Here is a 144,179-nt window from a genome sequence, read left to right on the forward strand (position 1 = left end):
ATTGAAGAAGAAATTAGCCAGGCATCCACCTTAAGGCCCTGAGGAGCATGGCACTGTGATTTAGAATTTGAACGCAGGGGGTTGGTTGAGGAACCTTGTATTTCAACAGGAGAGCCTTCTTTATTTCTAGGTGAATACACAGGCTAGGATTAATATTCTTTCCAAACTCTGTATGCCTTCACTTTATTTGCCATAGGCAAATAAGCAAGAGACGCTATTTGTTTGTCTGGTTGTCTGTATTGAATTGTCTTAACCACCCTTCCTATCCAAATTTCCTATTTGGTTTCTAAACTGACATAAACCTTGAAGAGTCAGCAGGATCCCTATCACTTATGACATAATTCTGATATAAATTTCAATTCCAATTTGAGTACTCAGTCTTCACTATGGGATCCTTTGTATTCCCTTGCCAAGTAACAACACAATCCTTATATAATCCTTAGATATTGTTTGTAGTGGTTAGTACTAATTATCTTATCAATGATTAATCTTATTGGCAAATTTTGGGGGGGGGAAAGAGGAAGGGAAGAGAAAGGATTTCCAAAAAGAGCTGTTCTAAGTTTGCACTTATTGAGTTCTGTCAATCTAAATCTTTTACCGATTCTACCAAATTACCCTGACCATTATTTGGTACCTTTTAAAAATTTTATTTTTTGTTAGATTTTAAATTCCAAACTGCCTCCCTTCCTCCCTTTCCACCCTGTTCTAGAGAAGGCTACCATTACACACACACACACACACACACACACACACACACACGTAAAAAGCATATTATATATATTTCTATTAGTCCTTTTTCTGGAGGTGAATAGCATCTTCCTTCATAGGCCCTTTGTAGTTGATTTGAGTATTTATAATAGAATAACTTAGTCATTCACAGTTGTTTTTCAAACAATATTGCTGATACTGTATACAGTGTTCTCTTGGTTCTGCTCATTTCACTCTTTGTTATTTCATGCATGTCTTTCCATGTTTTTCTAAAATCAATCAGCTCATCATTTCTGACAGCACAGTAGTTGTTCAGCCATTCCCCAATTGATAGGCATCCCCTCAATTTTCAGCTCTTTGCCCCCACAAAGAGAGCTACTATAAATATTTTAGAACATACAGTTTCTTTTCCTTTTTCCCTGATCACCTCGGGAAATAGACCTAATAGTGGTATTGCTGGGTCAAAGAGAATATAGCTTTATAACTCTTTGGGCATAATTCCATAATGCTCTCCAAAACTGTTGGATCTGTTGACAATTCCACCGACAGTGTATTAGTTCTCAATTTTTCCACATCCCCTCCAACATTTATGCCAATCTGATAGATATGAAATGCTATCTCAAAGTTGTTTTAATTTGTATTTCTCTAGTAAATAATGAATTAGAGCATTTTCATATAACTATATATAGTTTTGACATCTTCAGCTTCCCGTTCATATCCTTTAACCATTTATCAATTGGGGAATGACTCATATTCTCATAAGTTTAACAAAGTTCTCCACATATTTGAGATATGAGACCTTTATCTGAGATACTGTCTATAAAAAATTTTTACCCCAATTTTCTACTTTCCTTCTAATCTTGGCTACAATAGTTTTATTTGTGCAAAATGTTTTTTAACTTAATGTAATCAAAATTATCCATTTTACATCTCACAATGCTCTCTATCTCTTATTTGTTCAGAAATTCTTTTCCTATCCATAAGTATAGGGTAGTATGTTCCATGTTCTTGTAATTTTCTTGTGATATCTTCCTTCATGTCTAGGTCATATGTCTATTTTAACCTTATCTTGGTAACCGGTGTAAGATATTGGTTTCTATCCAGTTTCTACCAGACTGCTTTCTAGTTTTCCCAACAATTTTTTTTTTTTACCAAATAGTGAATTCTTGTCCCCAAAGCTTAAATCTTTACATTTGTCAAACACAAGGTTATCATAATCACTTACTACTCTGTATTGTATGTCTATTCTGTTCCACTGATCCACCTTTCTATTTCTTAGCCAGTACCAGATAGTTTTGATAATTGCTGCCTTATAATATAGTTTAAGATCTGATACTGCTAAACCTCCTTCCTTTACATTTTTTTCATTAATTCTTTTGATATTCTTGACCTTTTATTCTTCCAAATGAATTTTGTTTTTATTTTTTTCTAGCTCAATAAACTAATTTTTTGGTAATTTAATTGGGATAGCATTGAATAAGTATATTAGTTTAGGTAGAATTGTCATTGCCATTATATTGGATCTGACTACTCTTGAACAATTACTATTTGTCCAATTATTGAAATCTTTGGGGTTTTAAATCTTTGCTTCCTTTTAAAAATACTATTTTATTTTTGCTTCCAATTATATGTAAAAACAATCTTTAACATTCAGGTTTTTTTAAGGTTTTGAGTACCAAATTCTATCCTTCCTACCTTCCCCTCCCACCTCCTTGAGATGGTAAGCAATCTGATGTAGATTACACACATTCAATCATGTAAAATGTATTTCCATATTAGTCATTTTGTGGAAGAAAACTCAAACCAAAAAAAAAGGAAAGAAGAAAAGAGTGAAAAATAGTGTGCTTCAGTCTGTATTCAGATGCCATCAGTTCTTTCTCTGGAGACAGCATTTTTAATGATGAGTGTTTTGGGATTGTCTTGGATCATTGTATTGCTAATCTGAATTTATTTGTATAAAAAGTGTTTTATAATTATTATGTTCATGTAGTTCCTGGGTTTATCTTGACAGGTACACTCCCCAGTATTTTATACTGTCTGCAATTATTTTAAATGGGATAACTCTTACTTTCTCTTCTTGCAGGGTTTTGTTGGTGATATAGAAATGCTGATGATTTATAAAGATTTATTTTATCCTGCTACTTTGCTAAATTACTATTTGGCACCTTTGATCATAAATCTTTACACATTTTAAAGAGTAACATAGAGGTTCAATTCCCAAAACAAATGAGTTATTGGGTTTATTTGGGTAGATCTTAAAGTACATAAAGCAAATAAATTTTGTGAAAAACTAATGAAATTTTCTATTGGGGAAGAGAAAAAAACCACTTTCTTATAAGGCTTCACCAGAGAGGATGAAAGCTGTCATTTTTTGTCACATTTTTCACCTAATGCCCCACCACTTGCATCAAACACTCCCTCTTTGGGGATACTGGCAACTCAGAGGCAATATCCTATTCCTTTAAAGGACAGTAACATTGATCTTTTACAATCCTGCCCTTCAATAGCAAGAAAAATTTTTTCTCAGAAATCCTCTCAATGATTCAACAAAAATGGGATAAAAAGAGAAAGGAAAGATGGGAAGAAACCCAGAGGCAGAACGACTGACAAATGCAATTGTTAGCTGCCTTGAAGTGGGATTCAGACTGAGAGTGCTATTTAGCAGAATGTAAAGGAGACAGAGGATTTAAACAATCTGCTGTCATTACTACCATCAAACTGGGCACTGGAAAAAGAAATATCTCTTTTGCCCCAGATATCCAGCCACTTTAAGTGACAAACTGTTTCCTTCCCAATAGACTTTTGGTAAGAAATAAAGAAAAGAATGAGATTTTTTTCTGCGTAAAGTTTCAAAGCTTTCTAAAGATATAGTCCTATCTTTGGGGCCCTAATTTTGGCCAGGTTGGCAATGGGAAGGGGGAGGGGGAGGGAGAGAGAAGAGAGAGAGAGAGAGAGAGAGAGAGAGAGAGAGAGAGAGAGAGAGAGAGAGCAGAAGAAAAAGGAGATCCTTTCCTTATTTGCAGAAATTTAAAATAATCAGAGATTAAATTTATGACTAAAATATTACTTAAATACAGTGGCTTTCCAAATTATTATGGGAGTGTGATTATTATTCAAAATGATGGATCTGTTTAAGAACTGAGCATTTTCTATCACTCTTCAGAGAAGAGAGAAAAGACAGAGATTTGTGCTATTTGTGTGAAAATTTCATAAAGTTTTTAAGGAGCTATAACCCAAAAAACCCCAACTTGGCTATTTCATTATTTAAAAAATATCAAAATATCCTAGTCGATTTTGGAGGGGGGGGAGTTACAGCTCCCTAAAATTTAACTGGGACAATACAAAAATCCTCATCCTTGCCAAAACGTCCAGTATAGGTCAAAAGAAAAGCCAAGGGTTTAATAGTGTGGTAAGACCCACATCTTACAAGGGCCATCCCTCACATGTGGGAGGGGGTGTTGTATGTGGCTTGAACGTAGGCAGAATAGACATCTTTAGCCTTTTCTCCCTTCATGCTTCTTGATGGGAGCCTTCCTGCAAGGAGGGGAAGCAAGGATTTGGACCTAGAGGTTACTCTGCTCTCCTCAGAGAGAGGGGATACCAGGCTAGAAGTATATCTACCTGCTCCCCTAAATATTTTGTCTAGAAGATAAGGTTTTCAGGTTCAAGCTAACTTCTGATTGCAGTTCATTATTGGGGGAAAGCAGGACCCCAAGCTTTCTATCCAAGCCTTGACCCCTTTTCCACCAAATGAACACATACAGTTCCTTAATGAACACACACAGCAGCTAGCCAAGACACCCATTTAGCCAAATGATAGCAAAACAGAAATTAAGGAAAATATGCAGAGGAGAATATATGACAGACAATACAGAATGAAAGAACTCTCTCCCGTTGGGAGTAAGGTAACTTAGCTCAACCAAGAGAGAGTCGCAGATCCTCATCTTACCTGAAGTCTCTAGTAAACAAGCTAGGGATAAGGACATTATGGAGACCACCAGCTCCTCTCATTTTGCCTTCTTCCTGGAGTCTTTTCCTTCAGCAACCTAAAGTGGGGTTAATATCTTCCATCTTCTCTCTTGAAGCTGGAAGCCAGAAGAGTCTGAAATCTGAAGAGACTTGAGCAAGTGGAACAAAGTTTCTCCTCTTTCCTGCTCTCACCAACTCTACTCTGCCCTTCATACAGACTTGGGACATTGATCTCTACCAACAAGGAGAGAGTCCCATACCAACAGACTTTGGGAATGGGGTTACAGTAGAGTATTACAGAAAAGTTTTTTTCCCCACAAAATTTCCATATTTCATTTTCAATTCTACAAATAAACAACAAACTTTTCCAATAATGAAAACTATTCCATCTCTGAGCTCTTCTTTTACAGGACCAAGCATTTTGGATACCAGTCATTTCTGGTGAGATTTCTAGTGGTCAGAAACCAAGGCACTGGGGCTTCAGAGAAGTCTTGTAGCTGACAGCCTCCAAAGGGCACAGCATATTTCACTTTCCCTGTAAGGCAATGTTGTTGTGAGAAAAACCAGCACTTTACTGTATCCCTTTAATCCTTAAAGTATTTTACTAAAAATAACCTGTGCTGGGTTGGCGTCATTTTCATACACAATCCATTTCAGGAGTAAGAAAAGATTCTAACTCCAATACATGCAGATTTAAATCTATTTTTGTTGAGAAGATGAAGTATTTGAGGATGAAAGGTAGAGCACTACTACTGATCTTGAAAGAAAGAAGAAGTTCCAGGGGGCAATATTGTTTGAACCACAGAACAACAAACCAGGCAGAGAAGTCCATAAGGAAATCAGTTTCAATGCTCTCCCTTTGGTCCTTCATGTTCTAAGCCCTTAAAGCATTTCCTTTTTAATGATATTAGATATTTCATTTTATTAGAAATACAATCCAATATGAATAAATAAAATTTCAGCTTTTAGACTTTCTGTCCCAGGTTCCTTTAAATCGAAAAGGTGCTAAGTGTTTTTTCAGAGTATTCAGCCCTTCTTGTCCAAATCCAACTGTAACTTGGTCTTCCAGAATGTTTCTAGAACTAAAGATCATGTTCTAATAAGAAATCTCAGGGCAGTAGTCTCGTTATTGATACTGCCCATCACCTCCAAATGGTGAGGGTGGCAACTGGGAAGGATCTTCAACAAACCGGGGTCCATTTGGAAATTGTGAAGATGCAAATCTTGTTAACAGGATTTCAGCCCCTTCTATTAAAGCAAGAAGAATGCCACCCACTGCAGCTGACCCAACCATGGCCACTGGTACATTTCTTGCTGCCGATATGGCTCCAGTTAAGGCACCATTTGTGATGCAATTCGTGTATCTTCTTTTCCTCTGACTTTTACCATACTGCAGTCAGTCATGGAAAAGATACTTCCCCAAACTGCAAAGCTACCTCCCAATTGTGGTGCTCTGGTTTTGATGGCTATCGAACTGCCTTGAAGCCTGTGGCTTATCCACCCAGGAGAACTGCAAAAACCTTTGATTGCTAGGAAGATACCACCTCCTATGGTACTCATAGTGAAAGCACCACCGCAGTCATCCACAATTAACCAGGGGCAGGGCTCATTCTTTATAGTCAGTCAACAAGCATTTACTGTGAGCCAAGGACACTGTACATACAAAAATTGGCAAAAATGTGGTCCCTACTGTGATAGGACTAGATTCTCCATTTCTCCACAATAGAAATTAGTTCTTCCTAAAAAGGCAACAAAGCTATCCCAGAGGATATCCCCCTGCCTCCTTTGACATAGCTTTCTGGTCACTTAACAGCATAGAAAGTCCAATCAACATGGAGTCAAGGCCCTTCTTAACTTGGTGGATTTGTGAAGACCCAAAAAATTTCTACAACAGCATGTCACATGAGAGTCTTCTGTGAATTCTACCTTGAGACTGGAAATAATTTTGTTACAGAGATACTAAGCTTCTCTCCAAACACAAACACAACCAAAGTGACTTTAAAGTTTGCGTACAGTACAGAAGTGAATGAATTGTCTGACTACTGATTATTGCCCCGGGGGTCCATGTTTCTTCCTGCAGGCCCCTCAGCCAGCACTCTGTGCCTGCTGCCCTCGGTCTGCCTCCTTTGGAGGCTCCCACCTCAGCTGGCTGCTTGTTCTGCTAGGGTCAACTTCTAACCCCATGCCAGGATGGGACCACTGCTACAAGGGTTTGAATTCTCTCCTATGCTAGGATAGGGTATGATTGTAGATCTGCACACTATGGTGCTGTCCCTTCCCTCCTTTGTTTGGCAGGAGTGTTGTGGGTGCTGCTGCTGCTGCTGAGGAGCCTGCCTCTGCCCTCCTATGGCGAGAAAAAGACACAAAGCAACACAAAAAAGGAATGAAGTCAGAGACTCCTTTAGGCATGCACATGTGTTCTGTTTGCCAGATGCATGCAGGAGTCATTTCTGCTGGGGTTAGGAAAATGTTCCTGAGGTCCGAGTTTGTGGTCTTCAGAGATTCCTCACTGGAAGCTCTAGAGAGAGAATGATTCAGTTCACCAATCACAGTTCAGAAGTGAGAGTGGAAACTTTTAAAATTGATATAGTCCCCCTGCCTGTCCTCAGCTAACTAAATGGAGTACAACTGGAATATTTGTCCATATTCCCAATTCCAGAAATGTCTCTGGGCTTCTGGGGAGAATTTATCATTGTGCTTTCAAGTCTCTCCCCCAATGACTCACACCAAAATTCTTGTGGCAAAATTTTGTTTGGACTCCCAAATTCCAAATTAAAAAAACAAATAAAACTCAAATGGTTTCTTTAGCACGGTTATTAATCCTCAATATTAATCCTCAGAGGTCTGCTTTCTTATGCTACCACCTTTGATCCTATTCATGTTGTAGGAATGGCTCTCAAGCCAGTACCCTCTTTGTTGGGATGAGATTAGGCACCGGCAAGTCACTGAACGTTTAATGAAGGAAGAGGTTTGCTTTGTCCTAACACAGAAAGTATATGTAACATGGATACAGTGGCATTTTCTGGACTTGCCCCACACCCCATCTTTACCTTTAAACAGGTCTTGTCAATAAATCAGGCATGGTAACTTGAGTGGTCTCAGGTAGCCACCAAGTCTGAGAGGCCTAGACTACATTGGCTGAGAAACCTCCATTCCAGGAAGCTGACTTATGTTATGTAATCTCAACTGGCCTCTAAGGAAGGTAATCCTTTTATACTTCCCTAATTCACTCTCCCATTAACTAGAGTGGCTATTCCAAACTCATCTCTCCTCCATTACCCTATTTCATTCACCTTGCCTCATATTTCACTGAAAAAATTGAGGTATTTCACCAAGAGCTCTCTTTTTCCCTCCTCTTCATATCATATCATTCAAGTGTCTTCCCCCACTATCTCCTCCTCCTATGACACATGAAGAGATAGTCCATTTGCCTTTCAAGGAAAATCCTCTATATGTACATACCCATGATCGCATTCCCTTCCATTTTATCCAGAAAATTCCCTCCTCTATCATCCCCAATAATTTTCTATACTTCAGTCTTTCCTTATCCACTGGCTGCTACCCTCATGCCAATAAACATGCTCATATCTATCCCAAACCTTTAAAAACCCCTCATTTAATCTGATCATCTCTATTAGTTATTAATCTATATTTCTTTTCCCTTGCATGGTTAAACTCCTAGGTGCCACCACTCCCTTTATTCTCATTCTCTTCTAAGCCTTTTACAATCTGCTTCCATCCTCATCATTCAACTGAAACAGCTCTCTATAAAGTTACCAATGATCTCTTAATTGCCAAAGCTAATGGCCATTTCTCAATCCTCATCCTTCTTGACCTCTCTGCAACTTTTGATTACCCTTATATCCTTGATACTCCATCTTCTCTGTTTTCATGACATTGTTCTTTCATGATTTTCCTCCTGATTCTTCCTTCTCAGTCCCCTTTGCTAAATCTTTCTCCATGCCATCCCCACTAACTGGGGGTGTTCCCTAAAGTCTGTCCATGGCATGTATACAATCTCATCCCATGATCTCATCAGCTCCTGGGGCTTCATATCTATATATTCATATTCATATATTCATATTTATCTAGCCCTAATCTCTTCTCCTGACCTCTCCTCTAAAATCACCAACATGGATATACTGGCATTAATTTGTCTGAACTTGCCCTCCCCATTGGACATCTTATACTAGATGTCCTGTAGTAATCACAAATTCAACATGCCCCAAACAGAAACCCTCCCCAAACTCTCCCCTCTTCCAAAATTCCCTACAATTATCAGGGATACCAAAGATATCACCTGGGTGACCTTCCAGTCATCCAAGTTCACAACTTTGGTGTCAGCTTTAATTCCACACTTACACTCACCCCAAATATCCACTTTGTTGCCAAGTCCTGTTGTTTCTGCCTTCCCAATATATGTTATATACCTACCCTTCTCTCTATTCACAAAGCTATCACCCTGGTATGGGCTCTTATCCCCTCCCAAGTGGATTAGTGTTAGTCTTCTGGTTGGTCTCTCTACCTCAAGTCTCGTTCCACCCCATTCCATCCTCCACTCAACTGCCAAAGAGATCTTCCTTATAGATGTGACCATGTCAGCTTCCTGCTCAGTGAGCTTCAGTGGCTCCATATTACCTCCCAGATCAAATATAAAATTTTGTTTTAATTTTAAAGAGTTTTATAACCTAGACCTTCCCTACCTTTCCAATCCTCTTATACTCTATTCTCTCCTTCAGATATTCTATAACCCAACAACACCTGATTTTGTGTCTCACGCATAATACCATCTCCCAATCCTGTCCCCCATAACTGGAATGCTCTCCCTCCTCAACTCTCCCTCCTGGATTTTCTAACTTCCTTCAAGACTCATCTCAAATCCCACTATTTGCAATATCCCTTTCCTGGTCTCTTCTGACAGTTTCATCACCTTCCCTGTAAGATTACCTCACATTTTCATTGTATATATGTTGTATGTACTTAGTAATTTGTGTGTTACCTCCTCTTTTGGAATATGAGTCCCTTTAAAGCAGAGGTTGGGGTGGGATTAATGCCGGTACCCTTTAAGTTCGAGTTTGATGTTGGGATGAAATAAAGCATTTTGCAAGTCATTGAAGAGTTAATAAAAGGAATTATACTTTGTCCTAACATAGCAAGAATGTAGAAGTTTCTTTGGAAGCAGTCATCCTTCCTTGTCTCCATATAGAAATACATCTAGTCAACAGGGCAGGGTTTGCTGATGCATTGGGTCTTCACAAATCCACCAAGTTAAGAAGGGCCTTGACTCCATGTTGATTGGACTTTCTATGCTGTTAAGTGACCAGAAAGCTATGTCAAAGGAGGCAGGGGGATATCCTCTGGGATAGCTTTGTTGCCTTTTTAGGAAGAACTAATTTCTATTGTGGAGAAATGGAGAATCTAGTCCTATCATAGTAGGGACCACATTTTTGCCAATTTTTGTATGTACAGTGTCCTTGGCTCACAGTAAATGCTTGTTGACTGACTATAAAGAATAAGTTTTGTGGTGGTTTTCCTTAAAGTCCTGAGCGTGTCTAGAAAATTTTATCCATTTTGTAGCTATTTTGAACAGAATATATTTTTTGTTCTATAGCCTTCTACTTAATTTCATTAATATAAAGAAACAATTACAATTTTATGGCTTTATTTTATATCCTAATTTAATGAAATTCCTAACTGTTTCTATTAACTTTTTGTATTGAATTTCTAGGATTCTCTAAGTAAATCATCATATCACCTGCAAATAAAGATGATTTTCTTCAACTATGATTATTCTCTGAATTTCTTTTTCTTGTCCTAATGCCATGGTTAGTATTTTTAGAACTAGAACTTTATTCCTTTAATCCTAAGGTAGCCCTTCTTTCCAAGGCCATCTTCTGATTCCATCCCCTCCCTTCTTCTCTAGCAGATCTCCCCCTCAATCAACATGCTTTTCCCCTCTAATCCTCAATCTTTCCCTACCTGCTAGTTCCTTCCCTGATAACAACATGATTAAGTTTCTCCCTTTCTTAAAAAAATCTTCATTAGATCTTACCATTTCTTCAAGTTATCAACCTGTATCTCTGCATTTTTCTAGCCAAACTCCTAGGAAAAGTTATTTACACCCACTGCTTTCACTACCTCTCTTCTCATTCATCTTGAAGTCCTCTACCATCTGGCATTGTACTTCATCATTCAACTGAAATTGTTCTTTCCAAAGTTATCAAGTGATTTCTTATCTGCCAAATCTGATGGCCTTTTCTCAGTCCTTATTCTTCTTGACCTCTCTGTAGCATTTGACACAGTTGATCACTCTCTCCTCCTGGATAAATATCCCTCCCTGTGTTTTTGTGATACTATTCTCTCCTGTTTATCCTCCTACCTGTATTTTCTTGGTCTGGACAGTATGTATTTATCACATATATCCTAAATTTCATAGTAATTTAATTGGGGTCCAATATTCCAATATACTATTATAGACACTTGTCAAATCCACTAATATGGAAAAATAATACCATAGTCCAAGGCACTAGGTAGTTCAGTGCATAATTTTCCACTGTTTTGTCTCATATTCCAAAATAGATGACTATAATTAATGAGCCTACATCTTTATGAGAACTATGAACAGGAAGGAGAAAGCAGGAACTGCTAATAAATAGCAAATGGAATTGAGAAGACATAAATGCCAAAGAATATCACTCTAGGAGCTTCTCAAGTCCAACAGTATAAACAGAACTAAATAATTAATTCAGAGTTTGCAAGTGAAAAAGTATCCATTACTTCACTGTTATAAGACTCTATAAAGCATAAAAGTCTATATTAAAACATTTAAAGTTTATATATAGCATAAAAGTCTTCTACTAAAGTCCTACTCCCATGTCTTGTGGTATAACACTCTGGTGATACTGGGTCACTGCATTGAATTGGTTGGCCATAGGGTGATATTTTTAGGCATACCATCTTTCAAAATACTATCTACTGTCATAGTGGTGCTTGATTCTAACTCCTCTACTGGAGAAGCTGGTGGATCTCTTGTGTTTGGGGATCTTGAGCTGCAGTGGGGATAAAACTCATTTGGAATTTATACTGTTTGTCACTAATACAGTGAGGCCCCAGAGCAGAGAGCCACCAGGCTGCTTAAGGAGGGTTGAACCAGCCCAGGTCAGAAAAAGGGAGCAGGTGAAAGCTTCCAAACTCATCTATGTCAGAGTCAACCCATGAGTATCCTTTACACTTCCAGCTCAGGTATGGAAAGTCTCCAAAAAAACAAAAACAAAAGAACAAAAGGACTACCTGCTAAGCTGTAGATGTTGGTGTCTTATGTCAGTGGAGGGAATATCTACCAACGAATTTACATATCCTTGAAATAAGTAGCAGAAAATGGATCAATCGTGTAGCAGCTTCTATAGTCTAAAACAATTATCCCTTCCATGTTGAGGGATTGGGAGCACATTGTCTCCTCCATCTGGAAAATCCATGTAAAATTTTTTGGCCCTCCCTTCATATGAGAGAAGACTGAATTTTTTCTTTTTCTTTTATGGGGAGTTTACAGTACCTTATTGTAAAATTTGGATTGATATTATATACTATAGATATATTTTATACATTTCTGAATTTTTAAACTTCTGTGCTGTATGCTAGCTGTTGTGGGTCATCTGTGGCTTCTGCAAAACTCCCCCCAAATTCCCATTTAATTTCTTATGCCAACCCATGATATATCAAAACTATCATGGATAACGTCATGATGTGGAAGGGATACCTGTAGAATAGTCTAATTTCATTCATTTGAAAGCTCTTTCTACTTGTACCATTCTTTTGGCAGTTGTTCCAATATTGTTCTCATATGTTACCTAACCTTATATGTGCATATCTTGTCTCTCCAATTATGTTGTAGGAGCCTTCATGGCAGGGATCATATCTTAACATTTCTTTTGATTGCCACCTGTGCTAAGCACAGTGTTTTCCACATGGCAGATTCCCAAGAAAATTTATCATTTAGGGATCATGTTTTTAAATTCTAGATAAATAATACATATTATTAGTAATAACAATAAATAACAATCGTTCAGAACTTATCACTTCCAGTTAATTCACAATAGAATCATACATAGGAATCAAGAATAATTTCTGAGACTTTGATTAAACAGTTACATTACTCTATAAGTACTTTTAGCAATATAAATGGTAGTGATAGGTGATACTAAAGAACATTTGTCATCTTTGAGGGACAGATATATTTTTTTAAATGGATAAGTTTCTTTGCTACAACTGAGAAAATCTTGACATAATTTGTAATTTTTATTTTAAAAATATATATTACAATTTGGAAACATCAAAATGAAAACTGGTCTAAAACACTAAAATATAATAATTAGACCTTGTGTTAAAGACAACAGTGTTAATTGCATCCCCAAAGGGCAAAAGTTGCTGTACAATAATTAATAAGCATTAAAATTATTTACAATATGTGATTATATATACATTTCCATGACATAAAACATTCCGGACCAAATTCTTTCTTAATCTTTTGTTCAGGGCTTAACCCAAATTTATTAAAAACTATGGCTTGAGCAGTTTCTAATGATATCAGACTTCAAATGGGGATATTTCCTTATAACCATAATTTCAATTTCACATTACTACAATGCTATCTGATTTATTTTTATATATCCATCATTTTCAATACCCTAGGGAAAGCCTACGTTGCTATATTCTTGCTATTGATTGTATAGCTCCTACTACTTGTAGAAACTAAGAAGACTAGATTTCCAGCCATGCTTCCTGTACTCCAGCCATCACTCTCACCCCTCTTCCCGCCAGAATCTTGGATTCTGCTCCTGGGGTGCAAAGTTCTCAAAGATGAATTATTGCCTCACCTTTCCTGGAGCCAGGCTTGCATCTCACTTTTGGGCCATCTCTACCTCATGCCTCCTTTCTCACTTAATTATTCCTTTTTGTAAGTTGAAGTAATTTTGAATTAGAATATAATGGTCTTGTATTTATATTCCCAGCTCTTACCACAGTGCCTGGCATGAAGTAAGTCCTTAATAAATGCTCACTGAAATTATCTATCTACCTACTTATCACAAATCATCTATCTTTCTGTATAAATCTTTCAGTTTTCTACTCCCCTAATGCATTTGGTTAGTGTCAGAACTGAGTCCGATGATAAAATTAAGAAGTTTCGTTTTCCTTAAATTACTTTGAGGAAAATTAATTTGAAAGTTTGCTTGTCAAAATGATGCTAAACAGTGGTAAATAATCTGTTAACTTTATCAGTATGAGTAAACTATGGGATGTGTAGTTTTATTAAATTTTGTGAATAATTACATAAACTGGATTTTCCTCATAAAATTAACTGAATATATACTTTTTTTGTCTCATTGAAATGATGTAAGCATTTATTTCTTATTTAAGCCCATTTATATATATTATATATATAAATGCATAGGAATAATTTTTTTGTTTACATGACAATCCACTTGTGTATAGGCAAATATTAATAGTTTGGTTGACCTTAATGACTGATGAGGTAATGTCTTACCAAGCATTTTTAAGTTTATGTCTGTGATATCAAACAAATAGAAATAGATCCCCTTGGGCCACGTATTGACTTAGAAAACCACAAATTAACATTATCTGTACTTTGTTGTATTTTTATTTATTTTGTTAAATATTTACCAATTACATTTTGATCTGGTTCTGGACCCACCTGGGAGATCTTCAGACCCAAGTTTGATACCTCTGGCTTAAGTTACCACAGGATAGGAAGATTTTTTTAATGTCAGAAATAAACAGGGGTTCACACATTATGAAAAATATCTTTACATTATATAAGACTATTTTGGTGACATCATTGCTAAATTAAATTCAATATGACTGAAGAAAACCCTCAGAGGGTTACATTTTCAGCTCTGAAACTTGCTATAGCTCAATTTCACTGTCATTTGAACTAGGCATTCTCTATCTTAATACTTGTAAGTATATAAAAATGAACAGAAAATCTCATTTCCCCATAGAAGACAGAGTGGCTCTGAAACATCTATGAAATAGTTTGATTTATTCTGACGCTATGATGTCTTGAAAGTATCTTATATTTTTTCAAGTGTATGAATAGTTATTTAGTGAAACAGTCATCCTAAGCGGTATATTCATTACAGAATTTTACAGGTCAGCAGTAGCTCTTATATCCACATCTATTTTTCAGACTTGATATTGATGTCTTTAAGTGTACACTTTTCATTTCCAGCTGTGTGATAAAAAAAGAAACATAGTTTCCTGACCTATTTCCATGGACTGAGGCAACCATTTTGAGTCTCTAATAGAGTTTTGAAGAATTTCTTTTTTAAAAAATTATCTTTTTAATAGAATCAATCTTCTGGCCTCATGTACACCTCCTGACATTTCACACAAATAGACTTGATTGTCCTTTTTGAGGCTCTACTGGTTAGCCACTGTGGAAAAACATCACTGGCTTCCAAATTATGTAGAAGTCAGATTCCTACAATGTCAGAATCCTACAAGAAATCCATTGATTCTTTGGAGGAGATAGAGGTAGAGGTTAGGCTTAGGCAATTCATCCTAATTTTAAAAATTAAATATGTATGTATTTTTATTCTATCACCCCCCAGGCCCAAATCTCCCTAGGGTTCTGGAATGTGAATTTTAAGCTGCAGGAGGGACCAGGAGGGAAGGAATGTTTTCCTAAATCCTTACAATGTTCAATGCAATGATCACCCATAGTGGGCATTCAAAAAATATGTTGACTGATTAATGATTGAACCACTATGTAGATTCTACATCTTACGAACTTTGGAAACCTATCAATTATGACACATTGTTTTATCTCAGGGAATTCCTTCCTCATTAATACATCATTGATGGATAAGAAAATCAAAAGATTTTACCTTGAAAGAGAACATAGTTTTCTTGTATAATATTCTATATCCTTAAAAGCATCATCAAGGAGGGTTGGAAAATGCAGTTATGAGTAAGTTGCATATTGCTATTATGTCACTAATACAATAGCATAGTCCTCTGACATAGGTAAAATTTTTCTCATATTAGTCATAGGATTCTTCCGCGGAGGTGGGACCTATAATAGAAAATCAGATTTATGGGTCTTTCTAAACTACCTCTGTTCAGAGGCCACCATAAAGCTCCTATTCAACGCCAATTCACACCCCTCTCCTGTGATAGAAGGTGTTTCCAGACTAAATAAAAGATGAGTATCAAAAACACAAGAAAAAATAACATACAATATTTTTTCAGAAACAATTCAGTCACCATAAAACATAGTTTAAAATACACAATTAAATTTTTTTTTGTGGAAAAAACTGGTTACATATCAAGTTATTAGCCATGCAAAAGACCAGCTTAAGCATAGTTATCCTATATCAACTATCAATAACTTTTTTTTTGACACATATGAACAGAGATCCTGCAGTCATTTCTAAGGAAAAGAATTAATCCAAACTCTTTATAATTATTCTATATCACTAATGTTACAAAACTTAAAGTTTTTCTTATAAGTTTACAGCATTCATCACATCCCGCTTCATTTCATGCACACATTCAATCCATTTTGTCAAAAAATAAAATGATTCATTTACATATTTATGAAATAATTGCTGCTATGTTAATGGATTTCTATTAGTGGAGCTGCGCATAGGATTTATGACTAGAAGAAAATGTCATAGTACTAAAATGTCCTTAGATTCAAACATCTAAATACAAAACACCACTTCCTGGTGCATCTGTAAGGCTGTTCTTTGTAATCTTTGCTATTAAAAACCATTCTAGGTTGTGTGTTCTGCAACCTAATCTAGACCTCATATTTTCATAGTTTTGTTCACTTTTTATGTGCATCTTGTTATTATCTGCAGGCTGTCAGATTCGTGTTATCACATGCTTTTCCTGAAATAATATAATCTTTCAGTATGTGAGGCCACTCCATAGAAATTCAGCAGCACAGCAATCTAGCTGGCCTGTTTTTTCTCTGGGTGTTTAGTGACTCAAATTACCTTTTAGAACTAAGTTATTTGAAAGACTGCATAATCCTGTGTATAGCTCTACAACGGGAAGGAGGAAGCCGAGACAGAGTGTGTATTCTGTGCTCACTGAAATTTCTGTGTGAAGTTCATCTGCAAATGAGTGCTTTTAGATTGTGTGTTATGTTGTCAACGTGCTTCTTGTGGAGCTAAGATCAAGAGTCACAAGTGAGAACACTAGCATCTCCTCAGTCTGTATGTCACCTACTAAGCACCTTCAACAAATATAAAATGGTGAGATTCTTGGTTAATATTTTTAGCATCTGTCTATCACATTGATCAGCATCCAAAATAAGGTGACAAATTACAAGGAGGAGGAGAATTAGAGTTCTTAAAAATGTTCTACCATGTCCAATAAAATATCATCATTCACTGCTGCTGCTGCTACTGACTTCTTTCTTAGGAGATGATGAAGTGTCTCGAGCTGGTAGTAAATCATAATGACATGGAATGTGGCTGTTCTTTGGAAGGTCATATGGATCCTGGCTGAGAGGTCCATTATTGCTTAATACTTCTTGTACAATAATCATTGTGGGTTCTGTGACAACCAAAAACAGACATTTATAAAAAATGACAAGCAAATAAAAAAAGAATGAAACATTTCTTAAAAATACGAAGGAAGGCTTTTTAATAAAAATACAGAGATATATAGTTTTGAATGCTAAATAATTCTGATTTAATCAAACTACTTTCTCATTGTTGAGATGAAGTGTTCATTGATTATCATAATTAACATTACAGTGCAGGAGGATGGTAACATTGCTGGATCAGAGATGTCAACTGATTCACAACAAAATTAATAGCACATTAAACTTCTGTTTGAATCATAGGATTACAGATTTAGAGATGGTAGGGAGTTTAGAGATCATCCCAGGGCTTCTTAAACTTTTTCCACCCCTTTTTGTGTTTTGGCAGGGTATGCACATTGCAAAGTACCATGCTTTATGTTCAGAACCAAGGCTGCAATGAAGTGGCACGAGGCAACAGAGGCAAATGCTGCCAGAAACATGTTGGATTTATTACACATTTGATTTTGAATTAATTTTGGTCATTGAATTAATTTTTGGTTGTTGTGCATTCAGAAAGCTTTTACTGTTGCCAGATTTTTTGGGACCCCATGTAGGGTTGTGGCCCAAAGTTTAAGAAGCACTAAAGACCAATGCCCATTTAAGAGAGGAGGAAACTGAGGCTGAGAAAGGTGAAATTGACTTAGAAGTGACAGAATTGTAATTTAACCCCAGGGCTTCCAGCCTTTTCTACACTGCATCAGGCTGCCATGCCCCTCCCACCCCAACCTTATACAGATATTCCAAAAATGACTTCTGCAAACAAAACCCCTTTATAAAAAAAAAGTTAAGCTATGATTACAAAAAAAACTCTCTAGCATCATGTTGTCTCAATGACAACATTCCAAATAAGCTGCATATGTACAACGCTTCATGAATAAAACTACAAATACAAATGTACGAATCATACAAATGTACACAAAACAATTTATATGTACTCTGCATGGCTGAATATACTGACAAAACTGCTATGCTAACAGAATGTGTCATTTCTTTCTCTCCTCTGTAGTCATCTCCCATCTCAATTACTCAGAGCACTTCTGTTTTCTTTTTCTCCCTATCAAAACTAGAGGTGTTATTAGTTGTTGATGGTAGCTTGAGCCAATATAATAAAAATGACAGTACCTCCTTAAATTAATTTGCTTCATCAGTCCTGTATCAAACTCCCCAAAGAATATTTTATAGAGCTAGAAAAAAATAATAATGTTTATACAGAGGAATAAAAGGTCAGGAATCTTAAGGGCAGTCATGAAAAAAAGTGAGAAGGAAGGGGAGTCCATCAGTAAGAGATTGCAAACTATATAACAAAGCAGTCATCATTAAAATAATTGGTGCTGGTTAAAAAAAAGAGTAGTCTATTAGTGAGATAGAATGGGATGGCTATCAACGATTTGGGAATTAGGAAAATGTCATTTTTTTTCCCTTAAAGGCTTGTATACCAATTGACTGATTACTGTGTATGGATTAGGGAAGATGAAATATTTTTAATAATTATTCATTAAGTACTCTAGTTTACTTCCAAAATAACATGAAAAAATTTAATATTCATTAGATGCTCTTACCAACTTCATAGACATTCTTATTGGCTGAAGCTGAGCTACTGATCTCAGCATATGGAGAGTCTCTGTGTACTGGTGACTTCATTTCCACGTAGCCACTCTCTGAGTTTTGGGGTGTGAGTATTGGTGGATCTTTAATAGTAGCATAGGGATTTTCAGAACTATTTAGTGAACAGCTGCTTGCATTATATTCAGAATTCTTTACTAAATCTGTGGAAGAAAAAAAAATAACCCTTCAGGAGTATGCATATGCGATACTAGATTGCTGATCTGTCTATAAGCAAGAAAGCTTTAAAGTGAAATGTATCCATTGGGGTTCCTGAGTATTTGTTTCATCCCCTACTAAAAAACTATACCACAATTTTCAGAAAGAATGAAGATCAATGAGTCATATAACCAAAAGACTGTGCATCTCTCTGTATCTCAAGGAAAGTATGGCTAGAATCTATAATTCTAGCCAAATCGGAGACTAGCTAGAGACAGAAAGGGTAAAGAGGCAGTAGTTAAAAATAAAAGAATTATCTTTCAGTTTGAACAACTGAAAATTCCTTATAGTTCTGATGCTGATTTACATCATGACTTCACTATATGGACTCTAAAGGCTACTTTAAAAATCATCTCCTTTGCCTTTTAAAATAAAAGGTATAAATTAACAATCAAAGGCATTTTTAAGTTGAGGCTGACTAATATCTATGCCTCTCCTCTTTATCCTCCAACCTCTATAACATAAACAACCTAGTGGGCAAGGGTTGTTTTATTTTATCTTTGTATGTTTAGGGCCTAGCACAAAGTAGGTGCTTAATAAATGTTTCCTGAATTGGATTTTTTTTTATCTAGCTTCAGTTCACCATTATCTTTATGATAAAATACAATCTTCTATTTGGTAGTTAAAGCCCTTTATAATCGGGCTCCAACCTATCTATCCAAATTTGTTTTATATTATGCCTTTTTACAGACATCTCCCCAGGGCTCCATGACTTTTCACAGGTTATTTTTAGTCAGTCAATAAGCATTTATTAGGCATCTACTATGCCGGGCACTGGGAAATACTAAGAAAGTGCTCTCGATGAGCACACAGTATAATGAGGGAGCCAACCTGCAAATAACCATTTATAAATGATACATATGGGATAAATTGGGTAAATTCTCTATACTAGAAGGCCTTCCTCTTCACCTCCCCCAATTAGTTTGCATTTATTGTATATACCCTATAAATATGTATACCCATATACATATATATATATACATACATATAAAGACCTTTATATGTATAAGGTATACATAAATACTATTATAATCCATTTATTATATGTAGTACCCTCTCTGGGCTCACACCACTAACCACTATTCAGATTGGTAGGCTGGATCAAACAGGGTATGTGGCTACTACTCTGGCCCCTCATTGGACCTGGCCTCTGGGCTCTTGAGGCTAGGCAGCTGCTGGGCTCTTCTCAGGATATAGAGTCTCTATGGTCCTCTCTGGCCTAGTTTGTTGTTGGACAATTTGTCTTTTCCAAACTTCAGCCACTGGCTACACTGGTTAATAAGTACTTCACTATCTTTAGCTGGAGCAATAAAATAACTCTTTTCAGTGAAGGTGTCATAATGCCTTTCAATTAGGGCGATGAACATTAGTTTAGGATCTTTAGACACTTTTCTCTTTGACTTCTTCAGCTGGGAGGTAGTCTGTCACCTTCAGGGAAGAGATGAGAGAGGTCTAATCTCTTCCTGTTCCAACTATCCTTTCACACTCCAAAGCCCCTTCCCCCCCACCCCCACCCCCATAAGGCAAGGGCTACTAGATTCCAGTTCCAGTCCTAGTTCTGTCAGTTCCATGTCCCTCAATAACTTTTGAAATCTTACAAAGGAGAGTGGTGAGAGACAAAATTATGAATACAGTCTCTGCTATATGGACAAATTCAAAGTCTCATTGGCCTCCTTGTATGCAAATATTTCATCTTAAGGCCTTCCCCTTTCTACTTCCTTGTTTCTGTCTTTTAGCCACCAGACTATTGCAAGGTTCCCCGGCCCCCATAATCTTACTTATCCATGTATTTGTTGTTCCCTCCCCCAGAAAGAAGACTCTTTGATGTTAGCAACTATTTAGTGTATGTCTCAGTAGCCCCAGTCTTGCACAAGGTAGGTACTTAATAAACGCTTTTTAAATTTAATTGAATAGTATAAAGCTTGAATATTTTTTCCTTTGGATCTTCCACTAAGTTTTCATATTTGTTTGTGGCAAATCTTTGTATCTGAATTCCATAATCTATATCTAAAAATTATAAACTCATAAACGCTTAACAATGACAAGGCCTAAGATGTCGTTAGTACAACCTCTTCATTTTACAAAGAAGGAAATAGCCCCAGAGAGAACTGTTGTCCCAAAGTCACATTCCTTAGTTGGTGACAGTAGAAGCTAGGATCTAAGTCTCCGGTTTCCTAGTCTAGTATTCTTTCCACTAAATCATACTGCCTCATAATATTGTTTCCTGTCTACTTTGGGAATAATAGCTGCAGTATATATGTATAATCATATTTTTCAATTATAGTCCAAAATAGAGATAGTAAGAATTGATAGTATTTTGTCATAATTATTTCCTGATGGATATCATGGCATAATAGATAGAAAGTCAGACTTAGAGCCACAGGGTTATATCCCTTTGGACTTCTCCACAGTGCCCCCAACAACCTCATCCTCCTGCAACATCAAATCAGCCTTGGGACTCACACCTCATCAGTATCTTCTGCCCCTCTGATTAACTGGGCAGAGTGATGAGAGCCTCCCCAAATCTCCATTTATGGAGGGGTGTTTTTCATTTCCCACCAGGCTACTCTCCTAAGGTCTTTTCCAACATACCCTTTCAGCTTTCTTTTGTGTACTATCTTTCCCCACTAGACTGGAAGTTCCTTGAGGGCAACTTTCTTTTTCAAATTTGTATTCCCAGTACAAAGCACAATGTCTTTCGTTTAGGAGGTGCTTAATAAATTTTTAGTGTCTGATCAAATCCCACACCTGAAACAGATTAGCTACATGACCAAAGGCAAGTCACTTAAGTTCTCAGTGCCCAAGCAAATTATAAATTGTACTTGAGTTGCCAATCGGCTTTCATGAAAGGAATTTCCATACCATAGTTCTCTACATGGATAAAATCATAGGCCCTGAACACAAATAAACAAACATTCATTTATAATGAATTTCATTAAATTTTTATGAATATTTATCAAATACCCTCAAAGATGTTAAGTTATTTAAAATAGCAACTGAGGGCAATAGAAACATGGTAAGGATTTCACTGTTGCCAAGTTAGGATTTTGCTGTTGCCAAAGGAAATATGTTATTATTTAAGTCCCATTACCAAATCTCATTACAGTGAACTTAAGTTCTTTGTCCCTTCTTCCCTATTCACCTCTACCTCAGACAGGGTACAAGCCTCAATCTGGTCTGCTAACTGGTACAGTGGACAGAGCACTGATCCTAGAGTCAGAAAGACCTCAGTTTAAATTTGGGCTCAGATACTTACTAGCTATGTGACCCTGGGTAAGTCATTTAATATGTGTTTGCCTCTGAGGAAATTATCTCTCGGGGTTGTTAGGATCAAATGTGATAACAATTCTGAGGTTCTTAGTACTGCCTGACACAAAGTAAGTGCTAAATAAATGTGAGCTATTATTATGTGGCCCTATTACAAGTTTACTTTTGCTCTCTCCCGCTAATTTTCTCTCTTTTATTATGCTTCCTCATCATGTCATATTTTTTGCTGTGAAATTATGATTGATAATGCCCCTCTAATCTACCACCTTTCTGGGGTCTTCTTAAGTAACTATAAAGCACAGTTATCTAATGTCCAGTCCTCCAAATAATAATATATGTTTACCTGAATTTATTCCCTATATGTTGGTTAATATTACTTTTCTTCTGTTGTTTTAGTATTTCCTGTGCTCCTACTTCTCCACATAACCTCTTCGCATTTTCATCTTCTCATTTGCAAAATAAGGGGGAGGACTAGATAATTTTTAAGATTCTTGCTATTACTAATAATCTAAGATTTTATGATTCAATACTGTCAGCCTAGAGCAAATTTCCATTGGCTATTCAACAAATCACTCAACCTAAAAATAAAATTTCCACACTACTGCCATGAAAGACATGAAAAATTATTTCTTCAAATTTAAACTTACCTTTTAAGGATTTCCTCATGTATTCTCTATCAAGTCCAAAAGCACCTGTAATTCAGGAGGGAGAGAAATAGTGAGAAAATGCAGAATGAATGCTAGAGGTTGATCTACTGAATCTAACAGTTTGGAGTCAGTGGGGAGCATGAGAACCCTGAGATATATACTAGGAATTTAATGGATTTTGTGGGAGTTTTTCAACCTCAATTTCATGAGGGCCTAAAGAGAAATTCACATGCTATAAGGTCTGCAAGATTGGGGGTAAAAAAGTGAGCAGTCAGAGCAGTCAGAGTCAGAGTCTTCTATGAATGATGTGGTGGAATATAATTGCCTAGGTAAATTAGGAAAGTCATCTAAAAGGAACAAAAACAGACCACGAATTTTCAAGTTCCTAGGTAAGATACCAATTTGAAAAGAATTTATTACTGCACTAAGACTGCTCCAGCTGGGAGCAACTTTAGTGTTTTAGAGTATATAGGGGTGGGGAACCTACGGCATCAAGGCCACAAGTGGCTCTCTAAATCCTCAAGTGCAGCCCTTTGACCAAATATAAACTTCACAAGTTTGGATTCAGTAACGGGGCATGCTTGAGGACCTAGAGGGCCACATGTGGCCTTGAATGGATGTGTTCTGTGAAGTTTAGATTGAAGGTATATTTTAACCTCATATTTTAGTATCATGTCAAGGAAGATGAGACAAGAAGAGTCTGACATTGAAAAAAAAATGACTAAACAACAAGAGCACGGTAAAGGGCAGCTAGGTGGTACAGTAAATACAGCATTGGGCTTGGAATCAGGGAGACTCATCTTCCTGAGCTCAAATCTGGGCTGAGAAACTTAGTAAGTTTGACCCTGGGCAAGTCGCTTAACCCTGTTTGCCTCCATTGCTCATACATAAAATGAGCTGAAGAAAGAAATGGCAAACCACTCCAGTATCTGACCAAGAAAAACCCCAAATGGGGTCATGAAGAATCAGACGGGACTAAAATGATCAAACAACAACAGCCACATAAAGCTAAAAAATAAACAATATGAATAGATAATTAAAAAATTTCCCCACATTATTCTATGAATAAATAATTTTCCTCAATTAACAAAACCTAATACAATCCAAATTTTCAAATTGCTCAATTTTAAAGCTTGTTACATCATTCCAGTTACTTGTCCTCATGATACCACAATCTTTGAAATCAAGTTTGGAAAACATGAAAAAATCTCAAAACTAATTCTAACTTCCTGCGGAAGAAATAAGAAGTTTTCGAAGTAGAATCATAGTTTTACAGACCCTGGCAAACCTTCTCTTCTCTTTCCTCAGTGAGGTCTAAAATGTCTCATGCAATACTATCCTAAGTTAAGTCTTGGGTTTTTTCTTGTGGTCCATTGCTGGAAATTTTGATAGCTCACAAAAATGAGACCCTTGTATTGTCCCTATTCAGGTGAAAAATCACTAGTTCTATGTTCCAGCTGTTTGGAAATCAAGTTTGATTAAAACATTTCAAAATGTTTCTACTTTTAGGAGTATCTTTATGTATTTCTCATTTTTTTAAATTGAACTTCAGATCTATATTATGTCAGTGTAAATTATCTCTAATTCCCTTTTGATCCTCTCTCTCTCTTGCTCTCACTGCCTCTGATTAATCCAGACTCAGTATTTCAGTTTTGTTTTAATTTTAACTATTAATTTTTAAAATTTCTGACCTTTTCAATCCCAAATCACGGTCCAAATTGTCTTCAGAGTGGATTTTACTTACTCAGATTGAATCTGTTTTGCAAATTAGCACAATTTTCTTATGCAACTCATTGCAAAACTCTACTTTTTTTCCAATCAGAACTGAAATTTCAAGATTTGCTATTCCTTGTTTTGCCAACTCAATTCCAAATTGGTATCTTACTTAGGAGCTTGCAAATTCGTGATCTGTTTTTATTCCTTTTAGATGACTTTTCTAATTTACCTAGGCAATTACATGCCACCACATCATTCATAGAAGACCACAGTGCTCTACTCTTAAAGTCAAAAATTTGCTTTTTTCCAAATTACTTATGATTTTGATCCAAACAAACCTCTCTTTTTTTTTTCTCCAAGCTAAGAATTAATGCCTGTGCTAGGCCAATTCATAAAGACCAGGTAAGGCACCAAAACTTCAAACTGCAAAATTGCTTGCTTTTTTCCCCCTTTACTTTTGGAATCACTGGCTTCAAGTCCAGCACTCTTATCTACTATGCCACATGGCCACCTCTGATTCCACTGGAAGCTGTTTGTGTACTCACTTTGCCTGTTTCTACTATTCTGAAAGATCCCTTTAATTGGTTTTTTCTATCTTTTTAAATTTTTTAAAAAACCATTTTAACCCTCTGGATTTACAACTGTGCTCAGAGCACAAAGAAGGGCAATACCAAGGAATATTCAAATTACAGAACACTTGCGCTCCATTCACACTTTAGCAAGGTTATGCTTAAGAGTTTTGTTTTTTATGTTAAGCTTCAAGTCAGCTTGAACTAAGATCTTGCCAACTGGTCCCATCACTACCTGGCAAATAGAGGGAGAAGAAATGGAAGTAGTGTCAGATTTTATATTTTTGGGCTTAAACATCACTGCAAATGGTGACTGCAGCCATGAAATTAAAAGACACTTGCTCCTTGGAAGAAAACCTATGGCAAATGTGAACAGCATAGTATAGAGCAGAGACATCACCTTGCCAACAAAGGTCCATAGCTTTTCCAGTAGCAATGTATGACTGTGAGAGTTGCACTCTAAGGAAAGCCAAGTTCTGCAGAATTGGCAGTTTTGAATTGTGGCACTAGAGAAGACTTTTGAGAGTCCCTTCAACAACGAGAACTGTTAATACTTAAATTAATTCAAGCTATTCAGTGGAATAAAATCTGAAGCTGAAGCTTAAATACTTTGGCCATATAATGAAAAGACAGGATTCATTGGAAAAGACCCTGATGTTAGCAAAGATTGAAGACAAAAGGAGAAGGGGACGGCAGAGGATGAGATAGATAGCATCATGGAAACAATGGACATGAACTTGGACGGACTTTGAGACATAGTGGAGGACAAAAGGGCCTGGAGTGTTGGTCCATGGCATCGTGAAGAGTCAGACATGATTGAACGATTGAACAACACAAAACACAATGGGAAGTCTTGAATTGGAGCTTTTTTCTTTACGTCTGTTCCCTCCAAACAGATTGGTTCACTCTTACACTCTTAAGTGAGACCAATCCTACTTCCCACTCTTGGCCATATTAAGGTGAGTGACACACTAGGACACTAACAGAGACTAGACACCTTTCCTTGACTTCATTTAAGGACCTATTTTCCCACCACAAGGTCATAAATTATTGTTCAGCTGCAACTAACCCTGCCTAGGCATTAATCCTCCAAATTACCACTGTTTACTAGTGTAAGAGAATTTCACATCCCTGTGCTCAATTAATGTAAATAACAAGATGTTCTATGTCTTGATACCTTTATTAAGTGATTAGCCACTTTGACTGAGCTACCGAATCAATCAAGCAATCAAACATGTAAAATAGGTGTGAAAATGACAAGAGATCATCTCTAATTAATCAATCAAAGGTATAAACTAGGCTTGAACAAGCTACTTAATCAGGATAAGGAGAAAAGTGCTTGCATCACTGGATGAAATTAGACAGCAAAATATATTGGTGTTAGTTGAAAGAATTTGACATTTCTCTAGATCTATGTATTTCACATGAGAAGATTTGGGGTCATGATTTGGGGTCATGATTTGGGAACGCTTTAAGAAACCAAACCTTTGTACCTACAAACAAAGGGCAGAATGAGTGGGAAGAGTGAGCTCAGAAGAAATGTCATACTCCTTCTACCTTCTCCATCAACCTTATAATCTCATCAGATAGACTGGGTGAATAACAAATAATGCATTCAGCCTGTTGTTGAGAGAGGACAAACCAAAATCATTGAGGAAAGAAAGCCAGAAAGAAGTGCAACTTCAGAATTCTACAAGGCCCTCAACCCTCAGGGTTCAGTACGGAGTTCATGAATTCCTGAGGGAAATTTCATAAGGATTCTAGGAAGGAAGAAATCGGATTTCATTCAACCAGAAGCTGTGAGTTACTCCTTTGTTACATGTGCTATCTAAGCTTGAGCCCATTTTCCCTTGGAGTCTATATGTACATGTAGCAGAGTGTGTCCCAAAGTTTTGGGGAAATTGGTTTTTTACCAATGGTTCTTATTATACTTGCTTAGTTAATATCTCTAACTAAAAACTATTAAGTCTGTCTGGCTAACTATGGACACTTGTGAGTGAAAGTTCTAGAAATCCGCAAGCATCTCAGGGTTACCCCTAGAATCTTCAAGGGAGAAATAGCCACCCTCTGGTAACCAATCTGCCAGTGCAATTGGGAATTAAGAAATAGCTCAGGAGGGGGTGCTACACTGTATTTACAAATAAGAATCTATGGGGATACTGAAATATCAATATATTCTTAGTTTTTCCCTACCTGTAACCAACTAAGTATTCTGGGCCATTTCTCTATAAGCCTGTTTGGATACATTAAAATGGGAAAGCAAATATAAAAGTTGGATATTTAATTGCTAGTAATAGTAGGACCTTTCTAATTGAGGAATAAATTAAATCCAACAGTAACTTTCCAGGAAAGCAAGGGACCTAATCACAGTTGAAAAGCTAAAGTGCTGCTGATGGGAAAATGCTGCCACTTTGATGAAAGAGATGTTGTTATCCAATATTCTTGAGTAAGGCTCTCTCCCATGTTTACTTTGTTTCATTTATTCTGTGGCTATGTCAGATCACAGAGAAAATAACTACTTTCTAATGCTGAAATAAAATCTTTTTCCGTAGATCAATCTAAAACATTAGAACACAGGTTTTTTTTTGTTTGTTTTTCAGCTAAATTATTGGTATTCCTTTTCCTAGCACAGGAAGATATGAAAACTTAGCAATTCCTACTCACGTTTCATTTATATTTCAGAAGAAGCTTTGAGGTACAGTGGCTAGAGTCCTAGGTCTGGAGTCAGGCAGACCTGAATTCAAATCCAGCCTCAGATACTTCCCAGCTGTGTGACCCTGGGCAAGTCACTTCATGTCTGTCAGTTTCCTCAACTGTAAAATGGGGATTATAAGAACACCTACCTCTCAAGGATTTTATGAGGACTTAATATTTGTAAAGCACGTAGCACAGTGCCTAGTGCACATCACAACCTTAATAAATGCTTGTTACCTCCCCTAAAATGTTTTTCAATGGTGACTTTAAATGATGAAAAGGACTGCTAAGAAGGACAGCCAATCTGACTTACCAAGCTCATTGTGGAAGCCGCCATGTTTCCAGTCTACTGGGAGTGTCCCTGTGTAGTCCACAACAGGCCCTCGCTTTCCAGGATCCATGTTTTTTATGTTCACAAACATCTGGTTGTTTTTTGACTATTAGAAATGAAAAGAACTTTGGGTGAAAGAGCACAACTCAGTCTTGTACTGCAGTTTGGGGGAGCATTTTTCAGGGACATTGTAGAAGGGATTCAATAGATAATAATTTGAACTAGATTGCCTCTAGTTACTTAGTTCTTCCAACTCTAAAATTCAATAATTCTGTGAATTATGCAAAAAGACAGAGCCTTACAGAAGGCACACTAAGCCTATAGTTATATTGTGGGGGTCCCTACCTCAAACTCTCATCCCCATAATATCTGAAATTCAGTGCTTTGTGCCACAGTGCTTGACACTAGATTAATTCCTCTGGGCCATTTGACTTATACTGAAAAGAGGTCTGGACTAAGTCAGAAAATCAAATTCTGCCTCTGGCTGTGTCATTTCTTGTCTGTGGGACCTTGAGTGGGACCCTTGTGGGACATCAAGCTTCTCTGGGTCAACTACAATTTCACCTTTGACAAAATGAGGACAATGATGTCTGCCACATTTATTTTATAGAGCTGTTGTAAGGTTTAGTTTAGATAATTTATATAAGAACGATATTGTAAACTGTAAAATGCTATAGAAATGTAAAGAATGACTACTATCATTATTATAATAAAACAAAAATGTTCTTGGGAAGTTTAAGGGCTATTTAAGTTAATTTGATCAACAGTATATAATCTCCCAGAGGGAAGGGCTTATTTTATTTTAAATTGGACCTGTAATTTTGTCCATGAGCTTGTAATGAGGAACTTACTCTATTTCTATTCTAATTCTAGAGTAATGGACACTGTGAGGAAGGGCAGACCTGGATGGGCACTGAAGTGTAGAATTTTGGCAGTTAAAGCACAGTACAAAGATACTGAATGCCTGGGAACAGGGAAGAAAAGAAAGATGCTTCCAGAAGGGGGGAACTGGGAATAAAAAGAGAAATGAGAGAGTGTCAAAGACTAACTACTTATGTTGCAGTTATTCTCAGAACTGTCATGCTAAAGGATTTCAGGTTCTCACTAAAATTACTATTGAAAATGACTTGAAAAAATCCATGAGATGCTAGGAATCACATCTCTTCCTTTTATGTCTATGCAGCTAACTGACATGCATCTATTATTTTACCTTTCCAATCGTCATCCTATTTTGGTTGTTGACATGAGGGGATGTAGAACACTGGGTGAGTGTGTGGTAACTTGGATTGGTAAAATAATGATTATTGGTGCTTCCAGCATTACTTTGAGGAAGGGTATCTGAAAAGAAAGAGAGAAGAAAATGATTAAAACTGACTGTTATCTGTAAGAAACAAAATAAGTGCAGTCAGATGAACGAATACTTGTACTGATTCCCAAAATGGAAAAAATTCTATAATGGCAGGTCACTGCAGAAGTGAGAGGTAGAACCAAGATGGCAGAGGAAAAGCAGGGACTTATCCATCCTCTCCCAAATTCCCATACAAGCAACTCAAAATAATTCTTTAAAATGAATTCTGGAGTTGCAACCAACAAAAGAATGGGGGTGAAACAATATTCCAGCCTAAGACAACTTAGAAGGTTGGCAAGAAAGGGCGGTCTTAGTGGGGTAAGAGGAGGGTGAAATCCAGTATATGCCATACCTGGTAAGGCAGCAGTGAGGCCCTGAGCCTCTGTGCAAGCCAGAAGCAGCCCCACTGGGGATGGGGGAACAAGCCAGCAGTGAGGCCTTCAGCCCCAGCACAAGCCAGCAGCAAGGCCCCAGAACCATGCCTAAGGTAGTAGTGGACCATCACGGTGCAGGCCAGTAGCCCTTAGGGGCAAGTATATCTGCAGCAGTGACTTCCATAACTCTCAGCCCAGATAGTAAGAGGATTGGACAAGTCAGGAGATTACAGGGAACTCTTAGTTGGCAATGAATATAGGACTCTTTTGCATTGCCCACACAGGGATCCAGGTTGTAGTCCCAAAAGAGAAGAAAGAACACTAGTACACCAGAGCTTGTGGCTGCAGGTGAGCAGGGACCCTGGACACAGTTCCCGGGCAGAAAATAGTACTTGGGGTCTCTCACAGCATAGGCCAGGAAAGCAGTGACCACATCTTCTCTTGGATCATACCATTTTGGAAAAACTGAAAACTTACAGACCACCCCAAAACTAGCTTTGAAAACAACAGAACAAAAAACCTGAAGCTTTGGACAGTGCCCCCTCTATCTTAGGAGCAGAGCCCAACTTTAACATAAAGTTCAAAGTCAAGAAATAGGCTTGAAAAATCAGTAAGCAACAAAAAAAGAACATTACCATAAAAAGTGACAATGGTGACAGGGAAGGTCAAAACACAAACTCAGAAGAGGATGACAATGTCAAAACTGCTACATACAAAGCCTCAAAGAAAAATGTGAATTGGTCTCAGGCCCCCAAAAAAAGAATTCATGGAAGAACTCAAAAAAGATTTTGAAAATAAAATAAGAAAAGTAGAGGAAAAATTGGGAAAAGAAATGAGGGTGATGCAAGAAAATCATGAAAAAAGAGTCAATAGCATGGTAAAGAAAGCACAAAAAATACTGAAAAAAAATATCTTAAAAAACACAATGGCCAAATGGTCAAAGAACCATAAGAATCCACTAAAGAGAACTCTTTAAAATTGGCCAAATTGAAAAGGAGGTACAAAAACTGTCTGAAGAATATGATTCCTTAAAAATTAAAATTGGGCATGTGGAAGCTAATGACCCTATGAGACATCAAGAAACAATGAAACAAAATTGAAAGAATGGAAAAAAGAAGAAATTGTAAAACTGTCTTATCAGAAAAACAACTGACCTGAAAAACAGGTTGAGGAGAGATAATTTAAGAATTATTGGACTACCTGAAATCCATGATCAAAAAAAGAGCCTGGACATCATCTTTCAAGAAATTATTAAGGAAAAGTGCCCTGAGATCTTAGAATCAGAGGGTAAAATAAAAATCAAAAGAAACTACTAATCACTACCTAAAAGAGATCCCAAAATGAAAACTCCCAGGAATATCACAAACTCCAGAATTTCCAGGTCAAAGAGAAAATACTTCAAGCAGCCAGAAAGGAACAAATCAGATATTGTGGAGCTACAGTCAGGATAACACAAGATTTGGCAGCTTCTACATTAAGAGATCTGAGGGCTTAGAATATGATATCCAGAGGGCAAGGGAGATACAATTACAACCAAGAATCACTTGCCTAGCAAAACTAAGTATGATCCTTTTTGGGGGGAAAATGGATATTTAATTAAATAGAGGATTTTCAAGCACCCCTGATGAAAAGACCAGAGCTGAATAAAAAAATTTGATTTTCAAATACAAGACTTAAGAAAAGCATAAAAAGGTAAACAGGAAAGAGAAATCATAAGGGATTCAATAAAATTAAACTCTTTATATTCCTATATGGTAAGATACTTTTAACTCCTAAGAACCTTATCATTATTAGGGCAGTTAGAAAGAGCATACATGGACAGAGAGCATGGATGCAAGTTGACTATGATGAGATGATATCCAAAAAATCTCCAAAAAACAAAATTAAAGAGTGAGAAAGAGGGACGCACTGAAAGAAGGGGGAAGGGAGAAGTAGAATGGGGTAAATTATCTCACATAAAAGAGGTACCTAAAAGCTTTTAGAATGGAGGGAGCAATAGGGGTGGAGAAGAGGAATGAAGGGCAATTCTTGAACCTTACTCTCACAGGAATTGGCTAAAAAATGGAATAATATATGCACTCAATTCAGCATAAAAATCTATCTTACCCCATAGGGGAGTAGGAAGGAAGAGGGAAGAAGAGAAGTGGAGTACCAATAGAAGAAAGGGTGTATTGTGGGAGGCTGAGGTCAGAGCAAAACGCTTTTGATGAGGAACAGAGTGAAAAGAAAGAGAAGGATAAGCAGGGGGAAAACAGGATAGAGAGAAGTACACAGTTAGTAATCATAACTGTGAATATGAAGGGGATAAACTCACCCATAAAACAGAAGTTGATAACAGAATGAATTAAAAACCAGAATCTTACAATATTTTTTTTTTTACAAGAAATACACTTAATGCAGAGAGACACATACAGAGTAAAGGTAAGAGGCTGAAGCAGAATCCATTTTGCTTCAGAGGAAGTTAAAAAAAAAAGCAGGTGGTGCAATGGATAGAGTGCCAGGCCTGAAGTCAGGAGGACTTGAGTTCAAATCTGACCTTAGATACCTACTAGCTGTGTGACTCTGGGCAAGTCACTTAACCCTATTTGCCTCAGTTCCTCATTTGTAAAATGAGTTGGAGAAGGAAATAGCAAATCATTCCAGGGTCTTTGCCAAGAAACCAATAAATGGGGTCATGAAGAGTTGGACGTGACTGAAACAATTCAACAGTAACCACCACAAAAGTAAGCATCATCTCAGACAAAGCAAAAATAGATCTAATTAAAAGTGATAAGGAAGGAAACTACATCTTGGTAAAAGTTACCTTAGACAATGAAGAATTATCAACACTAAACACATATGCACCAAACGGTACAGCAACTAATTTTTAAAAGGGAAATTAAATGAGTTACAGGAGGAAATAGACAATAAACTATACTAGTGAGGGATCTTAACTTTCTCCTCACGGGTCTAGATATATTTAACCAAAAAACTAAGCAAGAAAGAAGTTAAGAGATAAACAGAATTTTAGAAAAGTTAGATAGATATGATAGCCCTCTGAAGAAAACTGAATGGGAATAGAAAGGAATATACCTTTTTCTCAGCAGTACATGGCACCTACACAAAAACTGACCATATTTTAGGGCATAAAAGCCTCACAACCAAATGCAGAAAAGCAGACATACTAAGTGGATCCTTCTCAGATCATATGCTATAAAAATTACATTCAATAGAGGGCCATGGGAACTTAGATTGAAAATTAATTAGAAACTAAATAATCTAGTCCTAAAGGATGAGTAGTTCAAAGAAAAAACCATAGAAACAATAAAATATTTCATTAAAGAGAATGAGAACCACGAGACAGCATACCAAAATTTATGAGATGTAGCCAAAGTAGTACTTCAGGGAAAATGTATTTCTCTAAATGTTTACATCAATAAAATAGCAAAAGAACAGATAGATGAATTGGGTATGCAACTAAAAATAAACTAGAAGAAGAACAAATTATAAATCCCCAATTAAATACCAAACTAGAAATCCTGAAAATCAAAGCAGAGATTAATAAAATTGAAAGTAAAAAAAACCTATTCAATTAATTAATAAAACTCGGAGCTGCTTCTATTTTTAAAAGCCTAATAAAATAGATAAGCTATTGGTTAATTAGATTTCTTTTTTTTTAAAAAGAAGAAAACCAAATTACCAGTATCAAAAATTAAAAAGTAAACTCACCACCAATTAAGAGGAAATTAAAGCAATTATTAGGAGCCATTTTGCCCAATTAAATGCCAATAGATCTGACAATCTAAACAAAATGAATAGTTACAAAAATATAAATTGCCCAGATTAACAGAAGAGAAAGTAGAAGACTTAAATAGCCCTATTTTAGAAAAAGAAATTGAATAAGCTATCAATGAGCTTTCTAAGAAAAAATCCCCAGGACCAGATGGATTCACAGGAGAATTCTACCAAAGATTTCAAGAATAATTCATTCCAATTCTATATAAACTATTTGGAAAAGTAGGTAAAGAAGCCAAAGAATAGACAATTCCTTTTATGACACGAATATGGTGCTGATACCTAAACTAAGAAGAGCAAAACCAGAGAAAGAAAACCATAGACCAATTTATCTAATAAATATTAATGCAAAAATTTAAAAAAATTCCTACCTAGGTGATCACAACAATATATCACAAAGATCACACTATGACCAGGTGGGATGTATACTAGGAATGCAGGTTTACTATTAGGAAAACTATCAGCAATATAATTGACCATATCAATAACAAAAACAACAAAAATCATATGATCATCTTAATAGATGCAGAAAAGGCTTCTGACAAACTGTAACACTCATTCCTATTAAAAACATTAGAAAGCAAAGGAATAAATGGAGCTTTCCTTAAAACAATATGTAGTATTTATCTAAAACCCAACAGCAAGTATTATCTAAGTAATGGGGATAAGGTAGAAGCCTTCCTAAGAAGATCAAGGTTAAAGCAAGGATATCCATTCACTTCTATTATTCAGTGTTGTACTAGAAATGCTAGCTATAGCAACAAGGGAGTAAAAAGAAATAGAAGGAATTAGAATAGGTGATGAGGAAACAAAACTATCACTCTTTGCAGATGATATAACAGCATGCTTGGAGAATCCCAGAGAATTAACTAAAAAACTATTGGAAATAACAAATTTTGCAAAATTGAAGGATATAAAATAAACCCACACAAACCATTAGTATTTCCATATATTACCAACAAAGTCCAGTAGCAAGAGATAGAAAGATAGATTCCATTTAAAATAACTGTAGACAATATAAAATACTTGACAAACCCAGGAACTACATGAACACAATTACAGAATACTTTTCACACAAATAAAGTCATATCTAAACAACTGGAAAAGTATTAATTGCTCAAGGGTAGGCTGAGCCAATATAATGAAAAGGACAATTCTACCTAAATTAATATACTTATCCAGTACCAGACCAATAAAACTCCCAAAACAGTATTTCATAAAGCTAGAAAAAAAATCATAAAATTCATCTGGAAGAACAAAAGGTCAAGGTCATCAAGGGAATTAATGAAAAAAAAATGTGAAGTAAGGTGGCCTAGTCATACCAGATCTCAGACTTCATTATAAAGTGGTAATCATCAAAACAATCTGGTACTGGCTAAGAAATATAGTGGTGGATCAGTGGAATAGATTATGTACACAATACAAAGTATTAAATAACCATAGTAATCTTGTGTGTGATAAATGCAAAGATCCAGACTTTGGGATAAGAATTCACTATTTGACAAAAACTGCGGGGAAAACTGGAAAACAATTTGGCAAAAACTAGGTATAAAACACTTCACACTATGTACCAAGATAGGGTCCAAATAGGTACATGCTTTAAGACATAAAGGGTGACATGATAAGCAAATTAAGGGAGCATGGAATAGTTTACCTGTCACATCTATGAATAAGGGAAGAACTTAGGACCAAATGAGATAGAAAGCATTACAGCACATAAAACGAATAATTTTGATTACATACAATTAAAAGGGTTCTGTAAAAACAAAACCAATTCAGCCAAGATTAGGAAAGGAGAAAGCTGGGGGGGGGCATGGAATTTATAGCAAGTTTCTCTGATAAAGGCCTCATTTCTCAAATATATAGAGAACTGAGTAAAATTAATAATAATTTGAGTCATTCTCCAATTGATAAATGGTCAAAGAATATGAATAGGCAGTTTTCAAATAAAGAAATAGAAAGCTATCTCCAGTCATATGAAAAAAATCACTATTGATTAGAGAGATGTAAATTCAGATAATTCTGAGGTACCCCCTCACACCTATCAGATTGACTAATATGACAGAAAAAGAAAATGACAAATGTTTGAGGGGATAGGGGGAAATTAGGACACTATCGCATTGTTGGTGTAGTTGTGAACTGATTTAATCATTCTAGAGAACAATTTAGAACTATGCCCAAAAGGTTACAAAACCGTGCATAACCTCTGATGTAGCAATATCACTACCAGGTCTATATCTCAGAGAGATTTTTAAAAAAGGGAAAAGGACCTATATGTCCCAAAATATTTATAGCAGCTCTTGCAATGATGGCAAAGAACTAGAAATTGAGAGGATGCCCATCAACTGGGGAATGGCTGAACAATGAGGGAGATTTGTAAAAAGGCTTAATGGAGAGGAAAAACTTTCCAAATCTTTTAAAAATTTTTCATTCCAAATTCCAAATTCTCTCTCCCCCATCTAGTGAGGAGGTACTTTAAACAAAGGCTGGATGAACCATTTGTTGCGTACATTGTGGAGGGGAATCTTTCAAGTACAGGCTGGGAAAGATGGCCTTTGAGGTCTCTTACATCTTGGAGATGCTGAGTATGTAGAAAAAAAATCTAAGAGAATAAAACCTTGTTTTAATGATTTAAGATGGGACTTACTATACTTTAACAGAGTAAGATCCCTCACATACCATTAGTCTTACCTGAAATAGTATAATCTGCAGTGATGACCCTCATAGCAGGGGTGTAGGTAACTGCTGGCATATTTGATTCCTTCTCCTTTTGTTTGTGTCTATAAATAATGAACAGAGCCAGCAGGAAGAGCACAACCAGGACAAGAATAATGATGCCTGCAATAGCTGCGATCTGATAAGAATTTGCAGGGTTAGCAGTACTTGTTCGGCTTAAACTGTTCAAGTTCCCAACTATTAAAATACCAGCTAGAAAAAGAAGAAAGAGGGACACAAGTGATTATGGTGCACAGAATACACAGGAGATTTCAGGTTGATTTCAGTTCATAAAAATGTTCACTTTGAAGTTTCTGAAAACCGAAGAGCAAAAAATAACATCTCATTTGTCACCATGTATATAGCTATGCCCAGAGCAAAGGGATAGAGGTTCTGATCCCTCCCCGCAAAGGAGTCACCCTGAGATTAAAACCCAGAAGAAGCTTTGATTGAGATACTGTTTTATTTATTATACATTTGTGATGGCATGACACATCCCAAAATTCTTAAGTGATCCAATTCCTAGAATTACTAAAATCAGACCTATGTCTATCTTAAACATTTCTGGAAATATGGAAGCTTTTTTTCACTCTCTTTCTCTCTGTAAGAATAATATAATTTAAAATCTGATAAAAAATTATCTACCGTATTCCCTCCTCACATGGAGGGAAAAGGAAGGGGAAAGAGAATATAGCACCTGTTATGTGCCAGGAACTATGTTAAGTGCTTCCCAAAGATTATCTCATTTGATCTTCACAAGTCTGTGAGGTAGGGGCTGTGATTATGCCCATTTTACAGTTGAGGAAACTGAGGCAAGAAAAGGTTAAATGATGTACCCATGGTCACATAGCTAGCAAGTGTGATGCTGGATTTGAACTTGGGTGTTCCTGACTCCAGGACCAGCAATGCACACTGTACACTATACCCAGCTGCCTCAATGAATGCATATGATTATCCTTTCTTTTGAAAGACAATGTTCCTGGCCATGTTATTTTCCAGGTCAGATTGCTGCCCAAGAAGGGGGGTGCTGTGATGAAGCAAAAATAATTTGCTATGGCAAGACAAGATAATAGGTGGATAGTATCCTTCCTTAGTTCCTAAATTATTTTTGCATGGTTACTACCTAGAAGGATGTAGCCTAATAATATTACACAAGAATGTTAATTGCTAGGAGTCAAAATTCAGAATAAAATAGGTCAATCTGTTCAAAGGGGAGGCACTGGAAAGACTTTAAGATTTGGAATGAAGAATCAAGGTTTTAGTCCTACTCTGTCAGTTAATAACCATATAACCTCAGGTAAGACATTCACTGGGTCTGAGTTTCCTCATTTGTAAAATGAAAGGTTAGATTAGACTTTATGTAATGTTCCTTTCAGCATTAACATTTTTTGTTTCCATGAAATTGTTCTAGTATTAAAAGGATCTTTTTATACACAGCATAGAAAAGGTTCTCTCCCTCTTTTCCACACACACCCAAAAATGTTATAGTGAATAATAATGATATGTGTAATAATAATACATGTAATAATGTAATGATATGTGTAATAATATGTGTAATAAAGATATGTGTAATAATACATATAATAATATAATATGTATAATAATGATATGTGTAATAATAATACATGTAATAATGTAATGATATGTGTAATAATGATATGCATAATAATACATGTAATAATGTAATGGTATGTGTAATAATACATGTAATAATGTAATGATATGTATAATAATAATATGTGTAATAATGATATGCGTAATAATACATGTACTAATGTAATGATATGTATAATAATAATATGTGTAATAATGATATGTGTAATAATACATGTAATAATGTAATGATATGTGTAATAATAATACAGGTAATAATGTAATGATATGTGTAATAATGATATGCATAATAATACATGTAATAATGTAATGGTATGTGTAATAATACATGTAATAATGTAATGATATGTATAATAATATGTGTAATAATGATATGTGTAATAATACATGTAATAATGTAATGATATGTATAATAATAATATGTGTAATAATGATATGTGTAATAATACATGTAATAATGTAATGATATGTGTAATAATAATACATGTAATAATGTAATGATATGTATAATAATAATATGTGTAATAATGATATGTGTAATAATACATGTAATAATGTAATGATATGTATAATAATAATATGTGTAATAATGATATGTGTAATAATACATGTAATAATGTAATGATATGTGTAATAATAATACATGTAATAATGTAATGATATGTATAATAATATGTGTAATAATGATATGTGTAATAATACATGTAATAATGTAATGATATGTGTAATAATGAGATATGTAATAATAATAGTGATCATAGTGAATAATAGTGAATAGTGTTATAGTGAATACTAAACATATGATCAAGGAACATCTTAAGCTAAACCTTATTACATTAAACTATGAGCAAGGCAAAAGAGTATAAAAAACCATGTTAATTAAGAAAAGTGATACACGTAAATACTGTGCAATGTCACAGAAATTTTCAAAATCATTTTATTGCCCATCAGTGTTATTCACCTTGATCACATCTTGTACCCTTCCAGCCTGGGCTGCAGTAACAAGTTCCTGTGATGTGGTCACAAGTAGAATTGTTTAGACAGTCACATATCTGTCGACAGCCGTAGCCATATGTTCCTGAGGGACACTCTGAAGAAGACGAATCAAATGTGAAGTTGGACAAATTAGTAGGAGTTTTATTAGATATGATAAATGAGGACCTTTGCTTGGGAAAAACCCCCCAAACTTTTCATTACATGAATTGGGGCTCTACAAAAGGAGAATTTTGTGTTATTTGTCAATTTTAAGGTAATGGTTATAAACTCTAAAAAGAATGAACAGCTATTTCCTAAGCAGAGTCTTAATTTCACAAAGAATAGTTTGAATTTGAAGTTTACTTTTTGACTTAGAAATCTGAAATCTGAAAACTGGATTTTTACAAATAGGCTTGAAGGTAGAATTTTTTATTTTAATCTGATCTTAGCTTGGGACAGTAGTTCTAACCCACTACAATGGAATGCTTAATCTAAAAATTCATGCTAAAAATCCATTAGTTTTTTTTAATAACTGAACAGCAGGGGGCAATGTACTGCTGTTGTCACGGTTTTCATTCAAAGTTTAGTTAGGTCTCTGCTTGCAAAAAAAAAAAAAGAAAAACCAGCAGAAGATTTTAAAAATAGGGCATACATCAAGTAACTATTTTTTTAAAGTGTTTATCAAACCTCACATTCCACTGGAAGTTTAAGATCTGAAGAGACTGCGCTTGCATTCACAAATGTAATTCAGCAGCTGAACCAAAAAAGAGCGCAAGAAGGCCGAATCATCTGTTCTCAGCCAATTTAGTGTTGTTGGTCTTGTGTATCAAAAGTCCTTCAGACTTCATTTTTCTCAGAACCCTTTTTCATGGTATTAGCCTTATTCCTGGTCACTGAAAAGATTGCAGACATATCTTAGGGCTAGGAGATTAAGACTTGGGGATGATGGCAGGCTGACAGGGCAGAATAGCATGTTTTCTTTGAGAGGGGGACTTAAAGGAGGTTAGGTAAGGACAGGTGGCAAGCATAGGGGTATATCATTCATTAGAAGACAATGACGAGGCTTTGGTTTTTTTTTTTTTCTCTCGCCACTCTGTCCTAACTTATCCCAATCAAGCAACTAAATTAAAGTCCCCGAAGAAGGAACCTGGAAAACTAAGCTAAAGACCAAAGTTGCTATAATCTTGGGTTTTAATGTTCCCTGGTCCTTATCTTCTCTGCACAGGTTTTAATGATGCCTAGCCCATAAAATGAGACAGTAGAGACCAAGGCTCTAAGAACAGAATGAAAAACTTGAATTCGGTTTTGTTCATTATTTCCTCTAGACACAGAATGATAGGGAGTGACCAGCAGAATGGATCATGACAAGTTGAGGCCAGCAAGAACCTGAGGGGCATCTCAGGAAGGGGAGTGATTCAAACAACACTGACAAAAACGATGCCTGCTCAATCACCTTAAAAAAACCAATAAACCAGATCTCTGCCTTTACCCCTCTCAGGTACAAGTGGGTAGTTAAAATAAGTCTCATTAAAATTATAATGTAATGTTGCTGAATATTTTTATACTCACTCTGTTCACAGTGTTTCCCCATGAATCCGGTTCGGCAAGTACATTGTCCTGAGATATGGTCACAATCGGCTCCATTTTGACACTGGCATGTTAACGCACAATCTTTTCCATAAAACCCCAGAGGACACCCTTAGGGACAAATAAGAATAATGGGGATTAAAGGAAGAAATAGGAGTTAAATAGAAATATAGCCCAGAATGAATGATTCAAATTCAGTGGAAACAAGATGATGAAAGGGTGAAGAAAGAACAGTTAATGCACATAACCTCTTACAGATGATGTTTGAGAAAGAAGACATAGTCTTACCAGCACATCCCTATTGTTATGATAGTTTAACCATTAATATTGCTCCTATAATCTTTTAAAGCAGAACCAACTCAAACCTATAGAAGTATGTGGGGGTGGAGGATGGGGGTGGAATTGCCATTAAAATCCTTCAAAGCACTTTATTTTAAGCAATGATTACTGTCCAACCCCTTTCCCCTAATACTGAAATTATTAAGTTACCAATTGCTACAAAAAAGAATATCACACTGATAGAATAGTCAGTATATGAAGACAAATATTCAAAGGTATTTTGTAAGACAGGATAGATGTGGTCAATTCAACAGGTGCTTGTTAATAGTCTTTATGTGAGAGAGAACTCTTGCTCCAGTCACCTAGAGACCCCTTTGGCTTATAGAGGTTGGTAAGCTGAGTTTTAAGAGTCAGATTCAGGATTTTGGAAATCTCTTCTATAAATAAAGTTTAAATTCATCTTGTGTGAGATGATGATTTCCCAAAACTAGATTTATTCTCATGTTTAGAAATTTATCTTTTGGTGAGACTGTGAAAGTTACACACACACACACACACACACACATACACACACACACACAACCTGCAATCCCTAGTCCCTGTAGTCATTACAATTCATTTTTATATGATGTTTTTTATACAAAGTGCTTCCCTTACAACCCTGTGAGATAGTTTGGCTGAGTTGGATGGTTCTTATTTTTTCACATGAAGAAACTGAGGCTCAGGGAAGTTAAAATTACCTGCATAAAGTCAAGTAACTTGTTGTCTAAGTCACACAGATCTTGTGCTCATTGGAGCCTCATTTCATGGCATGCCCAAGAATATACCATGATTTTCAGACTAAAGTTTTGCTAATTAAAAAAAATCTAAAGTGAGTTTAGATAAGGAACACTTTCTACAACTCAGGGGGATCCCCCTAGCCTACTGAGTACCTGCCACTTTATAGAAGGATGTCTATGGAGAAAACATGAATGAAACTAAGAAAGTTAAAAAAAGTCTAGGAATAGGAACATCCAATTTACAAACATTCTCATATGCCCAAAACATGGCTGTTGCACCCTGGAGCTTCCAACTCAATCTATTAGGTTTAATTAATAATTAACCTTAATCCTTGATATTATTATAGCAAGAGGAAATTTGGCATGTGAAGTCCCAAAGACCTGAATTTAACTCTTGACTCTGACTCACTGGTTTTGTGATCCTGGGCAGATGATTTAACCTTTTAGTGCCCTAGGAAATTCTCTAAGATTATAAGTTGATCTGCATTTGTAAAGGAACTCCCTCACTAGGAGTTCCCTAAAGAAATGAAATCAGAGGCCCAATCCAAAAAAAAAAAGCTATAATGGTGTATGTTTATAATTTTTTTCTATTGCAGTTATTTTTTCATGCATATGTACAATATTTTAGCTACAATGATAAATTGTTCCTTTGAGAAAGTGAATTTTGATTTCCAAATAATCAACTTGCAAACAAATTCATGGAGTACAACTTGTTTATAATTTGGGAAATATCTATATTGTACAATTAGTCCCTCTATATGGGGCACACAAAGAATGAACATTGTTTCTGTTTAGCACCATGGTCGACAAAAGACAACATGACTTGCTTACTCTGGGTGCAGTAGAGACCCGTCCAGCCTGCTGTACATTTGCATTCTCCATCATAGGCGCTGCAATAGGCTCCGTTGTGGCAGTTGCATGTATGGATGCAGTTTGGACCCCAGTGCGCAGGTGGGCAGGCTGAAATCAGGAGAAAGATGTCAGTTTTCTGAATTAGTCACCAGGTAGGGAGAATGTTACCTTAAATTAAATAAAAACATTAAAATATCCCAATTTACCCTAAATAAATATAATTTTGTTCCACTTGCATAGCGAAAAGACGGTTGGACTTAGAGACATGTTGGAGTTTCACCTTAGATATTTTCATTGGTGACCTTAAGCAGCCATCTAGATTCTAGAACTTTAGTTTCTTCATCTGCAAAATGGACAATATTTTTCTTACCTATACCCTAGAGATGTTGTGGGAAAGTATTCGCAGACTTAATGCACTATAGAAATGAGTTGCTATTCTTACATGAAAACCTAAACTTAAAACTCATGTTAATTAGAGAGTGATACACCCCAGGGTTTCTTTAAATATCAAAACCTCCTGCTGTATTTAAGTACTTGTTTATGGAAAATTAACTAAAAAAATTAGAAATAAAATAAATTTGTAAAAATTCATGTGCAATCATCTTTTTTTATTGTGCCACATTGTAGAAATGCTTATTTTATTCCATGAATTAAAAATAAAATAAATTTTTAAAAAAAGAAAAGAAAATTAACTATTGATTTGGAGGAGACATGGCAAGAAGAGGCAAAAATAGTTCTAAAACAAAAGATGAAAATAAGGTTAAACTACCTACAAAATAATGAGCCCAGATCATTGATTCAATTTACAAAAATTTTAACTAGATGCAACTTGTTAGGAACATACCTACTATAGTACAGATAGTGGCCTAATAAAAGAATTAATTAATCTAAAGTTTTAGGAATTAACTAGGTAAAAAAAAATAATTTCCCATACTAGTTCTTGCAACATTTAAACTGTAGCACTGACTTGGGAATATCAAATATCAATATGACTTAGGAATATCAAATTTTAGTGATCATCTGGTTCAACCCTTTTATTTTATGTATTTTTTTGGGGAACTGGTCTCACTATCTCATTCATGCTGGAAAGTGCCTCTTCTCAGTGGTCCTTTGTTCATAGGAACTACACTGATGTTGGGCTTAGTGTGAATACCCTTTCAACGTTAGCCCTATCACAGCTCAGAACTCCAAAACCCCAGCCATCCAATAGCCAGGAGCAGGGACTACAGATCTCTGCTGCCATGCCCAGCTCCTTTAGGAAAGGCGAATGGATTTGCTTAAGGTCCCATGAGCAGCATTTGTTCTTTATCTATTAGGAAGAGGAAAAAAGCACTTAATAAGTGCCTACTATGTCCAGGTACTGTGCTAACACTTCACAAATATTATTTCATTTGATCCTAACAACAATCCTGGGAGGTAGATCCTTTGTTATTCCCATTTTACAGTAGAAGAAACTGAGGCAAACAGTTTAAGTGACTTACCTGGGGTCACATAGTTAATTAGTATCTGAGGCTGGATTTGAATTCAGATTCAAAGCCCTTCACAACCTACTTTCCCTGATTTTTCCACTGTTCTTTTTCTTTTTTTTTTTTTGGAGGGGGGAAGGCAGGGCAATTGGAGTTAAGTGACTTGCCCAAGGTCAAGCTAGTAAGTGTGTCATGTATCTGAGGCCAGATTTGAACTCAGGTCCTCCTGACTCCAGGGTTGGTGCTCTACTCACTGTGCCACCTAGCTGCCCTCCACTGTTCTTATACCTTAGGTTCCCTAGTGCCACCACTCCCAAATATACCGTTTGATCCAGTGATACGGGCCTTCTTGGTGGTCTCAAACAAGACACTCATCTCTTGGCTCTGAGCATCCTATGCCTGGGATGCTCTCTCATCTCCACCTCCTGCGTTCCCTGGCTTTCTTCAAGTCTTAGCTAAAATCCCATGTTGTACAAGCCTTTCCCAACCCCTTTTAATTCTTATGCCTCCCCATGGTTCATTATTTCCTATTTATCCCATTAGTAGCTTGTTTATACAGAGTTGTTCACATGTTATTTCCTCTGTTAGCTTGTGAGCACTTTTTTGTATCCCCAGTGCTTAGCATAGGGCCTGTCACATAGTGGGCACTTAATAAATACTTATTCATTGACTAACTGGTAGGTCTTCCTCAGTCTAGGTCCAGCACTCTACCCACCATGTTACCTAACTGTCTCAATATATAGATAAATATAGTGCTTTCCCCCCCAAAGATTACAACAAAAAGCAGGAGCAAAGTTATCTAAAATATTGGAAACTCCTTAATTCCGCAATCTCATTTGCCCAAGTAGAGGAGGTATATTTTATGTGATATTTTATAATCACCTGTTATTTCATTAAATATTTGTATTGGGTTTTTTCTACAGATACAGTGAGATTACCAGTTCCATTGTTGATACACATGCAAATTTCCATGTGTCTCATTCACTAAGTTTTATTTGACAAAAGGTTACATCTGGAAATAGGGGCTTCCCCGTCCTGTGAAAGCTATCTACTCCTTTATATCCATCTCTTTCATTTGCCCAAGTTTCTATGTTTACTACAAAGCCAATTTTTCTCTTTGTAGAATGTCTGTTAATCATCTGACAAGATATATTAAGTCATACAAAGAAATACTGAGAAAGTATCATGAATGTCAGAAGTTCATAAAGAAATTAATGAAATCAATTATTTTCAAGTGGACTGAAGGCCCTCTGGCCACGCTAAGTAAACTTTATGATGGTTATGGAAGCAACTTAAATAGAAATGTCCTATTCATGACGCCAAACACTTTTACTGTCATTGTACAGATCTCCTTCTAGCACATTCTGCTCCCGAAAGTGAATGAAAAGACAAATTCCAAAATAAAGAAAACTTGAAGAGAAAAAAAATGTATATTATTCAATTTCAGCAACATTCTGGCTTTTTTTCTAAATCATAATTGTTTCTCAGTATCCAGATGTTTCCCAGAATTAGCATTGAGTCCACAAAAAAAGTATAGCTCCAAGAAAACTATAGCAACATTTGGTGGCATATCAAACACAATATTACATAAATACAGCACACAGGAAACAGTCATATCTAACACTTCCTTTCCCCCAAAGTTGCCTTTCCCATCTCCATACTAGTTATTCAAGAGGTCTTACATTATTCTTCCTCAGAAATGTGGAATAGCCTCTGGTACTCGCCCAAATCAGAAAAATCTTTGGCTCATTCAAAATGTCTGTTAGTGAAAGGCTGCTTGTCTGACTGCTGCTATGAAGTTTAAACTGCCCAATGAACTGCTCAACCCAGAAGCTGCTGTGCAAAATAGCAACACAGATATTTCTTGATTCCTCTTCTATGCAGAGGAAGGTAGGCCAGATTTCAATGTTGTGGGTTTAACGATAAATAGTACCAGATTTTCCTAGTATCTAAGTTACTCCTTATTTATATATTATCTTTTGAAGTGGTCATTTTGAGCCCCTAAGGAAATTATTTTCAGTGATTTCACATATACTATTATACTGACATTCACACACACTCATCTCTGTGCCTCGTGGTATGGGGAAAGCAAATCAGAGGAGGTGACATGAAGCCTCTTGGAGAAAATAAAGGGCAGCTAGCCACTCGGAGAACAGACTAAAGTCTGCGGGCAGTGTGGAGACAGCCCTGAGGTTCAGGTTCAGAGGTCTACTCGGGAGGTTAAAACTGTAGATTATTAGCACAGTACAATGAAGAAACAGTCTACTAAATAATAATAATTAGTATTGATGTAGTGCTTTAAGATTTGCAAAGGACTTTACAAATATTATCTCATTTTATTCTCACAGCACCTTCTGAGATAGCTGCTATCTTATGGCCTAAAAGTTCCCAAGGTAATTTTTGCCCTGAGAGAATTTGTCTCATAATTAACCACACTGTCTTTCAATAATCTTGAAAAAAATTATTTAAAAATAAGTGCTAATAAATTATTCTAAGAAGATGCTGCCTACTAATAAGAAAACATATTAAACTTACGCTGAGAGCAGTCACTGCCAATCCAACCAGGGTAACACTGGCAAGATCTGTCAATGGGATTACAGGTTCCATTGTTGGTACATGTGCAAATTCCCCCACAATTTTTTCCAAATCTACCACTGGGACAAACTGCAGAGAAGTCAAAAGTTATTATTGAGTGATTGAAGTATATGTTATGTTTTCCTGACTTTCTTTTTTGAAATGAATGAAAGTGAAGAAAGGGACTCAATAATAAATAAAAACCACAGTGAGAGACCACCAATACCAGAAAATTTGCTTTTCTTTATATTGTTTTTTCATCTGAGATTATCACTCAAATGAAAATAATACAGTTCACAGAATAAATACATACATACACACACATATATGTATATGTATATATATGTATATATTTTTAAAAAAAACAAGCAATGAGCCAGGTTCTCCTAAGCTAGAAAAATATATTTTTTAAAAATTGTAGTTATATAATTGTCAAAAGACACGGTTAGGTGTATTTCCTTTGGGAATTTCTGGTCACTGTATTTACCTCTGATAAATTTCCTTTACCTTCATTACAAAGAGCTCCTGTGAAGCCAGGTAAGCAATCACACAGTCCAGTGATATGGTGGCAGGGTCCACTGCTGTGCACACACTGAGGACATTTCTGGCTGCAACGGTGTCCATAAAATCCAGGTAAGCAAACTGAAACCAGAGAGAAAAATCATGGTAGTTTTCCATTTTACTTTTTTCTTTTTATTTCCTATATCAAAATTTAGGTTAATGGCAAAGAAGAGGACAAGGTTTGTGTTGCCAGAAATGGCTCATGAAATTCTCCAGAGAATAGAACCAAAGATCTGTAATGGCCTTTAATAATGAAAAAAAGCAATTAACAATAATAAGGTCATTTCAAATACAACTGAGTCACCTTGCGATTTATCTGTTCTTCAAGGATTGTAACAGCAGAAAAAGAAATGCAGAATATATGTGAGAGAATTTTCTTGCTCAAAAGGTTTCAGGTTAACAGAAAGTGATGGTTTTAGTGGTTTGGTTTGCATTTAACTAAAGTTAATTTACGTTTGCAAATTATTTTCACAACACAAAACTTTCCAATGGACCAATGTTTACATTAATCCTAACTGCATTTATGAATACCAATCTACCTCTATGCTATTCCTCTTTATAACACTCAATTAATGAGGAATGGCAATAAGAGGTAAGAATGGCTACTAAGGCAGTAAGGTACCGGTAGAGTCAATTCAAATTTTATGGACTGAATAGAACATCTGCAGGTCAAATGATTTTTGATCGCTCTCTGTAAGACTGATGTAAAGATCAAGTAAAATATCTGAATGGTTTTGCCAATTTCCCTATGTTAAGGTTTGAAGTCTGATTATTTAAACAGGCAATTAAGAATAGAATGGAAAATAAAAGCATTGCAGAGAAACTGCCATTGAGGTGAATTCAGCAAGGCATAAAGAGAACAAACTACATTGTTTATTCTAACCTCTAATTCTATTCTCTAATCTCTAAAGTCAAATGATATGTCTTCCCCAGCTGTTATGCAAAAAGTTTAACAAAGAGAATTATTCTCTACACAGACCCCAGAGAAAAGGAGGAAATAAAATCCTGCTAAGTTACTTACTTCTTTGACAGGTGGTGCCTCTGAAACCTGGTGCACACTCACAGATTCCATCGTCAGGTGAGCAGGATGCACCATTTTTGCAGTGACATGGCAGGGAGCAGTTTGGGCCCCAGCGCCCTTCAGCACACACACTGTCACAATGAATACCTTTAAGTAATTGAAACACGGGGTTATCTTATCAGTGGGAGTTATTTCAGAGGTAATTAAATAGGAAGTAAGGCATTGATGGGGCAGCTAGGTGGCGCTGTGGATAGCGTGCCCAGCCTAGAGTCAGGATCTCTTTTTCCTGAGTTTATATCTGGCCTCAGACACTTACTAGCTCTGTGACCCTGGGCAAGTCACTTAACCCTGTTTCTCTCAGTTTCCTCATCTATAAAATAAAATGGAAAAGGAAATGACAAACCACTCCAGTATCTTTACTAAGAAAACCCCAAATGGGGTGACAAAGAGTCAGACATGACTGAAAAATGACTGAACAGAAAGGCATTGAAACAGAATTGTCATAGTTTTTACATTAGAAATATTCAGTCCCTAGCGCATACCAATTCTAGCACCTTATCATGAAAAGAATAAATTGGAGATACTTTACCCCACAAAAAAATCTGTTTGACAACTAGGGGGGTGGACTAGATAACCTTTACAGTCTCAGCTTTAAATCTATGATCTTATGCAAAAGAGGAGGAACAGAGCATCTCTGATATAAACAGAAATTACTACATTTTCCCTAAACCCTCCCCTCTTCCAAACTTTCTCATTTCTATCAAAGCCACCACTATCCTTCTAGTGTCTCAGATTCATAATCTTAGCTTTATCCTAGACTTACCCTCACTCTCCCTCATCCATCATATTCCATCCACTCCCAAATCTTACTGCTTCTTCCTTTATAATATATATTTACATCTGATCACGTATTTCTACTCATATAGCTACCACCTTAGTTCAGGCCCTCATCATCTCTCAATTAGATTATTGCAACAGCTTTCTAATTGGTTTCCCTGGCTCCAGCCTCTCCCCACTCTAGTCCATCCTAAAGTGATGCCAAGGTAATTATCCTTAAGTGCAGATCTGACTGTGTGATTTCCTTACTCAACCAGTGGTTTCCCATTGCCTCTAGGATCAAATACAAACTCCTCTGTTTGGCTTTTAACACCCCGTGCAACCTACTCCCAACTTTCATTGGATTTCATTGGGCATCACTTCTTTTCCTGCGCTCTGTGCTTTTACATTGGCAATTCTCATGTCCTAAATGCTCTTCCTTCTTACTTTTACCTCATAAGAATCTTTCTCTCCCTTTAAGATGAAGCTTAGGCATCATATTCTGCATGAAGGCTTTCTTGATTCTCCCAACCACTAGGGCCCTCCCTCCCAAACTACCTTACTCTGTGTATGTGTGTATGTGTGTGTATACATACACACATACATATATACATACACATACTGTATTACATATATTATACATACATGTGTATGATAGATATGACGTCATATATAGCATGTACAGCTTATTTATTAAAATTATAAATAACTTTATATTTGTACTATCTGTATTTTTATATTTAATTGTTATCTCCCCCATTAAAGAGAGCAATAATGTAGAACAGATTACTTCATCAGAAAGAGAATGGGCTAGATAACTTCTGAGTTCCTTTCTAATGACATGATTCTACGAGAACAACAAAAGCCATCTTTACATGATACAAACATTTATTAACATTGCCTTGGTTGTTCCCTATCATTGCATTGCTTAGCTCCCAATGACTCCACATTTTCTAACTCTACAGAGGTTAAGATATCATAAAAAGAGTGTAACTCTGAGAGCTCAAGAAGCTTTTGTATGAGAACTCTCCTTTATAGAGTCGATTACAAACATTTTGTACACGACTTAAAAACTAACAGCGAGATCAGTATATGCCAGTTAATTTCCCCCTAAAACTTTTGCTTGTTGCTGCATCACAGTGGGGATATTTATCTCATCTTATGTGTCTATTATCATTATGCCCTCTATTGAGAACTAGGAAAAATTCGATCAATTCTGAAAGCTATTTAGGCAATGAATAAATGGGCAAATACATATCAACCAGGCGGTCAACAAGCATTTATTAAGGGCTTGCTTACAATGTGCTTACTCTGCTTAGTGCGGCCACACATATAAAGAAAGGTCAAAACAGGAGTACTGCCCTTAAAGAAGGCAAAAAGGATAGAGAATGAGGAAGAGTCATTAAAAGATCATTGATAACTTTGGAGAAGACTATACAGTTGAATTATGAGATTGCAAACCAGAATGCAAAGGTCTTAGAAGCAAGCAACAGGAAAACAGCAGGAGGAACCTAGTGAGATGGCTTTTTCAATGAGTTTAGTGGAGAAGAGGGAAGAAATATGAGACAATATCTGGTCAGAATGGTTGGATCAAGTGAGGGCTGTTTAGGAATGGGGAGATACGGACGTGTTTTTAAGGTGAAAGTAAGGAACAAATAGATAGGGAGAGGCTGAAGATTACAGTGAGAGTGGGGATGATTGAGGGGAAGGGGACAACTGCTGGAGAAAACAGGAAGGGGCAGGATCAAGGGGGCATGTGAAGAGGGATCCATCTTGGCACCAAGAAGGGTCACTTCCTCTAAGAGACAGGGACGAAAGAGGAGACAGTGGGGGAAGATATCTGGCTGATCTGAGAAGGGGAAGAATGTTGAATGGCCTCAATTTTTTCAGTGGAGTTGAGGGGGTGGGGAGAAGAGGATGCTGTGGGAGACCTGAGAGATTAAAAAAGTTTGGAATAGCCTGTAAAACATAAAGAAAACATAATCTGCAGAAAAATGTATATTTCATCTGGCATAGGTTTAGCATCTCCCTTATGAGGTACTAACCTCAGATAACTACATGCAACCAGGTAGTATAATGGAGTCAGATGACTTGAGTTCAAATCCTGCTTCAGACATTTACTAGCCATGTGACACTGGGCTAGTCACTTTGTAGTTCCTCATCTGTAAAATGATAATAGCTCCTACCTCCCACATCACTGCTGCGATGACAAAATGAGTGAACGTATGTAAAGTGCTTTGCAGACCTCAAAGACCTATGTAAAAATTCTAGCTGTTATAAATCCAAATTTCCTAAAATGTGAAATACTAAGTATGGGACTATATCTGAAATCTAATTATAGCGGTTCACGTTTATATCGTATTAGTACTTCACAACAACCCTAAGAAGAGACAGTACAAGTATTATTTGTATTTTACAGATAAGGAAACTGAGGCTGAGAATTTTTACTTGTCTACCATCAAATAGTTTTGAAGTTCAATTCAGAGTTACAATTCAATAAGCATTTAAGCAAAAGCCATTAAATATGTTGAGCTTCATCACTTGAAGGTTGTTGATATTCTAAAGACAAATTTACAAATTGCCATAATTTACTTTCTATTCAACTCTAGTCCTGGGGCTTTCTGAGACTGCTGGTCAAGACTCCAGCCACTGACAGCTGTGAAGTAGACATGTGTTTAAGAGAAGCTCTATTCAGACTCCTGGCCTGTTATAGTCTGTGCTTGTTTAGGCAAATTCTGGACCTATGGGCTATACCTATATAGAAATATACTGGGGTAGAGACTAGATGATTAAATTAATCAATATCCCCCAAGTGAATCTGTGTGCGTGTGTGTGTGTTTGAAATGATGGAATCATTAGATCATAGATTTAGAGCTGGAAGAAACCTCAGAAAGAGATAGAGAAAATGCAATCTGTCATTTTAGAATTTAATAACTTTTCTAGTAGGAAGTGTTTTTTAAAAATTATATATCAATTTCCTTCTTCTGAAATTCAAGTCCCCCTCCTCTTTTTTTTTTTTTACTATCTTCAGCAGATAGATAAATTTAGAGTCTGAATTTAAAGTCAGGTCCAATTGGTAATTGAGTTATCAGAGGTAAATGAGCCTATGGGTCTTGTCAAATTTCTTCCAAGACATCAAACTTGCCCATATCTCAAAGGTCTACCTTCCTTGGGTTTTCTCTTTCCAAGACTCTTCTTCTCTGACCTCCTGTAACCCTAATTTGCCTCTTCTTCCCTCTCTCAACACTTTCAAGTATAAACTGGTCTTCAACAGTATTTGATTTTATTTTAGAATTTAGATTTATTTTCCCTAATATGGACTCTTTTATCTGACTATTTGAACTACTTCCATATGCCTCCTAGATTATTTTTATTAATGATTACGATATTTATGACAAAGAATTTAATTTACTATTTTAAGCACCTATTATCTACATGCCACTGTGCAAAGTCCCAAGTATACAAAAATGAAATAAGTACAAACCTTGACTTTAAGAATTTACAATTCTAAAAATTTAGTAGGAGGAATTGTATCTTATGAATATTCCATTTATAAATAAAGACATTCAAATATGTATAATGTATGTATTTACACATACAGAGACAAATCCTCAAGGAACAAACACATTCTGAATAACTGAGGTTTAAGTAAGAACAATTTTGTATATATTTGCCAAATTATTTTCCTAGAACATATATAATATATATGTATATATACATATGTACACCTATGTATGTGTGTGTATACACTATCACAGAATCATTGCATTTCATAGATGAAATAGATTTTAGAGATCATTTAGTTTAATATTCCCATTTTATAGATAAAAAACTCAATTTTAGGGATGTTAAGTGATGCATAGAAGGTTATACAAGTACCTAGTACCAGAAACAGTAAAATTCCAATGTTATTTCTACAATACTATGTGTCCCAAATATAACCTGTATACTTAATAGAACTGAATCTGCTTCTATGACTGATAATGCAGGCTAATCACTTTAAATATTAATTCTCATTGTATAGTATTGTAGCTAAAGAAGGGTTGGGTTATTTCATGTTGAATGTATACTGACACATCCTTTCAGTTGTCATTTTAGTCTGTTTTGCTGTCATTTTGGTCAAAATCTGTGAAGAAAAATTCTGCTCGCTTGGGATTTTAGTTGAGATCCTAAATTTAGTTAAGAAACACAGATTCACAAATCAGGATTTTCTGTGCCTTATCTTGGGGAACAAGGAAAACAGAGACACAATTGTGGAGGTAGAGAAGCAGTGCTCATTGTGATATGGCTCACTCTCTTAACAAGAAGAATGCGGCCACTAGATACAGGAGAAATGAAAGCTATATTTCTGGTTTTACACCAGAAAAGGTAAAATATGATGAAGCTCGAGGGAAAAAAGAGGCAGATGTCCCAACTGGTAGGAAAGTTAAACATATTTTAAGTGTACCAGGTCAGAGAACTATCATCTCAAATTAAAGCTCCGGAATACTGGAAGGGAAGAGAACAGACTCCAAAACATTGATACTGAATTCTAAGATGGTGACACAATCATCTGCCCCATCAAAATGGCCTCTCTCCCAGTAAAGCCCTATTTAGAACACATATTTCATTTTTATAGAGTCACGGAGAGTTCAAGCACTTGTAAGATTTCCCTGATTTATAATAAGTGTTGTTCTCAAAAATCACACTGCTTCCATGAATACTACCTCCTTGCCAAATGACACTTCATGTGTCACATAACCTTCTGAACAAGAATAGGAAAGACAAATAAAGTAACTTAACTTTCTCAGCTGATGTTAAAACAATATTTTGCATCATAGAAGCCTCTTACAATGCACATACTTGTAGCAGGTTTGTAGATGATTAAACATCCAGGCTTGGGCTAAAAAATACTACAATTTTTAACCAGCAGTGTTTACCCCTGCCCCGGATTAAAGTTTTTAAGTCTAAGTATAGTATACTTTTAAAACCTTAGCAGCCTTGTTCCATCTCTATGTGTGCTCACAGTAGGTGATCTGTACATTTAGTAGAGGCTTCATTTTAGAAAGAAATTCATCTGTAAAAAAAAATGTCACACAGTAGGCTAAAATAGCCAGAGAACAATTTCCCAGCTCAGAAGAAAAATACCAAGATGAGTCAGTCCAGGCTGCTTATAAGCAACAATTACTTGAAAGCTAAAAAACCAATAGATTTTCATATGGTAAATTGACTCAATCACTATATGATGTCCCTTGCTAAATATAGGCACAGCTTCATAATGATGGACAGCCTAATTACATCATTATGTTGTATGGAAGGATCAATGTTATTTCCTATGGAGTCTTTATAAGTCTAAGGCCAGACAGGATGATTTGAATTGCCAATTCCTGTCTTTCGTGACCCAGACAGTGGAATGCGGCATTTTCTTCCAGGCCGCAGGCCAACATTCACGTCCTCTCTCATGCAGATTTAGAATGTGGCTTCTACCGTCTGGATCTCAACCAAAGCAGATAGCCACATAACTACCAGTGAATACAAGGATATCTTGATGTCCTCTTAATACAACTTAAGACATTAATATAACAAAGGCAGATTTGGTGTGACAGAGCTCAAAGAAATTAACCTTATCTGCTTATTAGAAAAGCCTTTACTTCATTAGAAAAAAAAAAGTGTAATCCTTAGACTTGTGGAAGAGGTGGTTGCATCTGAGTTCTACGGATTTGGGGAAAACACTTTCTCCCAGATAAAGTAACCTCCAAGACAAGGAAACAGCTATAGGGTTTGTACTTAACTTCCCTACAATAGAATGAACAAGAATAATTCTATTTTAAAAGGGCCTCCACCATCTTAGAGATTTCCTTCCAACATAGGGAATTCTGGTAGGACTAACCTCAGAGAAATGCATTTCCCAGAGGAACAAATCTGACTTTTAACAATTCTTGTGACTCCAAGGCTTGCACACTCCTTCATTTCCTTTTCTGCCATGGAATGCCATTAACTGGCTATGTACTCTAAATAAGTCTAAAAAGCTATAAAAACCCAGCAAAGAAGCTGAAGATGCAGCTAGTCTGAGCAGTCTTCCTTATTGCACATTTCAGTCTGATTTCTCACTTTTTGACCCCCATCTTATAGACATGTAATTATTTTGCTTGTTTGTATTTGTATTTCTAACATATTTGGCATAGTGCTTGGCATGTATGTATACTGACATATTCTAGCTAAACTAAAACCCCATCTTCTACAAAAAGATTTGTCCAACCTCTCCTGATTTTAGTGCCTTCCCTCTTTATTTCCTGTTTTTTCTGTATATACCCTGTTCGTACATATTTGTTTGTTTGTTGTCTCACCCATTAGACTGTGAGCTTCTTGAGGGCAGGACTATCTTTTGTCTCTTTTTTGTATCTTCAGTACTTGATTGACTAAGCTTCATAAATGTTTTTTCATTCATTCATTCACTCCTGCAAACTAAGTTCTCTCTTCTAAAAAGAGTAGCAAAACTCACTGGCTTGTCACCCATTATCAAACTGTTTCATGATGTAATGGGAGAATATTTTTTTTCAAGTCCCAAGTCTAAACTCTCATTTATGTATTAGAAGTACAGGAAGCAGAAAGTTAAAATAGACCTTTCTAGGTAATCCCATGATTTACTAAATATAAAAGTGACTGAATTTAAAGCTGAAAAATGCTTAGCAGTACTGGTTTCCCTCTATTGATGATGTGATTTTTTTAAAGGTTTGGGAATATCTAACCTATCTTTAATTCAACACCTAGTTTAAAACTGCAACATTTTACTGAAGAGGCAGTGATTTTTTTATTATATTTTTGGAATTACATGTTTTAAAAATTGTTAATGATTCTATTCTAGTCATTACAAGACACCCTTCTAGAACAGTATGGCATTTTGATTTTTTTTCTTGATAATTTAAAATTACTAGAATATTTTTCATTTAGCTTGGATTCAAGTTCAAATAAAATTTTTTTAACAAAACAGGAATATTTTAACACACTTGAGACACTCAGGTGTAATGCTAAATATCTACATCTCATCAGCAAATAACACTGTTCTCATGGACAAAACAAGTATTACCTTGATGGACTTTATAATTAAAATAGCCAATTATAAGGCAACATAATAAAAATGAAACTCCCGAATATAGTTGACTAATTGGTTCAAAAGAGCAATCTGGACCTACTATGTTTTAAGATCATGTTTGTTTAATGAATATCCAAACCTTTGGAGACCTTTCAGATTTATAGTTTTCATTTGTCTTTACAGCTTCTTTTAATTTCCACTTCTTCTCAAGTTTCTGATTGCATTTTGTCTGGACCTCTCCTCTGCAGTTATCATACTCTCTCTTCTATCATAATTATTTTTACATGTATTTTCCTTCTATTAGAGTGTAAGAAGGTCCTATGTATCTATCTGTATATCTCCAGCACCTAATCTAGTACTTTTCACATAGAAGCCATTTAATAAATGGCTATCAAATTGAACAGAAGTCACTCAATTATAGAGGTTTTGCTTTACTCTTTACTTATATTTGCATTATTTTCTATGTTTCTCAATGAAAATCATAAGATCAAATCTGGCAAAGACCATAGAGGTCATTTAATATGATGCCTTTACATTACAGATAAGAAAAATGATGCCCAGAGAAGTGAAATGATTTTTTTGGGATTATCAGGTAAGTGTCAGACATAAGCTCATGAAGATGTTCAACAGTATTTTATCACTACTAGGGGTTTTGGTTTTCCTCTTTTACTAAAAGATTGATGTATGTCATTTCGTTGAAGGAGAGAAAGGGGGCTGCAAAGGACAGTGTGGGCTTTTTTATTAGTTGTTTCTTCTCTCTAAAGCCTCTGATTCTTACCTGACCATCCAGGGAGACAGTGGCAATAGCCAGTGGTGGGATGGCAGCCATCAGCATGACTACAGTCGCAACGTTCCATGCAGTTCAGCCCATATGTTCCATCCTGTCAATATAGTTGTTCAAACACATCAATGAAAGACATGGAAGATTATAGAACATAGGATTCAGAGAAGGAGAGACACCACGATAAGGTACATTATCTATTATCTATATATTATTATATATTATCAATAAGGCACATGTCATTTTAGATATTTGGAAATAACTACCCTTTTCTGCTTTTCTTATTTCTTTACCCACTTAATTGAAAGAATTTCCTACCTTAGCATAAATAATATCCCTCCAAAAGGTTTTACAATATAATTTAATATTGGTTAAATGAAAAAGTTAAGATAATGACATTTAAATAAGACTTTTCAAAATAAATTTTAAATAAACTATTAAGTACAAGTCTACAGATCCAGTTCAGTCTAAGCTCATCTATCAGTTACACTAAACCATAAGTGAAAGAAAAAAAAACTCATTTTTTTTTCTTCTCCTTAGCATCTTCATTCTGTTGAAGAGTAAGCAACAAGAAATTTTCCGATTTAAGGGTGAGACAGATAAATGTGGAAAGACTGAATCAGAAAACCTCATACTTTTTAATCTCTCCCACAGAAACAGATGTTAGAATCTCTCCCACAGATGTTAAAAACATAAGAGTTAGAATCAGAACGGCCAAACATGATGGTGCCTGCCTGTAATCTCTGCTGCTTGGAGGCTGGTGAATTGCTTGGGTTCAGGGGAGTTCTGAACTGCAGGAGGGCTAAAGGTGTCCACGCTAAGTCTGGCATCAATATAGTGAGCCCCTGGGAGTGAAGAGTCATCAGGCTGCCTAAGCAGGGGCAAACCAGCCCAGTTTAGAAAAATGGCACAAGTTGAAGCCACCATTCCATTTAGCAGTAGGATCAGGCCTATGAATGGCTGTTACACTTCCGGGTTTAGTGACAGGAAGATTGAGTCTAAAAAAATTCTAGAAGAAACTTTAAAGATCATCAGATTTAACCCCCTCATTTTACAGAAGAGGAAAATGATATTCGGGGAGGTTAAGTTACTTGGCCAGGGTGACATGATTAATAAATGTCTGAGGTAGAATTTGAACAAAAGCCTTCCTGACTCTAGATCCTGGCCATTCTCCACTATGCTATGCTGCCTCTTTATGTATTAAGTGGAGGGAAAAGTAAGATTCTTCCTTTTCTTTACAGTTCTATGTATACAATGGGCTGAAAAGATTAGAGATGATTTGATTCTATAGACTTTTCATTTACATGTTTATTTTAAAACAGTTTATCTAAAAGTCATATTTTTCCCATCTTTTAGAACACAATATCATGAATTTCAGTATATTCTGAATTATAATGCAAAACTTTATTGAGGTATCTTGACATTTTATTTTTATAAACACATCATTTTTCTGTAGGACAAGAGAAACCAAATGTTTCATGAGCATGGCACTTAAGTCTGTAGGAGAAGGATATTACAGTTTTTCCCTCTCATGCTAGAGTAGCTACAAGGGAAGACATCAGTAGAACTCTCCCAACTGAAGAAAATATATCATCACTGTACCTGACAAAGGGAAAAGGCATAGAATCAACAGAAAACATGTGTGATGTTGGTATTGACAGCATAATGATATTCCCCAGGAAGATCCATGCCAAAGAACATCTGAGGGTGATAGAGTGCTTATATGTTGGGGAGGGGGTGGGGAGGAAGAGTAGTATCCAATTTAAAAGTCGGTTTGTTGATACTTGCCTCTAAAAGTTAAAAGTCTTAACAAAATAATTTTAAAATTCCAGAGCAGAACAACATAATAGAACTTCAGTAGAAAAAGAGCTTAATTTGCTAATACATTTGATGTATAAAAAAGAGAAAGTTTATGATATTCAAGAGTTTCCTTTGGCCTGTACTGTAATTGGATTGTAAAGGAAAGAAAATCTTTAAAATACTGAAAATTCGCTCAGAGCTTAGATGTGATTTGGTGAAACCTACTTAGCACCTAGGGAATATCTAGAGCATCCAGGGATAGAGCCTTCATGTGGTCTATTAGCAGTTTTTTTCTGTGCCTTTGAAAATGGAGTTCTGCTTGGATGAAACGGTGAGCAGAAAGGGTCTCCTCTGCTAGTGGGCACGCTTCAATCATGCTGCATTTCAGCTACTTTCATATCGTGATCACAGTATGTTCTCTGAAGACAAAAATACTGTAGACGGAATTCAGTGTCTCGGGTGGAAAAGGCTGAGAGAGAGGTCTAATGGAGGTAAGTCAGTTATGCAACTAGTACTGATTGACAGGTGTGAAACTGGCAAAGTACTCCTTGGAGCCACGGAAATAAAAGGGGTGTTATATTATTAGACAATGCATGTAGCTAGTTTCCTGATGTATAAAACACAAGGGTTGAACTAATTCACAGAAGCATACATTTAGAGCTGGAAAGGATTTCAGAGGCCATCTATTTTGACCCACTCCATTTATAGAAGAGGAAATTGAAGCCTAGGAATATTAAGCCATGGGTCCAAAGGTAGTCAGCATTAGGGATGAGATTGGAAGTCAGATCCTCCAACTTGAGAATCAGTGCTCTTCCTACTCTACTATGACCTCTGAGGGCTTTTCTGGCTCTAGATGTTATGACCTTTTATCTGCCTGTAAAATATATAGGCTTTTATGTTCTAAGTAAACAAGTGAATAGCATGATTTTTGTACTAGGGAAATACTAAATATTTGGACTAGGAAATACTAAGCAAATTTACTACCCCATAAATAGATAAGATTTAACATTTTTATACATTTTAAAGTGCCATATAAATATCTTAAAGTGCTCTAGAAATGGGCTCTGGTACTTCTTTGATAATCTAAGGATTACTATGATAAGCACAGACTGGATGCTTATTAAATGTTAATAACTTTTGTATAAATGGAGAAGAAAAAACCAAGAGTTATATTTAAATGGGCAATGGAGATCAAGGGGAAGGAGAGAAAAGGAAAGAATGCTAAAGATGATATTTTTTCATTGCCTGCCACCATCCAGATGCTTAGAGTATTGCAGACTACATGGAAGTTTCCCAATTCCCTTTTTTATACCCCACTTATATCTCCCATTTTTACAAACACTTTCCTAAGATCTGAATCCAAAGAATTCAATAATTCTACTATCTCTCTGGGCTTTGTTTAAATTGACCCAAGCCATCCAGCAAAACAGCAGAAAATTCTCAGACAGAAATTCTTTGGAAGAGAGAAGTTCACATCCTCTCACAGTTAGATGTCTTGAGTTTTACCTGGCAAGCAAATTCACATTTTTCCCCTCGCCATCCAGGAGCACATGTACAGGTTCCATCCAGAGCACTGCAAGCTCCTCTGTTCAGGCATTCACAGGTTGAGTTGCAGCCAAAGCCCCACTTGCCACTGGGACAGTTGATGGAGCAATCCACACCATGCCAACCTGCCACAGCAGAGTGCCATCAATATGTTGAAGAAATAAAGGCAGCTATTCATACTATTTATAGCCACACTGATCTCACATCACCCATACTTCTTCCCCCATTATCTCTCTCTCCCTGCTGTCTCAGATGAAGAGGTGGATCTTTTCCTTGAAGACAAGCTCCTCTAGATGTACCCTTGATACCACCCCTTCTTGACATCTCCAGCAGATCAGTCCCAATCTCTTTAATCTTCATTCTCTCCCTTTGTACATCATCTCTCTGAAGTTTACAAACACGTCCCATTTTTTAAAAAATCCTCATTTGATCTAACCATGCCCACTACCTATTGTCTGAAATCTTCTCCCCTTTTTGACTAAACCCTTTGAGAAAGTCATCTACATTAGGAACTGCCACTTCCTACTCTTCTCACTCACCAATGAATCTGTTATCTATTTTTTGATCTTATCATTTAAACAATCTTCTCCAAAGTTATCAATGATTTCTTAATTGTCAACTCTAATGGTATTTTTTCCTCAGTGCTCATTCTTTTTGACCTCTCTGCAACCATCGATACTGTAGATCACCAAGTCTTCCTGGGTTTTCATGACACTTTTCTCTCCTGCTTCTCCTCCTTCCTATCTGACCCTGCCTCAGTCTTTTTTTTTGGATCTTCATTCAAGTAACACTAACTGCATATACCCTCCAAGGCTCTGTCCTAGGCCCTCTTCTCTAAATTATCCCACTTGGTGACTTCACCAGTTCTCAAAGTGTTAATGACATCTGTGCTGATGATTCCCAGAACTATATATCCAGCACTAACTCTTCTTCTGGGTTTCATTTCTGTAATACCAACTGCCTCTTAGATATCTCAAAAGAGATGTCCCCAAGAATCTAAAACAGAACTCATTACCTTTATCCTTGAATCTTCCCCTCTTCTAGACTTGTCTAATTACTGTGGAGGGCACCACCATCATCCTAGTCACCCAGGCTTGCAACCTTTGCCTCCTCTCATATTCACTGCACATACCCAATCTCTTGTCAAATATTGTCATTTCTACCTTTACATTTCTTGTATCTATTCCCTTCTCTCCATTCACACAATCACCATCTTAATACAGGTTCTCATCACCTCACACCTGGACTTTTATTTTAATGGCTTTCTGGTTGGTCTTCCTGCTTCTAATTTCTCCCCATTCTGGTCTATCTTCAACGTAACTGCCAAAGTCATTTTTCCAAAAGTGGAGGTCTGACCATTTCATCCTCACCCCTACCAAATGAACTCCACTGGCTCCCTATTACCTCTAGGATCAAATATAAAGACCTCCGTCTGGCATTTAAAGTCTTGTACAACCTGACCTCTTCCTACCTTTTCAGTCTCTATTCTATTATAGTTACTGCTCCCCTCCATGTCCTCTAAAACACAGCTACACTGGACTACTTACTGTTCCTCCCCCTTCTTCCCCCACCCCCCACTCCTGACATTACGGCTTTGCACTGGATGTCTCCCATGCATAAAAATGCTCCATCTCTCACTTCTACCTCTTTGCCTCCCTGGCTTCCTTCATGACTCATCTCAAATCCCACCCTCTACAGAAGTCCTTTCTGGGTCTCTCCCCACCCCTCCCTGATGCCTTCCTTTTGCCTATTCTGAATATATCTTGTATATACCTAGAAGCATTTATTAAACACCTGCAAAAGCATAATAATTACCTGGCATTATATAACGCTTTAAGATTTGCAAAGTGCATTACAAATATCTCATTTTATGCTTATAACAAGTCTAGGAAGCAGGTGCTATTATTGTCTCCATTTTACAGATGAGGAAACTGAGGCAAGCAGAGGTTAAGATTTGCCCAGAGTCACATAGCTAGTAAATCTCAAAGGCTGAATTGAACTCAGGCCTTTCTGATTCCAAATCCAGTGTTCTATCCATCACACCACCTAGCTATCCTACTACCAGGCATTGTGCTAAGTGCAGGAGGTACAAAGAAAGGCAAAAGACAGATAGTACTGTCTCTCTCTTTATAAATGTAAACTCCCTGAGGTCAGGCATAGTGGTTTTGTCTCTGTATCTCAGTGCTTAGCACATAGTTGCTGCTTCATACCTACTTATGACTGACTGATTCCAGATGTCCAGCAGCAGAGCACTGGCATGCAGGCAGTGCAGCAGGTAATACGAGCTCTTCTAACTAAGAGAACAAAGCAACACCTTGGCCCAGCTCTTCTTGTAGCATGTATTCTCTGTCTACAGAGAAGTGCCAGCATCAAACAAACGTGAAGGAACTATTGGAGCGGGGGTTATAGAAATCTCCTTAACATTCAGTCAGACCCATTGCACTATACTGAGTTTTATAAGGAGTTAAAAGTCTTTTCTAAAAAAACCCAGCAAAACAGCACAAAACAAAAAAATGAAAGTGTATTTAAATGAAAAATTATTATTCTTAAAGCACAATTAATCCATCAATCTTGGCTTCTTGGCTGCTGTTACTCCTATAGATGAGTGAGTACCTTCTGACTCTCCCACAAAATGGGGAGAGCATTTCTTATAGCAATTCTACCACAAGTTTCAAGTTTCAGGTTAACTAACTTGATGCATGGACAGAGATGTATAACTGTCTGCCTGCCTTTTTTCCCCCAAAGTTGACAGAATCACAGGGTTTTCAAACTGGAAGACACTTGAGCTCATCTACTTGAGCTAACCCTAACCCTAACCCTTCATTTTATGGAAGAGGAAACCTGTGGCCTAGAAAGTTAAAGAGACTTAAGCTAATTAGTGGCAGATCTGGAACGAACACTTCAGTGCTATGCTTCTTCCACTATACTTTGTTGCTCACATAACTTCACATTCTATCTTCTTCATTGCAGGCTCACATATGGGGTCATTCAGACGTTCTTACCTGCTTTGCAGGTACAGGAACCATCTACCGGAGAACAAGTGGCATCATTTTTACAGTTGCACTGAGAAGAACAATTTATTCCATATGTTCCTAGAGGACAAGGAGTAGAACAAGTAGCATCCTAGAAAAGCACAAATAAAAAAATACATGAATAATGAAAACATGTCTTAATCATGTTAAGTGTGAGTTCTAGAACCCATACAGAATTTTAGTATCCTTACCTTCAACTTTGTAATGCCACTGGCCAATAAACTTCTTCTAAAGTGTTGTGATACTCTCACCAGTATATGGTCTGTTAAATATAGACTTTAATATGATCTGGCTGGCATCGGCTCTGCCCCAGTTTGGGATACAGTGTTGTATAGCCCATGTTGCTAGGCAGTCCTAACCAAATTAGTTTTGCATCATTTATAGGGGGGATCGTATTGCCTAATCAACAGTAACAGTTTTTATCATGACTAAAAAGAGACAATGTGATTGTAGATTAGGAATATTACTATAAATTTATGTATATTACTATATTTACGTATATTACTATAAATTTGTGTATTTATGTATATTATTATAAATTTATGTATGTTACTATATGTATGTATATTACTATAAATTTGCATATTTATGTGTATTACTATAAATTTATGTATATTAAATATATAAATTTAACAGAGCAAATAAATATTAACATTATCTTAAATCATAGTGTTCCACCTTCCTTGCCAATGAAACAACATGATTAGTAGGTGAGTATCTGAGAGTCTATATTTTTTTCTTTGAGTTTGGAAAATATAAGAAGACAGAGAGGTGATTTGTTAAGTAAAAGTGAGGTGTGACAGTTTTTCATGTATGAATGGTAGCCTCACATTTACATAAATATCTTCAATTTATATAGTAACTTAAAATTTACTAAGTACTTTCCTTATAGTAACCCTATGAGGTAAGTAGAATAAACATTATCATTCACATTCTACAGAGAAGGAAACAGGCTGGAGAGAAGTGAAGCTATTTGCTAAGGCCAGCAATTGAGTGTCAGAGCCAGGACACAAACCCAGATCCCTCCTAGCTTCAAGTCCAGGATCTTTGTATTATGCCACACTGCTTTTTCAAGGGCTTAGGATAGATATAAAGATTAATTTTTTGACATTTGAATGTTGTTAAACACAAGGATAAATTTTTAAAATGAAGCTGTAAAATCACCTTCTTTTATAGTCTTTAAAAAGAGGAAAGACTCAAAACCTGGAATAACTCAAGTGTAGTCCTGCCTTCAAGTTGTAGAATGAGCAAGATTAAACCACTACCAGCTTTTCCACCTCTCTGATTCACCACACGTATGCTTGAAAAATGTAAACTCTTCATGCCATAGTTTGCTTATATTTAAAATTGTGAATTTAATATGGAATAGCTCAGCTTCTCCTAAAATATACTTTGTCAACTGTTTAAATTAAATAAAAATAAGAATAAATAACAAGTAATAAGTCTTCATATTTGCTTTAGTATATTTTTCTTTTTTTAAAATCAGACTTTCTATTTTCTATTCAATAATAAATATTTATAATTACATTTATATAAATTTATATATATATATATATAATTTATAATTATGTTTTTCCATCCCCTTTCTCTCTTTCATAGCATTAGGGACTAGACCTCTTATTGATATGGGGAACTCTCAGCTGAGGAACCTCCCTCTATCAATGTAGGTCAGAAACTTTTCTGCAACTTAGAGAGTTGCCTAGAGCGGTGGAAATTTAAGTGACTTGCCCAGGGTCACACCACCAATATTTGTTGGAGATAGGCCTTGAATCCATGTCTTCCTGGCCATTCTCTAGTCACTATGCTAGGCTGCTTTCCTTTCAGAAGGTGAGTAATTTCTGGAAAACGTATTTATCGTGGCAATTTTCATGAAGATGCTACTTGCTATATTCTCCAGATTTCAACTCTTTCCTCCTCTAAACTTTACCTCATTAGATCTCCCCGATTCAGGCCGAAGTTAAAATAATTCACCTTAAATCCAGGCGCACAGAAGCATTTCCCTGTCACGCTGTCACAGTCGGCACCGTTCTGGCAGCCACATAGCTGTCGACAGGATTCCCCATAGAATCCAGGTGCACAGGTTTCGTTGCAGTAGAGTCCAGACCAGCCTGGTTTGCAAGAACATTCTCCAGAAACAGGATGACAGCTGAGGGAAAGGAGCAAAGGGAACAGATAACTGCAGTAAATAGGCTATCAGTCAGTCAATAAGTGCCTACCACCTGTCAGGCCCTATGCTAAGCACTGGGGATACAAAGAAAGCCAAAAGACAATCCTATCTTCAAAGAATTTGCACGGAACCTAATAAGGGAGACAATTAGTAAACAAATCTGTACAAACAAGAACTATGCAGGATAAATAGGAAACAATTAATAGTCAGAAGGCACTAGAATAAAGAGGGATTGGGAACGGCTTCCTGTAGAAGGTAGGATTTTTACTTGGGACTTTAAAAAGCCAGAGAACCTTGGAGGTGAAGACGAGGAAGGAGTGCATTCCAGGCATGGGAGACAGCTAAAGAAAATCCCCATAGCTGAGAGATAGATGATATGGTTCCTGGAACAGCAAGGAGGCCAGTGTCCCTGGATTAAAGAGTATGTTGTAGGGTATAAGGCAAAGGTGGGGAACCTACAGCCTCAAGGCCACATGTGGCCCCTCTAGATCCTCAAGTGCTGGCCTTTGACTGAATCCAAACTTCACAGAACAAATCCTTTTATTAACGGGGCTCATGTTGGAGGTGACGTCATAGCTGAGCCATGAGAGGGGTTTGAGAGTCCAAGAGTTGAAGAGGAAGAGGATTCTAGGCATAGGAGGTCAGAGATGTACAAGGAAAAGCAAGCTGTTTTCCCACGAGCTGATCTGTCACTCAGAAAACCAAGAGAAGTCTACCTCAAGAAAGAGACCTGAAAACTATAGGCATTCACCATCTCCAGATCTCCTGAGGCTCAATGGGCTATAAAAAAATCCACCAATAAATCTCATTTGGATATGTAGTTTAGATGTGGGTTCACTCCTTTTTCTTTTCTAGGAGATCTATTTTTAACCAAAGATATATAGGCAATTACAAAAGATAAAATAGATACTTTGATTTAAGAAACTGAAAAGCTTTTGAACAGATAAAATTTATGTACCTAGGATAAGAAAGGAAGGTAGTTGAATGGGGAAAAAAATCTTTTCATCAAATTTCTTTGATAAGAGTTTGATAACTAAGATATGTAAACAATTAGCAGATACATATGTGTACATATATGTCTATATACAGAGACATATATATATAGACATATATTTTATGACCAGTAGCCATTCCTCAACAGATAAGTGGTGGTCAAAGGATATATACGAACCATTCTCAAGAGAATATTTTAAAGAATTAACCACCATATGAAATAATGCTCCAAATCACTAATAATAAGAGAAATATAAATCAAAACAACCCTGAGGTCTCATCTCAAACCCCAAATTGGTAAAGATGATGAAAGAGTTCAAGAGTCAATGCTGGAGGGGCTTTGGGAAGACAAGCATACTGGAGCATTGTTGGCAGAGCTTGATCAATCAATCGGCATGTATGTCTGGCTCTGATATCTGGGCATGCACAGAGGATAGGATGAGCCTCCCAACAGGCATAATAAGCAATTTAAAATTAAATGATAAATAAAAAGCAATTTGAAATTATGCAAATAAAGTGACTAAAAATCCACACCCTTAGACTCAAATTCCATTACTGACAAGGAGCCCGTTGACAAGAAGAAATTCTCCATAAACACCAAAATATTTATAGCAGCACTTTTTGTGATAGTAAAGATTAGAAAAAAGTAGATGCCTATTAATTGGGGAAGAATAGCTAAAAGAACTATGGTACAGAATGTAATGGAACCCTGCTATAAGAAATGATGAATGGATTGAATACAGAGAAGCTTAGAAAGATCCACATGAAGTGATGCAGAATGAAGTAAGTAGAGCCAAGAAAACAACATACAGAATAACCATAATAATGTAAATGAGAAAAACTATACACATACACACACATATCAAAAGTGAATGTTATGGAGCAGCTAGATGATGTAGTGAGTAGGGCACCAGCCCTGGAGTCAGGAGGACTGGAGTTCAAATCCTGCCTCAGACATTTGACATGCTTATTAGCTGTGTCACCTTGGGCAAGTCACTTAACCCCAATTGCCCTGCCTTGCCCCCTCAAAAAAATTTTTTTTAAGTGAATGGTACAAAATTACAAAGAGCAATCATACCTTAAAAGAATACATATAAGAAGACACTGTTAAGCCATCCCTTTGCAGGAGGTTCAAAAGTACTGTATATTGCACATGTTATCAGACTTTTTCACTGTATTAATTAGTTATGTTGATTTTCTCCTCTTTTTTGTATTTTTAAAAAATTACTAAATGGTAAATATATATAAATATGCTATATAGTATATATATATATATATGTATATGCTATAATACTATAATACTATAATACTATATAAATATATAAATATACTAAACATAAGACCAGCTTGCTCTTTGAGAGGAGGGGAGGGATACTGAGGTGATATAAAAAAGACATTTTTAAAAAACCCTTCTGAGAGGCACTTAAGAATTCATTATCTCTCTGAACACTTTCCCCTCTTCGAATCATAGTATCAGCACATAGATTTAGAATTGGAAGAGATCACTGATATCAAACCTTTCATTTTACAGATGGGTGAACTAGACTGAAAGAGAACAAATGACTTGCCAGATACTACAACTTAAGAGACAGAATTTAAGCTGCATAGATCCCCTGGTTTTTATTTTTGTTATTATTTGCTATAGCAGTACAGGAGAAAATTTACAATATGATGATCTGTTCTGATCCAGAATGCAGTCTCTCAGGTGTGAATATTAAGGCAGTGAAAGAGCTGTGAACAATGGTTAATCAGCTAATTAACTTTCTGAAGGATAGTAGATGTGGTAATAAGTAACACTACTCTGAAGTTAATAGCCCATGTGAATGGTATGGGGCTATCTCTAATATTCACCTAAAAAATCTACCGAACAAGTCTCCATTTTTCTTTCTTTCCCTCTTTCTTGCTACGTACTTTTCTCTTCTAAAATTTCTCTTTATTTCCTCTATTTGTCCCCCTCCCATTGCCTCTCCTTTTGTGTATATCTTATTAGCACTCATTCTTCTCCATGTCTTTCTCTATCTCCTTCTTCTTCTCCCTTCCTCAAACTGGTCATAATAAGAGATTGAAGTATACTCCTTATTTTTGGTACACTTAACAAAATTTAAAGTTCCATGTTATTAATTTTTTTAATTATTTTTATTAATTTTAAGATACCTTGAAATATTAAGTTTCCTGTTATAAACTTTAAAATAAGATGAGAAGAATCTTATATGAACATGTGTGTGTGTGTGTGTGTGTGTGTTGAGCTTTCCTGCATAATAGCTCTTTAGGGTAGAATTCTTTTTTTGTTTATTCATTCTGCCAGCGTACTTCCTGACTTTGGACTTGATGTTATGGCTGGGCTCTGTGGCAGGGAAAGTCTGGACTTGGCCTGTCGATGCTTTCTTGGGGGTATTGACTGTTGTGTTCTTCCAGGATCTCAGAGACAGAGTGGGGACCTGCAAGGCTTCAGTGCTCTCAAAGTGGTTTGATCCAGGGCAAAAATCTGACTACTGTCCCACATGGTGTGAGCTCAGAAAGTTCCTGACATGGATTTGGGTCTGGGCAAGAATAGATTGCCTCTAGATTCAGCTCCTATAAGTCAGCTGGAAAGCTCTTTTGGTTCAGAGTACCAAAATTATAGGCTTTCTTTTGGAATCAAATTTCTGCCTTGGTTATTCCTCTCCAGGCTGGGCTAGATGCTGGAAACGAGACCCTGATCTGTTCCTGGGGTCTGACCTACACCACTGCTCTTGCTACTAGCTGGGTCGGTGATCTGGAACTGGATAGTGAGAAACACAGCTGCCAGTTGATACCTGGTCCTATAACAGTGACCAGCTATGAGTCTGACGTAAGTCTGGGAGCTTCTCTTTCCCATGTGGTACACTGCTGGATTGATCCCATCCCCAGTGTTCACAATCTTCCTTGTCTCTCTCCCTATGTTGAGCTAGGTTGGAGAAATGATGACTCGCTGTGACTTCTTCTAAATTTCCCATTAAGATTTGGTCTGGTTTTTTAGATCTGTTTAGAAGAATTTTGTGGAAGGTGGCTTGGCATACTAGTTCCTACAACTTTGATACCTTGGTTCTGCCTAAATCAGATCTATCTGGCATATATCTATGTCATGAACATGCTGCAGAAAATGTTTAGCTTGTATATATTCATCAAATATTAACACAGGGCACCATGCTAAGAACACTGGCTTTGTGATTTATGATTAGGCCTATAAAATGGACCACAAAAATGTATAAATAGGGCTTTCTAAGACAGATAAAAACATATCTATTACATATTTTTTTCAGACACATGTATTGAAATTTAAAATAAATATATTTTTGACTTTAACAAAATATGTACTGAAGTATATCAAGGAAAACCAAAATTACATTGAAATAATGACCCTAGAAGAAAAAACAAACAAACCAAAACCAAAAACAGAGAAGAGCAAAAATGCTGAAACCAATGAGTTTCTAAAAACAGAGGACACTGCTTTGGTGAGGTTAGAGGTATCATCATCTTATACTTATGTAGCCTGGGCCTTTGAGCATGCCTTTCTTGCTTCCTTTAAGTCCCAACTAAATTGCCTTCCCTTATTAGAAGCTTTCCCAAACCCTTATTAACTCTACTGCCTTCCTTTCGTTAATTATTTCCTATTTATCCTGTATATAGCTTGCTTTGAATATATTTGTTTGCAATGTGTTTCCCTCATTAGATTATAAGATCCTTTAGGGCAGGGACTATCTTTTGCTTCTTTGTGTAAGCCCAGTACTTAGTGCAGTGCCTGGGACACAGTAAGTGCTTAATAAAAGATTGATTAATATGTATATATGTGTGTGTGTTTATACATATACATATATCTCTGTCTGTCTTTCTATCTTAGCTATCTATCCATTGGTTCTGGATGACTTTTGCAGGGATAATAGCATTTCTGGGCTCAAGGGAAGAATATAATCCTGTCTGGGAATCTGACCTTTTGTCAGGGTAACTATAGACACTCTTTCCTAGGATTCTTTTGGTCACTGATCATGAACTTAGGTGGGAGAGAGGCTTCTGGGATTATTAGCAAAGGATCTTAGTTCAAGAGAGTGGGAGTTGGGGGTCAGCTATTTTTGGTATGGGTACCATCTAGTGAAGCCTCTCTTCCCTCTTCTCCACTCTACAAAGACTATGACAGCTGCTATTTAGAGTCTTATTGCAACCACCTCTTTAGCAAACAGGCCTATGATCATGCTGACAGACTGTAAGAGAGTAAGCTATGACTGTTGAGATATTTACCCCTTATCCTTCCTTCCCTCACCTCTGGTGACCAAGTAACGCATCTGAAATCCCCTTTTCTCATCTCTATGAAGGCAATAGACAGGGTCTAAATCCTTCTCATATTCTTGCAGTCAGAAGCATTTCGCAGTGGCTGCAGTTATTTCTTATTTTTCTTATAAAATGTATTTATTTGGTATTTGTCCTTTATAAAATCCAGTGGGCAGACACTCCCAGAAGCCTCCTCCCCAGGGATCCACTTGAAGCTCTGTGTTGCTTGCTTCAGCCTTGGTCAGAAGTTGACGTGATTGCGGATGTCGTTAATTTGCTTCACCATCTCTCGTCTGTGCTCACCCTCTTCCTTCAGAATGGTCCGGATGCACTTGAGCTGGTAGGCGCGGAGCGTAATGGTGGGCTTCTGGGGACTCGTCCCCCTTTCCATCTTTCTCTGCTGGTAGTCCTTCTTCATTGTGACCTGCTTGATGGCGTTGCCCAGGTGCCGAAGCTGGTCGGGGATCATCTGAAGCTCCTTCTTCATCTCCCTCTCGCTGTCAGAGAGGACTGGCAGCTGGGAGTGGAAGCTTCGCAGCAGCTGCTTCATCCTGTTCATGAGATCTTCCTGGCGCTCCTTGGCCTCCTCGTATTTTTCTGCCAAGCGCTCAGCCATCTCTCAGAGACTTTTCCTCTCTTCTCGGCAGTAGTTGAGATCTTCAAGCTGCTTGTTCTGGCCACATAACAACTTCACCCTCCGCTGGATCTCCTCTTTGACCAGGTCCTGCTTCAGGATGTACTCGTCTCGGAATACCTGCGTGGCCCGACTGAGCAGCTGGAGGCATTCTTCAGGGGGAGGCGCCACATCCTTGTCAGAGGATTTCAGAAACACAGGATTGGCTGCATTGCGCTGCAGGGTACCCCGGGTGTGTTTCTCAAAGGAGTCCTGGGTTTCTGCCAGGATGCGCAGGGGAGACTGTGCCATGCCGACGTCCTCGCGGGCACAGAGCAGAGGAGGAGACGTGGGGTGGACCGTACTTAGCACAGGCCTGGTGAGGCACTCATAGGTGTTGGTGACACACACCATCGTGGGCCCCAAAACATCAGACACGATCCAGAAACCTCGGATGGGAGCCGGCTGCCTGCAGGGCAGGGGCTTTGCACAGAGGATGTGCTCTACAAAGCATTTCTGTTCAGCAGCGTGTTCTAGCAAACTGTCTTTATCTTCCTCATCTGACCCAAGAAATTTGTGAAGTTTGTGAATCCAGGTCAGCCCGGTTGCAATTATTTCTAATGAATTGTGCTGGTCATTATTTCCTGCTTCCCCTCCCCCTCTGCTTTCAGTTTGCCCCATCTTGCTAATGTCTGTCTCATAGATAGATAAAATAAATTAGTATGATAACTTTGAGTTGTTATTTGGTTGACAGAAGTTAGGAACAAATGCAATCTGGATAATGCAGTAGACTTATACAGAGGCAGGAGTGGGGTGGGTAAGCAGCTAAGCAATGCTTTCTCCACCAGGAAGTTACTAACCCAGTAGAACTTCTTTGCTATAATCTTCCTTAGCCAGCCCAAGGTGATGAGCAGAGACACATTAGGAACTTGATGAGAATCATAGACCTTCTCCCCTAAATGAGTATTGTGTTATTTGATGAAGATAGGTGTGCCCTTCTGGAATGTCTTAGTGGTGCACTCCCGGGCTCCTCACTTACCATACATTTTCCCTAGACTATTGTTAATGAGTCAAAAACCTAGGATGAAATGAGAAGAAGAGAGGGAATTGCCTTGGTGCATTTCTATTCCCCCTTATCCTAGTCATTACATCTAATGAATCCCTATCACAATATCCTGTTGCATATGAAGAGCCAGATTTCACATATCACAAGGTATTCATGTCTTGTGTGGAGAACTCTCTTGCTCCCCACGCCAGCTCGCTTGCATGCTCTCTCTCTCACATCCATGTTGCACATATTTTTTTTTAAGAGTATTGGACACTATGATATTTGAGGTACTTTCACAAATTTTCTAACAGTATACTTCCCCTTGGTATTAGAGGACATAGGCAAATGAGAGAAACTGCTGGGATCTTGTTTTCAACAGATTTACTATGAAGTAATATATTTTTCAACAAGTCATTTAATAATATTTTTATATATTAACTTAATCCTTATTCCTTATTCTACCAATGAGTCTCACGGGATTTTCTTGTAACTATTCTCTAATAGGTTTTTTAAACTGGCTAGTATATTCAGTTCCTCCCATAGTCTCTAAAAGATAATATTTATTACCCATCAGGGAACCACTGAACAGCTCTAAGCATTTCAATGCCTTTGATTTTTTAGCTTTATTGGTAATGAGTTGAAGTAGAAAATTTGCTTGGTGCTTACTACTTAGAATCCCCATTTTCCATAGCCCACTGTGAGAAATCTCTGGGAAGAAAAGGAATCCCTAAGACATCCCCTACAGAATAATGAACAGCAGAAACGAAAACTTTCTAAGAGAAGAATCATGCCAAAGACCTAACTTACCTATGGGTAGTCTTCAAATGGCAGGGGCATTTTCTGTCACATTTGATGCCATAGATCCCGTCGTTACACAGCCTTGCCTCACAGTACTCTCCAGTGTAGCCAGGTTCACAAAGACAGGCTCCACTGATGTGGTAACACTTCCCACCATTCATGCACTGGCAAATTTCGGCACACTGCATTCCAAATGTCCCAACTGGGCACTCATCCTGGCACCTATTGGACAGAGAGAGATAGAGAAATGGAACTGAGGGAACTTGTATATATTATTGCTATAAAAATGAATAATAAATTTAAATTTAAAGCATCTCTGATAGGGAAATTATATCTAAATTATAACAGACTATTTGGATTTTGCATATATTTTATAATTGCCCATGACATTTTTTTTAAAATTTAGATTTTTTTCTGGTTATTCATGTGAAAAGTATCATTTATCCTACCTTTATATTTTGATTACAATAGAAGTACTAAGTTGACAAGAGAGAGAAAGACAATATAAGAGAAAGCATCTTTGTAGCACCTACTAGAGAATAATGAAGTACTCATAAAGGCATCAGGAGTTGCATAGATACTGTATCTTCCAGGTGCCAGAGAAGGACAAAAAAAAACTGACCAAAAATTAGCCCCACTTGCCCAATATGGAATCTAAAACACTAAAAACATTCTAATTTAATTTCCCACTACCAATAGAAGCATTTTTGGTGACTGTGAAACTCATTCTCAATATTCCTGGATCCCATTCCTATGTTTGATCTTCAAATTAGGCCATGACGAATTATTCTTCTTTCCAGAAATGAAATGTAACCCTAATTGTTCCTCTTCCTTTAGAGAATTTTGTATTTTGATTCTGAATAATAAGCTCAAGCAACAACTGGTCTCCTTAAGAAATGCAGGCTCTCTGCTAAGACTCTGTTGACACTTCAGGGTCAATTTGCAGGACAAGTTTTGCCAGTGCGGAAAGGTTTGGGACTTTCAAAAACATAACATTTGGCAAATGGGGATATTACTTGCCTATGAGAAATGGGCAGCCAAGTGGCACAAGAAAAACGAGGATACAAATTTAGTATATTTGATCTCCTTTGAGACTCAAATTATTCTTTGTAATTTAAAAAAATAGCATTGCAGATCTGCCACAATATAAAGACGTGCTCTGGTGAAAGTAAATAAGGTAGAAAAATGTGTTGCTGAGGAGGAGGAGGGGGAGGGAAACAGGGCTGGCAGTGACAGCATGGACCATGTTGGAGGACAAACTGTAATCATCTCTCCACGTAAAGCACCAATAGATCTCATTGCTGCCCCATGTATTTCTTCACTAGGTGAGAAGACTGTAGTTGTCTGCAACAGAAAAGGTACTTTCTTCCCAAGAATGAGTGAGAGACAAAGAAAATAAGATGTTCCTCCAATACAGTGCCCAGCACAAATAAGGTACAAATTGTGGCTAGAGGAAACACTTCTTTGAGGATGAGTTAAAACTAAATCCAAGTTGGACATATAGACCAGAATTTAATTTTTCAAATTTCTTTTGAGGCAACTAGTAATAAGATGATAATAATAAAAAGAAAAATAGAAACTAATACTAAGCATGCTAAAATAAATACCAAATGAGTGGAGAAAAAGACATTTTCTATAAGTCTGAGTATATTTAATGATTAGATATTATGAATCACAGGACAATTGGGGGTAAGCTAATCAAAGTTGAGAATTAAGTATTAAAAATTGAATTTTAAAATCTGATCTATGTAATATGGACTACTGTACTTTATTCCAATGTCATTTCACTTTTCTGGTGAGCAATGATACACGTATATTTCATAACTGATGAAAATGAGGGGAAGAAGTCCAATCCAAGTTGGTATTATAAACATTTCACAAAACCTGGAGAGGCAAAATAGTTCATTCAGTGCTTACATAAATAATTTGTAACCTGACTCATTTTGTTTCTGTTTTCATTTCTCTTATTTGTTTGAAATATAAAAGATTCAGATCTTTAAAGCTTTTACTGGGGTCAAATATATACTTATTTTCTTACAGACATAACTATTATTAACTTTCTTCTGCACACGACATGCTGGAAGAAAAAAGGATAAGAATTTACAAAGGCTTCTTAATTCCCTATTTATAAAAGGATTTTTTTTGGCCATTTATAACACAAACTAGTGGTACATTAACCAAAGATTAGGAAGTTAAAACTGGATCAAGACCAATGGTTACAGAAGTTTTCTAAAGAAAATGATCTCTCTGCCAAGGTATGAAAACCATTCATAGCAATTCCCTATAATTTGCTAGTATTTATTTGGCACTTTTAAGCTAGTCACCCTAAAGGATAGAAACAGGCTAAGAATATAACATTTTTGCTTCTTTTCAACCCTATTAATGAAAAAAATCCTCTACATTTTTAATATTCTTTACTTCCCAGTGTCTGAAGGCATGAAACTATAGGCAGACAAGTTGCTAAACTGTCCTACCTGCCTTCAGCACTAGCTTTAAAGATGATGTAATTGCAGGAGACTCCAGATTCCTTTTTCAAAACATCTTACTCAGCTGGAAAAAAATAAACTGGATAAACTCATTAAATCTTTGATAAATTAGGAAAAAGGGCCCCTCTTTTAAAATTTTAAGTTCTAAAAATACTCATCTATAACCTAAAGCATATGTTTGATCTTGTTCTAAATATAGAGGGAAACATTCATTAAGTCAACCTAAAAGTTTTATATATAGGTGATGGGGTTAATCTGGCGCTTCCCTATTAGAAAAATGGAAATTTACAATTCACAACAAATTTAGATACACAAAACAGCATGTATCATTTTAATAATTTTATGAAAATCCCAAAATCATAAATTATACTTTATAAAAGATGTGAATTCACATGGGAAAGCTGCAGAGTTTCCTTTAAATTGATCATACTTTAATATCCATTCTTTAAATTTACCAGTGTCTTTCGTGTGCTTGGAATCATAAGATTTCATAAAACTACATGAAATAAATATACTGGTACTTCATTCATTCATGGAATGGGAATAAATTTGAGTTGGGTCCATGAGGTGGCAAGAAAAAACAACTGAGAGGATGAGGATTGGATGAGGGTGGCAGTTAGTGAGAATGTTTAAAAATATTTTTGATATTATTTTTAAAATAAATGTGCATTTTTAATGAGGGAATTCCAGTCCGGCAAATCGGAATTAACTTTGTGATGAATCAAGTTTCGTATATTACAATGTAAATTTCAAACATTTCAGGACAGTTTCTCACTTAGGAAACAATTTTCAAACCTTGGGGGCCTAAGTAAGTACATTCATATATTTATATTTTAAGAAATAGATGCATGGCAAATACACCATATATCATTTCAAGTATCTGGAATTAAAGCTCTTCTGGAGATATAAAAAAATTTTGGTAGAAATCAAAACCTTACACAACCACTGATAAAATGAGGATTTTCACTAGTGATCATTACTATATTCTTGTATCTCAGGCCTCTATTACCACCCCACAACTCTTTATCATCTGCAACTTATACAGGGGGCTCTATCTTAAAATTCTTCTGCCAGCTTCTATCCATTCAACTCTTTTACTACAGTTACTTAAACTCTTCCCTTAATGTCTAAACAAGAAAGCAGGGATAAAACATGAAAGTTCCTAATTTATTGCTATATTTTTATTTAAAATATTAGCTCAGAAAATAGGCTTTGCTGAAGTTCTCCTTGACTCTCCATTCAGGGACTCCATTGTTCATTAACTACATTTTATTATGCACCAACCATGTACAAGACAACAAATTTCATTCTACAGAATGTAGGCTATACATGCTAATGGAAAGAAACATTAGACTTGAAGCCAGATTGGTTCTATTCTCAGCTGTGCCACCTAATAGTTAATAATAACATTGGGCAATTATAAACTCTCCGAAGCTATTTCCTTATTTGCAAAATGCAGATAATATTTGCAGTACATTCTTCACACAGCTATTATAAGGATCAAAAGGGATAAACAGTAAATAAAAAGTAAATATTAATAACAAGGTACTACATTAGGCAATCAATGTTTGTCATGACATTTCAGGTTCACATTAGTGTTAATGGTGTTAGGAGGTTCCCTGAGTAACTTCCTCAGATGAATTCCATGGAAAGCTGAAAAACCATTCTCTACTTTTATTCTGACTCATCTGGATGTCATTAAATGTGCCCTCCACTATTTCCTTCCAATTTTTCCTCAAGGAGGAAGGCATTTCATTTTGGTATTTCTAGGGCTGCTCCATTTTGATTTGTTTTTCATGATTTGTTTCTTTTCTCTGTTTCGTTTGGTTGGAAGAGTTTCCCTCATATCCTGGGAATGCATGGCTGGAAAATGCATGTGGTGAGGTGATACTTACTCCCTAGAGCACAGTGGTTTAACCACAGTGATTAAGTTCCTGCTGACATCTCATAACAGGTTAAGTGGGATACAAAAGACCCATAAGACTATATCCTCCCTTTTCACCAATCTCTTCTATTTCCCTCACTCCATATATTAGAACCCTCCATTCTTTTTTTTAAGTGGCAACTTTTAAAAATCTTATCATTGTTTTTATTTTGGAATACAATTGCTAACAGTAAAGCCTGTAATAAGATATTATTGGTTCACTAAAAAGCAACCATTACCACTTCAGCCACAACTGAAGCACCTTGTCACACTCCCTCTGGTTTATTTCACATCAAGTTAATTTAATCTAATGTGCATTTATTAAGCACCCACTATATTAACATACTATATTAGATACTTAGGATATGGAGGTTAAAAGGAGACAATTATAGAATGTAGGAAGGAGAAGAGACCTCAAGGGTCATCCAATCCTTGCTCTCAAAAAGTTTACATATTACAGGGGAGCAGTTGCTATAACATGTTCACAGAAACGTTTGTATAATATGTGGTTAGGGAATGTAGGGTGAAAAAGTGAGAGCAAAGTGCTCTTGGGACATTTAAGCAGGAGAAAAGCATTGATTGTCCTCTTCATCCAGCGGAAATCTCTCCCCTTTTATACTTAACATCTAAATAAGAACTAAAAGAAGTTTTATTCCCTTTCCCCCAAATTTCAAAAAGGAAGGCATATAAAAGTTTCCCTCTCTACAATTCACTTAGGTTTTGTTATTCCATATATCTAGTATGTCCATGTTATCTGTAATTTGAGATTATAGTCTTCTAGTGGGATGAAGTTAGGTCCTGTTTAACTTAAATTATTAAAATCTTATACTGTGTATGTGCATTTCAGTATGAATGGTATAGTATGTATGTTTAGCATCTATATAGCACTTTAAGGTTTAGAAAGTTCATTCCTCAGAGGTAACCATTGTAAATATTCTTCCCCTGTCTCTCCCTTTTTACAGATGAGCAAACTAAGAGGTTTTAGAGAGATTAAATGACCCCTTCATGTTCTACAGAGTCAGGATTTAAACTCAGCTCTCCTGACTTGAAGTCTAGCACTCTACTACACCACACTGCCTCTACTGTTTGAGCCTCCTTTTTAAGCTAGTAATTCCCCTTAATTGATTCATCTTTATAGTACGCAACAAATGCAATAAAATCTTATCTATCCCAAACAACCACTAGCAACTTCGCTTATAGTGTATATTGATACATTATATCAAGAAATATAGGCTTGAACCAAGAAGCAAAAAAAAGGCATCTGAATAACCAAGATATATTACATTCTATGCATTAAAACTTGAGCACTTTGCTCAGAGAAGAGCTTCCCAAGCCCTTCTTCGGAAACCTATTTACTCTTATTTTCCATATGATTCTAAAAATTTGGGAACTTTTATTTCCAAATCCATAGGTGATTAGAGGAAATTAATTTCAAGGGGGTAGACACTGGGAATAAGAGAGGCAGATGATGATATGTTGACAACAGGACAGAAAAACTATAAAAATTAGACACAAGAACTCCAAAAGTTTAGCCACCAAGGAATATTTAGAAATAGATGGGGAAAATCATCCTTCAAAAACAATAGGGCATCAGTGTATTATAGACTAGCAATTTTGCTGATTTTCATTACAGTAACCTTGAATTATTAAGATAAAGGATGTTTAGTATAATTTAAGAAGGCAGAGAATCATATAATATTGTTTAGGAAGATTTCTACCCCAAGGTTGTTTTTTTTCAACCTCAGCACCAGTACTGGTAAAATATTCAGTTACTCAAAAAATTATACTGTAGGATAACTTATTGCTTTACAATTGCAAATAGCCGTGATTTCATGGTACTAAAGAGGAAAAATATGACCAGTTTCATTTTGAAGCAACCTTAATAATTATGATAGATATGACAAACATTCTTATGAAATAATAAGGAAGCTTATGAAGCAAAATATCTTAGAATGTAAAAGATGGATAACACAGAATGTTATAACCTCCTTGCTATTGTGTAATCAATTCTCCTTTTAAATTTATAAAACTGCAAAGCAGTGGCAGGTAGAATTAGAACCGTGCTCAAGGCATCCATCTTTTTCTTGTCTAGCAAGAAAGATCTCTTTTGGCTCTTTCTGATCTGGTGCCTTTTTAATATTTTTTAACATCTACAAATGTCTCTGTGTTTAAATATGCTTTTAACAAACCTCAGATCAGTGTTCTCATCTATTTGAGATGGTAAGTTCCTGAATATTAAGGAGGTACCAAACTTGTTAGCCTACTTTAAAGAACACTCAGTACAAAGTCATAAACAGGAGGATATTTTATTAAATCCTTCTGGAAGATGATCAAAGATTCGTAAGACATGCTGTGGATGTTTAATAAACATAACTGAAGATTGAGATGATGGTCACATAGTGTTACTTGGACCATCAAAACTTCCCTTTTAGTTCTGTTGTCAAAGGCTAAGTAGATAAAAGTGCCTTTCTCTTACCGTTCTCCAGTATAGCCTGGACTGCAGTGACATTGACCTGTGGCTGAGTCACAGGTGCCTCCATTATGGCATTGGCACTCCTGGGAACAATTCTTTCCAAAGCGACCTTCAGGGCAAGGCTGACCACACACTGTGCCCTGCATTGAAACAGAATCTGAAAATAAGATGGAACTGCAGCCAGGGAAGGGGAGGAAAAGGGAAAGATAAGAATGGAGTGAGGGGAAGTGAGTAAAAGGAAATTATATTAATGGGAACTTGCAGTAGATTGATTATTTCTCTTAAAAATGATATATAAGTCTTTCTTTTCTATTGGAAGCTTGAAGCTGTTTCACATTTACCCAATGCCAATGAGGAGATAATCTACAGAAATACTGAAAACTGAAACTATTCAAAACAATAATCACAAACCTTCAATTAATTTTATATTTTAAAAGGACTAATTTTTCCTGCATTATCCATGTGTAGTAAGTTATCAATATTTCCTGAGTACTTGCAGAAGTAAAATCCATCAGTTTAACTGAACTTCTAAATACTTTATCAAGTTTCAAGAAAGCATATGCCATTGTTCCTCCCTTACTCCAGTAAATCAACAGAATGAAGTTTTAAATATGTAAGCAAAATGTTTTATATTCTGCGACTGTTTAATATGGTATAAATTTCTGTCGATGGGTCAATAAAGAAACCAAAGTAATTAGCTGAGAAGGTGGTATGCCCATTAGCAGTCAGGCCACTGATAAGGAGATTAGCCTAGTGGTAGAAGATTTCGGTTTTGTATCTAAAGATAATTGTTCTTGGTGGGGAAGGAAGGAAGAGAGTTTCTACCTCTCTCTCCTCTTCCTCTTTTCAATGGCATAAGAGAACAATAGGAGACAAGCATTCCAACATGAAGCAGAAAGAGACACATCAAGGTGTGGTGATAATGTGATTAAAGACCTTTCCAGCCCATTCAATAGGCCTCAGGTGGGGCCAGTTAAGAGAGGTCTGATTAGAGGCAAGTCTACACCTTTGTGATGCCAATCACTGATTAAAGATCTTTCCCATACCCTTTTGCTAAGTAGATGCTAAGCCTCAAGCCCACACCCTTTTGCTGACTGGGTATGAAGCCCTCAGGCCCTAAAAAGAGTATATACACCCAGAAGGTAGCCATTGAGAACTGAGAATTCAGAATCCAGGCCAAGGAGAAGTAAAAACTCTGAAATGACAGAGCTGCAGAAAGAGTGTGGAGTGGAGAGTGGAAACCAGGGAGCTGCAGAAACCAGAGAACTGAGTGGGGAGAGAACACAAGCAAGCAGACAGTTAGGATTCATGAGTGTTTATGGGGAGGCTCCCGCAGAGGGGAAGGTTACAGGATGACTTGGTTCCTTGTTATAATACTGTGTTATAATTTCCTTGTTGCTACATTGAGGTGACTGGTTTTGGAATATAATTACTACTATATCTAATTGGAGTTATTGGTCATGGGGTTTGATCCTCTGGTGTCTAAATAAATCTTATACTTCCTCTGCCTTCTACCTAGAGAGTTTTCCATAATTTGTGATTCTGAACCATACAGGCATGTTCATGGTCTTCCTTGAGGTCATGAATCTTGCCTTACTGATACACAAGGACAGACATGGACAGCTATAGCCACAGATGAGGGAGAAGTAGCCTCAAGACACATGACTCCCTCTTGAACCAGAAAAGGAGGGCTGCAGACTCAAGAAAAGACTTCAAGCAACCAGGAGTTGTAAGATTATCCTCTGGCCAAACATTCTCTAAATGTGTACCTCATGAAAACTGTACTCTCAGTTTGAGCCCACTTTTCCTCTGGACTTGGTGAATATTTGTGGGAAAGCATGTCTGGGATAAATAGGGGAAATGTTTTGTATTATATCACATGTTTCTTATTACGTCATTTTAGTAAATACTCTTTTTCTAAAAGCTAGTTTAGGTTGCTTGCTGATAACCAGTGGAAAAAAACAAATGCCAGTACTAGAATATCCTCTTCCTCCTTAAGGCTGTCCATAGAATCCTGACAGGAGAAATAATAACTGCCTTCTACAGACACTGCCTGACAGAGTACGGTCTGGGAAAGTGGCCAGGGATTAGGTGGGCATGCTTATACCATCATTTGTTAAATTTCTTTTAATGTGTTAAAACTTAAGATTAAAAATTTTTGAAAGCAATTTAACACAGCAGAAGGAAAAAAATCAGAAGAGCATATAAGCACTTAATGATTTAAAAAATAAAAATACATTTTTATACATTGTATCATATAACAGCCCAATGCTTTCATTGTACAAAAGAAGAAACTGAGACTGATAGAAGTCAAGAGATTTGCTCAGAGTCATACAGTCAGTATGTCTGAGGCAGCATTAAAACCAGGGACTTCCTATCTTTAACTCCTATCTCCTATATCACACTGCCTCTCTTTGGACATATTCTTTTTACTTAACATTCATAGTTGGCACTTAATAAATGTTTATTGAAGTTAACTGAATGATGAGATCAAAGAAATAAGTTTAAGTATATTCATAGGGATACCTTACACATAGCTGGCACTAAATTCAACAAAATTTAAGTGCCTACAAGTACAAAATGTATGCTAGGAACTGGTGATACAAAGACATAAACCAAAGAAGTTTCTACTTTCTAGGCAGTGACAGTCTAATTGGCAGTGGCAGGTGGGAGCAGGGTAGAGAAGACAGCATATAAACAGGGCATTCTCTCCGGCTGTCCCTACGCTTGAAATTCTCTCCTTTCTCTGCTTCAACTACTGACCTCTGTCTTTCTTTAAGTCCCAACTAAAATCCCACCTTGTACTAGAAGCCTTTCCCGACCCCTCTTGATTCCAGCGCCTTTCCTCTGTTAATTATTTCCTATTGATCTGCATATATTAGTTTGTATTTTGTCTCCCCCATTAGATGGTGAGTTCCTAGAGGGCAGGGACTGTTCTTTGCCTCTTTTTGTATTTCCAGCATTAGCACAGTTCCTGCCATGTAGCAGGTGCTAAATAAATGTTTACTGATTGACCTGAGGAGGAAGAAAGTACTAACAACTGGGAGAAGGTGGAAATCAGGAAAGGGCTCACAAAGGGCTCACATCAATGGACATATTAAAAGACAAACGACCATTGCAAATGACACAACTTGCAAAATTTTTGACTAATAGAGACTGTCTTTTCCCTCTCTAAAAATGAAAACTGTGGACAGTTTGAAATTGAAGTTTACTGAATACAAGATAGTTTTATAAACATTTTGTAAATGTTTGCTGTAGAGTCCCCATGATGGCATTGGGAAATACATCTCTTTTGAATCCTAGCAATTGGCAAAGGGCAATTGGTATGCTAATTAGATATCTTTCTAAAAAAAATTTTTCTTTGCTATTTAAAAATAAGAGAAGGTATATCATAAAATCTTAAGCTTAAAAGGTTTTCATATTTTAGATTGATCCTCTTGCCTTCAACTGGGACCATCCATGGAGCATCTCAGAAATATAAGGATCTATCCTGTTTTCAAGAACCTTTAAGTGAGATGATTTGGGAAACTATTTAAATAGTTTATTACCTTTGTATTCTTTGTGAATGTGGAAAATTCCTATGTACATAAACATCCACATGCAAGGCAGTAAGAAGCCTTAAAACGCGAATAACCCCAACATTTTTAGGCGACACTATACGTCATCTACTTTATTCAAAGTTACCTGCTGACTGGAGAATGCTGTTGTGGAATGAATTGGGCTTCGATATTTTTGAACTGCTGCTTCAATGTAACAATTTAATTCTGAGCATATTTAATAATTCTTTCACATCAACAGGATGAGTTGGTTCAGTGTTTACCATAGTTGATTCTTTATAGCTACAATACGAACATCTTTATTTCTTGTAAACTTACGCTTTTGCACAAGTTTCTCTCTCATCCAAGTATTTTCTTTCTGCTTATCAAGTCTAATTTCTGTTTAAAATCTCAACATTTTATAGAAAACTGAGTCAAATATATAAGAACACAAGTCATTCCCCAGTTGATAAATGGCCAAAAGATATGAATAGGCAGTTTTCAGAGGAAGAAATTAAAGCTATCTACAATCATACGAAAAAATGCTCTAAATCACTATTGATTAGAGAAAATGCAAATTAAAACAACTCTTAGGTACCACATCACACCTAACAGATTGGTTAACACGACACAACAGGATAATTATAAATGCTGGAGAAGATGTGGGAAAATTGGAATGCTAATGCATTGTTGGTGGAATTCTGAATTGATCCAGCCATTCTGGAGAGCAATTTGCAACTATGCCCAAAGGGCTATAAAAATGTGCATACCCTTTGACCCAGCAATACCACTTCTAGGGCTGTATCCCAAAGAGATCATAAAAATGGGAAAAGGACCCACATGTACAAAAATATTTATAGCAGCTCTTTTTGTGGTGGCCAAGAATTGGAAATTGGGGGATGCCCATCCATTGGGGAATGGCTGATCAAGTTGTGGTATATGAGTGTAATAGAATACTATTGCGCTATAATAAATAATGAGCAGGCAAACTTCAGAAAAAACCTGGAAAGATTTATATGAACTGATGCTGAGTGAAAAGAGCAGAAACGAGAGAACACTGTACACAGTAACAGCCACACTGTGCAATGACTGACTTTGATAGATTTTGCTCTTCTCAGCAATGCAAGAATCTAAGATGACTCCAAAAAGACTCATGATGGAAAATGCTATCCACGTACAAAGAAAAAACTATGGAGTCTGAATGCAGATCAAAGCATACTATTTGCTGTCTCTCTTTTGCTGTTGTTTTGTTTTTTCTCTTTCTTGTGGTTTCTCTCATTCTTTACAACACACTAATGTGAAACTATGTTTAATATATGTATGTACATAGGCAGTATATGTAGAACCTTTATCAGATTGCATGCCATCTTGGGGAGGAGAGAGGGGAGGAAGACAGAGAAAATTTAAAACTCAAAAGCTTATGGAAGTGAATGTTGAAAACTAAAATTAATTTTCAAAAATTAAAAAAAAATAAAATCCCACTATTTTCTGAATACTAAAGTGACTAAGCAAAACTTTGTCTTTTTCTTCACTTCTCAATAACATATGTGGGCTTCGTAACATCATTTATTTTTCAATATTGGTTCCATGGGCATCAGCTTCTTCTGAATCAAGTTGATAATTCCCTTTTCAAGTTCACTTGATATATCTGTGACCATTTAGTCCACATTTGTAAGAGAAAATAGTTCTGCTGCTCTATATCTTCATGGGATTCTTTTATCCCACTTTTGTGACTTAACTGATGATGAGGTCACATTTACTGTTTCTGGAATCTGAGATGACCTTTATCTCTGGCCCTGGCATCATTTCCCAAGTCTGATTTTTTAGAATTCAGTTTTTGACAGAACAAAATCTGTATTCCTCTTTTTGGTACTTTGATTAATTATATCTGTCCACCCACGACAGAATCTCAACAGAAGAAAATTCTGCTTCTTTGCTTGTATTGTGCTAGTGGCAATTTTGTATTAGATGGATGTGAACTCACTTCTCTTGGTCTTTCATCTTTATAAGTGCAATAATTTTGTCTGTGCTTCCATTTTAAAACAGGTATCTATGGACTTACGTCTTTAGATTGAGTGTAACTCTCTTGCTGAGCTTCTTTATACAAGTCAGGAAAAGATCTTTTGAAGTCACTCAAAAATGATTTTTTTTAAAAACTGAGTTACTAATTACACTCTAAGTCCATTGCTCAAATATTTTCAAGTATTTATTCTCTGACATGATCTTTGCTAAATGTGCCTTTGGCCCAGACCATCATTGTACTCCTCTTCTCCTTGGGTTATTCTAACTAGGTTTGCTCTCTCAGATTGTATCACCACCAATTTTAATAGTAGTAGGCTATCTACATACATCACAAATTTGGACAACAATTCTTCATATTTCTGGGTGGTACTGTTAAAGCTAGAAAATGCCATCTCAGTAATTAGGCTAGCTCCACAGCGATGCTTTAGCTTTTGCAAGCATTAGATATGATTTCAACTTTTCTGCTCTGACATAAGACCTCACAAATTCAAAAGCAAGTCCCTCTGGGACTTTTCACTAAATTACACATTTTTTGTCTTGCTCAAGATGTCTGCTAGCCTTTTCATAGTACTGTAGCATACCAAGTCCAAATCACTACTGATTCTTCTTCAGGAGGACAGGGATCCATTCTGTGCTGAAGACGTTCCTAATTGGAGCCAATAATATATTTGTACTACAGAAATTCTACATTTGACACCTACAAGGGGCCTAGGTGTTTTTCTTTTTTGCAAGCTTGTCTTTTAGGTTCTCTACTGGCAATCTCATTTTCTAAAATCTGCTCATATTAAAAAAATCAACTCCTTCACTCAGAGAGTGGTTTAGAGGTCATCTTGCAGGTATTATCCTCTTCCATCACTGTATCAGCAATTTTTGAGTCTAGTAACTAATAAAATACGGATTGAGCAGTTTCTCCTAGTCGTATCCTGCTATTACTCCACATTTTTCCAACTCCTTTAAGTTCTTTTAAATAATATTTAATATCATAATTCTTACTCTTAGTATTTACTCCTAAGAACAAAAGACTTCTTTACATTTTCATATCCATCACCCCACAATACTAATTAATATGTCTGCCTCCATTTATCAACTAGTTATAACAAAAAAATTAGCAAACAAATAATGCTAAACCAATCATTATGCAGACTATGCAGTAATAAACAACTGTTATATTTAATTAATATTTACAAAACAAAACAGTAAAAATAAGCAAGTTCATGTCATTTGTCATTAGGAGCATTCCCAGGTACTTTGAACTTATTGTTCTATGAGTTATAATGGCCTTGCAATGAGAAGACATATTTATGGACAAGAAAAAAAAATCTTGGATAAGTCTGCACCTTTTTAGAAATTGTTATAACTATCCACATGTAGTCTAGGTACAATGGTCACTCCTCTCTTTAACTGTTCCTGGCTCATTTTTCTTCTTAATTTTCATTTTTGGTTCTAAGGCATTCTGATTTAAGATTAAGAGTATTATTTAATTTTTAATTTAACTATAATTTAATGTAAGAATATTAGAACCAATAGAAATGCATAGTCCTTTTAACTAATTAATCAATTAGCTCAGAGCCCTCATCCCAGGTTATAAAGTAAACCAGAGAAACCTCTTCTCCCATAATCTCTCTCTCTTCTCTCTTTTAATCACCCTATTCTAATTCAGTAAATATCAATGTACTAGTTATACAATTAAAATCAATAATCCAAATATATTTAAATATTATATCTTAGTGAGAAAGATTGCAGCTAGAGTTACTACTAACCATCAATTACAATTATTGCCATCTCACCTCTGGAATCACAGTCCCACAACTTGGCTCCCTAAGGAATAAAGTTAAAATCTCTTCTCAAGAATTCTCTTTATAATGTCACTTTGCAAAATGAGAGTTAAACTCAGTTTTCTCAAGAATTGTCATTTTAGTCTCTCAAAGATAACAGCTAACTCCCTCAGTCTCTTCCAGAAAGAGACCTATAATCTCAGGGTATTGCTTAGGGGCAATGAAAGCTTATATTATTTGTCTGTCTCAGTAAGTCTGAGGAGAAGGACTTAAGACCATGTCTTCCTGACTCCAAGGCTAGCCCCCTATCTTTTAGGTCACACTCTCTTTCAAGCTGTCTTCTTGGGTTTCCCTCTTCCAGTTTATCTAGTTAGGGAGCCTAGAAATTGACTTGAAAGAAGTAGATACTTGAAAGAAAAGATGAGTACATCTTTGACTTAGTTTAAAAGGAAAACTTACCATCCAACCATCAGGGCAAGAGCATTCACCAGTGACATGATGACACACTCCTCCATTTTGGCAGGGGCATCTCTCTTCACACTGTGACCCATGCTTGCCAGGAGGGCAAAGATCCTCACAGCTGAAGGATTAATGTCCAACAAATGACACTGTTATTTACAAAGCCACATTACCTTCAACCCCTAATATCAGTGTTATATTCTGTTACGGGCTGAAGCTCCATGATATGAATTGCTGAAAAATATTCTCAGAATATTGTTACTCAATAATTTATTATGACTGAATTAACATAAACATAACATGAATTAACATAAACTGTTAACATCAAAGTATTAATAATATGATTTGGCAGGACCTACTCTTGCCATCTATTCTCTCACATTTAGGCAGGACCAAAATTAGATCTTTCTTGAGAAATAAGAATTTGTCCTATTTGTAAAAAGCTCCAGATAACTACCGTTGGTGACCACTGCCCAATGTTTAACAGTCCTTATGACTGAACTTAACCCCTTGTACTTTATTTCAAACCAGCTTCCTCTTCCTTTTCTGACTTCAATTGGGAATGCAAACAATTTCTCTGTATTCTTTGTGAAAGGGTCTTTCATATCATTGACAATTATTTTTAATCACGACTCAGTTTTTTCTTCTCTAACTATGAGTTACAGAATGGTTGCTTATTTGCATTAGTAGAAAGAATTTCCTCAACAGAAGCTCCTTTCTTATACTGAAACTACAATTTTAGAAAAGAAAAATTGTGCGAGGCACCATGTTAGGCTGTGGATAAATAGCCTCTGCCTTTCAGGAGTTTACGCTGTTATTGGAGGATGCAGTGTGTACATTAATAAGTATAATACAATATATGGGAATGAAGTGTCAAAGGAGATAAAAAATACTCTAACAGTTTGAAGGGGAAGGCAGTACCTTTCTTTGTTGGTTTTGTTTTATAACCATTGACTATTTTTGTGGCTTCTCACAAAGGGAAGAATATTATTTTCTCCCCTCCTTTCCTAGTCTTACTTCCTTTTTGCCAATGTATGCTGTCATGCGAGAATGTTCCTGCTACAAATGGGAAATAGTGACGGAGGTTTCTAACCTAATTGTTTCTCTTTCCTATGTATGGAAACCAAATATGGAGAAAGACATATATTTATTTAGTTCACCAATGAGTTAAATTTTGACATCTTTATTCTTCAATAATTTCCTAATGTATTCACAGTATGCCCCAAAAAATGCCACATGGGGAAAAAAACACTTAAGACTGGTAATTTCACGGGTATCCACACTAATAAAATCACAGGTTCTCAAGTAGTAAAGCAAATGGACACCCTTTTCACAGACATGACAGGTCAAAACTCTTCCTTTCATGGGTTGGTCAGGCAAGAAGAATTTATCAGTTAGCAGACAACTTCAGGGGTTGAGCCTTTTAGAACCTGGCCAGGCAGGTGCTTAGATGATAGGCATAGTTCATCACTGGGCAAACACTCAAAGCCTTTCTAGGTGTGCAGGCCATGCCAAAGCATAGTGATTGCAATATAAGAAAGGAGCTTCTGTTGAGGAAATTTCCACTACCAAAACAGATAAGCAACCATTCTGTACCTTATAGTCTAAGAGAGCTGCCAAGGACACAGAAGTAAAATGCATCACCCAAGGTCATACAACCAGTATGTAGCAGGCCCAGTATGTGTTAGGGCAGGATTTGAACCCAGATTGTCTTTAACCCAGGCCAGCACCCTATCCCCAAATTTTGAAGAATGAGTTGAATCTATGTAAATTAAACACAACAGAGAGAGCGAAACATGAATAGAAAAAAAAGACTCTGGAACTTAAAACCTGCTCAAATAAGCTGCCAAAGAATATTGAAAACTTTTTTCTCTACTTTGATAAAGTAGAAATAAAGGAAAACACCCATCTTCACAATGGAATATGTCCAATGAAGGTAAAATAGCAGGGTGGTATTAACTGAAAGAGCCCTGGACTTGAAATAAGGAGGAAAATGAGTTTGAATTCGTTCTGACACTTACTGATTATGCAACCATAGGCTTTCCTCATTTTACAGAAGATACTCTAAAGATGAAGTGACTTGGCCAAAGTCACACAACTAGCAGAACTAGTATATGAATGCAGGTCTTCTGATTTCAAATCTAGTGCTCTTTCATCTATACCACATCGCCATCCAGCAATTCAATAACCAGTCATTTGAGAGAGAGAAAACATGTGGAAATACAGATGCTTTGGATGAAGAGATGCTTCAGATGAGAGGACTGTTCTTAATGACATTCTGCATGTTCCCCCCCCCCATTTATAATGGTATTCCGCATCCACCATACACATCACTCACAAGGCTCCAGTATATCCAGGAGGGCATCTACATTCTCCAGTCACATGATCACAGGTTGCTCCATTCTGACACTGGCACTTCTGGTGGCAGTCATTCCCATAGGTGCCCTGGTCACAACGATCTTCACAGCGCCAGCCCTTGAAGCCTGATGCACAGTGGCAGGCTCCTGTGATAGGGTTGCATAAGGCTCCATTTTTACATTGGCAGCGACTGCTGCAGTGAGGACCCCAGTGGTCTCGGTCACATGCTGAGGAAGAGGAAATGGGATCATTAAAGACTTTCAGAGTTATACTGCATATCACCTCAAGCAAATGAAGGCAAGTTCATTTTATAGTTATTTCTCTCCTTCCTATTTTCATGATGGGGTTCTTTGAGACCAATTGGTTCTTGCTTTAATTACCTGCCAAGTAAAGTTCAAACTCCTTAATGAAAGTAAAGGCAATCAAGACTTTCCATGATTTGGTCTCAACCCACTTTCTTTTCTTTTTTTAAATTAAATTTTATTTTTAAACAAAGATTAGCTTTTTCTTCCTTTCCCTCCCCTATCTCCACCATGAAAAACCAAGAAAACAAGGCCCCAGTTATGAGCATGTATAGTAAAACAAAACAAAATTTTTCATTGGTCATGTCTTTGAAAAAAATGTCAAAAATCTGTGCTCTGATTCCATCGCCTCTCTATCTGAAGGTGGGTAGCATTTTTCATTGAATCCGCAGAAACTGTGATCATTGTGTTGATCAGAGTTCTCAGGTTTTTTTTTAAATACATACATACATACATATGTTTTAATCAGCCAAGATCTTCCTTCTCACCCTCCTACCCCAACCCTCTCATATTGAGGACAACAAGAAAAACAAAGCCTTTAAATACATGTAGTTAATGAAAGCAATTTTCATTTATCCGTGCCCTAAAAATATTTGTTTCATTCTGTTTTCTGGAGTCCTTTACCTCTCTTTCAGGAGGTGGGTAGAATGTTTCATCATTAGTATTCTGGAATCCTGGTTGGTCATTACACTGATAAGAGTTCAGCACAACAGTAATCCACCATATCCATATATCATAACTTGTTTATCCATTCCCCAATTTATGGGTACCCCCTCAGATTCCCATTCTTTGCCCCCTCAAAAAGAGCTATAAATATTTTCTGTACGTCCTTTTGTACATTTTGTTTTGCTTAGGACCAATCCCTCCCTTGGGGCAGTTTGATGGCTCAGTGGATAGAGTGCTGGCCCTAGAGTCAGAAACACATGAGTTCAAATCTGGCCTCAGACATTTACTAGCTGTGTGACCCTGAGCAAGTCATTTAACTTTGCTTGCTTTAGTTCCTCATCTATAAAATGAACTGGAGAAGAAAATGGTAAACCACTCCAATATCTCTGCCAAGAAAATCCCAAATAGATTCATGCAGAGTTGGACACAACTAAACAACTGAACAACATAGAATGAGTGGGTCAAAGAACAAATCATAGAAACAATGAATAATTTCATTAAAGAGATTGACAACAATGAGCCAATATTCCAAAGTGTGTAGGATGCAGCCAAAGCATTACTTGAGGGAGATTTTATATATCTAAATGTATACGTCATTTAAAGAGAGAACGGGAAGATCTGAATGGTCAATAATGTGTTGAATGTGGCTACTTCAATTTAATGGGGGATCAAGGAAGGGGAATTTTGTTCATTTATTTTTGAAGCAAAATAAATAAGATAGGTATTGGACAGCCAGGTTGCGCAGTGGATAGAATGCCAGACCTGGAGTCAGGAAGGTCTAAGTTCAAATCTGGCCTCAGACACTTATTAGCTGTGTGACCATGAGTAAGTCACATAACTCTGTTGGCCTCAGTTTCCTCATCTGTAAAATGAGTTGAAGAAGGAAATGGCAAACCACTCCAGTATCTTTGCCAAGAAAACCCTATGGACAGTAAAATCCATAGGGTCATGAAGAGTTGGACATAGCTGAACAACAAAAAAAACCTTTTTTTCAAATTCCTATAATAAAGGCACCATTTCTAAGCTATATAAATAATTGGTTCAAACTTATAAAACTAAGAGCCATTCCAAATTGGTAAATGGTCTAAGGAGATGAATAGATAGTTCTGCAGAGGAGAAACACAAACTATTTATAGCCATGTAATAATGCTCTAAATTATTACCAATTAGAGAAATTAAAATTAAAGTAACTCTGAGGTTCTAATTCACAACCAAAAGGGAAGGAGTAGAGAGCGACAGAATTTGGAACTCAAAACTTAAAAAAATGAATGTTAAAAATACTTTACATGTAATATGGGAAAAAAAAGATTATTTAAAAAAAAGAATACTCCAATGAAAAGAGGATTTAAAAGAGACTGGGGAAATCACCTCAATTAACTTACTGAGGGGAAAAAAAGGGATACTACAGTTTGGCATAAAATCTAGAATGATTTTTGTATTAAAGCAACAGTCCTCTGCAGAGTGAACTACAAGATTTAAGGAGCTATTACTTGAGAAATAGATTCCATGCTATCTTTGAAATAAAATGAGTACAAGTGTAAGCCAGCTTAAAAAGAAAAAAGATCTACTAATTCCCAAACAAGAAAGTCCATACAGTAAAAACAGTCCAAGACAGAAAATAGCAGGTGGAAACTTACCACTGGAGCAGTTGGTTCCACCCCAGCCAGGCTCACACTGACAGGTGTTTGGAGCAATACAGCGGCCATGGACACATTTATCAGCACAGTGGGCTATCAGAGAAAAATCAATAAAATAAAGGAACTTTAGACACACCAAAAAACACTTTTGCTGCGCAGCTGTCTTATATCCTAGTCTCAACAATCACTTAAAAAAACATTCATGCTTGAAAATTTTCTTCATTGAAAGAAGCCTAGCAATACCAGATTTCAAACTATATTACAAAGTGGTAATCATCCAAACAACCTGTTACTAGCTAAGAAATAGAGTGGTAGACCGGTGGAATAGATTAGATAATTTTCTTCATTCATTCTTCAGCCTTTTTCTTTACTGCATAACCACATAATTTACCCTTACTTGAAGATTTCAAAGTATAGCCCTTCATTTCTGCTCTTTAAATTCTATTTCACAAGGGTCAGCTAGGTGGCGCAGTGGATAGAGCCACCAGCTCTGGAGTCAGGAGGACATGAGTTTGAATTCAACCTCAGACACTTACTAACTATGTGGCCCTGGGCAAGTCACTTAACCCAGATTGCCTCAAACAACAAAATAAAATAAATTTTATTTCACAGTAAGGAACAGAGAACCAAAAAGAGAAAATGGGGTATCCAATATTTATTTAATCAGCATTTATCTAGTCTATGATCTGTGTGTGGTTATAGACTTGTGTTTCACAACATAACACAGCAAGATGTATTCATGACTTTGTGATTTATGAGAGACAGAATAAATACACAAATAAATAGAAATACCTTGAAACAAATAGGAAAGTTAAGCCCCAAATAGGAATGTTTTCAGAGAAGATCACCAGCCCTGATGAGGAAAACTATAGTACTCTGGGCAGGGCATGGAGAAGAAATGTTTCAGGGCTGTGAGGTCTCTGTCAGTGAAAAGCTGCATTCTAAAGGTCCCATTTTTGAATACCTACAGGGTATAAGGAAATGAAACCCTGGACTTACGAACCTGGAATGCATATGTTAATTCAAATTGTCCAGTTGTCCTAGCCAAAATGGCTATATAATAGCACCAAGTGAGTTTGGCAAAGACATTCATAATAAAGGGGAGCTCCCATCCCAATTCCTATCACAAACAACTTATTCAGTAGCAGTGAAGATAGTATCAATTAAGGATATCAATCTGACTAGAGACCCAAGTAGCCACGGTAATGTGGGGTTGCTTGGACTTAAAGGCATCTCTAAAGACAATGAAACAAATACTGACTTAGGATGAATTGAGAGACTGTATAAATTTTTTAGAATCTGTGGATTATGGTCCATGAGATAACTAATGTGACAAAGCCAAAGCTCTAACTCCAATCACCTCACGTACATTTTTCTTGTGCATGGTACTAACACAGGGGAACAAGCCTGCATGTGCAGTCAACTGAAGGAACTCAAAGAAACTGAGAAATGAGAAGTGTGCCCAAGGACAAACCAGTCCCAAATGGACTAAGGATCCAGACATCCTAATACAAGGAGGAAGCCAGAGAGGCAGGGCTACATTTTGTTTAATTATATCGAAGGTGGCCACATGCACATAAGAGAAAGAAGCAATAGCACTACAGCATCAGCTCCGAGAAAAGGAGATGGGGTTAAGGAAGGATCTTTACATGATCCCACAAACAATGAACACGATGTCATTAGCAATTCTTTTTTATGGTCTTTTTTAACAATTAATTTTGAAATTAGATACATAAAGACAAAAAAAAGAACATTTCCATGTACACAGTGCAATATAAAAGGAGGATTCACTATAAAACCATGAATTACATTTCACATTGTTAACTTTTTTAAAATAACTATAGAAGTACTACAGAGTTTTCAAAGCTACTCTGCTTTCTATGCTTCCTTCTAAATTTTCTTTTATTCTCTGCTGCATACTTTTATAATTTTTCCTCCTTCAAGATGGCTATCATTAGACGCAAATACGTGTTTACGTAGTGTACAACAATACTATATATGCTTCTATTCATCAGTTCTTTCTCTGGAGGCAGATGGCATCTTCCTTCACAGGTGCTTTGTAGTTAATTTGAATATTTATTATGTTCAAAATGACTTAGTTACTCAAAGTTGTTCTTAAAACAATACTGCTGCTACTGTTCTACCATTCTTGGTTCTGCTCATTTTGCTCTTCATTATTTCATGCAAATCTTTACATGTTTTTCTAAAGTCAACGTGCTCATCATTTCTTACAGGGCAGTAATATTCCATCACGATCATATACCACAACTTGTTTAGCCATTCCCCAATTGACGGGCATCCTTGCAATTTCCAGTTCTTTGTCACTACAAGGAGAGCTGCAATAAATATTTCAGAACATGTAGGTTCTTTTCCTTTTTCCCTAAGCATCTTGGGAACTAGACCTAATAGTGGTATTGCTGGGTCAAAGGGTATAGACAGTTTAATAACTCTTTGGGAATAATGCCAGATTGCTCTCCAAAAGGGTTGGATTAGTTCATAGTTCTACCAACAGTGACTTAGTGTCTCAATTTTTCCACATCACCATCAACATCTGTGGCTTTTCCCTTCTATGATTTTAGCCGATCTGATAGGTGTAAGGTGATATTTCAAGGTTGTTTCAATTTGCATTTATCTAATCAATAATGATTTAGAGCATTTTTTCCTAGAAGTATAAATTGTTTGAATTTCTTTGCTGGAAAACTGCCTATTGATATCTTTCGACTATTTATCAATTGGGAAATGACTCATAGTCTTATATGTTTGACAAAGTTCCTTTATATATTTGAGATATGAGATCTTTATCTGAGATACTGTCTATAAAAATTTTTCTCCCAATTTTCTGCTTTCCTTCTGATCTTGGCCATACTGGCTTTATTTCTATAAAATGTTTTTATCTTAATATAATCAAATTTATCCATTTTACACCTCACAATGCTCTCTATTATTTATTCATAAATTGTTCAACTATCCATAAGTCTAATAGATAATATATTCCATGTTCTTCTAATTTTTTGTGATATCTCCCTTTACATCTAGGTTGTATATGCCTTTTGCCATTATCTTAGTAAATGGTGTAAGATATCGGTCTATACCCAGTTTCTGTCACAATGCTTTCCAGTCTTCCCAACAATTTTTACCAAATAATGAATTCTTATCCCCCAGATTTAAGTCTTTACACTTGTCAAACAAGTTCTGCCTCTGACACTATAGCTATGTGACCATGCTGAAATCACTTAATCTCTCTGAGCTTTTCAGTTGTCTCATTTGTAAAATTAGGACAATCATACTCCTTACTTCAGAGGATTGTTGTGAGGGTCAAGTGAGATAATGTTACATACATTACACATGCTTTATATAAGTACTTTCAAACCTTAAAGTGCTATGGAAATGCCAGTTATTCTTAATTTACATAACTAGGTGCTCTTTAAATATCTCAGCACAAATTGGTAAGAAAGGGGAGGGGGCCCATAACAAAGAAGGGAAAGAGCTCCACTTGAGATGCTGAGCGAATAATTATATAACATTCCACCAATCTTAACAGTCCTCTCCAAGAGAGAGAGCTGGCTTATCCTGGGCTCCTTTTTATCACTTGGTCAGGGAAATCAGGTCATTGACCTGCTGTACGACCTATTCTAATGACTGATCATCAGTTTTCAAAGAGATATTTGTTAAATAATTGTAGCTAAATTGGTCACTGTCTTGAATAATCTTTTTTTTTTAAACAATCTCTTGCTTTTTCACTGCTTGCCTTGAGCTAAACCATTTGAAATTTAGTGCCTGTCTAGAAAAACAGACTTGTACTTCTCCAACTCTTGCAACCTAAGAATGCCCTAGATAAGTGTCAAAAGGAAGGTCAACTGCCCATTGACTCTTCTTGACCTGAATCTGAGAGCTGTTACCAGAAGCAATCCAACATTTGGTAAAACAAAGAATTTTGAAGTGAAAAATTATACTTACGAATACATATTTCCATGCTTTCATAAAATCCTGGACAACATTGGGATTTACGTCTGTACATAGTTTTTTCTCCATGCCGATAGGCTGTACGATAACTAATTCTATGTGTAGAGAGAAAAAAAAATTCGAGTTGTTATTTTTTAATTTTGTAAATGGATTGATTTGGGATAATGTTTAATTGAAAGTTTAAGATAAGCATTCTATCAAATGTAGTATGACATAGTCCAAATAATATAGTCCAAATAACGTAATCCAAAATAATTAAGAAGAAACTAAAAATGGAATTTTTGACCAACATCACAGTATCTGCTTCTCTGATTAAGGATAAGTCAGTCTGGCCAATTTAAGCTAAACTATACATTGATTCAAAGATCAGTAATGTTAAAAGTAGGTTATTTCCTTATCTCACCTAACTTCACTAAGATTATTTCTTAGATGCATAAATGGGACTCATTTTATTTCTCCTCTAATCAAACAATCAATAAGCATTTTTCAAGTGCATGTGGTATGCCAGGAATTGGGGCGGTATCATAGATAAAAATACAAAGAATGAGGTAGTCCTCCCTTTTAAGGCATTTCCATTCTAATAGGAGACTTCCTTACTGCCTCTTGAATAAAATATAAACTCATGATTTTTAGAGACTTTCACAAACTGTCCCCAACCTATCTTTCCAGTTTCCCCTTTTGAATTCTACGGTCTAGTAAACTAGCCTTTTCTTTATTTCTCACCCATAGCACTCTATCCTCTGGCACTACATCTCCCATCTACACATTGTTACACCAGCTACCCTCTATGCTTAGTGTGTTACTCTATTCATCTTTGTCAAATCAAGTCAACAGGCATTTATTGAGTTCTTATTTGCCAGGTAACGTGCTAAGTGCTGGGAATAAAAACACAAGCAGAAAGATAGTCCTTACCCTCAAAAAGTTTGCATTCTAATGGGGGAAGACAACAGATAAAAGGAAAGTGAAAAGGGGAGGGGAAAAGAGATAAAAAGAGAGGTCTAAAGAGTCAGAAGTACAAACTTGATTGGAATGAAGACCAGGTTGGCTTGGGTGTGTCCTTAAAATGGAGGTGCTGGGAAAAACAACTAGCCAGTCCGAGAGAGAGGCCTCAAATGGTTCTTCCAATGTGTGAAGAACAGGGGTGGAATGAGCTTTTAGGCTGAAGAGTTTTCAGGATAGGTACTTTGGGGGCATCTCCTTCTAGGATCCAAACTACCTCCTGTTATTCCAACTAATAGAGCAGATATGGCTTGGAACATCCAAGTCCCAAGCAGACTAGTTTCCTATAGTTAGTTTTCCAGCATCACATTCCTGCACAATGCCATTTGAGAAGGGTTTAGGAGATCCCCACTCCTCTGGGGGAAAGTCTATAGTAATATATCCTTGAATGTCACTGATTCTTGGTGATTGCTAGTGGTCAAAAATACAGGGGCCATTACCTTTTCAAAATTCCTACCTATTGAGGAATGGCAGTGTCCACAGAAATCAGATCGTTTGAGGGGAGACGCAGACACAAAACATAAGCCAAGAATACATGAGGAAAAGGGAGGTAGGTCCCTCCACCCTGAGGCCAGGCAGAAGAAAGGAGGGAGTCTCTCCAGTTCCACCTCACATTCCTGGTGGGGGCTCATCTAATTGAAGAGAAAATGTAGACAAGAATAAATGTCTTCAATAAAATACAAAGGGTCTCTTCATTTAGTGTAATACACTCTGGTTCTGCAGCAGGACAAGATCAGGGAAGGCTTAGCTTCGAACATCTGAAAATTCCTAGTGAGTGAGCGTGTGCGCATGTGTATGTGTGTATGTGTATGTGTGTGTGTGTGTGTGTGTGTATACACACAGATAGGCAGATTCACAGACAGACAGACCAAGATTCACAGTTTTGGGGACAGGTAACTGGCCTTGGAATCAGAAAGCTATGCTTCAAGTATTACTTCATCTACAAGGTGGCTAGATGACTGAGCAAGTCACTGAACCTCTCAGTGCCCTAGGAAATTCTGAGACAAGAAGGTGCAGAGAAAATGTCAATGTGCATTTGTCAAGGAAACTCTTCATGGGAGTTCCCTAACCATGAAATTACGAGCCCAGTTTTTTAAAAGAAACCTATACATATACACATATAATAAATATGATACCTTTTGTCATATCACAGTCATTTTGGGAAAGTTACCCACTCCAGATTGAATGCACCTTTGTTACAAATAATAATAATTAAACAAAAATACCAGATACAGTGACTGCATCTGACAGTGTATACACAACACTCTTCTCTGGTAGACTCATGCCTGTCTCAGCCTTGTTAGGAGGGAGGTATGTTTGATAATTTGTTCTCTTGAAACATTCCTTTTTTAGTTCCTCGGACTTCAGCATCCTTTTCATGATCTTTTGTTTCACTGTCAGTTTATGTATGTGTGTTCCCATTCTTCTTTGAATTTTTTATATTCTCCATTTCTTATGGCATAGCAATATTAAATCATATTCATGTACCAAAATTTGTTTAGCCATTACCACCTGATGACTTCCTGCTATGATTCTAGTCGTTTACAACCACAAAGAATGCTACGTGAATATTTTGGTACATGCCAGTGTTTTATTTTTTTCTTTCCCTTCTTTGAGATATATGATCAGTAGTGCACCAAAGGGTATGGACAGACCTTTTAGTCACTTTATTGCATAATTCCAAATTTATATCCAAAATAGTTGGACCAGTTCATACTTCCATCAAGAGAGTATTAGTGTGTCATCTCACAGTCTTTCCAATACTAACTGTTATCAATTTTGTCATCATTGCTAAATTACAAACTGTAAAGTGAAACCTCAGTATTGTTTTAATATATATTTCTCTTACTATTAGTGATCTGGGGCATTTTTTAAATGATCACCTTTTTACAATTCTTTTGAAAACTGGTCATATCTTTTGGTCACTTGTTTTGGTGTTATATGTTTGTTTCAACTCCCTATATATTTTGCATATAAGATTTTTATTGGTGATATTTGACACAAATATTTTTCCAACTCTAATTTCTATCCTTTCATTGATTTTATTAATGCACATTTATTAATTACATGTAATTAAAGTTATCTATTTTTTCTTTTATGATGTCCTCTACCGGGGAAATCATTGTATCCCCCACTAGGCCTAGAAAAGCACTGGAAATATGCTAGGCATTCAACAAATAATTGTTGGATGAATAAAAAACATTTCTCTGTCTTTCACATTCTAGATTATAGAATGTTCCATTTCTTGGTACCTGCATAGCCAAACCCAGAAACATATATTTATTTCCTTTACCTGTGTCGTGTGCACTTAAACCAGTTTAGGATGTCAGTGCAGCTGGTGTAGTAAATTTGATCAAAGGGATGTGGATATGATTCCTGTACTGTCACTGAATAACTGAAACAAAGAAAAAAAAAGAATAAATCAGCAATTTCCTGTTTTACACAGATGTCTGTGTATCAGCACTTCAAGATAAGTGTTAGATAAACTATCCTTAGTGCAAATGTAGATTGCTTGTTAATGGAGAATCTTCCAGCCTTTTTAACCATTTATTTGAAAGAGAAAGCAAAAGGATTTATAAGACATTTAACAAGCACCACAAGTGTAAAATGCAGTTATTGTCACATTTACCAACAAACTATGGCATTCCTAATATTAAAGATCAATCACCTGGGTAAATAGAGCTTTTCTAAAAAGACTTCAACATAAAGTCCAAAGGAAAACCCAAAAGATTAACTCACAAAAGGGGGAAATTGAAGTCTTTGTTACACAGACCCAATTTTTATTAGTATCTTCTGATTTCAGACAGACAGAAAGAATGAGAACAGTATCTTCTAGGTATCTCACCAGCACATAGTAGGCTCTTCATAAATGCTCGTTTCCTTCCTTCCTTCCTCCCTCCCCACGCCTCTCCCTCTCTCCCTCTTTCCTTTTCTTTTCTTTCCTAATAAATGCTGACTGACTTCATGGAGAATCTTCTTCAAAATTATTTAAAGGCATCTGAAGAAGTTCTCTGTCTCTGAAGAGTAGTGGATTCTCTGCTTCAATTTCCCTGAAGAATTTTACCAAAGCAAAGTGTGGTAGTCAGCACATCTAAATTTTCATGTTCTCTTTGTGGCAGTGTCAGAAGACCTGGGTTCAAGTATTAAATCTGCCACTTACTTATTCTGTCACCTTGAAAAACTAACAACCTCTATGAGTTTCTGTTTTCCCATATGTAAAATGTGGAAGGTAAATGAAATGGTCACTTAGACCCTTTTGATCCTTTAGATCCCTTGTAGCTCAAATATTCTGTGAGTGGAATTCAAAGCTATCTATTTAGGTTGGTGTAAGATTGGCAGGTATAGGTAGATTTCTCCAACTGGACATAGATTGAAATTTCAGGTGGACTAACTTCATTTAGAAGGAAGAATTTTGTTAGAAGAGCTATAAAATACCAGACTATACAAACCAAAACACATTTGCCTTCTCTAGGGGTGGATATGGCTGTCAAAGCTGCTTCCACGAAACAATAATTTGCAAATTTCCATATCATTGTGGATGTCCTTCTTTGGTAAAGCATGAACTTGTTCCCTAGTCAAAAACAAGTATCTTCCTCAGAAGACGGACATGGGTATAAACAACTTATTTTGTCTGTATTCTAATAACAATAAGAGACAGAGAGGTCTTAGTGCATAGTACACAAAACACTGGACTATGCATTGGGACTGCATCCTTGTCCTGGTTTTGTTAAAACTAAGCTATCTATGAGACCTCAAGCAAATCATATACTATATCTGGATATCAATTTTCTCACTTGCAAAATAAGGGACTTGGACTAGATAGAAGATATCTGAAAGTCCTTCAGACTCAAAGATTTTAACAATTTTTATCCTTTCTGATCTGTCTGGGTCTTTTAGTAGTGTGTGAATGACTTGGGACAAATAATGCTTTTGATATGGTTTCATTTTGTGACACCAATGGTTATACCTGTGTGCTTTCCCAAATTCAAGAGTAACACTAGAATAACAGAACATTTGACTTTGACCAAATGAAACCTAACTGAGCTGGTTTCCCCATCTTTAGTTAGTTCTCTTGTCAGTTAAGTGATGGCTTTTGTGCCATATACAAATTTTGCTGCTCTCTTTTGGAAGAATAGATATTAATATTACAAGGAAATGTGCAAAAATTATAGTTCTTAAAGACAAAGCTGTACTTCAACCATTGTTAGATATTGCAACAATTGTCGATGTTGGGAAGTAAAAAATATCCAGGATCATTTAAGCCCATAAAGAAACAGGATCAGTTGCAGCACTGACAAGTCAATGTGTGGTTGAAAATGAAAAATAATGTCAAAAGCGGTCAAACTGTTGCTGAGAAACAGGCTAGTGTCAATTTTCTGAAAACAAGTAAAGTTTTGTCTTTAGAGGGATTTGTCAGCTCAAGAAATTGTTATCAACTTTTCTACTATGTGGTTCACCGTGGGAACAAGAGTGAGAAAAAGTTTCTTTAAAAACCCAGCTGCTAACTGTTGTTATGAAGAGAAGAAAAAAAGCTTGTCATGGACAAGACCATACAAAGGCTAAGTCCTGAAGACTGAAAAAAGAATTGTTACTGAGGAAAACTCACTTTTTCATTCAAGGTTATCCCAAAACTATTGTTAGAAGATGTTTGAGTGGGGAGGGGGAAGGGTATGTGCCTACTACGTGATGTACACTGTGCTAAGCAATTTACAACTATTCCCTTATTTGATCCTCACAACAACCCTGAGAGATAGGTGCTATTATTATTCTCATTTTATAGATAAGGAAACTGGGCAAAGAGAAATTAAGTGACTTGCCCAAGGTCACAAAGCTAGATAAACGTCTAAGGCAGGATTTGAACTCAGGTCTTACTGACTCCAGACTTGGCACTCTAGCCACTGTCCTAGTATAAGTCAATAAATGCAATTATTTATAAATGGATAAAACTGTAACAGCAACCACACTGGTGCACCCGAGATGGCTGCTAGCACAGGTTCTCTGCTCTGTTTTTCTAAAGGAAAGCAACTTTAAAGGGGTCGACAACCTTACTTTAATTAAACATACATATCATTCACCTAGTTTAGAGGAAAAATCAGCACCCTGAACTTCAGAGAAAATACAAAGATTACAAGCAGAAATTACAAACAGAGAAAATAGCACAGATCAACAGACAGATCCAACTGTACATACATAGTTACCAGAGAGAGAAGCACCAACAAGCAGGGGGCTCCTTAACAGCTACCAAGTCTTATCTGGTCAAATTACGTGAACAATCTTCCAATGAGTGAACCCCAAAGCAACATGCTAACCTCAGAGTATATATATACTTCTCAGAGCCAGAGGGCACCACAACCTGCTGACCCAGTGCCTAATTAGAAATTAGCAAAAGGTGTGAGCCTTCCTACAAACAAGCCTCCCCTAATCAAGCTTCCCTTAATGGGCTCCATGTGAGGCCTATTAATGGGCAGGGAAGATTTTCCCATTCCGTTAACCTTACAAAAATTTAAAAACATAAATGTAATTGTTTCGCTTTGTCTGAAAGATTTTACATACCAATATAAGTCACACATATAGACTTCTCTGTAATCTCATGCACATGATCTTGCTCTAAGTTCCATAAAAAGGAAGTCATCTGGCATGACATACTTTTTTATTTTAAATAAATTTTAATGCCATCTTTTATTTTTACATCACCTACATTTTCCACTGTAATATCCCTAATGCTTTACAAGGAGATGACCCTGGTTCATCCCCAATAATAAAGAATTTAAAAAGAGAAAGAAAAAGAAATTCAGCAAAATTACAAATATGTTTTTTAAAAGCATGGTGTTTGTGCCGTGTTCTCCACCCATAAGTCCTCTGACTCTGCAAAGAATTGGATGGTGGTATCATCTCATATATCTTCTGTGGAATCAAGCTTAGTAAATACAACTTCACAGCATTTTTTTATTGCTTTATTATTGTTATTAGACATATATTTTTCCCTGGTTCTGATTACTTTACTTTGTATTAGTTTATGTCTTCCCATGCTTCTCTGTTTTCACCATCATTATCATCTCTTGTAGCACAATAATATCCTATGACATTCGTGGACCACAGTTTATTTAGTCATTCCCAATTGAAAGGCATCGACTTTGTTTTGTCTTTGCTACTATGAAAATGTTCTTATATTTTGGTTTATAAGAGGACTTTCCTTTTATCACCGAACAAATTGGAGTCAGTTGCCTATAAGTAGAATGTTCAGGTTAAAGTACATGGGTATTTAAATCATTATATATCTATATCCATATCTATATCTATATCTATATCTATATCTATATCTATATCTATATCTATATCTATATCTATATCTATATATTGCTTCCAGAAGGATTGTACCAATTCACAACTCTACAAATAATGTATTAGTGTGTCCACCTTTTCTCAACTTCTCCAACATTGACAGGGTTCATAAACTAGTAAATGAGCTATGATCTTACTGTAGAAATCTCTGGAATGATTTCCTGTTGGTACTTTGAACAGGATAGAAACATAAACTTCATTTGAGGTATCTAGGTATTGCGGTAGATAGAGTGTTAGGCCGAGAGTCAGAAAAATTTGAGTTCAGATCCGCCCTCAAGCACTTACTAGCTGCATGATCCTGGGTATGTCACTTAATCTGTGGGGGTTCCTGTTGTGGAAGCACCATAATACACAGTAAGAAGTGAAAGCCATTAACTTAAACTCTGTGATAGGTGAAAGCCCAGACATGATGATGTTAAAAAAACATAACTTATAAACCATATAAACTTATAAACCATAATGAATCATAATTCAGACACTGAGTCATACTTAGATACTGTGACCAGGACATGACTGGTACATGACCAGTACCCAACCTCGAGTGCCTGGGCATTTACCCAACAGTGCTGGCTAAACACCTGGATGTGTAGGAACTGGGTTTAATACTAAGTATAAACTAAAATATTAGCCAAAACAGTAACTAAGCGGAAAACCTCAAAATATCCACCTAGAGTGAAGCATTGTATGGCTCCTCCTCCATTTGTCTGATTCCTATAATTAGCATGGGTTTTTTTGGGGGTGGGGCAGGGGGGCTTGGCAGGGATCCACTGAATCATCTGGCAGCTGCCCCAGATTGCCCCTGTTTGTACTTATAATGATTGATTAAGCTCCTATAATCAACGTGGAGCCTCTTGGCCTCTTCCTTTGGCATCAAATTCACCCCACAGTCGTGGGTGAGGTACAGAATTTCCCAGTCAAGGGAATTCTAACCTTATATAACCTCTGCTTTCCTCAGTTTCCACAACTGTAAAATGGGGATAATAACAGCACCTACCTCACAGGGTTGTTGTAAGGATGTAATATCAATTAAGTTGGATGTCTTTGATGAGCCTTACTAGGTGCTAAACCCCAGGCCCAAACCCCTATCTACTAGGTGCTAAGCCTATGTGGGCGTGAAGCCCTCAGGGTCTTAAGGGGAGTTGCTAAGACCAGAGCCACTAGTAGGAACCTGAGTTCTGGTTGCTCAGATGACATCTGATGACCACCAAAGACTGTATAAAAAGAGAGAACAGAGCTATTTGCTTAGGGCTCTCACTCTTGGTGGTGTGCTGATGTGGAGACTCTGGGCAGCTATAGTTAAGAGCCCTTCAGCTTGTAAACCCAGATGTCGGGACTTTGATAAACCCTGGTCACTATGCATTGAGATTTGAATCAGACAAGGTCTGTCTGTTGATGTTTGTAATTTGTTTGTATTTGCTCTGAAATTCAGGGTGCTGGCTTTTTCCTCTGAACCAAGTGAATGGTATTTGTATGTTGGATGGAAATAAGATTGTTAACCCCTTAATGCTACTTTTCTTAGTAAAGCAGATCAAAAGAATCTGTGCTGGCAGTGTCCTTGTTGTTGGGCTTGTATTGGTCTTTCACACCTACAACGGCTGCTAGCCAAATTGTTGCAACAAAGGATTAAAGTGAGTTAATATTTATAAAGTACTTACATGGTGTCTGGCACCAGAGGTGCTATATAGGCTTATTCTCCTCTCTCCTCTTTGACATGACTGATCATCTTTCAGGGGTTAATTACATGTTTTATAGATTATCTTAATTCTTTGCTTTACTTCTTTCTTCTTCCTTCTGCCCAGCTTTAGCAATGTTCATGTATTTATAAAAAGATGGACCAGGAGTAAAGAACCAAAGCACAAATTTTATCCCTTAGAGTCAGGGTACTATAACAGATTTGGAGTCAGGAGAGCCCTGGATTTGAATCAATCAATCAACAAGTGTATGATCATGGCAAATCATTTTACCTATCTGAGCCTCAGGCTTCATGTCTAAAGTGGAGATATTAAAGCCTGTAGTACCTATTGTACTGAGCTGTGAGACTCTAATGGAATAACACATGGAAAAGAGTTTTAAAAACCTTAAAGTTCTATGTAAATATCACCTGTTATTTTTATCGTTATTACTATCTATAAGAGTGATAGAGAAGTGAAAGGGACCATAGAGGTCATACAGTTCATCCCTCTAATTTTACAGATGAGGAAACTGAGACCCACAGAGATTGTCACATAAGGAGGTGTTTATAGATAGCTGGGCTCAGTAAAGAGTCCTTCATTTTGAATCAGATATGCTCAGTTCCATTTCTACCTCTTATTCAATGTGTGATCTTAATCAAATCACTTAACCAGCTCCTCTATGCTTCAGTTTCCTCCTCTGTGAAAAGGGGATAACTATATCTATACTCACTCCAAAGGTTGGTTGTGAGAATTAAATGAGATAGGGGCAGCTAGGTGGCACAGTGAGTACAGCACCAGCCCTGCAGTCAGGAGGACCTGAGTTCAAATGTGGCCTCAAAAACTTGACACACTCGCTGTGTGATCTTGGGCGAGTCACTTAACCCCAATTGCCCTGCCTTCCCCCCCCTCAAAAAAGAAATTATAAAAATAAATTTTAAAAGAGAGAATTAAATAAGATAATGGATATAAAGAGCTATATGGATATCATCTATTATTATAAGAATGTTGAAATTCATAGAAACGAATATATTTTTGGATCATGCAGCTCTTTTTCTGTCCATTTTTAAAATGCCTTCAGTGTTCTCCCTTACCTTCTTGACTAAATTCTGATTTAAATGTCACCTCGTCTACGAAGCTTTTGTGAACTTTCCAAAAGCCTTCTCCTCTTCCCCTTTTTCTTACAAAACTTTTATTCAGGTAATATTAATGCTATTTGAATTTTTGTTTTATTTCCTTTTCAACTTCTGGATCCATGAGTGCAGGGACTATAGTTTACCTAGGGTGCTCATATTTGTTACTTATTACAACTAATTTATGTATTAAATACTATTTTCATCATGTCACCTACTCTACAACCTTACAAAAGAACTTATATCTTCTAATCAAACAAAAGTCCAAAATCTTCATATTGACATTCAAGGCCCTCTGACCCTACCTATCTCTTCTTAGTTTATTTTCAGATATAAGAGCACAGCCTTGGAGTTAAGCAGTTGGTTCAGTATAATCTTCAATTATTCTTGTTTCTATATTTTTGCTATTACTGTTCTTCTTCATCTAAAATTCCCACTCTGTTTTTTTTTCATTTATTTAGTCCACAAAAAAAGGATCTCAAGTTCTTTCTTTATAACTACAGCCAACCATGATCTTTCCCCTTTTTGATCTACTGTAGCATGTACTGTGTGCATTATGTCTATATTCAATTATGCAAATTAAATATAACATATGATCTTGTATTGTACTTTTAAGGCTTATCTATCCAGAATCATTACAAGCTCTTAGAAGGCAGAAAATATCACATATTGCTTTTGTTTCCCTAACATACTCCCTAAGCACATAATAGTCTCTCAACTAGACTGAATTATCCACAATATCCCTGCTATTAGTTGTACCAAATTTGTTTTTCAAAATATATTATTATAGAAATTTATAGTAAATTTTTATCTGGAGTAAATTATTATCTACATAAGTAAAAATAACTGAAGACTTAAAACTAAACCTAAACTTTTCCTTGCTAATTCTACTGAATTCATGGTATACAAAGGAACATAAGGATCAGAACTGCTACTTTGGAATTAATTAAATACCTGTTACTATGAGAAATATTACCTTTCCCAATGGCTGCAAACATTGGGGTCCTCAAGATTCAGTGATAATGTCATTCCAATCCAAAGATAAAACAATATAAAAGGGACGTCCAAGAAGGAATTCAAGTAAACTTCCATTTTTCCCCAGAAGAATAACCTGAAAGAAAAAATACATACCCAAATTCTTAAATGCAAAATGACCAACACAGTCTTCTTTGTAGGATAGTAACCAGTAGGGGTCAATTGTCATTATAATAAACTAAAATAATAATAGCAAGCCACATATTTATTCAACACAAGTATAACCTGATTTTAAGGTTTAGTATAGTGATGAATTTCTCATATAAGGCCAATAATCTAGGAGCTCATAGTTAACTAAAATATTCACATGTATAAATACCATTATAAGTGGTTGCTAGATTAGTCACTAATATTTATAATAATCAGAGAAAATGAGAAGTAGTAGACAGAGAGCCAGTTTGGAAGTTAGGAAGACTAAGGTTTAAGCTTTACCTCTGGTACATACTTGTGTATATAACCCTGGTCAAGTCACTTAACCACTCTCTCAGTATCTTCAGGCCACTCTAAGTCATAATATGCAGAGCAGCTGCTGATTTATATTGGTAAAAGTAGTTCTATCATCCATTAGTGGTGTCACACTCGAATAGAATCATGGGCTCTTAAACCACACATAAGGATCCCTATAGGCTGTGTACTGACTTAGTTTTAAAATGTAGTATCATCTCTGTTTTATTATATTTTTTGTTAAATATTTGCCAATTAAACTTTAATCTAGTTCTTACCCCATTTGAAAGTATCAGGGGCCACACGCAGCCTTTGCGTCTGACACCTCTGCATTAGACTGTGAGCTCCTTGAGAACAAGGACTGGTTTTTGCCTTTCTTTATGTTCCCAGCACTTCATACAGTGTTTGGCACATAGTAGGCACTTTATAAATGCTTGTTGACTGACTGAACTGAACTCCCCTATACCAATGAAATCCTAGGTCCGGACAAAATGTGCACATTAAAAAATCCCCATTATTCGTGTTGGCAGAGACTAAGCAAATCACACGAACAACTCAGCCACATGGGTCTGAAGTTCCATTTATCTATTCCTCTTCTATTATGAGATAGATACCAGAGAGATTAGTAGGGAAGGGTCTTTTCTAATTAGAGGGCAAATGATGAAGAGGCTGAGGTTATTCGTGGGGCAGTTCAAGTTCAAAATAAGATAGAAAATTTATCCCTGATATTGAGAAATACAGCACCATTTTTTTCACCTCTGAAAACTTAGAACATGGCAAATCAGTCTCTAGAAAATGAGGTTTCTATCCTGCTCTTCAGCAAATTAATTGCGGGACCTTGGGCAAGTCACTTAACCTCTCTGTGTTTTACTCTCCCTATCTGTAAAATGGGAATAATATATACCCCATTTACCTACTTCACAGGGTTGTTGGGGGATTAATTATGGATAATATCTGTTAAACATTGGAGCTCCTTGGAGAATGGCTTAATATAAATACAAAATAATCTATTAAAGTTGCTTTATTTTGGAAAAAAAAAGTGAGGTTTCTTTGCCATGGAATGTCAACCATTGTATTTGATGTTAGAAACAGGTAAAACGGTGCTAGAAAAAAAATGCCATTCACCCAGTTTATCAGGGAGATTTGTAATTGGCCTGACTGGATAACGGGATGGATCAAAAGGACTGCAGAAATGTAAAAACACGGTGCTGGTCCACATAATAAAAGATATGGCCAGCCTTCATCTTATATAGATAGTATCTGATCTGGAAACCAGGTCACCCCATCTTCAAGGGAGACTGTGATTTCTGCTTTTGTGAGGAAAAAGAGGAAGGCCACACCTGTACCATCGATGGGTCTAGCTCGGGGAGGGATAAGCAGGATCCTGGACTGCCATGACTTGGCAGTCTCTCCTATACTCTTTTATGTCTGAGGATGGCATAAGTCGTCAGATGCTGGAGCTATCTAGAATTGACTTCAAGAGCCAATTGTTAAATTTGCAGTGTGAACATTTATACCTTGGAAATTGGCATATCCGGTTTTGGTTTATTGTTTCGTTGATTGTCTAGACTTAAGAAAGTGATGGAGAAATGCTGATAATGTAGATTACACTTAAAGGTATATTGTGGGTACATTTTTCCCTATTTTTAACATTTGCACACTCTTTGCATCAGATTAGAATTATATCTACCTGCTACACATCAAATAGCTATAGTGTAGGATTACAATAGGGAAGTTAAGAATCAAAGCCTCTTACTTGGTCCCTCTTAAGGGAAGGATAACACTTAGCTTACTTGACAGCTCACCTTTCTCCCAGAAAACGCTGGTTACACAAAAGACCATCACAAATAGCTAGTAAGCCTCTTTATCAAAAAATAAGCAGGAATTGGAAGAGTTATACAGATTCCCACCCTTGGAAGTCAAAGAATATATTGTGAGGCTGGCTTTGCCTACATTTTTATGGCTCTGAGAGCTCTTAGTAGCCACACAAAAGTTTATGCCTTGCATCCCTAGACTACCTCTCTCAAAACCTCTTCCAAAATGTCTGCTTCTTACACAGGGGCAGAGGCTCATAAGTTTTTCCATCAATCATTGGTCACATTTTCTTCTACAAACATATCCAGCAGGTAGCATCATATGGCTGTCCCTCAGGAAAACTGCCTAAGTCAAGCGGAAGGAGGTGTTATATATTTCCTAAGTATGAGGATGGCATTTTGAAAAGCTGCCCGGACAATGGAATTATTTTTTAGTACACGATGATAGTATTATATTGAATGACGCCCCTCTTGTCTACAAAGTCAAACCAAAGAAGTAATTTACTGGGTTGAAATCCCAACTCTACTATTTTCCTCCTTGTGTGACCTTGGCTAACTCACCTAACATATCTGGATCTTAGTTCTCGTATTGGTAAGATGAGGAGTTACATTAGAGGACCCATAAGATCCACTTTAGCTCAAACTCTATGATACTATGATATTCTGGTGCTAAAAAGTACTAAAGGGTACTGTGGTATCACAAATATGCCTAGAAATATTTATAAATACTATTTTTATTAAAATAGGTCAATTTATCAAGCATTGAACGGGTATCTCCTATGTATAAATCACTATGCTTGGCTTTGAAAATATGAATTGTTGACCTATATGAATTGCTTTAAAGGCTGCAAAGTCATTAATAGGCATTACCCCAATGATTTTCACAACCACCATATGAGGTTGTTATCACAGGTATTAGTAGCCTTCTTTTACAGATAAGGAAACAGACTCAAAGAGGCTAACTGGATTTACCCATCATGATACAGCAGTATTGAAGATGAGATTTACTCCTGCTTTTCCTACCCACAAGGCTAGCAATCAATCTAACAATTATGCCACACTACCTCTCTGTATTAAAAGCAAAAGGAGCTGTTAATTATGTAGTCCATATTAGATTATAACTTATAATTTGTTTTTTTAAAATTACTTCAAAAGTTTACTATTTCCCTTTAGCCATTATGAAGCAGTAAACATCAAAATTTATTCTTATATGACTAAAGAAGCAATAAGCTGCCAGTGGCTTCTGAGTTTTTATTCTTTACATAAAAAAAGAAAGAAAACCTCTGAAATACTAACTCACCAAAAATATGGTTGATAAAATGACTCCTTCTTTGTCTGACTATAGTAGGCAGCTGTGGGTTACTGTAAAATACATATTGACAAATTTTTAAGGCACAGGATCTGATTATTCTTCCCACCAATCAAGAAAGGGAAATCTGGTAAACATTAATTTGCTATACACTCATAATTATCCCGAATTAGAAAGTTTATACGCCAAGTCACCAATTCAAACCAAGCATTCCATTTACCAATTATAACTATTTAGTCTGCAAACTCAGAAATTGTTTAGGACAACTAATCAACGTGACAAGCAAAAGACTATTTCCTCTTTTTATGTAAAAAATTATTAACACCTATCAAGCAAACGGTTTCTCAGGTAGCCTGTGAATCTCCCTTTCAAATGCCTGGGTGCTCCATGAGGAGGTATAAAATAAAAACTAGAACTTAGCCTCAGCTTTGTTGCTCTCAAACATCTAAGAATGAGCACTAAAAAAGTGCAGCTAGAGCCAAAAGCCACAACTAAATTGTGCAGGAGGGGTTTGAATTTGTTTAAAAAAGAGGAAAAAATGTTCAAAATCAAAAAGGAAAAAGGAAAATATATAGAAAACGAAGAGATAATGTTGAGGTAATATTGGAAATTATTTTATATAACTGTATACTAAATAAACTGATAATCTTTTTAAATGGATGAACACATACAAAAACATAAAATATCCAGCTTAATGGGATAAGGCATAGAGGACTTAAGAAGCTGTATTTAGAAAAAGTTATAAACTAATTAACTTCAAAAGTAAAAAAAAAGTCCACGAACAAGGCCAGATGGATTTTTAAGTGAATTAGATCAAACATCCAAAGTACACCTAATTATATTGTCCAAACTACATCCAAATTTTGAGGAAGAATGTATAATATGAATTATTATTATTCCATACAATTACCATTATTACATAAAGCAAATATTGTCTTGATATCTAAACCAGGGAGAACCAAAGCAAAGTAAAGTAGAGACTAATTTTTCTAATGATTATTGATACTAATGTTAAATAACATATTAGTAAAATGGCAATGGTGACATAATAAAAAGACTAGACTCTATAATCACGTTGGGCTTATACTGGAAATACAAGTTTAACTCAATAGTAGGAAAACTACAAACATAACAGACCATAGTGACAATAAAAAGAAAAATTACATGATTATATTCATAGATACAGAAAAAGCTTTTGACAAAATACAATACCAACTTCTATTAAAAATATAAAAAAACAAGTAGTGAATGTTTTTTTTCCTTAATGTGGTTAAATAGTATCTGTCTAATACTAAGGGTCAATATACATAAAATAAATCTATAATTCATAATCTAATTTGGGCTACATAATTAATGTTCTACCCTATCCAATAAGATAAGGTATAAAGTAAGGGATGCCTGTCGTTATTTAGTAGTTTTTCAGTCGTGTCCAACTGTTCATGACACTATTTGGGGTTTTCTTGGCAAAGATACTGGAATGGTTTGCCATTTTCCTTCTCCAGCTTATTTCACAGATAAGGAACTAAGGCAAACAGGGTTAAGTGATTTGCCCAGGGTCACACAGCTAGTAAGTGTCTAAAGCTGGTTTTGAACTCAAAAAGAGAAGTCTTTCTGACTCCAGGCCCAGTACTCTACCCGCTGCACTACCTAGTCACCCAATACAGCACAATTATTCGATCATAGTCTAGTAATGCTAGTTATAACAATAAGAAAAGAAAAAGAAATTGCAGGAATAAACAAACACAAGCAAAGTTGAAGCAAAATTATCACATTTTGCAAATGATATATATATATAAAATCATTTACTTAGAGAACCTACGGATTCAACTAAAATTAATTGAAAACTATTATTAAATTGAGCAAAGTAGGATATAAATAGCTCTCCTCTCCAAATTATCAGCCCATCTGAATATTATGACCCAACTCAACAGGAAGAGCTAGAAAGAGAAAATCCATTCAAAATAAGTATACATCATATTATTCACCTATCAAGACACACATAAGAAGTATACAAATACAAAACACTTTTATAGAAATAGACAGAGCTAAATAATTAGAAATACATTACTCATGTTTGGACCATGCAAATAATAAACATGATAATACTACCTAAATTAATTTACTTATTCAACATGATTCCCATCTCTTCATAGAGATGTGGTAGATGAGAGGTGTAGATATGTCTTATCTGTTATAAGAGAGGGCCTTTTGGGGGAGAGGGAGAGATTTGGAGGATAAGAAAGAGATAGTAACTGTGATGCCCAAAAAAAGGAAAAGGGTGTGAATGAAACATTTTTTAAAAACGTACAGAAGAGAACAGAAGTTCAGAGGGAAACATAGACATGCAAGCCAGTTTTGGAATAAACGCATTGAATTCATTATTTTTTTTAAAGCAAGCTGTATATGATAGAGACGAACAATTTCCTATCTTTTTTCCATTCTTTTTACATAGATATGTTTGTGTTTGTTAATGTTTGCCAACGTCAGAATAACAAATATTATGTATAAAAGCATATATAATATATAATTAAATTTATTAAAAATGTATTGTTAAATTTGTTTTTAAAATTTTATTAGTAAAATTATATATAAAATGCTGATGGAAAAAAAAGGTGAGAGAGAAGGGAATTAGATTTGTTTAGCTCGGGCAAAGAAGGTAGAAGTAGAATGAAACCTCTAAAGGGACAGATTTTAGGTTTGATATGAGGAAACATTTCCTAATAATTAGAGATGTCCAAAAATGGAACCGATGACCTTGAGAAACAGTGTTTTTCTCTTCTGGAGAAAAAAATGGAGGTCTTCAAGTGAAGACTGGAGGTCCACTTGTTGGTCATATTTTGGAGGGGATTTTTGTTCAATTGTAAGTTGGACATCCTCTGAGATTGTATGAATTCACATATTTAGTGTCATGGGCTTTTTCCAGGCAGTAATGTGTATTTTAACAACTCTGGAGGAAGAGTGAGATGACAAAACATTTTTCAATACACTCAGAAAACTGGAACCTACTTCTCAACCTGTGAAAACATTAGAGGAAGCCTTTTTTGTTTTTATGGGAGTAGAAACATCCTAGAAATTGTCCATTGTCTTCTTGACAGTCAAACGGGCAAGAAAATTCAATACATATTCCAAGTCCAGACTTTATGAATCACATGTGTGTCCTCTGTCTTGGACCTCAATTTATAAGGGAAAAAGGTAGTTGTGTTATGTATACAATTGCACATAGTATATTAGGATCCTCCCTCCCCCATCTTCAATAATTTTCTTTTGGGATCCATTTGATAAAATTTTAAACGCTTGTGGAAGAAAAAAACATTTGCATGAGCCTCCTACTGCAAAACTGATTACATTCAAGATCATTCACTTAATTATTATGGAAAATTAAAACAGAAAATCAGTATAAGTGATTAGCATTGCTAAAGTGTTTATATTTGCAATAGGAAATGCAGCTGGAACATTTAACTCTTGTTGTCTACCTAATTGTGCAGCTTTACTAGGAAGCTATGCTTTTTAAAATTTGTCACCAAAGCCTTAATAATGAGTCAATTGACAAGAGTATTTATAATCTGTATGACCTAGAAAGGAAGTTGGCTGATTATGAAGCAAGAATGAGACTCAATAGATGAACAGCCGAAAGATTATGTCAAGATGTGTAGAATTTGAAGAGGAAGGCTTTGTTCATCCAGTGGCTGGATCCACCATGGAGTGTTTATTTAAGGGCATGGATTGTGAAGGAGAAGAAGACATGTGAGGAGTGGCCATATTGATGAGAACACAGATACACTCAAATATTTACAATTAGTTTTGGTTTTGGCAAGATGTATTGCTTTAGTGGGCTATTAGCAACTACTTAGCAAATGGATATTTGAATTATTGATTTGATTCCTCTACAAATGAAAAGTGACTGAATTCAGATAATTATTGGTGCCAATACCACTTTCTAAAATTAAGTGAACAAATATTTGTAAATGGCTTCTAGGTTTTCTTACTTTTTATTCTTATTCTTGAGTCCCTTTCCCCATCGAAATCTCCATTTTTTCTCTGCTATTCTTTACTTTCTTTAAAAACAACAACAAAAAAGTATACCTCAAACCTAGGTCCTAGGTTGTTGGGGGGAATTTCCTTTCACCCTATAATAGCAAATATTGCTGAAGAGCAACAATTTTTAGAAATCTTTCTTTGATGAAAACTCTTATAACACCCCCCAATCTAGTTGTGTTTGTTAAAATAGAGATTACAAAGAACTACACTTTAAACTTGACCTAGTGTGACTTGATGCCCTCTATTTTTTATAAATTAATTTTAAGAAACCTTGAAATTCTTAACAATTCAAACAATGTTTGTTTGAATTTTCTCCACAAGGCAGTTTGCTACATTCCTCCTAGCGATTTACCATAGTTAACATGGAAAAATTGGAATGGAAACTCATAGGTGTTGTTTCAGGCTATTCTAAATGTGGAAAGTCATTTCTCTGGGAAGAAGCTGAGGAAATGACTTTATTTCTTCACTAAGAAAAGGAATTCTAGTGCTCCAGTCTCATATACAGCTGCCTAACAGACATTCTCACCTTAATGTCTCATATGTGCACATGGCAAGATCAGATTGTACTCAGGCTCTGCCATTTAGTGTGGGCTTATTTTCCTCTAAAAGGCAAGGAAGCTGTTCCTAAGATTTGATTGGTCTAGGAGGCTAAAGGTTGAATCACTGAAAGGGCTTCCTGGTCACCTAGAGAATAAAAAGGGGCCAATCCATGAGGAGTCAATGCCCTGCCCACATCACCATGTGAGTCAGCACAACCTTCTGACAAGATCTATTTCCAAATGGAGATGGGGGGCAGAGCTGCATTTATTTGGTTCAATCCCCTATTCTTTCCATGCTATGGCTAGGTAATTCTTCTTTTGTTACCATCTTGTCAGATGGTCTATTTATTTCCTTCCCATCCCAAACCTGAAACACTAAATCAGACCTGGCCCAGAACAACATCTCATGATTCAACATTTCTGAAGCAGAACTAATTATCTTTCCCTTTAAACTGACCCTGCATCCTAATTTCTCCATTTCTGTTAAGGGAGCCTCCATTCTTATAGTCACCTTGGTTGAAAACCTTGGAGTCATTTCTTCAGTTCTTCACTCTGTCACACCCCACACATCCAATCAGTAGCCAAGCCTTGCCCATTCCACCTCCTCATCTCTTGCATCTGTCCCTTCTGCCCACGAGCATCTCTATGGCTCTAGTCCATAGACTAGACCTTCCCAGACCATTGCTAAAGTCTTGGAATTGTTCTTCTTGTATCCATTGTCCCCTCCAATTCATTCTCCACATCTCAAATGGAAATTGCTAAAGCACAGGTCTGATGTCACTCCTTTGCTCAAGAAGCTTTTGAAGTTTCCCATTGTTCTTTTATGTTAGATATACAAACTCCTCTGCTTGATATTTAAAGTCCTTCACAATCTGGCTCTAGCCTTTCTTTCCAGGCTCATCATAAATTACTCCCACTGTGGATTCAGAGCTATTCCATCCTATGAATCATTCCATTTTATTCACACACATTTGTCTGTACTCTCCCCTTAGTTCTCCTAAGGCAAGTAACACAGAATAGGGCCTGCAGTCCTCAAGCCCCGCAAGAGGGACCTTGACTAATTAGCTTTTACCAGGTTCCTTACCCTGCTCATCACTCCTTGAAACCTATATAAATATTGTGTACTGTTCATTTGGGGAGTCTTTGCCTCTTCAGGTGAGATTCCCCACTGGTGAATTCAGTAAATCATAGTTGGTACAAATAAATTCTATTTAGTCCAAATTCCATTTTTTGACTGGTCTGTTGTTCCCAGAGTCGATACCCATCACATATTCTGTGCTACAGCCAACCTGTCCTGCTTGCTATTTCCTATACATGGCATACCATTTCTTGATTCTGTTTTTTTATTCAGGCTATTCTTCATGTTTGAAATAGTTTTCCTCATCATATCTACTTACTCCCCTTCAAAGCTCAGCTCAAGCTTTCCCTTATTCTTCTACTCATTAGTGTCCTTCCCCCAATAATTCTGCATTTATTTTATATACGTCCTGTATTTACTTATCTGTGAAGATCCTTGTCATGCTCACTAACTGTTGGCATACCTTGAAGTTCAATCCTGAGCCCTCTTCTCTTTTTTCTTTACATGCTCTCATTTGTTGAATTTGTCATCTCCTATGGGTTCAAGTAACTTAGATAACTCCCAGATTTATATATCCAGCCTTGTTTTCTCACTTGAGCTCTAGTCCAGAATTTGTTGTTTAGTCGTTCAGTCATGTCTGACTCTTCATGACCCCAATAAGGTTTTCTTGGCAAAGATACTGGAGTAGTTTGCCATTTCCTTCTCCAGTGGATTAAGGCAAACAGAAGTTAAATGACTTGCCCAGGGTCACATAGCTGGTGAGTGTCTGAGGCCAAATTTGAGATATTTTATTTTTAGTTTACCACACTCGTTCTACATAATTTTGAGTTCCAGATTTTCTTCCTCCCCCTCCCCCTCTCCCTCCCCAAGACGGCATGGAATTCGATATATCTTCTACATATAACTTCACATTGAACTTATTTACACAATAGTCAAGTTGTAAAGAAGAACTATGACTAACGGAATGAATCATGAGAAAGAGGAAGCAGAACCAAAAAAAAAAACCCAAAACAAAAAAAAGAGAAAAAACTGAGGTTGAATTTGAACTCAGGTCTTTCTGACTCCAAGCCCAGCACTCTATCCACTGAGCTACCCAGTGCCTCTAAGGCAAAAAGAAGTTAAGTGACTTGCCCAGGGCCACACAGCTAGTAAGTATCTGAGGCTGAATTTGAATGCAGGTCTTCCTGAGTCCATTATTACCAAATACCAACAGCATGGTTTAAGTTGAATGTCTTGTTGGCATCTCATACTCAATATGTCCAAAAACAATCAATCAATCCACCAATAATTTATTAAGTATTCACTCTGACCAGGTACTGTATTAAGTTCTGTGTATGTGAAGGAAAAACAAAACAAAATAAAAAGTTTCTGTTCTCAAGTTACTTACATTCTAATTGGGGAGATAACATGTTCATAAATTGGTACGTACAAAGTCTACACAGAGTAGAGAGAGGTTAGCCTTAGAGAAGAAAGCAATACTAATAATTAAATTAAATTGCTCCCTTCCAAACTATGTCACACAGATGATCAAAATATTTCCTTCCAAGAAAAGCATTCACTATAGCGGCATTTCTACAAGTCCTATTTTAATTATGAAAGCCAGTATGCACCATTGCACCTCACTCTGGCATGCTGTGCTTTATAGACTCATATGGTCTCCTCTCATGCTGTTAAATACAGAGGCATTCGGGGTTCTTTCAATGGACATCAGCTTCTCAGATGTAGACAAACACTGACAGTGAGAACAATGTCTGCTTTGTAGTTGGGGGAGGGAGGAATGGTATTTACCTCAAGGTTGTCTGGACACTATTATGAACTAAAACTATTCACTTTTATGCACTGGTTGAAACCACTCACATCAAATACAAGGAAACTTCTAGAAATGTACTTTATTTCTTCCATAACATTCCCTTTAAAGCCCTCTTTTTATGAGAATTACTCCTCCATTTCCTTCCAAATCCATCCCTCTTCCAAACTTTCCTATTAATATTAATAGCACCACCATCTTTCTAGTCACCCATCTTCACAGGTGTCATCTTTGACTTTGACACCTGCACCACATAGTCAATTAGTAGCCACAAACTGATGTTTCTATTTCTCCATTCACACAGACACCTCCCTAATTCAGACCCCCATTATCTTGTGATTGAACTACTGCAATAGCTTCCTTATTGATTTCTCTGCCTCAAGTTTCTCTCCACTTCAGTCCATACTCCACACAGCTGCTAAAATGATTTTCCTAAAATGCAGTTTTGATCACGCCCACTACCCCTACTCAAAAAACTCTAATGGCTCCCTATTGCCTCTAGGATCAAATTACTTTGTTTTTATTTAAAGCTCTTCATAACCAGGCTACTTCCCTTCCCCCCCCCCCCCCGATCTTTTAACTCATTATTTCTCTGTACAGAATCTCTAATCCAGTCCAGAACAGTATGTTGTGTTCACTGTTCCTGACACTCAGAGCTCAATCTCATCTCTATGCCTTTACACTGACTCTCCTCCATGCCTAGAAAGCTCTTTTTCCTCATCTCTGCCTCTAAGAATCTATAGCTTTCTTCAAGATTCATATCAAACACCACCTGTAGAAGACCTGTCCCAGATCCACTCAGCAACTAGAGACTTTCCTTGAAAGGTTCTCTTCTATCTACTCTGTATATATCTTGTCAGTACAAATTTAGGAACACGTCTCTCCCTTTAGAATGTAATACTGTTGAGCAGAGATTGCTTTTGTTTTTTACTCTGAACTCCCAGTGCTTTGCACAGTGTCTGCCACATTGTAAATATTTAATAAATCTTGCTTCATTAACTGACTGAAAATGCCATGTTCCTTTCCCTCTCCCCAGCAGAGTTCAAGCTTCTTTAGGACAAAGATTATCTTGATTTTGTATTTCTTTTCCCAGCACCTAGCAAGGTGCCTGGCATATGTATAAGTGCCTAATAAATGCTTGTTCATTGATTTAGTCTTTAAAAACTGATTGCTCAAGTCCATTTCTTCTAATTGGGTGTTGTATTTTGCAGTCACACTACTATTCCTTTTCAATAATAAATATAAGTAATTTATATGAGCTGGACCTCATATCATTTTGGTGTTGACAGATACTATAACAAAATGCTCTCACTAACCTAAGAAAGAAAATTTTTAGTAGAATTCATATGATACCCCTAATAATCTAAGCTACATCTGAATAGAAACATAGCAACACATTTACTAGACTTTTATCCCATCAGCAAGAATTGTTTTAAAAAACAGATAAATCTAATAAATATGCAGTGGAGATTCTTAAAAATATTTTCTGAGCAACAGCTTGAAATAATGCTTAATAAATGAGTCAGGCTCAAAAGAAACACTTACTTAGTCTATATGCCATTGTCACCTTAGTGGCATCATGCCATCCAAGCCAATGTTTCATGCAGCTCCAAAATCCTTTGAAAATGGCACAAAGGGATGCTTTGTGGGAAATCTTGGTTACTATCTCTAATAACTTTGAAATTTTAGGGCAATACTCCAAATATCCCTAGCTTCTCATCTGTTAATTTATCTAAATTAATCAACAAAAACTGAGTTATCTACCACATACAGAGCAGCGTGCTAAGCACTTTGAGAAAAATGGTGAAAGATATCCTGCTTTCTAGAACTTCACTATTTCTGTGGAAACATAAATTTGAAAAACTAGACAAACGAGATAGTACTGCATGACTGATTACTAGATGAACAATACTGACAACAAATGCTCTAGAACAGGGCTGGGGAACCTGCAGCCTCAAGGCCACATGTGGCCCTCTAGGTCCTCAAGTGCAGCCCTTTGACTGAATCCACACTTAAGGGAATTTGTTCTGTGAAGTTTGGATTCAGTCAAAGAGCCAGACTTGAGAAGCTAGAGGGCCACGTGTGGCCTCTAGGCCATAGGTTCCTTATCCCTGCTCTAGAAGCTTTAAGGTATGAAAGATTGCTGTGCATGGGAGTCGTCTAGGATGAATTCGTAGTAAACATAGGTCTTAAACTAGGCCTTAAAGAAAAGATAGCTAAAGAAGGGGAATGGCATCCCAGGTAGAAGGAATAGTAAAACTCATGGAGCACCATTTTCAGTTCTGGACACTACATTTTAGGTAGAACATTGATGAGCTAGAGAACATGGAGAGGGGGGTGATGTTGATCATGAGGGGCTTCAATGTCATGCATACAAATTGGAAGAATTGGGAATATATATCCTGGAGATGACTCAGGGAAGCGATGATAGATAGCTGTCTTCAAGTGCTGAAAGGGCCATTATGTGGAAGAACAACTGGATTTATTCCAGTTGGCCCCTGTGGGTAGAACCATGAAAGGAGACAAATTTAGGTTTGATGTCAGCAAAAACTTCTTAACATTGAGAGAAATTTGATAGAGCCCAGAGCGGAATGAATGGCCTCGGAAATAATACGTTTCCCCTCCCTGGAGGTCTTCAGGCAAAGTCTGGATAACTATTTGCTAGGTATATTGTAGAGAAAATCCTTTTTTAGGGCTGGGTTGTATTTGATTGCATCTGAAATCCCTTCCAACTTGAGATCCTGTGATCTATGAGTGACTGAGATGGGGAAGTAGGAGAGAAGAATGAGTTAAGTCAAAAATGAATTAGATATTTTGAACCTGGGTAACTACATTGCCAAAACAACAGCAATAACACTGTTGCTCCCTCTCCCACTGTCTTACAGCACAAAGTCTACTGAAAGACTCTCTCGTAGCTCTAAGCCCCTTGTTCCAGCTGGCCTGGCTCTCAGATCTGTTCTTACTTCTTGGGAGTCAAAGTCTGTCCTTAGGCCCCAAGACAGATTGCACAAAAATTTAACTCTCCTAATTAAAGTACGGTAGGTAATTTGCTAAGGCTTTGGGTTATCTGAAACCTTTCTGAGGGTGAACACTGAAGCTATCTTTTCTGCAGAAGTGTATTTGAAGCTAAGACAACCTAGAGAACATATTTTATTCACATTAATACAAAAACTTAAAAACTTTAAATTGCTTCTTTATCTGTCTGATACTTACAGTACCTATATAACAGAAATCTGCTTTTTCCTTTGATTTCAGAGAGCAACGGACAGCCTTAAGAAACCATAATAGCCCTTACCAATGTAGAGCCTCATGCAACCACCCCTCTGTCCTCCAATTTTTCCAGTCAACAGCATAAAGGCTTGGAATGGACTTGCTTCCGGGCATGTGTGATGAAGGGGTCCTCCCCCTCTCCCTGCATGTGCAGATATCCTCTGACTGCTTTCTGTGAGCCATGATAACTACTGTATGGTGTCAAAAAGGTATTTTAATTCATGACAGCCAGAACTCTGTGGATATACTAACCAGGAGATCACTACCCCTCAGGTTTCCTTGTCCTGATAGCTTCAAAGCTTCAAAGCAAGAATGATTCAGCTATTTGGAGGGTTAGGTCACCCCATCAGACTGCAAGACATGAGCTCATGGACTTCTAGGCAAACCTGTGTCTGGGAAGAGGTCACCCCCTGTTTGTGTCGTCTTTCCTTTGGTACAGGGGCCTTATGAAAAGGCAGCTGTTGTCTTCTCCTCCCCAGGCACCCTAGCAGCTGGCTATTAGCTACTGCGACAGTTGCTGCGGTAATAGTAGCAGAAGCAAACAAGATGAAAGGGGAACGTATCTCATAGAGAGACCCCGGGAAAGAAACTCCACTTGGCATTAATCAGACTATACAGAGTAGATGTAAAACAGTTAATTAGCAGCTTTTGCAAAGAAATTATTTACAAATATCCCAGTGAAGGTCCGAGGCCTTTGTTTTCAACGGATTTTACTAGTAGTGATACTTGTGAGGCAGCCAAATGTCACAGGTGGTATATTACTAGACTTCAAATCAAAAAGACCTGAGTTCAAATCTTGCCCCAGACACTTAATAGCTGTGTGAGCCTGGACAGGTAATGAGACTCCTCTCAGTTTCAGTTTCCTCAAAAAAATGAGGAAAATGGCCTCAATGACTTCCAACAGCCCTTTCAACTCTCTAAATACATAATCTTCTGATAAATTAATATATTCTGTTCTAATCTGTGATTCTTTATTATTGGCATTCCTTTTTTTCTGTGTGAAAATAAAACTATTTTATACCTGATTTATGTTATATGCTAAATACTTACTATACTTCTCCCTCTGGTGAAGGGAAGAGAGGTCACCCTAGACTTGAACCAAAGGTGGATTTATTCCTAAGGAATCCAAGGTGCGTGTGAAATGAACCACTAGGGATCTTAATCCCCTTACTGAGAAGACAGGCCACCCCAGAGAAATTAACTCATGGCAAATTGTGATGGCAAATACATGTAGTGCCTGGTATAAATAAGTCCATGGTGAAGGACCAGACTGATAAACCTGTGCTTATCTTATATCGGTGAGGATTTAATTGAAGAAATCGGTAAAGAACCCCTTCCAGATATATGTTATTAAACTTTTATATGTCAAATTCAGAAACTGGAATGATTTAATATGCTACTTTATTCTGTGTAATAAAAAATTAAAAGATAGAGACAGAATTCTTCAGCTTAATTGCCACATCTGATAGCAGGCACTTTTTACCATGATTGACTGGAGTGTGTGTGCTTCAAATAGTGCCAAAAAGGGACTTAGTAAAAACTGCCTTACCACTTATAGCCAGATTGACATTAATGGTTTCTCTGTTACAATCATGGCTAAAAAAAAAAAACTACAAAAAAAGTGGGTGACATGTCAGGAAAAAAAGTCTATCCCACAGTTCCTAGTTCCAACTGAGGGGATATTTCCCTAGTGATGACTACAAGGTGAGCCTGGGCTGTCTGCTTGTTCCTTCCCATTTCTCAGAGCTGCTCCTCTCCTCCCATCAAAACTTCACATCACTTTTCCCTATGTCCACTTAAGGAATATTTAATTACGGGGAAAGATAAAGATGATGGAGGAGATCTAACATATGGGAATATCATATCTGATCTGATTAAAATTTAGCCAAGTAAAACACAGAGCTGAGGGACCTAGGATCATATAACATAAATCATATAAAACACATAACATAAATAAACCAATCCATGGAAGAAATAACTTTCATTGCAAATGGCATCCTGAATTAAAAATATTTTCTAGCTTTGAGGTTTATAATGACAATGAAAGTTAGGCAATATGAAACACAAAGCAGCCTGTATCTATAACTGCCCAATTCACAGGATCATAGATTTAGAGTGGAAGGGAAGGGAACGAAGGGAAGGAAGAAAGGGAAGGAAAGAACAAATGGGGAGGGAGGGAGGAAGAAAAAAACATTTATTAAAAGCCTACAATGAGCCTGGCACTTTACAAATCCTCCCAACAATCCCAGGAGGTAGGTCCTATTATTATCCCTATTTTATAATTGAGAAAACTGGCAGACAGGGGTGAAGTGACTTGCCCAGGGTCACACAGGTGCTAAGTGTCTGACACCAAATTTGAACTCAGGACTTACTGACTTAAGCCCAGTGCTCCATTTGCTGGGCCACCAAGCTGACTGGGATAATGGGCTCATAGATCTTGAGCTGGAATGGGCCTTAAAGATCATCTATGCCAATCCTCTCATTTCACAAATGACAAAACTGAGAGATAAAATGACTTGCCCAAAATAATGAAGGTAATAAGTAACAAAGTTGGGACAAGTATCTAGGTGCTATGTCTCCAAACCCAGTGATTCTTCTATTGCCTCTCTATCCTTAGATACTGAGGACTATGAAACCAATACTTGAAAGTTTCTGAAAACATGACCAATGATAGTAAAGTGACTGAGTGATGTATCACCTAGAGTTAACAAAGACACTGAGAAGTTGGGTTCACAGTTCCTTGTCCCTCAGAACAATCATCATTTACCTCTTCAGTAAAATTTTGTAGGAAAATGGGCATTGTTTGTTATGGCCATAATTTATTTGCAGGAAAAAGTTGGAAAAGGTGTAGTATCACTTAACTTTTTAAAGGTTGCACAGCTTTGTGACTTAAAGTCAAGTGGCTATATTGGTAGAAGCAATGGGATAATAATCACTGGCACAAAAGCTAATGCTTAGGTAAGAGGTAAAAGTATATTAAACTTCCAGATCACCTGACCACCAAGGTGGAGGATTTAGATGTTTGCTTCAATCTTTACAATCTCTCAAACCTCTTCAAAATAGGAATTATAAAGCAATTTCCACTGTCTCCCTGGTCTAGGACACCAAGAAGAAAACCAAGGTAAAAACTTGATGAAATAGCAGTAGAATAGGCATGTTACCTAATATGCTCACTCGACAATCCATTTCCCCCATTACCCTCCAAACAGCAGAGCTACACAAGCCAGCCCACATGTTTGCAAACTGAACTTAACTCTGCACCCCAACTCCCCTTCCCCTTCTTCTACAAGGAAGAGAGATCCTCAGGAAATCTAGTGGCAGAAATTTGCTCAGGCTGCATCAGCAGCAAGGAGCACGACAGTAGCAAGGAGGAGTAGTGCTACGTGCTGCAAAAGAGGTCAGTCATAAAATGGGAATGGAGGGCAAATGGGGCATGATCTGTGTGTGGAGAGTTTGTGGCACTCCACCAAGACTGAAGCTAAGAGCCCAGAATCCCACTGTGGCCAGTCCTGTCCCCACAGAAGTTACTTGGGGTAGAAATCTAGGCTAGTGAACCTGGAACTGCCCAGCAAGGGAGGAAGTTGAGAGAGCTTTGACATCCAGACCCCAGGAAAACTGCAATCAAAGGGCAATAGAAGGTAAATAATAGGAGGAAATAAAGAAAAAAAAAGATTTGAAATTACCAAAAATCTTAGGAAGAAAAAACCTCAATTAACGATCTCCAGGATAAGCAATCAGTCAAAAACCACTTATTAAACACCTACTATTTGCCAGACACTATACAGTAAATGCAAATACAGATACAAGAAAGGATGTTACAATCTAATGGGAGGAAGACAAAACACAAAAGGAAGCTGAACATGAACATGAGTGCATGGTAGAAAAGTCAGTCAGAGAAGTGCCAAAGTAGTTCAGCCATTTGAAAATGAATGGCCGCTTGTCTGAGCTGGGCTCTCTCCTTAAATGGAAGTTTGGAGTTCATGACCCCACCCTCCAATCAGAGAGGCAGACAGCAGTAATGCGGTAGAGTAGCAAGCTGATGAGATCTTACAGAATTATGAGGTCATCCTAATAATGAGCTTCTTGGGGCATGGTGTCAGAAGAGTTCCAAAATAGTACAGTCAGGTGAAAAATGGGGAGCAAATAAACCAATCCAGAAGATATTAATAAAAGAAGGGAAAACGGCCGGTGAAAAGAGTTCAGGCATCCATGAATAGGTATTACAACAAAGGAAAATGAATCAATACCTGATAAGGCAAATGCCTCTGTGTATTTCCAAGAAAGCATGGAACCACAGCATGCTCTTCCTGAATGGTTTAAAAGAGAAATTTTAACAGTAGAATTAATGGTGTGCACAGTAGAAATAATTGGCAGACTAGAAAAACTTGAATACCTAGTGGCAAGTCTTACTAAAGAAAGAGATGAAAGGATAACTAATTTGGAATGCAAATACATAGAAGTAAAGGACAATCTGGAAGAAGAGAAATGAAAAGCAATCATGTTAAAAGAAAACATGATCTACATACAAGCAAAACATATTGATCTTGAAGACAAGACATGTAAAAACAATTTAAGGATTCTAGGTCTCCCAAGATGATGACAAGTCAAAAACCCTGAATGCAATAATGTTGGAAATAATACAAGAAAACTGTCCAGAATTTCAGAAGACAGAAAACAAAGGGTCAGTTGAAAGAATCCACTGGTCAGGCTCAAGAAAAAAACCTTATGCTGAAAAGTATGCCATATGGTGATTAAATTTAATAATTCCACTAACAACAAATTCTGCAAGTGACCAGGAAAAAGTCCTTCAAATACAAAGAAAAAGAAATTCTAACACTAACACAAGACTCTTCCCAGAAAATACAGTAGGGAATGGAATAGTGTATTATAAAGAGTTAAGGAGTTCAAGTTAGACAGCAAAGTGACTTAACTTGCAAATCTGAGCCTAATGATAAATGAAAAAAAAGATGTATAGCCAACAAAAGGGGGCATTCAAAATATTTTTAGAAAGAAAATTAGACCCAAAGAAATTATTTGCTTCTCAAATACCCCCAGACAGCAGAAATACGAGAATAACAAATGAGTATAGCAAACGACAAAGTAACAAAAGAGAGACCTTTAAGAGATTTCTGTCTAAATGTACATGAGGAGACAAGGGTGAGAGCAGAAGTGAAATGCAAATGATGGCGGAGAAATAGGCCTGAAACATCATGGACTAAAACTTACAATACTCTGACAACAGGAACATTTTTTTCTTTTTTGTGCGACTAAATTTCAGAACAGGAAGACATATAAAAGGAGAGAAGGAAAAGACTATAAAGGGAAATAGACAATATACCCTAATCAAATCTAAAGCTAACAATGAAGGAAAATAAAGTCCTGCAGTCCCTAAGGAAGGAAAGCTGGTAGGAGAATAAGTGAGGAGGCAAAGGGAGGGATTGAAAAGTTTGGGCAAAAGAGAGAAACCTTGTTTCAGTGATGGAAATGGGTACCATTGATGAATTAAGAGAGATTCTTTAATTCGAAATGGAGACCTTACAAGGGGTATGATCTGCAGGGATGCGGTACTTAGAGGGACCACTCATCCTACTTCAGAAGAAGGGGAATCAGAGCTCCTAGGGGTAAGTAACACTCAGAAAAGTGGGAGGGCATGCATCCAGGGAAGAGATTTTCATGCAAATAATTCAAGGGGAAAAATGAACAAGGGTAGGGCAAAGGTCGATAATAAATTACACAGTCAGGGATATAGGAAGATTCCTACCATAGGACAATATACTTTCTATCATCTGCAGGAACTGGTTGTCCTAATCGTGATGCACAACTGAAAAAAAAGGGGGGGCAAGAGGAAATATCATTAAGACAATAACAGAAACTGTTTTGAAGGAGAATCCAAAATAAGTACCTCAAAAGTTTAATTCCATGAGAAATACAGAGAATAAAGAATGACTAAATATGTATAAGGACTATGAATCAAAGATAAAGGTCTAGAAAGACAAAAAGAGAATATAAATAATGAAGAGGAGGAAAACAAAACTTTTCTCAAAAAAGGTGCAGAAAGAAATTTTTAAAGTAATGAACAAAGCAAGTTGCAAGGGATGAGAGAAAGGGGGGTTCTATTTGACTAGTTGTAGGTGGGGGGGAAGGAAAAGATTAAATAAATAGATAAAAGCAAGAAAGAAAAAGGAATTTAAACAAAACCCAAAAACTAAGAAAAGGAGTAACAAATGGGAGGGAGGCCTAGAGAATGAAGGAAAGAGAACCAGCGGGGAAAAGAACTGCCTTAAGATATATTAAGCTTAAATTTCAAAAAAGACATGGCACTATGTTTATATAACATAGGGGAATGTCCTAATTTAAGGGAAAAAATATTAGAAACAAATGGAGGAAAATATAAACCTATATGAAACTTTAAATGTCAATGGATTAAATAATCCAAAAAAATGAAAAAGAATGACAGACTGGATAAGAAGAGAAAAGCCCCACAATCTGTTGCTTATACAAAACACATTTAAAAAAAATAACAACATAAGGAATAAAAATAAGGGACTAGAAAAAAATTACTATACACATTACTATACTTGTATACTATACAAATGAATCAAAAAAAGCAGAAGATGCAATCATGCTATCAGACAAAGAAAAACATTCAGAATCCCCTTTTATAAAGGGGATTAACAATAAAGCTACATTATGCTGAAAGGAAACAGACACCAAACTTACATGCTCCAATTGCCTTAGCAAATGAATTAATTGAGCTACAAGACATAACTCAAATAGCTGGAGGAATATTCAGTGTTATCATATGGACTATGCCAAGGTTACTTACTGCTAAGGTTAACTTACATTACTAATGCTATACCAATAAGATTACCAAAAGGATAAAGAACTTGATAAAATTCACTTGGAAAACCAAGAGACCTAGAATTTCAATGAAAATGATGAAAAGCAATAGGGATACAAGCAGCAGTCATCAAAACCAACTATACTGATATACATCAATAGAACAGACCAGGCAACAAAGAATCAGAAACAGTGGAACTCAATAACTCAGTGTTTGATAGAAGAGAAAATATAAATTACTTAGGAAAGAACTTTTAAAAAGAAAAATCTTTTTATTCTTATTTGATAAAATCTGCTGGGAAAACTGAAAAGTAGTCTGGCAGAAATTAGGATTAGACCAACAAGGTATATAATATTCCACAATACATTCTAAATGGACATATAACCTTAACATTAAAGATCATATTATTAAAAAAAATAGAAAAGAAAGAGAAAAGAAATAGAGCATATACCTCTCACATATATGGGTAGGAGATAGAGTTTTAACCCGACGTGGAAAGAGGCAAATAAAAGATAAAATAAATAGCTCTGAATACATGAAACTGAAAAGTTTCTGCACAGATAAAATTAATGCTCAAGAGGGAAGTGGCCAATAGGAAAAAAAAAGTTTTATATCAAATTTCTCTGATAAGGTTTGATATCCAAAATACAGAAGTAATTAATGCATACATATAGATATGTGTATGTGTATACATGTACATATATGTATATATGTATGTATGACCAAAAGTCTTTCCCCAATAGAAAAGTGGTCAAAGGATATGAACAAAAAGTTTTTAAAAGAAGATTTGCAAACAATTAACCACATGAAATAATGCTCTAAATCACTGCAAATAAGAGAAATGCAAATCAAAACAAGTCAGAGGTCTTACCTCAACTCAGCAAATTGTCAAAGATGACAAAATACATAAATAGTCACTGCTGGAGAAGTTGTGGAAATGGACAGTACACTAGTACTTTGTTAGTGGAGCTGTGAATTGGTACAATGATTTGGGGAAGCAATTTGGAATTATGCTAATAATGTGACTAAAATGCCCTTATCCTTAGACCCATAGATTCCATTACTGGGCTTATTCCCCAAGGAAGCTATTGATAAGAAAGTCTCCATATACATCAAGTATTTATAGCAGAACTTTTTGTGATAGTAAAAGAATTGGAAACAAAATAGATGTCCATAGATTAGGGAATAACAGGGTGCTTGATAAATGTGATGAATACAAAGAAACTTGGAAATACAGATGAAGTAGTGAAGTAAACAGTGAAGAAAACAATATACACAGGTACGTATAAACATTGAAATTTGGGGAACCCAAAAAAAGACCTGGGTGGGATCTAAGAATTCCCTGAAGCCATCTGGCTTCCCCAGAGGATCTCCAACATCAGCCTGACCTCTCCTCTAAGCTTTGGGATGGATAATTTTCTAACCACATAAAACTAGGTTCAATCAATATTAATAAACAGTAAAATATGTTTCCCATGCCTGAACAAAGAAGAGAGGAAAGGGCACCCACACATAATGGAAAAGATGGAAATTTACCAGACAAATTTTAACAAAAACTTTTGTAGTTGGGATCTAAAAATTAGTATTATGACTTAGTAATTTATCCTTCATTCCCATCCCCTTTGGAGGGGGAAGGCAGGGCAATTGGGGTTAAGTGACTTGCCCAAGGTCACACAGCTAGTAAGTACTACTCAAGTATCTGAGGCCAGATTTGAACTCAGGTCCTCCTGGCTCCAGAACCGGTGTTCTATTCAGTGAACCATCTAGCTGCCCCATATTATGGCTTAGTAAGCCACCGATACAATGATACATTTTTTTAATTTGAGTCTATGTATCTTTCTGAGTTCTCTTTTTCAGGAATGATGGCCATTAAAACTAGGTTATCATAGTAAATTGAATTTATAACCATACCTTCAAACTATTGTATCACAAAGTCTTAAACCAAGATTTTAAGGCACCTCCCCTCCTTTATAAAGGTGGGAGGCTACAGGTGCGTTCATGTAGAAAATGTTTTAAATCAGAAACACTATATAGTTTAAGTTTGGCTACCTATTTTCATAGCGCTTGACCTTAGCTTATCTGTGGTCTAAAATCCTTTTTCTGGTTTGCTATTTCCTCAGGAAACTGTTTCTTTTCAAAGGACAAAATATTTTTTATTTGTCAAAAGGGCAAGGGATGAAAAGATAAAAAAACTAGTAACGGCAGTAATACAGTACTGTCCCTGTCAGGCTCCCTCACAATCTCTTCTGAGTGGTAGGTGTGATTTATCTAGGTTTCAATATTGTTCTCCAAGAAAGTTAGAGGTTTTCCAAACCACAGCCACTGGAAACCAAAATAGGAACATTTACTCTTCTCTTTGTTTTACATGAGAAAATCCAGGAGAGAAAAATTTTGTATGCACCTGCAAAATATTTAGATTCATTCTTTCTTCTCCATTCCCCCAAGGCCTCATTTTTCCATCAATATCTTACTGAATTCAAGTTCTGTTTTAACTGTTTTGATTTCTTTTCTGTTTTGTGAAACATCTTTTCATTGTTGATTAACAGTTAAGTGGTGCTGTACCTACCATGTTGGACCAGGATTCAGGGATACCTCAGTTTAAATCCATCCTCATTTGCTTTCATTGTGACTCTGGGAAAATTGCCTAATGTTTTTCTGCCTCAGTTTCCTTATCTGTAAAATTGGGATAATAATAGCACCTACTTCCCAGAGGATCAATTAACGTACAAAGCACTACAGTAAACCTGAGGGTGCTATATATTATTAGTATTATATCAATACTTCTTACTTCCTCAGAGAAGTTCTGAGGGATTCAATGTTCAACAGAATTTTATTTCCTTGACAACAGCTCTTAAACTATTCACAATGAAATCTTTGGGTCACTATTAAAAAGCTTTATTTTCTGGTCTTTTGTTGTTGTTATTATTTCTAATTGCTATTTTAAAAAACAGACCAAGTAAGAATTTATTTAAAATTAGCCTTCCATAGCATAGCGTACAGATTTCAATTCTGTCTGGCAGGTACTTCCAGCAAACAGTTGTTATTTTATAATATCCGGGTAAAGATGGGGGGAGGAAGGAGATTAAAAGATCAAGTTGCTCGGCACTTCCCAACAAGCCAGGCCACAGCTGTAAATCTGAGTTTTAGCAACTGTTCCCTCTGAATACAACAAAGCTTCTGTCTTCCTCCAGGGTTTGCTCGGGTCATCCACATGTGGTGAGGATTAAAGAAGTACTAAAGGTCCATTATAACCTAGAGGTAAACTATTAATTTATATACCAAAGTCTTAGCTCCTGCCACACTGCATCACCTAACACACGATTTTGCAAAATCTTCTTAGAAACATACATGGCATCTTGGGAACTGTAAACAGGTTTAATAAGTTTTTTTTGGTCTTAAAAATCAAACTACAAGGAAGACAGCAATATATTTCAACAATTTTTACTTTCATTTATAAAAGTTTTATTAATGTTTTTTATTTCTCACATTGCAGTCTATTCTCAATGCATTGAACTCTCTCTCGTGATAAAGAAAAACAGTTAATCAAAATTTACTAAAGGACCTCATCTGGCAGCACATGCAACAATTTGCACCCCTCTGTTGAGAGAAGGGTAATATGAGTAAGCATCTGTTCTCTGGGACCAGGATTGGTGATGGCAATTAATCTCAGTTCAGCTGCTTTTCAGCGTTTCATTTTATCTGCATTATTGTCACTGTAAACATTGATTTAGAAAGAAAAAAAAAGCCTTTTCACAAGAGGAAAATAATGTATCTATAATATGGCATAATAGATATCTTGGAATCAGGAAGTCCTGAATGCAAATCCTGTCTCAGATATTCACTCTGTGAGACACAGCACATCACTTAATCTCTCCTAACCTCAGTTTCATGAATAAAATGGGAATTATAATAACACTTAGCACACAGGGTTGTTGTGAAGATCAAATAATATGAGTATGTAAAGCATTATACAAATGTTGACTGTTACTGTTATGGAAGGAACAGCAATTCCTCATACAGTTGTGTCCTCCTCTAAATTTCCCTGGATTCTTCTAGAGAGCTAAACTTCAATTTTGTTTTAAAAGTTAAGATTTCTCCTCTTTTAAGGAAGAGACCATTAAAACGTGAGCCAGCACAGAGAAATAGCTGCACTAAACTCAAATCCAGTATGACTGCTCTCTATTGCTAACGAGAAAAAAAAGTAGAAAGGGAAGGGAATCTCCCTTTAAGCATATAGTTTTTTCTTAAAGTCAATAACTATACCAGAGATGGCACAAGTTGTTGATAGTGGTAAGAGCTCCCATAATGTCATTCCTTGCATATTCTCATGCATCTACCTTGGGTCCAACACTATAGTCAGAAAGACAAGGCTAAGCTAGGCTCTTACCGTCTGGAATTGGTGAGGTTTAGGGGTTCTGGGACCTTGAAATAGCAATACATGGTTCCTGCCCCAATGAATTCAACCCAAGCTTTCTTTCGGCCAAAGACAAGGTTTATTAGAACACTGACAGAAAGTGGGTGCGATTTTTAAAAGCCGCAATGTTGGCTAGACTCTTAAGGAATCTGAGTGCCTTAGTGGAGGCAAGATGGATCTTACACACAAAAAGACTGTGAGAAGGATCTAGGAGTGGCCAAGTAGTCTGGGGTGACTGGGCGGTAACAGAGAAGAGACTGGAAATCCAGGACCTGGACCACATGGCCAAGGCAGAATGAGGTCTAGATAGGATCAAGGGAAGTTTATGAGAATGAGAGGCTGGGGAGGGGGAGGTGTTGTTTCCAGGATCTGTACCCCATCAGAATCATCTTTTCTTTTCATACAAACACAGAATAAGTACAATAACAAAACAGAGTTTCCATAGATTGGCATCATGCTATGAATCTATACATTTCTACCTAGAACATGTGATGACTAAAAAAAAAAACCTGAAACTTAAACCAGTTCAATTATAATGTCATAGCACATGGAATTTCAAAGCTAGGTGAGTCTGCCTAAATACATCTGAGGAAGGAACCTTGTACCAGATCAGTGGCAAATTTCTAGAAATAAGCTCCTCCTTGGGATCTTCAGATTATAGATCTAATACTTAAAGGGACTCGATAGATCATGAGGTACAACCCTCTTATTTAAGATAGGAAAATTGAAGCTGAGAGAAAAGTTTAGTGACTTGTCCAGGGTGACACAAGTATCTCAGGTGGGATTTGAATCAAGGTCTTCCTGACTCAAAGTCCAGAGATCTAGCCATTATTCCACGGTTTCATTTAGAGTTGGTTACTGGGGTTTGAGGGGGAAAATCTGTCTCTCTCTTAGTCCTCCAAAGCGGATTAGGAGTCCTACTCATTGACTTCCCCCAGGACTCTTGCTGCCAAATGCTACAGGATGAGGTTTATAGAATAAATGGCAAAACCACATAAGATTGCTGTGCCAAATTAACAGACTAGTAGTTTCTCTAAATCACCAAGACTTCAGTCTTCTGCTTTCCAGAAAAATTTACGTGCAGCTCTGAATCTGCAATGGAAACTTGTCCCTTTCTGGAGTTTTACCTGGTTAAAGGTCCAGACCCTAGAAAGAAATGGAACGCTGTCTTCATTTTAAAGAAGTTTTGTTTTTTTTTTTTTACACCTAAAAGTGTCTCTTGTTCCAAATAACACTTTATTGGTAAGCTAATACACAGTTTTACGAATCTGCCATTTCAGTTTTTGTGCCATCACTCTCTCAGCGATGATGAAGCTCAGCTGTATTTGCTGTAAAAGGAAATGGACAGAGTGGTGTTCATCATCAGCTTATTCAAGCGAGATACAGTAGCTTTCAGCATAAAGGAATGTATATCAACCCTCTGGCTAAGGAGTTGGAAGAGATAATGGAGATGGATGCCTGTGGGTAAAGAAAGAAATCTCCTTTAAAAATAGTTGCTCTCTACCTCATTCTAAAGGAAAAGAAAAAATTGAAACCTTGTAAGAGATGAGAAGAGAACAAGAACACTGAGCAGAGGATGCCAGGAACTCCAGCAGTATCAAGACAAAAAGCTTTAGCACAGGATAATGAGAAAGCAGAGATCATGTGAAGAGGCAGGGAAGAATTGCCACACAAACAACTTCAGCCATAGTGCTGATGGGAAAAAGGAAAGAAAGACACTGTGAATTTGATATTGGCACTCTCTCTGCTTCAGAGACAGAACCCAGTGAATTCAACTCATTTATGCTCTGCCTATATTTCTATTCTCCTATTCTATGTAGAGATAAATCTGCTTTACCAATTTTTTTTCTTTAAAAGTTTGTTTTTCTGACTCAACATTTGTTCTCAAAGAAACCAGTTTCTCTATGACCATGTGGTTATTCCATTACAGTACTAAAGTCCTAGAGTCAAATGCTGCCAGGGAGAGGTGGGGTCTGGGAGGGTACTGACAAATGGGTGATAAAGTATCCTTGGAGGTGGGAGGGAGAGAGGCACAAAGACTTACAGAGATTGAAATTTCAAAGTAGTGGGAATGTTCTTAGCATGGAGGTTCAGAACTAGACTGAAAAGAGATTTTGTAAACATTTTTATAGTTTCCCCAAAGTAGATAGAACAAATGACTCTAGAACAATAATTAGACCCTATTCACCTAAGGCCATCCTGGGGAGGACAGGGCTATAAGCAGGCCACAGTGAGCTTTTTTGAGGCAGTTGCACCAAAAGTGATGCATAAAACTAATTATTTTCAGGCTGAACTTTTTTATAAATATTGAACTTCTCTATGAGATGGCAGAGACAGAGGCAGAGACATTTTCATAACTGCTGAAACATTATAAACATCTTGGAGCAAGAAATATGAGACTTTAGATTCATAGTTTATAAATTCCCAAAGGCAGAAAAAGAACAAGTGAACCCAGACAAAAAGAAACCTACAAAGCCACAATTTAGCCTAAGACAATTCCTGCAGGAGAAAGGGCGGAGTTATCTCTTCTGAGGCAGGTTGCATTAGAAAACTCCTCCCCCTTTGGGGTGTTGCTAAGGGCAACCAACTAGAGAGAGTTATAACCAATGGGTGAGTATCCGCTAAGAGGGGTGACAAGTTCTCCAGCTCAACAACCCTTCACCTTTTTACTCCACACATTGCTTAGAATATATGCCTACTATTAGAAAGCAATAGAAATGTAAGTCTACAAGCTTCTAGAAGGTAAAATTTTATAGCCTTCTCATCATAAACAGCATGCCTAGCACAAGAATCCTGAAAGACTCTTACAAAAGCATTCCAGGTCAAATGTATAGGCTGACCATATTTAATACTAAATTATCAAAAGGAACTGTTTCTTTCAGAAATCCTTAGGATTTTGTAATACGTGAAAACAATAAATTAAGTGTGGTATCTTTGATCTGAGGTGATGGCTTTTCTGAGACACAAACAGTGAACCTCTGAAGTTTAAGCCTATAAAATGGTGATGGTTCATTAAAATCCCCTGCAGTGATAATTGAGCTCTGAGCCCCACAGAGCATTCCTCCATAGCAGCATATAAAAAGCCCTAGGGCATCATTTACATATTACTTGCAAAAGAAGGTCAAAGCCTTTTTTTCCCTCCACTTTCTGGTAGGGCTCCACATCAAAAGCTGTTTTTGATAAATGGAAAAGGAAAAAGTCTTTGCCTCAGCCTGTATCCCACAGACTATCTGCTTCAGCTGCACGCTTGGGAAGCTTTTGTTTACCTAAATCTTTCAGCTGGGCTCTGTCACAATGATACCCCTTCTAAAAGGAGGGTTTCTTCTACTCAGAAGCAATCACTAGGCCTGATATTTTGAACTTTTGTGGTCTTGGGTTAGCTACTCTATATTTTCTTCCTCAGAAAGACACCTCCAACCTCTGGCTATATCTTGCAGCTTGAAGAACTTAATAATTGTTCCAAGGCTGACGGTCTATTAAATTATCCAGCCCTCTTCGGCCCTAAAAGTCCTGCTTTCTGTCCTTGGTTATTTCCATTTTTCAGTCCTTGCCCCTCCCCCAGAGACGAAATTTGGGGTAGCTGAGGGAGAGAAATTTACATCAGTCAGTCATGCAACAATAGATGCAGCTCTGATGGCAGCGTGAGAAAACTAAAACTTTAAATTAAAAAAAGGGTTGGGAATTCTCACTTGCAGAAAGTTATTCAGCGTATTCCTAAGACACTCAGAGCTGACTCTCCAAGATGCATTGATTTTGTTTCTGCAAAAGTTTTTCCATTTTATATGACCAGAATTAGCTCCCTCCAGGTAATTCAATCTATACTCTAGTTAAGAATCCTCCTTCTATAAAGGTATGACCTTTAATATTCAGGTTGCATACACATTTTGTAAATTGTGTAAGATGATAGTTTAAATCTAAGCCATGTTGCTTTCTAATTTTTGTCAAATTAGGGAATTCTTCCCCAAGTAATTTATGTTCTTGAGTTTATTGCGCCATATAAAAAGTTGGAGAGACACAGTTTCTGAGTAATTAGTTATTTTATTAACGATGCCAGCATATTATTAATGAAAGGATGGTCATTTGCCCATCTCTCTTAGACCAAAGACCCCTCATGGAACCCACTCAATGCTTATATGTCCTTGGAAGAGTGGATGTTCCTGAGGGTAGAAATCAACTCATTGGTTAATAATTAATAAGCGAATGAATATTATAATGAGAGGTAGACCTATTCTAATGAGGGTCTGGGGTATATGACTTCAATCACTCAGTTTTGATCAAAGAGAATTATTTGTATTCATATCACCCATCTGACAAAAGGGAGAATCCACATCCCAGCCCTGAATAAAACATAATGAGCCTGAATCCATCAATTCACCTAACTTCACCTTTTGAACAGATCTGAGTTCTTTCTCTCAGTTATCAGTCCTGTACTTCAAAGTCTGCCTGAATATTCTACAAAGGCTGTTTATAAATGAGGAAGCAGAAAAGGACCAATTGAATTGGTCCTAATTCAATCATTAATTATCAAATACAAAAGAAATAATAATTTTATTATCAAACACTGCAAATGTTAATTGCTCTTCATTCTTATCTTTTTTCCTCCAATATCTGCCATTACAATGTGAGCTCCTTAAGAGCTTTTGTCTTTCTTTTTATCCCCAGTGCTTAACAAAGGATAAAATTTTAATAAATGCTTGTTGATAGACTGACTGAGAATTTGGACCTTTGTTTCCTCCGAATGAATTATTATTTTCTTTGCATCTATAAACTATCTCCTTGGTGATTTTATTGGCATGATACTAAATCTGTATATTAAGTTGGAGAATATTGTCATTTTTATCATAAACTTATGGCCCAAAAATAAGCACTGAATATCCCTCCAAATATTTGTCATTCTTTATTCCTTTGAGAAATATTTTGTAACTACATCTGTATAAGTCTTCAGTGCAACTTGGTAGTTTGACTAACTCCCAGAATTTTATTCATTTTGTGGCTATTTTGAATGGGATTTCCTTTTCTTTTATGTCCTCCTAGTTTTGTTATTGCAATATAAAAATCATTATTTTGCTGGTTATCAAATATGTTTCTTTCTTGAGCCTCTTGTTGCTAATTGCATATCTGCTGATACATAAACCACTATATTATCAGAAAAGAAAGATAATTTTGTCTCCTTTTTGCCTATGTTTACAACTTTAGCATTTCTTGAACTGTGTCAAATGACAGTAGGAAAAGAAGGCACCCTAGCATCCTTTGAGATGTATTGGTAATTACGGTGGGACTTTTATTACTGTTTCCTCTTTTGGAGCACTTAGGTAATCAAGTGCCCTTTGATGAGTCTGGCCTTTGTTTCTTTGATTAAATTGGGAGTCTTTGATGACCTGCTTAAGTCAAAGGAAAGCCTAGTTCACATAGGTTTGGGTCACATGGTTGTGATGCCCTTTGGCCCTGAACAGGGTATATAAACTCAGAGGTTAGTGTTTTGTTTGGGGCTCTCACTCACTGGAAGAATGTTGTATGATTTGACCAGATGAGACTCTGGGTAGACGCTGGAGCCCCGCCAGCTTTGAAAACCCAGATGTTGGTGCCTCTCTCTCTGGTAACTATGCAATTCTTTGGTCAGACAGCCACAGTAGCAGCAAGCCGCATTGTTGCTACATGATAATAACTAGAAAAGCTTCTAATGTTTGCCATTTTTAATAATGTTATCTTTTAGTTTTAGATATCTACGGCCAACCAAGTTGGAAAATGGCTCTTCTGTGTATATCCTTTATAGGATTCTTAGCATAAATGGATGTTATACTTTGTCAAAAAGTTTTTCTTCATCATTTATATGATCATATGGTTTTGAAGGTGTTTGTTTCTAATATGATGTTATATTTATTGTGTTCCTAATGTATCCCTGGTATAAATCCAACTTAATTATAGTAAATGTTCAAAAAATATATATTGCTATAACCATTTTAAAATTTTATTTTAAACAATTGAATCAATATTTATTATTTCTATTAGTCTATATTTCTCTTTCTTTTTTTAATCTGACAGAAAATTGTTAATACCAAATATCATGTTATTTGCCACCACCCTAATGATCCTAGTAATGTCAGAATTTCAGTAATTTTCTTACCTTACTACTCTTAGGATATTTACTCTCTGATTAGGTTGAACTGAATCCCCACACGGGATATTATCTTATAAAGGCACCCAGCTTAAGCTAGATCTAAATTCCCAATGTCACTGCTCCCTTCCATTGGGATTCATGGCATGAAGGACAAAACAGCCAGAATGAAGTGGTTTTCCTTGTCTGAATTGCCAAGGGTGACTGGGTATCATGACCAGGCCTAGCAACCTCACACTACCTCTTCCCCTTTTCTCCTAAAATCTAAGAACTTTTTACTGTGAGTCTGTTGGGAGGACATCCCCCAGGTAGCAGGTTTGCTACCTTGTTATCTCAATTAAAGATGTTTTATTCCTCAACTCATAAATGATTTATTTCAGGACTTGACAAATCCTTCTTGGGCATGGGTACCAGAACTATATTTGTCTCATAAAAGGAGTTTGGTAGAATGTTTTCTTTCTCGATTTTTGAGAATAAGTTGGATAGTGTAGATATTAATTGCTCTTTAAAAGTTTGCTAGAATTGGCCAGCAAATCCACATGAATCAGGGGAATTTTTTTAAAAGTCTTTCAGGTTTTTTTTTTTTTAAATCAACTCTACAGTCACCTTGGTTTCTAATTTAGCAATTTCTCCTCTGATTTAAAAACAAATCTTTTTGTGCTTATTTTGTCGATTTCTGATTTTTTAATTGCATAGTCAGTTTATTATCCCTCTCTTATTCTATTTTGTTTAAGTGCCAGAGATATGCTTTTCTATCGGAAGAATGCTTTAAGCTACATATGAGAAATTTCAATCTCATCATTAATATTCTCTTTTGCATAATTGTTAATTGTTTCTATGATTTTTTTGACCCTCTCATTAAATTGTATTTCATTACTAAATTATCTATTTATTATTATTCTCTATCTTTTGCTTAAATTCCTTCAAATGATTGCTATTTTTATTATATTATGGTCTATAAAAATTATCTAGTATTTCTGCTTTTTAATACATAATTTTTCTGTACCCTCTTCACAGGGCAGCTAGGTGGTGCAGTGGATAGACTTCCTGGTCAGGAATCAGGAACAGTCATCTTCCTGAGTTCAAATTTGGCTTCAGACACTTACTATGTATGACCCTGGGCAAGTCATTTAACCCTGTTTGCATCAGTTTCCTCATCTGTAAAATGAGCTAGAGAAGGAAATGTCAAACCACTCCAGCATCTTTGCCAAGAAAACCCTGATGTGTTCATAAAGAATCAGACATGACTGAAAAAATGACTGAATAACACCTTCTCACATGGTCTTTTTCTATAAAGCATGAAATTCTGCTCTGCGGCTCCATCATGGTATAGTGATTTCCTTGGGCCCTCAAAGATTATGCAAGCAGAGCCTACCCTGTAGCAGTTTTTACCTTACTGGTGAGAATTTAAATATGGCCCCATCAATGGACTGAGAAGTGTCCCTTACTTGAGAGACAGAGAAGGTGAATACCTCAACCCCTTTGGGCTAAGTGGCAGCCATTGTTGTCACACTAGTTTTAAATGAAACCAGAAGGAAGTTGCAGTTAAATGAAAGTATGGTTCAGAGATATTTCTTAGTGAAGCAGAGTGGGTTTCATTATTTATCCAAAGGCAACATAAAACATCATTTCACTGGGTATTTGGTCATCACATATTGAAGTACTGTTATATTTGTAAAAAGGTCAGCATGAAAATTATTAGTTTTGTGCACCACTGCTGGTTACTAACAATGAAGAGATAGAGAAATTACATGAAGAAAGTGACAAGATCAACATACACTTTGATACTTGATGATTTTCACGAAAAGATGGAGAAAAGGTAAGAATGAGAAAAAATATATGGGAATACTTTGGGGAGAAAGAATGAGAAAGGCTAAAGATTTATGAACTACACAGCAGCCATGTGCCTTTATATTATGAACACTTTTTTCAAGAAAAGAACTGGTAGATGCTGAATGTGTCAAGTACCAAATAACATTGCAAAAAGTGAAATAGATTATATTTTAACAGTCAGGAAAAGACTTGTCACTGATGTGAATTATGCCTGTACAAGTCAACTTGTCAGTGCTAAGATCAGAATTAGTAAACAAGAAGAAGAAAGAATCACAATAAGAAAAAAATATAATATGTAACTAAAACAACTCTATCCTGAACTAAACAATTACAAATAAAAAATTGGAAATGGACAACAAAAATTATTGACATTGATTATAATAATTTTGTGCAAACATTTAACTGATGTAAATTAAATGCTACAAGGAAAACAGACAAGCCTTAAATGCACTTTAGTCAGCAGACACTTACTACCAAAACGGAGAGTTATGGATGCCAAAGACAACACTGCTAGTGCTAGTTAAAGACAGAGTTAAACAAGAGGAAGAGAATATGCTGGATTGACTTTAGGGAACTATAAAGCCCTTTTAATGACCACAAGGTTCCCATAAAGCAAAGGCCCATATTTTACTGCTAACATTTTACTGGCATTGCAGCAAGACTTGGCATACAAAACAGTTTCTGAAGAATTAAAAATGAAATATCACATAGAAGGCAACAAAAAGGTGTATAGTAGGTGTGAATAGGCTATGACATATAGCCAATGAGAAATTCTGAAGAATAGGAATAAAAATTATTATCAAGGAATTGCATGATAGGAAGAAAAGATGGGCTAGTCATTTAGTGAGATCAAGGTTTGACAAGTAGACAGCTAGTACGTTTCACCAGTACCCTTATAATATCTAGAGAAAGTAATCAAGGTGTCCAGCACATCGTGTAGTCCTCTTGTATTGAACTTATGGGAAGATAATATTAAAAACTGCACTGGATTTGAAAACCATGCAGTACTGAGAAATATCTAAATTCTTTAATATTCCCATATGGAAAATCCCATAAGTCCTTCACCTCTAAATTCTCTACCAGTTTGTTTAGTTCTGTATTTTCCTTTGTGTTGAGCTTTCTTAAATTTGTCTCAAATTCTTTTATTTGTTAAATTTGTCCCAATTCTGAGGGAGGAACAATAAAGCTTCCTGTGATTATTATGCTACTGTCTTTTGTGTTTTTAAAATTTAGATAACTTTTTCTTTATGAATTTAAATGCTATGCCAATTAGTACAGATAAATTTCACTGTCCATGTTATCATTATACAGATTTTCTGTTTATGACTCTTGATATCGTGAATTCTTATTTTTCCTTTATATGACAGCGTGGAGGGATGGTGTAGTGGATAGAAAGCCAGCCGGGAAGACCTAGGTTCAAATACTCTTCAAAGACATACTAGCTGTGTGACTCTGATCAAGTAATATCACCTCTCAGTGCTCTTGGCAATGTGCTAAAAGTATAAATTGCAGAGAAGGTCCTGACCTGCATCGGTAAAAGGAGTTCCCTTATCTGGGAATTCCTAATACCAATTAAATCTCAAGTTTAGTCTCTGCTATTCCTGGTAGCACGATTATGACTCTTCCTTTTTTTTTTTTTTTACTAACCTGATGTATTATAAATTTTGTTTCAGATTAAGTTTCATTCTATACATTACTTTTTAAATGTTTTTTTTTTGGTATGTATCACATTCTTCAAAGGATTGAATTTTTGTCAGTAAAACAGGAAGCATTCAGAGGCTAGCTAAGCTTTCAGACTTTATAATCTAATCTGAATGTCAGGGCCACATGACAAGAGATGTTAAGAGTAAAATTAGGGAAGTCTGAAGGGAAAGCTTGTGATGGGAATAGAGCCTGCTCCCCAGCTTCCTCCTCCTTTTTTCCCCATTCTTGCGCTTTGTAAGTCTCCTGTTTCCACTAGATAGCCTAGACATTCACTTCAGGAATGGACCTTTTCAATTAATTGCATTACAAAAGTAATCTGATATTTAGTTACTCCCTAGATACTTCCTACTTTGTCTGCAAAGAATCACTTTTTTTAAGGGCATGTGATACTTTGTATATGTGTGTGCTCTTTTCTTCATATTGTAATGTTTATCTTCATACTTTGGTTTCTCTTTGCAGTTCAGATGATTTTTCATTTAGTTCTTAGGATCCTGTCTGTTGGTCTACCTGTTTGTCAGCTGGGCTTTTACTGAAACTTCCTTGATAGCTTTGGTTTTTCCACCTTTTAGTTATATCCTCCATCATGCAATCTTTGGATCTTCCCTCCTCATGGATGGCACAGACCCCTGAGTCCCGACAACACTGGATCAGACTATTTGTTTGGAGGAAGTAGTATCCACTGGTCCTAGTCCTTGACCTGGGTAACTTCTGGGATGAAAGACTGGTCCCAGCTGGGATTCTATACCCCTTTCCCTCAGGCCCAATGCAACAACTTGTACATCCCCATTTTCCTTCCTCTATTCTCCTTACCTTCAAATGGGTAGTCAGTATTTACATCTTCTGCTTCTACTGGGATGGGGGAGGCAAGGATATTCATAACTTCAATGAAATGGTTTCTTGCCCTGAGTAAACTTCAGGTTGGGTATAGGACCCATATCAACTGAGTTTTCAAGTCTAAAAAGCTATCTATGCCAGGACACTTTCAGC

General features: G+C 36.5%; 1 protein-coding gene and 1 pseudogene across 1 annotated transcript; both read right to left on the minus strand.

Moving 5' to 3' along the window:
- Positions 1-5,803: 5,803 nt before the first annotated feature.
- Positions 5,804-10,501, minus strand: LOC118840131 (annotated as a pseudogene).
- A 6,266-nt stretch (positions 10,502-16,767) lies between these two features.
- Positions 16,768-108,043, minus strand: MEGF10 (multiple EGF like domains 10). The gene is made up of 24 exons (XM_036762622.1): positions 107,928-108,043; positions 100,100-100,201; positions 96,802-96,902; positions 92,845-92,937; positions 90,220-90,466; positions 87,882-88,002; positions 80,093-80,229; positions 73,216-73,428; positions 65,275-65,449; positions 63,274-63,394; positions 60,233-60,396; positions 56,924-57,026; positions 48,258-48,404; positions 47,183-47,317; positions 46,637-46,765; positions 42,615-42,743; positions 40,708-40,836; positions 39,125-39,253; positions 36,526-36,762; positions 29,549-29,676; positions 28,321-28,444; positions 23,029-23,073; positions 18,853-19,059; positions 16,768-17,262 (listed from the first exon to the last, which is right to left on the minus strand). Exons 1-24 carry the CDS (start codon positions 108,041-108,043, stop codon positions 17,090-17,092), a joined length of 3,405 nt encoding a protein of 1,134 aa, XP_036618517.1. The 3' UTR covers positions 16,768-17,089.
- Positions 108,044-144,179: the final 36,136 nt, after the last annotated feature.

This window comes from Trichosurus vulpecula, chromosome 1 (genome assembly GCF_011100635.1).
Source record: "Trichosurus vulpecula isolate mTriVul1 chromosome 1, mTriVul1.pri, whole genome shotgun sequence".
NCBI classification, from domain to species: domain Eukaryota; kingdom Metazoa; phylum Chordata; class Mammalia; order Diprotodontia; family Phalangeridae; genus Trichosurus; species Trichosurus vulpecula.

What these genes read in the sequence shown, in the direction of transcription:
- MEGF10 (XM_036762622.1), bottom strand. Translation starts at nt 108,043, where the DNA reads ATGGAAGTTTACTTGAATTCCTTCTTGGACGTCCCTTTTATATTGTTT. An exon ending in TGGAACCAACTGCTCCAGTG is followed by an intron (nt 90,467 to 92,844) that starts GTAAGTTTCCAC and finishes CCTCTTCCTCAG; the next exon opens with CATGTGACCGAGACCACTGG. An exon ending in CCTGGATATACTGGAGCCTT is followed by an intron (nt 88,003 to 90,219) that starts GTGAGTGATGTG and finishes TTAATCCTTCAG; the next exon opens with CTGTGAGGATCTTTGCCCTC.